At 49.3% G+C, this 140,926-nt stretch overlaps 5 protein-coding genes across 10 annotated transcripts; 2 read left to right on the forward strand and 3 right to left on the reverse strand.

Moving 5' to 3' along the window:
- The first annotated feature begins 7,217 nt into the window (after window positions 1-7,217).
- TADA2A (transcriptional adaptor 2A) lies at window positions 7,218-33,826 on the forward strand. Of its 3 annotated transcripts, none has more exons than XM_086763250.1 (16): window positions 7,218-7,256; window positions 8,782-8,966; window positions 9,786-9,892; window positions 10,987-11,046; window positions 11,644-11,735; window positions 13,160-13,317; window positions 14,737-14,825; window positions 15,601-15,673; window positions 22,002-22,065; window positions 23,945-23,988; window positions 24,522-24,632; window positions 26,009-26,080; window positions 26,714-26,846; window positions 27,784-27,827; window positions 30,405-30,478; window positions 32,303-33,826. In XM_086763250.1, the coding sequence occupies exons 2-16, from the start codon at window positions 8,942-8,944 to the stop codon at window positions 32,486-32,488; spliced, it is 1,332 nt and encodes a 443-aa protein (XP_086619376.1). In that variant the 5' UTR covers window positions 7,218-7,256; window positions 8,782-8,941; the 3' UTR covers window positions 32,489-33,826. The 3 variants fall into 3 exon arrangements, with proteins under 3 accessions (XP_086619376.1, XP_086619377.1, XP_010127862.2); XM_086763251.1 differs by lacking the exon at window positions 7,218-7,256 and adding an exon at window positions 8,114-8,290; XM_010129560.2 differs by lacking the exon at window positions 7,218-7,256 and having other exon boundaries at window positions 8,641-8,966.
- A 6,287-nt stretch (window positions 33,827-40,113) lies between these two features.
- DUSP14 (dual specificity phosphatase 14) lies at window positions 40,114-53,853 on the forward strand. Its single transcript, XM_086762741.1, has 3 exons — window positions 40,114-40,260; window positions 50,344-50,442; window positions 51,746-53,853. The coding sequence occupies exon 3, from the start codon at window positions 51,864-51,866 to the stop codon at window positions 52,458-52,460; it is 597 nt and encodes a 198-aa protein (XP_086618867.1). The 5' UTR covers window positions 40,114-40,260; window positions 50,344-50,442; window positions 51,746-51,863; the 3' UTR covers window positions 52,461-53,853.
- A 2,221-nt stretch (window positions 53,854-56,074) lies between these two features.
- SYNRG (synergin gamma) lies at window positions 56,075-98,955 on the reverse strand. Of its 3 annotated transcripts, XM_086762738.1 has the most exons (23): window positions 98,873-98,955; window positions 94,286-94,326; window positions 92,841-92,959; window positions 90,755-90,885; window positions 90,321-90,426; window positions 89,618-89,729; window positions 88,200-88,499; window positions 87,226-87,450; window positions 84,691-84,768; window positions 83,778-83,974; window positions 82,675-82,923; window positions 81,715-81,851; window positions 79,132-79,250; window positions 78,892-78,954; window positions 75,483-76,433; window positions 66,305-66,907; window positions 65,808-65,971; window positions 65,020-65,073; window positions 64,186-64,282; window positions 63,752-63,900; window positions 60,803-60,913; window positions 60,316-60,351; window positions 56,075-59,260 (listed from the first exon to the last, which is right to left on the reverse strand). In XM_086762738.1, the coding sequence occupies exons 1-23, from the start codon at window positions 98,953-98,955 to the stop codon at window positions 59,129-59,131; spliced, it is 4,257 nt and encodes a 1,418-aa protein (XP_086618864.1). In that variant the 3' UTR covers window positions 56,075-59,128. The 3 variants fall into 3 exon arrangements, with proteins under 3 accessions (XP_086618864.1, XP_086618865.1, XP_086618866.1); XM_086762739.1 differs by lacking the exon at window positions 88,200-88,499; XM_086762740.1 differs by lacking the exons at window positions 87,226-87,450; window positions 88,200-88,499.
- A 1,127-nt stretch (window positions 98,956-100,082) lies between these two features.
- On the reverse strand, window positions 100,083-108,675 carry DDX52 (DExD-box helicase 52). Its single transcript, XM_086763308.1, has 15 exons — window positions 108,571-108,675; window positions 108,187-108,391; window positions 107,451-107,581; window positions 107,046-107,231; window positions 106,647-106,790; window positions 105,907-106,018; window positions 105,530-105,602; window positions 105,175-105,378; window positions 104,726-104,816; window positions 104,097-104,219; window positions 103,723-103,873; window positions 103,275-103,350; window positions 102,393-102,464; window positions 101,797-101,889; window positions 100,083-101,283 (listed from the first exon to the last, which is right to left on the reverse strand). The coding sequence occupies exons 1-15, from the start codon at window positions 108,655-108,657 to the stop codon at window positions 101,196-101,198; spliced, it is 1,836 nt and encodes a 611-aa protein (XP_086619434.1). The 5' UTR covers window positions 108,658-108,675; the 3' UTR covers window positions 100,083-101,195.
- An 8,923-nt stretch (window positions 108,676-117,598) lies between these two features.
- Window positions 117,599-140,321, reverse strand: HNF1B (HNF1 homeobox B). 2 transcript variants are annotated; one of them, XM_086762959.1, is made up of 9 exons: window positions 139,923-140,321; window positions 134,777-134,976; window positions 133,253-133,439; window positions 132,512-132,753; window positions 125,483-125,646; window positions 122,745-122,877; window positions 122,424-122,615; window positions 121,773-121,891; window positions 117,599-119,254 (listed from the first exon to the last, which is right to left on the reverse strand). In XM_086762959.1, the coding sequence occupies exons 1-9, from the start codon at window positions 140,258-140,260 to the stop codon at window positions 119,234-119,236; spliced, it is 1,596 nt and encodes a 531-aa protein (XP_086619085.1). In that variant the 5' UTR covers window positions 140,261-140,321; the 3' UTR covers window positions 117,599-119,233. The 2 variants fall into 2 exon arrangements, with proteins under 2 accessions (XP_086619085.1, XP_086619084.1); XM_086762958.1 differs by having other exon boundaries at window positions 133,253-133,517.
- Between the last annotated feature and the right edge of the window lie 605 nt (window positions 140,322-140,926).

A 140,926-nucleotide genomic window follows, 5' to 3' on the forward strand; every position in this document is an offset into this window, starting at 1 on the left:
TTTTACATCTTATTCACTTCTCATCTCCTCTCCACTTCTTGCAGCCGGGCCGGGCCGAGTTGGGCCCAGTCGGCTGCCCGGCGGGAGGCCAGAGGGTGAGGCCTGCAAGGCCCACGAGGCTCGCGCTTCCCCCTCTCTGCCCCCCGCTCAGCTGCTTCACATCTTCTCCTCCTTTTTTTCCTGTTTTCCCCTACTTAAATACGTTATGGCAGAGGCGTTATCACGGGACATTCTGCTACCAATTGGCTTGGCCTTGGCCAGCAGCGGGTCCGCCCTAGGCCCGGCCGAGTCCACTGAACAAAGGGGAGCGACTTCTAGCAGTTTCCTACAGAAGCTGCCACCTTAGGCCCCCCCTCACTAACAAAACCAGAACATTCCACCCCCTCGCCTCTGCGAATTACGTATTTAAGTATTATAAATAAAATACACACACATCAACAGAAGAAAATAGAATTCCCCGCACCAAAATCAAAATAATATCCTCACAACACCAACAGTGGGTAGACAATTAACAAACAATTCACCACTTATCCCTTCACCACAATCAGAACATAAATTCCCCATAATCATTTTGCTCTTTTGTCAAGTTCAGTCCCTGTTTTGCCCGTTACTGCTCCCAATTAAACTCAATCCTTATCTCAAATTCCTCGAGCCCCACGCTGGGCGCCAAAATAACTGTCGTAGTTCAGCCCCAATGGGGACCAGACTACGCAGTCTCTCTCTCACTCCCCCCACTCTCTGAGAGAATAGGAGGAGATTTGACAAACAAAAAAAAACCAGGGAAAAAAAAAACCAAACACGCAGGTTGAGAATGAACAAAAAGTAAATTTAACAGTAATGACAGAAGAAAACAAGACAGTGATGGAACACAAATACAGTACAATAACTCACAACAGAACTCCACATCCAGTCTCTTCCAACTAGCAGGGGGCCTCCCTTCAGCACCCTCCTCACTTACATACTGAGCATGATGTCAGATGGGATGGAATAGCCCTTTGGCTAATTTGGGTAAATTAACCCCAGCTGTTAGCTAATTATTGAACTATCCCAGCCATAGGGGCTACCAGCTTCAGTTCTCCACCCAGCTCAGGTAAATATTAACTCTATCCTGGCCAGAACCAGGACACTCCCACACCTAAAGTGCCAGCCTGTTAAGCTCTTGCTGCTCCTCACCGGCCATTGGCAGCGCATCTACAGCACCACAGACATCGGGGCTCCGGGCTTTCCCTGACCAACAGGGCTTCAACATTTACCACCAGCTGAACCTGGGCGCCCACTGAAAAAAAACCCCCCAAAATCACTAACGTCGAACGATTGCTCCCATACCGAAAGTGCCAGCCAGTCAAGCTCTTGCTGCTCCTCAACGGCCATTGGCAGCGCATCTACAGCACCACAGACATCGGGGCTCCGGGCTTTCCCTGACCAACAGGCCTTCGACATATACCACCAGTTGCACCTGTGCGCCCACTGAAAAAAAAAACCCGAAAAATCACGAACATCGGACGATTGCTCCCACACCTTAAGTGCCAGCCAGTCAAGCTGTTGATGCTCCTCACGGGCCACTGGCAGCGCATCTACAGCACCACAGACATCGGGGCTCCGGGCTTTCCCTGACCAACAGGGCTTCGACGTTTGCCACCAGCTGCACCTGGTTACCCACTGAAAAAAAACCCCTGTTGACGCGGAAGTAACGGACACTGCACACGACCAATATGATCAAGCAAATGCCAATTTATTGTTGATACATCCCGGTTAATATAGCCCTTCTAATTCCGTATCATGCGCAAGCTCTCTACTAATTGGTTAACTATATCATGCACGCGCTCCTAGCTAAAATATGATTCGTTAAGTCTCTATGTTCACGCGCACGGCTCTCTCCACCTGCACCCTGCTTCACGTTCAGCCCCCAGTCACGTATGCCAGCTGTTTTCCTTCTTCTCAAGGTTGCTTCGTTTACTTTCTCACAGGAAGCTTCATTACTTTCTCACAGGCGGCCTCATTATTTTCTCACAGGTGGCTTCAGTACTTTCTTACAGGCGGCTTCAGTACTTTCTCACAAGCGGCTTCAGTGATGTCCTTGAGGCCTGCTGCTCACAAACATAACAATTCCATTCGGTCTGGATTGTTCACTAAGTGCCCCTGGTACTCCAGGTATCCAACAAACCCTGAAAAATCACGAACATCGGACGATTGCTCCCACACCGAAAGTGCCAGACAGTCAAGCTCTTGCTGCTCCTCACTGCCCATTTCCAGCGCATCTACAGCACCACAGACATTGGGGCTCCGGGCTTTCCCTGACGAACAGGGCTTCGACGTTTACCACCAGCTCCAAATGGGCGCCCACTGAAAAAAAAAACCCCAAAAATCACAAACGTCGGATGATTGCTCCCACACTGAAAGTACCAGCCAGTCAAGCTCTTACTGCTCCTCACCAGCCATTCCCAGCGCATCTACAGCACCACAGGCATCGGGGCTCCGGGCTTTCCCTGACCAACAGGGCTTCGACATTTACCACCAGTTGCACCTGGGCGCACACTGGAAAAAATCCCCGAAAAATCAGGAACGTCGGACGATTGCTCCCTGTCGTAGTTCAGACCCAACGGGGACCAGACTACGCAGTCTCTCTCTCTCTCCCCCCACTCTCCGAGAGAATAGGAGGAGATTTGACAAAGAAAAGAAAACCAGAAAAAAATCCAAACACGCGGGTTGAGATTGCTCAAAAAGTAAATTTAACAGTAATGACAGAAGAAAACAATAGAGTGATAGAACACAAATACAGTACAATAGCTCACAACAGATCTCCACATCCAGTCTCTTCCAAGTAGCAGGGGGCCTCCCTTCAGCACCCTCCTCACTTATATACTGAGCATGATGTCAGATGGGATGGAATAGCCCTTTGGATAATTTGGGTAAATTAACGCCAGCTTTAGCTAATTAGTTAATTATCCCAGCCATAGGGGCTACCAGCTTCAGTTCTCCACCCAGCTCAGGTAAATATTAACTCTTTCCTGGCCAGAACCAGGACACTCCCACACCGAAAGTGCCAGCCAGTGAAGCTCTTGCTGCTCCTCACCGGCCATTGGCAGCGCATCTACAGCACCACAGACATCGGGGCTACGGGCTTTCCCTGACCAACAGGGCTTCGACGTTTACCACCCGCTGCACCTGGGTGCCCACTGAAAAAAATCCCAAAAAATCACGAACATCAGACGATTGCTCCCACACCAAAAGTGCCAGCCTGTCAAGCTCTTGCTGCTCCTCACCGGCCATTGGCAGCGCATTTACAGCACCACAGACATCGAGGCTCTGGGCTTTCCCTGACCAACAGGGCTTCGACATTTACGACCAGCTGCAGCTGGGCGCCCACTGAAAAAAAACCCCAAAAAATCACGAACATCGGATGATTGCTCCCACACCGAAAGTGCCAGCCAGTCAAGCTCTTGCTGCTCCTCACCAGCCATTCCCAGCGCATCTACAGCACCACAGACATCGGGGCTATGGGCTTTCCCTCACGAACAGGTCTTCGACATTTACCACCAGCTGCACCTGCGCGCCCACTGAAAAAAAAACCCGAAAAATCACGAACGTCGGACGATTGCTCCCACACCAAAAGTGCCAGCCAGTCAAGCTCTTGCTGCTCCTCACCGCCCATTCCCAGCGCATCTACAGCACCAGAGACATCGGGGCTCCAGGCTTTCCCTGACCAACAGGGCTTCGACGTTTACCACCAGCTGCACCTGGGTGCCCACTGAAAGTAAAACCCCCAAAAATCACGAACATCGGACGATTGCTCCCACACCGAAAGTGCCAGCCAGTCAAGCTCTTGCTGCTCCTCACAAGCCATTCCCAGCGCATCCACAGCACCAGAGACATCGGGGCTCCGGGCTTTCCCTGACCTACAGGGCTTCAACATATACCACCAGTTGCCCCTGGGCGCCCACTGAAAAAAAACCCCGAAAAATCACGAACGTCGGAAGATTGCTCCCACACCGAAAGTGCCAGCAACAGAAGCTCTTGCTGCTCCTCACCGGCCATTGGAGGCGCATCTACAGCACCACAGACATCGGGGCTCCGAGCTTTCCCTGACCAACAGGGCTTCAATGTTTACCACCAGCTGCACCTGGGCGCCCACTGAAATAAAAACCCAAAAAATCACGAATGTCAGACGATTGCTCCCATACCGAAAGTGCCAGCCTGTCAAGCTCTTGCTGCTCCTGACCGCCCATTCCCAGCGCATCTACAGCACCACAGACATCGGGGCTCCGGGCTTTCCCTGACCAACAGGGCTTCGACATATACCACCAGTTGCACCTGGGCAATGGGGTAGTGAACTGCTGAGGTTGAATAGTTATACTTTACTCCCACTCTCACTGTGACTTGGGATCAAGTCACTTCACTTCAGCTTATCCAGTCACTTGTCTGTCACCCAGCTGTTAGAGCTGCCTTGCAGTGAGACTGGAGAGCTTCACCCTGCTGACACACAAGAAGCCCTCTGGATATTACACATACAGAACAAACCACCTGAGAGCATTTAATTTGCAGAAATTATCAGTAAATAATTTCAAATAGCAAATAAAAATTACCTCATTTGTTAAAACTTCTGAGTAGAAGCCGGCAGCATGTGAGCACATTACTCATTACAGATTATTAAATTACGTAGATCTTCTTGGAGTCTAACTGTAGTGAGGAATGTGCTAGAGTGAGAGGTTCCAAATTGGGACCCGTAAGAGCCATTTCACACAAGCCATTGAACAGCCATCAGGTGGGGACACCTTTGGGCCTCCACTAAGCTGAAAACCATTCTCACAGACTTAAGGCAGAAGAGCTTTTATGTCATTGTTCCCTCCAGGAGACACGAGGCGTGCTGTGACTACCTTAGTTCGGTTCAGCGAGTAGATCTCACACCGCTAAATTACTGATCTGAAAAACGCAAGCGCTGGTGTAAGATTCTCGGAGTAGGGTTGTTTAGCATTCCTCACTATTTTCTTCCTTTGCCAGACAAAGGCACAATAGCAAGACCTTTACATAAAAAGATCCAAACTAATTGTCATGCCTGAAACCTACAGGTGAAAACCTGCAAGCCTCAGAAGAACACCCTTTTCACCTGCAAAGATGCATCACCTTTCCCTCACCACTTCCTGGAAACAGCAGAAACCAACTCCTTAAAAGACACCCATAAGCTGATTCCTTCCATCAACTATCCAGATTCTTATTTTAATTCCCCGACACACAAAAAAACCTGTTAGCATAAGCAATAAATATTTCATTGATGTTCCAAACTCTGCCTCTCCCAAATTCTTTCCCAAATTCTTTTTTTTTTTTTCCCCTCATAATTTCTCACGTGCATTTAGGGCCTGGGCAAAAGGAAAAGGAAGTAATTTCCAGTATTTTTAGTCTTGCTGTTACATAGTTCAGACAAGGAGCAAACTCATCTTACGATACCAGACTTTCTCCCCCAGACTCTACGGGAATAACACAGATATTAATTGTTGAGCTTTAGCCCTTGTCTCGGTCTGAGTAGGTGCACCACATTTTCAGATGCTGACACAAATGAATCTCTGATCTCTTTGCAAGGTACTTATATCTAATGCCATCCTCAGCTCTCAGATATGTAGCCTTCGGCAGTTCGTCTGTCTGCTACAGAGAACAGCTCTCACCTCAAGTTCCCATACAAAGGATTAAATGCTTCAGAATCTGCAGAAATTAATAGAAGCAGCCTCGCAGTGAACAATCTACCACTGCTCCCCGGTGATGCAGATCCTGTTCACCATGCACACTGAGGGGCACCAGAGAATTTAACACAAAATTAGTATCTTACAAGAGCATTAAAAATGCTGCAGACACAGTAACGACAGGAGTTTTTTGTGGCAGAGGTATGGGGTCACTGAGCTCTGCTGGGTGTTCCCCTGCAGGTCAAGTTTACTGGAAGAACAGTGCCCAAGTATAAGCAAGCATTTGAAATCCATTAAATACCAGTTACATTTGCCAGCAGCAGGACACCATAAACATACAGAGAATCTACTTAATATCTGTGTTAAAACACATTTTGATTGTCAGCATTGCTGTTACAATTGCACCAGGCTCTGAATGAGCACCGTGGCCCTACAAAGCTGCATACGAGGCCACCGCAGAGGTGATGAGAGTTACCATGAGTGGGTATTGCCACTGTGCCAGGTTGCACACAGACCGTCTAACACAAAAACAAATGAGTACTTTAAACAACGCAACTAGCTAAATCACTCCTGAGCTTTAGGGTTTTATGCATTGCAAGACTCGTTAAACCCTATTCAAATCCCTCTGACTGGATGTTCCCAACAAGCTCCAGCCTACATCTCCACCCAGTTCACAAGGACGCCCACAGCACACACAACAGCCACCAGACGATCCTGCAGGCAGGGTGGTGCCTACAGGCAGACGGGAAGGCCTGGAGAGCCCTTTCTCAGGTGAAAGTCAGCCAGGATTTCCCTGCACCACCTCAGAAACTTAAACGATGAACTCAAAAAGATCATAGAATCATAGAATGGTTAGGGTTGGAAGGGACTGTTAAAGCTCACCCAGTCCAGCCCCCCTGCCAGGAGCAGGGACATCTCCAACCAGATCAGGTTGCTCAGAGCCCCGGCCAACCTGGCATTGAACGTTTCCAGGGATGGGGCGTCCACCGCCTCTCTGGGCAACCTGGGCCAGTGCTCCACCACCCTCAGTGTAAAAAATTTCTTCTTCACACCCAGTCTAAATCTACCTCCTTCCAGTTTAAAACCATTACCCCTCGTCCTATCACAACAGGCTCTGCTAGAAAGTCTGTCCGCATCTTTCTTGTAAGCTCCCTTTATGCATCCAAAGGCTCCAAGAAGGTCTCCAATGCAGATTTCACTGGCAGGAACCCCCTCAAGCTGATTTACTAACTGCTACCGGAGCCCTTTCGGTTCCTCCCCGGCGCAGCACAGCGCTGGACCCGCGGGCGAACGCAGCCCGACCAGGCCTCCCCCCCCGCACCGCACCGGGCCGCGCAGGTGACGGACGCCAGACCGGCTGCGGGGCAGGCGGGCGATGGGGACACCCCGCACGTCACGCAGAGTTTCCCGCCGCTCGGTAACGGTCCCCCGTGGGACCCCCACGCAGCCCCGATAGTCGCCCGCGGCCGCCGAGGGGAGGGGCGGGGCCGCCGCGGGGGCGCGCACGCTCCGGCGCAGGCGCACGACGGGGCGCGGCGGCGGAAGGCCGTGAACGCGCGGGGCCTGCCCGCCGCCCGGCGTGAGGTGAGAGGCGGGATAGGGGGGAGCAGCCGGCGCGCTGCCCCGGCCAGGCCCGTGAGGGGGAAGTCGGAACCGTACCAGAGCGGGGAGGAGCCGATCCGGGGCGGGGGAAGCGGGAGGGGCGGTGTCCGGACAGCCGGGGCTGGGGAGGGGGCGGCCGGGGGGGGAGAGGGAGCGGGCTGCCGGGAGCGCGCGCTTCCCACTCCCGCCTCACCGGCCGCGCTGGCGCGGGGCGGGGCCGGGCGGGGCGGAGGGCGCCGCCTGGCGGTGATGGGGAGAAAGGTCCGCCAGGCTGGGCGGGACCTGCGATGTGGGGAGTGGGGTACCGTTGAGTCACAGGTTTGGGTTTGAAGGGATCCTAAAGCTCACCCAGTCCCCGGCAGGGACCCCTTCCACCAGCCCAGGGCGCTCACAGCCCCGTCCAGCCCGGCCTTGGGCACGGCCAGGGATGGGGCACCCACAGCTCCTCTGGGCACCCTGGGCCGGGTCCCACCGCCCTCACAGGGAAGGGTTTCTTCCTTACGTCTCATCTAAATCCACCCTCTCCCAGTTTAACAGCATCACCCGTTGTCCTGTCACTACATACCCTTGTCAAAAGTCCCTCTCCAGCCCCGTTTAGGCCCTGAAAGGCGGCTCTAGGTCTCCCTGGAGCCTTCTCCTCTCCAGGCTGAACAGCTCCCTCAGCCTGTGTACGGAGAGTGCACGGGGCTGTTGGGCAGTGCTGCGGTGCTTGGTGCCGGGTTGGTGGTGCACAGGCTGAAGCAGCCCTGCAGACAGGGCTGGAGCGGTTTGCAATTCCAAGAGTGAAGTGAGTGCCCAGAGGTGGCTGCGCAGTGTCACTTACACCACAGAGTAAAAAATCCAGCCTGGAAGTCGGGTTCTCTGAGGATCCAAGCAGAGGTGCAGGGTTGTGCAGCCAGGCTGGAAGCAGCTGCCATCTGCCTGGAGGGGCTGCACAGCTTCAGTGGTGACCCTGGACACAGGACCATGCCTCCTCACCTCGTGCACGGAGTCTAGAAAGAGAAACGTTAATTTCAGTAAGTGAGAAGCCTGAGACATTCCTAGCAAAAATACCTTGTAAAAGTGAGATCCCACAATGGAAAGCGACTCCATTCCCTGATGGTGGACAGCAGTGTAGGACCTCACTGTGCAGGTGCTGGTGAATCAGGCCTGTGCATAGGAGCTGCCACACAGTCAGTGCTGAAAATGTAGTTGACATCAGCGTGGTAGATTTTTGCACTGCTGTGTACATGCTGTGTCTAAACTGCTTGTTCTCTTCCCGGTGCTTCTTGGAGGTGCAAAGCACTTCCTTGCACAACAACTGTTCATAACTCTCTGCTCAGCACATACATTCCCACTGAAAGCCTTGATTCAGGATTGGCTTATATCCCCGTCACTTCTCTCTTCTTACGCTGTATCCCATCTCTCCACATTTAATTTCTTCTCAGACGCAGAAAAGAGACTCTCAGCCATGTCAAATGGTCTCTGTTACAAAAACTGCTGACAGCTCTTTTGCTTTTGTGTTCAGGACGCTCTGGGAGGATTTCATCTGCAAGGACTGCGTGAGAGACGTCTGCAGGGAGAGAATACCCTTTTTGGAGATACTGGTTGGCGCAAGGCTCGCACTATGGGCTTTTAGACAAGGCGAGTTTTACTCAGAGGAGCAAGAACACTGCCGAGGGAGAGGAATGGAGCGCCTGGCCTCCTTCGGTAGTAAGTACTGTAAGATGACATTTAGAAAGTGTTTGCCATTGTTTAAAGACATTAGCAGCCATCTTGGGGAAAGAGACAGAAAACTAGTAATATTTGGTCCACAGGGTCACTTCTTTGATCAAATTCCCAAGAGCATGAGTACATGGAAAGATTCAGTGGCAATCCGGGTCTTTTTTGTTCCCTGTTTATAGTTGGGTTAGTTCAAATCCATTTTCTTGGAAAAAATGCGGTTTATAAATTGACAGTATTTATTTTGACTGCTTTGCAATGAACAAAATAAGAAAAACTTGCAGAGCAGCATTTCATTCCCTGTTCAGCAATCTGAGCGGAGTCTGAGGTTTGGATGGGTTTCAGAACAATCTTGTTGATGCCTTTGCAACCGCAGCAATATGCTTTACGAGTCAGACTGGAGGTAGATGGACAGAGACTGCAGCTGCCTGGGCGGTGTTCTTCACAAATAAGGCCTTGGGTCTGGTCTTCGGTGCAGAACACGGCATGGGCACTGGATCAAATCAGGGAGCTAGTGCGGCTTGCTGAGTTGTACCAGGAGGCTGCTACAGAGAAGATTTTCCTTTGACTCCGTTGCACAAGTTTAGGTTTAGCCCTCAGCGTGTCAAGTCTAGCAAGGATGCGGTGCCAACATCTCTCTTGCAACTCTAGCTGAACAAGGAACTTTTAACAGATATTTGGAGAAGCTGCAGTAGGAAACAGGTTATATACAGTTGAGTTCACTTAAAATTACTGAGCACAAGTGAATTTAGGTGATTTCAAAAACAGTGCTTTGTTTGTGTTGCCCGAGATTTACTTTTGGCTTCACAGATGACCCTTTTGATAAGCCTCCATGCCGAGGTTGCTCGTCGTACCTCACAGAGCCCTACGTTAAGTGCGCTGAGTGTGGGCCTCCTCCCTTCCTCCTGTGTTTGCAGGTGAGTGCAAGGATAAAAGTAAAGGCATTAATTTATTTGAGAAAGTCATCAAAGGCCTGTCTGGTGCCAAGCTGTTCCATAAACACATTAATAACTGGTCTCTGTAAACTTGTATCAACACACTTATTTGCTCAGGGACAGGGAAATGACAAAGAAAATGTTGGAGGCTGAAGAACTGAGGCATGAGCAGCTGAAGGAGATCTTTGTGAAGGCAGCCAAAGCTACCTAAAGACATGCAGTCAGCCTGACTGTGTAACGGAGCGTGCTGCTGCATGTCTAGAGAGGCATTGTTCCTGTCATTTTTTATGGCATGGAAAAGAAAAGCCATCAAGAAACACCCTTTCCCTGTCACCACACGTCGGTTTTTTCCTGCCAAATGGAAAATAAAATTTGAGGGCAGTTTGCAGTATTGTTTGTGACCAGATATAGTTCTGTAAAAATTATATGTGTGATCTGATAACCACAGAAAGTACTGCTAGTTTTAATTATTAAATAAATAAGTTTGCATTATTTATGATTTTTAAATGGCCATAACCTCTAAAACTGAAAAAGGAGCTTAACCTTGTACTCAGATATGTACAAAATACACAAAATTGTATTTTGTATATTGGGTGTGTTTTTGTTCATTTACCTGTACTTAAAAAACCAGATATTTAACTGTTGAAAATAGCTGCAAACCATGCTAGCGCTTTTTAAACAGAAAACCTAGATTAAAGGGAAGTTGTTTTCAGTACTTAAGAAGCGCTCTGTGCTCTCTTCCTGGAACAATCCACTTTAAAACATACTGCCAGGCTGCTTTCACTGCCTAGCTTTGCTGTAAATACTTGACAGAATAGTACCTCCATTCACAGGAGTTTTGGTGCAAAAGACAAGTAAGATACAAAGACAGATTTAGCACAGTTTTAACGAAAATCTTTTTCTACCATTTAATGTTTCTTTTCTAAAATGAAATCAGAAAAATTGAATATCTTTTTCAGCACGTGGTCGGTTCTGGATAGCCAGTGGTCAGGGAATACAAGGCAAAAAGGGACCAGTTAAAATGTTTTCAGAGCAGAAGTAAGAGACTAACGTAATGCTAATCTTTTGTTCTACAGTGTTTCACACGAGGATTTGAATACAAGAAACATCAAAGTGATCATACTTACGAGATAATGGTAAATATTCCTTTTAGATAACAGCTGCTCAATCCTCAGCTTTCATAACTTCCCCGGAGTTAGACTTACTAGTCCTACGCTGAAAAGTTAAGTGATACAATTCTTTGATTCAGAGGTTTTGAACAATTAAAAAAAAGAAAAAGTCTTCCTTGAGAGTAAAGAAAAATATCCACCTGGAAAATAACGGAATAGTGGAGACATTTAAAGCTACATTTTTTTATTGCCAGTTCTTTAACTATGTGAATCAACTTCTGTTTCTCTATTCTTGGTTTTCTTCCCCAAAATTAATAATTTTAAAACTCTTCAGTAATTTTTATTGTGCTTCATGGCATAACATTGTTGAATTACAGCTGGTAGATACAACATGTGGCAGTATATTCAGAAGATCTGTAGCGACAAACTAGTTTTTACTGTAGTTGATGACCCAGTGGCCTAAATAATTCAACAATTATTTGATCAGCTTTCATGGGACACAGTAAAGTTAAAACTACGAGTATTATACACTGTGTTGCCCAGTAGTTTGGAACTTCTCTGCTCTGCACGTGGTAGATTATGACAGAGGATCACAGCAGCTTGATTTGCTTTTTTCTTCTCTAGACTTCCGATTTCCCTGTCTTGGATCCTAACTGGACAGCTCAAGAGGAAATGGCTCTCCTAGAAGCTGTGATGGACTGTGGATTTGGAAACTGGTGAGAGTTTACTGGTTCAGCCAACTTCAGTGAATGATGGGTAGTTTGTCCTTTCGTTCCACTGGATCTTACTGTTGATTACATCAGTGCACACTGAATGTTCAGTGACTTATTGCAGGTGAATCTGTTTTCAAATCTGCTGTTAGATATACGAGGAAATTGTTAAAGGCTTCTTGTGTAATGCAGGGCACCTCCGGTGATGCACAAAGTTCCCTAGTTCACATTAAAGTCACTAGGTTTTGAGGGAGCACAAGGTTTTCTGTGCCTCAGTTTACTCCTGTGTAGCTGCAGAATTTCTTAGCTTGTGTGGCTTCGGTTTGCTTACAGTTGACTAGCTGGTACTGTTATTTTTGGAGTTTTCCTGCTTCTCTGTCATATTTAGGACAGAGCACTGGAAATATTAAATATTTTTACATTATATTCTGTTAAGTCGATTTCTGTAGTTGCTACAGGATGTTTATGCATTTGTAAATAAAGGAGATCTGTAGTCATGGTTATCTCTCTTCTCCTTCATGAAAAACATAGCTGTTTTAAAAGTACAGAACTCCAGACTTCACTGAAACAGAACTGTGAGTTCTTGTGCGTATGTTGCTGTCATAATTGAGACTGAAAACTGGTTGCAGTTATGTTCAGCCAGTATGCTGTCTAGTACACTTTGCCCTACTTAGCAATACAAGTAATCTTAACTTTTTCCTTTAAACACTCGGCTTTTTTCAGCCTTTACCAAATACAGGAAAAACTGATATTTCTTCCTGGAATCCCTTGCATCCAGTTTTTAGTTTAACAGAAATTAAAATGATTGCTGCTGGTGGACTTTTTTTTTAAGTCTTCAACTTACACAGCCATTTTATTAAGACAAAATACTTCATGTTTCTAGTGAACCGCTTTTCCAAGAAAGATTGGCAAAGATCTCTAGAATGTGTTTTGTACAACCATTTCAGTGTTTAAAAAAAAACCTGCTTAACATTGCCACACGAAAGGGGAAACCACTATCCAGTTAAAATAGCAAGAGAAACTTGAGAAGCAGAATGCAATTCCGGACTTAGAATTTACTATTACCTGGAGTTAGTAAAATGTATAAAAATCTCTCAAATAACAATACTAAATTTCAAGCATATGAAAGATTTGGTACATTCCATCAGCCAGAGAGTTTCTCATGGAAAGACAGTGCATTACTGCATCTCTGTAAGACAGAGCATTACTCCTGACCACCAAAAAAAGTGCTCTCTAGCACTGTACCAAATGTGTAAGTATTGGCTCAGTGTTAGTAGGCAAAATGTGAATTCAAACATCATCACAGGTCAGTTCTCTGCACCCAGTGCGATCAATCTCTTGTCTAAAATTATCTTCTCCCACTAGAGAAAGAAAAAAACTATCAACATTTCTGCGTTCTTTATATTAAGCCTCCCCTCTCCCCTCTTCAGGCAGGATGTAGCCAACCAGATGTGTACAAAATCCAAGGAGGAGTGTGAGAAACATTATATGAAACACTTTATCAACAATCCCTTGTTTGCATCGACATTACTGAACCTGAAGCAGGCGGAGGAGGCGCAGCACAACGAAACAGCCATTCCTTTCCACCGTGAGTATCCCCTGCCCGCTAGCACACGCTGGGAGCTTCTCCGCAAGGTCTCTACTCTTCCGAAACTGGAATCAGCAGCCTTTGGAGACAGGCATGCACTACACGTGTGGTTTGCTTTCCTTCCCAAAAGGAGAGTGTGTTCTGATAGCTAACTTCAACAATGTTAGTAGTAGGGTTTTCTTCACACTGTTTTAAATTATTAAGTGATCAAATAAAAACAACTGCCAGTTCAGTGGGAAAAGGGAGGGAACAGAGTGGTCTGATACAGACATCAGGTTCTCAAAACCAGAAGTTCCTGCACAGCCAGAGGAAACGGTCACTCACAGAAATCACCACAGCAAAAGCCTAGATGTGCATATTCGTTGAAAGGACACACTACCTCAAAGCTGCTTCTCACGTGGCACGATCTAAGGGCATGTCCTTCACGGTAAATAGCAGCGCGAGTTCTCACTCTCATGCTGGAGTGGTTACTTTTTTGGTCCAGATCCTGGCTACCAAAGTTAACTGAACCTCTAAATCATTGCATCTGAATATCCACTTTGTAGCAGGCCCCAGCTGCTGATGTGATTTGTCATAAAATCAGGCCCTTCAAATTACACTGATTTCACACCTCCCTTTTTAACACTGCCTTTTAAAAAGTGTAAGATAGATTTCAGCAATTTCAGTTTTCCTTAAATTTTCCCCCAGTCTTGCAGCTGTTCCATTATAAAGCTCCCCAGAACAGCTGGGTAAAAAGACTGCTTGGTATTTGGAGGTTTAAATTTCATGATAAAGTGGTTAGAGCTAAAGCAGTAGGAACTGGACAATTTGGGTTCTGTCCCTGGCTGTCACTGATTTTTTTATGTGACCTGGGCCAAGGCAAATTCTCTGTGCCTCAGCTTTCTTAATCGGTAGCATGGGACTTATAACGCTTAGCTCCTTCACAAATGTGTTGTGAGCCTCGGTCCATTATTGTCTGTAGAACACTGAGCTCCTCAGCTGGGAAGCGCTGTAAAAATTCAGAGTTGTAGAGCTTTAATTGCAGCTCTTTGCAAATGGCACCCTGAAGATGACAGATTTAACACCTCTGTTGCTATTAACTAAAGAACCTGCACGCTGAGACCGAGCGATCTGCAGAGCTTTACCGGGGGAAAGCCGAGCTCTGAAATGTAGAGTTTGTATTTTATAACCTATTTATTACCTTGAATTTCTGTGTTTGACTTTTGAGGATACTATGCAGATCTCGTATTACTGCATTTTCCTCTGGATGATCTCAGGCTGTTTGTGAATATAACACTGAATCAAAGCCCAATCAGGGTGTTTTTCTTCAACTAATTATTCCCACTTTTCCTGCAAAAGAAACACCTATTTACGGATCCCTTTGTCTTAAAAAAGGACCCCAAGCCCCACACAACGACTGAAAAACCTTTATTTTTTCAGCTGCTGATGATCCCCCACGGCCTACTTTTGATTCCTTGCTCTCCAGGGATATGGCTGGGTATATGCCAGCCAGAGCTGACTTTGTTGAGGTAAGACTCTTCTCCCATTATTTTAAATTCGCTACCGACTGCAAGATCAGCAAACTCATGCTTGTTTGCCCCTGCCTATAGGTCTTTACTCTTCATATAAAAAACATTAGAAGAGAGGACAGGACAGAGTGATTAAACCGAGGATTTAATTACAGAGATGGCGCTGCAGGCCTGCAAAGCTGCTAGCAGGCAATCCCTGAGTCACTGGCTTTGCGCGCAGGGGCTGTGAGGCATGCTGCTGCCACCAGATGTCCAGTGATGAATGGCTCTTATGTAAGCAGACTAGATGTTGTGAATTAGATGCTTAGCAAAAGGGGTCAGCTTCAGCACGCTTCTGTTTCATTTCCCTTAGAGAAGCACGTATGAGCCTGATCCAAAGATCACTTGAAAGACCTGCATTGTTTTCAGTGTTTTTAGCTCTGGGCCCAGGGCCCCAGTTCCTGTTGCAAAACAAGCTCCTGTGCATGAAGTAATGAATTCAGCCATATAGGGGCTTGTTGGTTTTGTACATTTGAGCAGAATTTCCCCCACAGTGTGGGAGTCATGGAGATTACCTGATTAATTCCCATTATCCTATCACAGCATCCTGTTCCAGTTCCAGCCATGGGGGCCCGTATTATGCGTTCCCTCGTTAAAGCTCCCCTTTGATGTACACTGCTCAGGGATGCAACCCTGTACAACTGTGTATGAGTAAATATCTCTGTGTTCAGTACTGAAACGTGATACCAATTGTTTAGTGCTAGTTAGTGACAATTTATTAATCACCTCTGAACAGGAATTTGACAACTATGCTGAATGGGATTTGAGAGATATTGATTTTGTAGAAGATGATTCAGACATTTTGCATGGTAAGTCCCGTATTTTTGTACATTGTCTGACAGCAGTGTTTCAGAGTTCCTACTCAGCATCTCATTGGGTCTCTTTACACACTTTTTTAAAAGTGAACATACATTTTTAATGATCTCACTTCTGTGCGCTGGGGTTTAAACACTGGCATTTCTACAGTCCTCGCTTTCAAATCTCTTTTAAAAGCTCTTAATTAACTGACATACAAATAGTACTTACATATAGAATAACGCACTTCACTCACTACTGAAATGTAGCCAGTTGTAAAGTAGCACATGACTGAAATCTAATAGTCTCCACCAGTAATAGGTATCTCTTTAGGAAAAACACAAATTATGTTTTATCCAGTATAAACTCCAGAGAAAGTTTAGGTAAGTAGAAGCAAATTGTCCGAGATAGCAGGTTGTCTGGAAACAGGTAGCAGTACATCGGTGTTTGAGTAAACAGACCTACAAGCCCATTAAAAAACAGAAACATCAATGCCTTGATATTACATCCCCTCCCCGCTGAAAGATATTCTTTCCATCTACACCATGTTTGCAAGCATCATAGCAAGGCACAGCTTATGTTCTGATTCAGAAAGAGGAACACTTCATTCTCTGTTGCTAATGCCCCTTTCCCCTACTATATCTAGTTTCTTAGAAGACCTGTTACTTACTCTAACCTCTTAGTTTAAGCAATCTGCTATCAGGATAAGTATTAATAAAGACAGCAAGGAGGTATGTAGTTAGAGAGTATGTGCAACACATTGAAACTGCTCTGTTCTTGGAGTTGTCTGGTTTTTCATGCGCTAAACACACGCACTGAGTTATAGTAGCATTAGCTGTATGTGACAGCTTACTTTTTTATTGTGAAGAGAATGGTTGTTGTATGAGTCCAGTTACTGCTACTGAGTTTCTGTGAACATAGCTGCCTTATTAATACCAAATAACAGGAATTATTTAAGTGACGTTTAAATCCATAGAAAAGATCGTACTTTTCTCTACACTTTAGATTGTTTAAAAGTACTGTATTTATGCCTCAGAGTTCTCCTGTCTATGTCAGGCAGTTTGAAGCTAAAGCCTTAGCGTTCCCTGGAGACAGACAAATCCTGTTACGTACAGACAGTCTTTCCAGACTTAAAAAATCACTTTGAAATGTAGCACTGTACACAGAGCTTTAAGGAATGCAAAGTCCCTTGGCTCAAAAAGTTATAAGAATCGTATGTCAGTCTCTCTTCCCTTTTAACATTTATTGAAAGGGGGACTGGCTTTTGAACGTGTCACGGATTCGTCATGCCATCTCTCTGCTGCTGCCTTTTTTTGCTATTAAAAGACATATTTTCTTGCTTCCATGTCCTATTCTGAGTCCTGGTAAACTGAAAAATCAAAATAATCCCCTAGTTCTGTTCATTGATTGATAGCTTAATATTCATTCAAGCTGGTTTACCAGCACTGCGATCCATATCCCTCACACCTGTCTTCCTCCCTGCACAGTTCAGCCATGTAAGATATCTTCTACCAGCCTCCTGTTTAAATTGTCAGTCTGAATGCAAAAATCAGCTTTCCTCATCTCTTCAGAATATCATAAAGCTGTGCAGGGCCAGACCCTTTGGTCTGTTGAGCTCAGTGTCCTGTTAGTATCCCATAGCAGGCGCACAGGAGAATGTAAGAAGAGGTACGTATGGGCAGATGCTTTTCCTGGCCTATCTTCCACGTTTCCGGCAGTGGTAAGTTTAGAGACTTCTTGAGCCGTAGGTTGTGTTCAGACCATTTTGACCGAAGGACCCGTCCTCCATAACTTAGCTAACTGCTCTTAGAACTATATATATATTTGTACTTTTGCTCCCATAGCATCCTGTAGCAGTGAGTTCCACAATTGAGTTTGGAGTTCTACAATTTAATTATGTGTTGTGTGAAAAAATACTTCCTTCTATCTGTCAAATCTTTTGCCTGATAATTTCATTGGATGTTCTCTAGTCCATTCCTCAGTTGTCTTCAGTATTTAGTGTAGAATGTCAAGCATTTGCCCTGTGAAAAGCATTTGGCAGAGGTTACAGAGCATGACCAACTATGTTTTCAATCTCTTAGCTCAGGAACTCTGGCATCTTCCTTCCCACAGCTGTGCTAGATCTGCCCACGTGAGAGACAGTGCCTCTAAAAAATGAAGTCCCAGGGTCTAGCCAGCTATTTTTCTTTTACATAAGGCATCTTGGAGAGAGAGAGAGAATGATTTTATAAAAAAAAAAAAAACCTTTGGAATTAGATCTTTCCCTTCTCCAAGTTAATACAAAAAGGGAAGGAATCACGTCCTCCCAGTCCTGCAGTTTTAAAGATCTCAGATGCTGACTTTGCTTGATTGCTTGAGAATATTCTGCAACCTAATTGTAGGGTTTAATACTGTAGAAAATGGCTCTACACTTGGATCTGAAGGCAGGGACGGGCATTTGGATGATTTAAGAATCCTTTGTACCTTCTAGTTAACAGGCAGAGAAGATTGCGAGGCGGCCCTGGAGGCGCAGGTTCTCGTGCTCTCTCCCAGGGGTGCCTGTCCCACTGCTTCCAGGCAGCGGCTCTAACGTGCCTCTCCACCCCAGACCTGCCCACTGGCAAACTTCTTACGCTAGATCTTACAGAAATGGCCTTGAAAAGCAGCACTATGGCTGTCCTCCATACTTGCTCAAGAGAAACTTTTGCTGGCCAAACAGCAAACTTTTTTTCTTTTAAAGGTAAAGATGTAAAACAGGATTTTAACATGTTTTCTAGCCTAGAGAAACCCAGATGGGGTCTTGCAACATAGATTATATATCAGGTTTGTGAAAAAAATCTTCGGATTGTTTTCCTGACAGACATTAAACCTCGCTGGGTTCAAGATTAATTTTTGAAAACTACTTTTATATTCCATTTTCTGAAAGATACTCAAGCTAGACCCTGGGAACACACTGACCAGAAGAATCTCTATAGTCTCTCATTCTTTCTTTTGTTTCACAAGTCACAGATCAGTGCTGCAATGTCTAGGTTGCACGTAACACAGGAATTTTGATGCTTTCATTGGAACAGAATTCCCCCTTCTTCGTTTTCCTCCACATTGCTCTGCTTTTCTTAACGTTTTGTGAAAATCGTTTTATAAAAAGTTCTAGATCTAAGCTGCTTGACCTCTCTTTCCTGATATCATTGCATTTCCCCTGTTATATTTTCCTGTGTCACTCTAAACACGTTCTCAGTATTCCCACAAGAAAGAAAAGTGCAATTTAATACAAGGTGGAAAGACTCCCAGGCAGCCTTTTATGAGGAGCACAGAAACCTGTATCGGCTGACTCACCAGCTCCTCCCAGCACACAGGCAGTCACAGGCATTGCTCCATCACTTCTTGGTATTAGTGAGACAGTAGAAATTGCATGAAATTGTATGAATAAGTCAATTAAATTATTGAACTGTTAACTGTTATTCAGTGCTTGCAATATAAGAAGGGCATGCAAACATATGTTGCAATTAAACAAAAACGTAATGGCCAGATCAAAAGAAACAACTAGTTACAAATCTAATTCAGCCCAGAGCGCTCGAATATTTCGTTAATTACAAGCTGTCATCAGGCTGAATTATAACCTTAGGAGTTTATCTTTTTCCTAGCCTTTTCTCCCTTTCCCTTCTCATGTAAATGATTTTCACTTGTACCACTGGAAAGTAATTACTGCACGCACAAGTTTAGAGGTGAGTGGAAACAGGCTGCAACTCTGGCTGTGCTGCAGTGAAATTTCATTTTCTAAGAGACAAGGCAATCAACGTCCTCCTAAATATTACATGATGTTTATTCTTCTGTGGAAGTTCCTGACACGCTCTGACGGCAGATACTCCGTTTGCCTAGGGTCCTGCTTTCCTCTCGAGAGGGTAAATTTGGATTGTAGCCATTAGGTTTGCACCAACCGAGGCACACACTGGACACACAGCCTGTTCACTTTGATTAGTTTGCATTCTTGCCGTTATTTGGGCCTTGCATGCCAAACAGAGGTTAGCTAGCGTGAAACAAAGGTCTTACTCATTAGCGTTCAAAAAAGTTCTTGCAGACCAAATGAGGCTGAAGAGGAATGAAAAGCAAAGAAACTGTTTTGGACACACTCTTGAGAAACCAAAATATTTTGATTTTTTGGAATGGAGAACGGAGCCTTGAATTTCTGCATATCACTGAATCCTTCAAAGCTACTCTGACCATCTCAAAGAACCTTATCATTTCCCAGCATGGACACTTTGAACACTGCGTCAGCTTGGATTATCTTAAGTTACCAGTACAAACAACTGCCTCCCCAGTATGATCCATGGGAACAAGCGCAGGCAAATAATTTTCATTCATACAGCATCCCTTTTCTCATTTCAATGCAGCATGTAACAGTATAGTAGTCCGAGTTATTCATGCATTCCAGATCTTGTAATCGGCTGTTCCTGTGTGAATATGTCTGTTAAAACCAAAATCCCCTCCAAAAGTGCATGTGGCAGCAAATACTAATTTTTCTGTAAGCAGAAGCTCCATTTTTTTTCCTTCATTTGTTCTCATTAACGTTCCTTCCCCTCCTCAGTTGATCATAATTTCTTTCAGAATACTGTGCACTCAGGTGGAACCGTCAAAACGCAGTGGTTATAGGTACATAATTACTTGTGATATTTATAGAGGTTCTCCAGTGCAATTTCTGCATGTACTCATTAAGTTCTGCCCACACAAACCCCAGAAAATAACACGTTGGCTTAGCTTGAAGAGGATTTAAAAATATAAAAATATTTTCCAGAAATTGGCACTGATTCCATCACTTAGTAATATATTTCATTCATGTTTAACTTACTGCATTTTTCAATTTTTTGGCCCCACATTTAAGCAAGAAGAATTTGCTACCTGTGCTTGTTCTTACATTAGGAAACATAAATATCTCTTTATGAAAATACATGATGATTCTTGAACACACTGGTTTTGCAAGAAATTTGCAAAAAGAAGTAAGAATATTGTACCACCTCTCCTATCTTCATATGTAATCTTTTGCTCCTAGGTTAACATCAAATCAGTTTTGTATAAATTGAAGGGTTTTTTGCTAATACAGGATCAGCAAGCGTAACTCAAAACCGTTGGCTCCTGAGCCTTTGGGCTTTATAAGAAATTTTATTACCCAGAGGACTGCGCAGATGAATTGCCTGGAGGCTAGGGGCTTCCTGGTGTTTACATATAAATACATATTTTAAAATAGCCACATAGCCACATTTCTTTCTTAATTGCATTATTAATTATTTATTGCAGAGTGCAATCAATAAACTGCCAGTATCAGTTTTGCTCTTTTCTTGTAACTCCAGAGAGAGGAGTGGGTTCTGGATTCTGTCACACTTGGGCCACCCCTGTGTCCACCGCACGGTGGGCTGAAAGGGGACATGCTCTTGTTAAGTTTCAAAGAGCTGCCTGTTGTCTCTACAGACTAAACCCACTGTCAAGTCTTAGGCCTCTTCCTTCTGGGAGCAGGTTGAAATGATTAATGTAAAGGGAAAAAAAAACCAACCAAGAAATTAGCCAGCTCTACACTTATTTAATGACCTAGAATTTTTGCATTATTTAACAAAATGAGGGAAGGGAATGTGATAGGTGCCTCCTTATCTTTTCTTGCAAGAATTTACCAAAGTTTCTTAACCTAACGGCTACAGGAAAAGAAGCTGAAGGATCTCCGAGCGGATCAGCCAGACTGCAGACAGATTTGGTTTCGAAAAGGATATGATTTCTAATGAGCATGGCTTTTTCCTGTGCTTCTTCACATTGTCCTGAACTATTCTCTTTGTTCTTCTGGCAGACAGATAAGTTTAGAAGTTAACAAGCTAAAATATCGTAGATGTTTTAAAGAACTGTAGCAAAGGCTACTTTGAATCTTCACAGTTCAGAACTGTGTCTTTCTATTTTTGGGGGTTTCTTGTTCTGTGCAAAGAAGCCTTTGTCCAAAGATGATACCTCAAATCCTTAAGTTTGATAAATTTGCTTTTCAGGAGAAGGAATACTTAACAACTGTATGTATGAAGGAACAAATAAGTGCTAATAGTAAAACTGTCCAGGGAGGAAGAGGAAAAGAGTTCTCAGGATTTAGACAGGTTCATATTTACAGGCAGTAACGTACTTGGAAGGATTAAGCAAGAGACAGCTTCCACAGGTAGCATGCATAGTCTGCAGAAGGTTAGCCACTAGTGAGTTCATGCCCCTGTAAAATTGTCGTGAGATTTTTAAAACAGCAAAGTGGAGTGACCATTTCAGCCTGCCATCAACATAAAGGCTTGAAAATTAGCCCAATACAGTGGTTACTAATGTATTCTGTAATCTTTTTTTATTACTTTGCAGCTCTGAAGATTGCAGTTGTAGATATTTATCATTCCAGGTTAAAAGAAAGACAACGAAGAAAAAAGTGAGTTTTCAAGCAATAACTGTATTCCTTTGCTTCATTACCGAGTTTTGTTCCCTAGTGCTGTCCTAATACTAAACATAACTGATTTCCTCAAGTATCCTTCCAGACAATTCCCAAGCATGGAGACCTTCTGCTAGGAGATTTGCGAAAAGAGGCTTCATCTTGGATGTGTGGTTCTCCTTCTGTGCACAGATCCTGATCAGGCACGTGGCTTTAGCAATGATACCAGCCCAGAAAACACAGATTGCCAGACCCTGATACTCTCAAAACAAGTTCTTAATTGTAAAAAGCCTGTTTTCCACACAGTGCTCTTCATTTTGCTATCCCAAATCCAGTTACACATAAATAACAAAGCTTCTAGCAACACCTTATGAGATCGCATAGCCGTTTTGCAGAATGAGAAACTAAAATACTGTCTGGGAAACCAGTCACAGATCGAGGGCTAGGAACCAGAAAAGAGTCAAATCTCTGTTCTTTTTGTTCCCTATGTAGCGATGGACTGCATCTACTTTAGGGAAAGAAAAGGAAAAAAAAAAAAAAAGCTGTCGGTCTGTGACTAATTGCTAGACCCCTACTTTCTCCATAGAAATGTATTTTTAATTCTTAGTGGTCCATAAGTTAGTTTTCCACAGTACAAAATGAAGATAACTATATTGCTGACGTGAGTTTGAATAATTTATTCAGTTCATTTGACGGCTTTTTAGAATGACTCAATCTAATAATTAAATTCAATCTTATTATAACTTTCAAATACTTTGTTCAATGTTTAAAATGATCTGTTGCTATATTACTCCCTGCTGGAAGGGTTAGTAATTTGGAGTAAGACTCCTTCATTCCTTCTCCTCAGAATACAGTGTAGTTCTGCTGAATGACAGGTGAGAGTTGATGTCTGTTGACCCGGTTCTGTATAGTTCATAAATAAGAAATATTTATGTGGTATAATTTCCATTCTGATAAATCATGTCATACTAAAAGAAAGTGTCATCAACCTCAATTACATAACTCAAATTAATGTCAGTTTTTGCAAAGTTTCTACAGCAGTACAGGACAAAAAAATCTAGAAAATGACATAAAAATGCTGGTGTCCGTCTCAGGTTTCTCTATGTGGGACAGGAATATTCTTTTACACATAGTAAAGAAAATGTAGTGGATTTTTTAGAGGAAATTCCAGCTTGACCTTGACGAGCCCAGCTTTGTAGTATCTCTTATCATTTCCAAAAGTTAGATGTTTATCGAATTGCCACCCAGCAATGACCACATGACATTTGCCGAAACCTGTGACACATGTATTTGTCACCAACTTGTAAATACCTTACCTGCCTTTTTACTCTGCTCATTTCCCTGATCCTGTCAGGAGCATTTCAAGCTTACAAGTTACCTAAAGAATTTTCCTCCTTTTAAAATCTAAGCTGTCATGGAAAAATTCCTTTGTCCTGCTGCCAGAGGTGATATTTACAGTCTGGCTCTCACCCTTGCTCCAGAGAAGGACATTTGTCTCTCTCTGAAGCTGGAAATCGTGCTTCAGGAGACATTCACTGTACATCTGACTCCGGAAGGAGAAGTTACAAGACACTGTAGATGCGAAATCTGTGCCTAAAGAAGCAATTTCAAACCTTTAAAGCGACTGTAGCTGCCTTTGTGCTTAGTGCTGTCAGAGTTGGGCTAATGCACACCGCTATCCAAAATTTATCCTGATTAAAGCCCCGCTGCATCACTGCGTCACGTTTCTGGCCAGCCCAAGGACTATGGAAATTTCATCTGTGTTCAGTTTTAGACCCCTCTGATGGTCTAAATCAAAGTTTCTTCTGAAGCCTTTGTATTTATGAGGTAATACATAAGTTAATGCTTTTTATTAATACCATTTTGCTCTCAATTACAGAATTGTAAGAGATCATGGCCTTATCAACCTCAGAAAATTTCAAAGTGAGTATCAGGTGTAACTGCCTACCTTTAAAGTGCCCTCTGCTCGGGAAGCAAAACTTCATATGTTCGCTGTTTTCCAGTGCACCGGTGTGGTTTGTTCATACTGGACCGCATTCAGACGGTCTGAATTCCAGCAGATTTCTCTCCCTGTTTCCAGCTGGCTGGCTGTAACTACTCCAAGCTCAGTGTTTTAGTTATTGCCTTGGAATTGCTCTTCAGAAGCATTTCAGTCTCCACTGAGTAGGGAGAGGGGTGAAGGTGAAATCTAGGCCTTCTAAGTGCATCTCGCTATTGTAAGGAATAATCGAACAACATTTAAATATCAACCTTTGTGCTTTTAGAATTGTAAAGGCTGTATAATGTTGCATTTTACTCAACAGTTTGTAGTTGTGACACCAAAATGGCCAAGAAGTGTACCAAATCCGGATCTTTGGGCAGTTCGCACCGGCTGGGAGTCACTTCAGGGTCCACTGAATTAATTTGCTTCTCACAGTAGGAGTGATAAGGTGTGACACTTTTTTTTCCCCCTCTAGTTTTGGAAAGGCGATATCCAAAGGAGGTTCAAGACCTCTATGAAACAATGCGACGATTTGCACGAATTCTTGGACCGGTAGAGCATGATAAATTCATTGAAAGCCATGCATGTAAGTATTTTGAGGATTTTAGCATATATGTTCTTCAATAGGCATAATGAGCGGTTGCATCATCTACAGCCTTACCTAAATACATACCACTCCACGAGGTTGTTTTTCTCCTCCTCCTCCATCTAAGTACCTCAGAAAAACAAATACATTTGTGGCTTGATACATTAAATGAGCAGCAAGTGGGTTTTTTTCCACAAAACTGTGTGTGAGTTCTTTGTTTGATTTCTCAGTTGACTGAACATTCTGGTCATGTTTTAGAAGTAGTATTTTCTTACCACAAGACTGCTGTTCATTTGCTGGGGCTCTATATCACTGAAAGAACAAAATCCCTAACATTTATGTCTGTATTGAGAAGTTGGGAGCTGGCAGCAAATTGTGAATTCATTGGAATATACATGTTAAACTATTATACGTGTACATAATTATATAGTACCACTGTCATTATGTCCCTTACCTTAAAGGGAGAGGCACTGTTCCATCACCGAATCATCTCGAGTCTTTATGCATAATCATAGCATGCGTTTAGTCACATTCCAGTACGAGTCATTACATCCTGCTTAATTCTCTGACTTAAACTGGGAAAATTGTTGCTCATTAGAAAGAACAACGCATTTAAATGGTTGTGACTGTATTTTCAGGACACCCTGTGTGAAATACCAAAAGTATGATCCTGCAAAGTCATGAGTCCCACATGTGAGTGCTAGTCCTGGAACCTAGTTTTGTTGTTGTAGTGACAGGGAAGTTCTCAAGTTACCTTGATAGTCAAGCACAGGCGTTATACAGCTCTCCTGAGTAGCATGAGTAAACAAATTTGAGACAAGCAAACTTGCTCACTGTAAAACTAAGCAATGCCTGGAAGCCAGCTGATAAAAGCTACAGACAGTAAATATCTCTGAGCAAAAGAGACGTGGGTATTTAATCTTACTGACTGCAGAAAAAGAGTTGTCTGCAAGGAAAGTTTTGGAAAGTCCAGTTATGAAAATTATAGCTTAAAGACAATATTAGCTACTATAAGGAGCCTGGATGGAGTAGTTTTTCAAACCTATTTAAATGCCTTCCAGAAATCCTACATTACTGTTATTTGCCGTGTCCGGGGTCTGGCAAAAGGACTGTCAAAGCACGAAGATAACTTTTCTGAGCACACAAAGCTAGAAGCTAGCTTAAATCTGTAATCAAGGAGTGTTATGACACAATGAGTTTGATACCTGATACCGACTTGTGCGCAGAAGTTAACCCTGTCTGTGGTTCTGTGTACTTCATCGCCAAACTTTGTAGACAAATAAGAAACAGCAACGTACATCGCAGTTCACTGCCACCCCCACTGACCCACATTTGTTTTTTGGATTTCCCTTCTGCTTACTCTCGGGGTAAAACAGTGGAATTTGAGCTGCGAAGGGAAATAAAGCGGCTACAGGAATACAGAGCAGCAGGAATCACCAATTTCTGTAGTAAGTACCTGATGCATTATTCAGCCCATTCCCATTCATCAAGGTGTGGAAGGATGATTTTACATTTAGGATGCGTTGAATAAAACGACACTTATTTTTGAAAGGCGTTTGCCTAGCTCTTTAACTGAACAAGGCTTTAGCAATAATGCCTCAGTCCAGCTGTGCTTTTTCAAAGCTAGTTCGAGCCATCAGCGTGGGGAACACGCTGTCTAGCAGAGCTCTGCCATAGTAAGAGATCCACTTTAGAAAGGATCCATTAAAAAAAAAAAACAAAAAAACAATGTGTCACGGCACTGTGGTCTCCAGCGCTTTATCTGTGGACACTTTCACTGGCTATCAGCAAGTGTGATACTGGGAGAGAGGGCTAAGACCTCTACATAAACAAAATGGCCTATTTTATCCTGGAATTGGATCGTGGAAGCATTTTTTGTTTGGTTTTGGTCTGAAATTAATGGGGGGAGGGGTGCAGAGTGAAATCTAATATCTTCTGATGCCAAGAAGTTGTCATGAGGGAGAATAGCAGAGTCTGGTCCAGAGCTAGAGAGCAGTTTCTCACTTCCCAAAGCAGAAAAACAACAGTCTGAAAACTCTGAGCGAGGCAGCTGGTGAGAATGTGGTATCTGTTTGCCATAGGTGCCAGAACGTACGATCACCTCAAGAAGACAAGAGATGAGGAACGCCTGAAGCGCACTATGCTGTCTGAAGTCCTGCAGTACATCCAGGACAGCAGCGCCTGCCAGCAGTGGCTCAGTCGACAAGCCGATATGTACGGTTACAGTAAGGCTGTGCATTTTACGTACCTGTAGAATTATAGAATCGTTTAGGTTGGAAGAGACCTTTACGATCATCGAGCGCAATCGTAAATGCAGCACTGCCAAGCCCACCACTAAGCCGTGTCCCCAAGTGCCACGTCTACAAGTCTTTTAAATCCCTCCAGGGCTGGTGTCTCAGCCACCTCCCTGCACAGCCTGTTCCAGTGCTTGACAACCCTTTCAGTGAAGGAATTTTTCTTCACCAAAATTCTTCTTTCTATGCTTTAGTCAGGTGCATCAAACACATCTTTCTCTCTGATAATAAGAAATGCATTCCCCATTTATTACAGTAGTAACAGTCTGCAGAATTCAGAAGGGCAAGACCCTGGCTAACAGCAATAGTGCTTGCTGAAGCGCAGATGAGGAAGTGACTAGTAAGGGCTCAAAGTCTCAGTTTTCTGTATTTTATATTTCAGGAACTTAACTGCTGTTAATAAAGTCATGGAGGGAAATGAGGTCTCTATGGATATTAATGAGGGCACGGATGACACTCCAAATGTTTTAGATGTAGCAGCATTATTAATGTGTAGTCACCCTGCCCAAGCACTTTGATTTAAGGAGCAAGCTGCCATGCAAAGGAAGTGCATCCTGTATGCCGCATGGTCTGAGAAGATGATTTGCAATTTCCTCAGTCAGCCTCCACTGAAATTTTTATTGTGACCCCCACCTCCTTTATTTATTTATTTATTAAAAAAACCAGGTTTCAGACATAGTCTTCAGTCTGGGAGTGATAAATATTTAGAAATGCTGTTGACTTCAGATCAGGGCCTGGATTATGCAAGCTGAATTGTATAATTATGAGGAGTTGGGGAAAAAGTAGTTTCAGAGCCAATATAAGCAGTTATTCTTAAAAAAATGTGAAAGTAATTTTACAATTTCCTTTCTTTTCAGCGATTCCGGCCTGACTCCCACAGTACCAGTTCCTTCAAATTCAGGTAACTGTTAGATGATAAACAGGCAGCCGTACATCAGGAATATCATTCTGATAGCCAGTTGGAGAGCGGCTCTTTTGCTTGAGTGCTAGAGCGGCAGTCCTCAAGCCTCATGGTTAAGTACTGCTCAAGTCAACAGTACCTCAATCTGCAACTCATTCCATGGGCAAAGCTTGTAGGATTTTTTGCGGAATTTCTAGATTTTTTCTGATACAAGTGGAAAAACCCATCCTAAAGCCACATTAACAAGGCAGGAAAAAAAAGAATTTTCACGAGAACAAAATTTTATCTTTAAAAGATAAAGCTAATCTAGTTTTTTAATGAAGCTATATAGCACATAGCATAGCAATATGAACCTGACAGAAAGCAGATTTGGGAGGGCAGAACAGCAAAAACAGGTGCCTGAGAAGCAGGCAATGGTCGTAGCATCGAGCACTCCAGAGTGACAGAATGAGATGATACAGGTTACCTGTGCAACTTCAGTTTTCCTTTTCTATGAATAAGCTTTTATATTCCTTAATTCTGCGATCACAAATTATAGTTTTTTCCAGCAATAGGACCCCTACTTCTTTCAGTGCCCAGTAAGGACAGATTCAGGGGTCGGTCATGGCCCTCATGAACAAGACTTTCTATAAAATCCCATCCTCATTTGTTGAGGTCACAGGATGGCGTGCAATGAATGAGACTAGGATAATTTTTTTTTTTGCTATAAGGCTGTTAAACGCTGCCAGTGAAAACTGGCTTCTAGCTCTGTCTCGACATCCAGTTTTTATATGGATGCTAATGAACCACGTGAACCAAACTTCTTAGAGGTAGACACTGAGTCTGTATGCTCTTCCTCATTTCTGCCAGGAGCCTTGGAAATTTGGGTCAGAATATCAAGCAATTAGTCATTGCAAAAGTCAGTATGCACTGTTTTAAACATATTTAGTGATAGCTAAGATCTGGTATTTTGGAAAGAAGATAGTATTGTGTATCTCAGCCTGGACATCCAGAGTCCGTGAAACGGGGACAGTATCCCCCCCAGCTGAAGGGCTAGAATGAAATTAATTTTTTGTTAAGTATTCAGTGGCCCATGAAGCGGAAGAGCCCAAGAGAAGATGAATTGTTTTGCCTACGGAACCTAGATAGCATGCAGTGTTTACAACCAGTATCACATGTTGAACAAAACCCAAACAAAATACCATGTAGTTGCTAATTAAGCAGACATCCTGCATACTGAATGAGGCAAGGATACTGCGGAAAAACTGCCACGTGTCTGTAATTAAAGGCTGCAGCATCCTGAATATACAAGAGGGGAAATGAACGTTGCATAACTTTACTTCTAGATTTTGAGATCTTGACTTTGCAGCCTTAATATGTTTTCTTTAATGGACTAGTTTGTGTGTGCATGTTATTTCCTAGGTTTATTAAAGAGTAAAACCAAATTCTGTCATGTCTCATCACAGCACGCTCATTCCAGGCTGTGCAAAGAGGGAGCAGTTCTCAGAAATAACTTCCTCTACACCTACCAGAGACTCACTGCTCCAGCTTCTTTCTAGTCCTTCAGTTATCTCTCTGATCAGGCTCCTCTCACCCAGCCAGGCTCCCATCTGTCTCCTGTAGATGCACAGGAGAAAGAGAGACTCCCCAGTCCCAGAGGTGGGACCCAGCCAGAGCAGGGAAACAGCTGCCGATTTCCCAAGGTCTCATCGCTTTGCCAAATTTGGGAAATCTGCCCTGGGATAGAGAGACCTATCTTCAGTAGTGCTAAATACACAACCCACAGCACAGGGGCAACAGACTTACTAAAAATGTAAATAAATAACCCTAGCTTTGTTCTGAGCTCTGGAAGTTAAAAAAAAAATAGGGGAAAAAAAAAAAACAAACTTGCAAGTCCCTTGTGAAAGTTTAAGCTGCACCAGTTCAAGTTCAGCAGAGTTATAAGCAATAGCAAAAGTGAGAACTATGCGACTACCTTGTGGTAAGTATTTCTTTCAGTACTGTTTATCATAACAGAGAAAAATAAGTCCACAAACTGCATTTTCTTTACAATAGCTGCATCATATTTAAAAGCATTTAAAGAAAACTCTGCTACTGAAGTTGTCAGTAATGCCAGAGAAATTCACTGCTCATCACCCCACTAAATAACCTCAGCATCCCTGCGAGGTGCTGGTTTTGCACCTGCTGGGAGTCAGTCCCGCGCGCTGCGCACGCCCCGGCACACCCTCCACGCTGCACCGACCTCCCTGACCCCGGCTGGAAGAGTCGGTTTAGTCAGGAGGTACAGCCCAGCTTAACCACGGTCCGTGCCAGTTTGGCAGAAAGCTTTTGTCCTTCAGTTCCTCCTAAAAGCAGCGAGCCCGGGCTAACACCATACGAGTCCTCATGCAAGCATTCACAGTGCTTAACTCTGTGAGTTACAAATACCAAATCAGAGCTGTTTTTGTGTTAAGCCCTAAATAGCCCTGTCGATAAACACTTGGATCATACTGGGTTAACATCACGGGGATTTAATTGCCTCTCTGATATCACAGCTAAGGAACAAACATGGCCAAACTGCTCAGAGTTCTTCAGGGTTTTCCTTTCTTGTCTCTGCAGGTAGACGGAGTGCCCCACCGCTGAACCTCACAGGTCTCCCAGGGACAGAGAAACTTAATGAGAAGGAGAAGGAGGTGAGGAAAGGATGAAAGGAGAATCTATGTACAACTTTTATCTTCACAGCGCAGGGGTGCTCACACCATCTGTCTCAGATGCTGTGAACATCACCTCAGCTCTGTCCCCTGACTACTCTTTCCTGCTCACAAAAGCCGCTTCAGTTTTCCAGTTGGCTTCTTAATTTCAGGTACTGTACTATACGGACAACACAGCTGCAGCAAATTAGCTTCTTTAGCAGAGAAAAGTGGAGAGCACCGAGGTGCTATTACGACATCCAGAGTACGACACCCTTTCTTGCTCCGTTGTGACACTGGGGCGAGCAGAAGGGTTATTTTTTCTTAATGAACGTCGGTTTTAAAACTGGCAGAGGGTTTTATCAAGGGCTTCACTGGACAGATCACTGAGCCTGAATAGCAGAGCTCTTTTTATATTCTCGATATCTCACAGCCAAGCCTCCACCAGCTATGGTTGGTTTTTCACTGTAACACTAAAGTGAACCACGGAGGCAATAACGACGTATTGTTCTTTTCATGGTTTTTTCCCACATTTCTGCTTTACAGTGCGTATGCCAACCTTTTTGTATGCGCTGGTGGCAGAGGAGAGAGTCTGCCTTTCTTTAAGCCGTGAGTTGTGAGCTCGGCCTGGCAGTGTGGTTTGCAGTCCCGCGCAGAGTGCTCTTGCGCAGTCACCTAAAGCATCAGAGGCACAGGGAGGATCAGCAGAGCAGCCAGAAATGGGACTGCAGCCCCCAGAGAGGTCAGCAACGCAGCCAGGGGCCCGCCGTGTGCTTAGGGCTCAGTTCCTTCTGCAGGCCAGTGTAGGCCTGTCCTCTAATTCAGTGCAAGGCAACACTGGAAAACTACTGAAATTTTTTTTTTGTTTAATAGAAGTCATAATCTGTCCTTAAATTGTCCATGAGGCAGATTTCAGTGTATGTAAAATGCAAATATATTTCAGACTTTCCCCTCTGTGGAAGCCGTTTCCCCATCACTGGAGACGGGAGCGTTGACAATTGGATCACAGATTCACCACAGAGCACGGCATTTCTGGCTCCGTTCAGCAGATAAATAATTGTGACTAGGACATTAGTGTGTACGGGGAATCTGATTTCCTCATCAGCTGAGACACAAAGTCTGAGTTCCTCCTATCAATGAGGAACAATCATTAAGCATTTCCTTATTAAAAGGAGGAGACAGCCTGTATCTCCGTTGGGAGCAATGCAGTGCACCATCCAGAAGGCGACTGGTATTTGGGAGCAAAACGGGAGCGTTGCAGCCTGACAGCAGAGCACAGGGGCCTTTGAAATCAATTCCTTTAACCAAACTTGCAAACGTGTAATGCCCTCCCTGCACGGTTTCCATCCTAGACTTCCGGAGGGGGCAGGTGGTGTGTGCCTAGCTGCTTTTGCAGAAAGGTATTACAGACTTCGTCTGCAGGGGATTAATAGGCAGATGCCCTCCCTGGCTCTCGGCCAGCATGCTGAATTGCTGGTTGCAAGCCTCTTTGGCATGAGTACTTCCCTTGGTTTGTAAAGAACAACGCCCACACAGGACACACTCATCCTTACGCTCCTGTGAGCCCAGAGCTTGCTTTCATCCTCCTAGCTGATTTTTTAGTCAGGAATGTTTTTGAATGCAGCAGCCGGCAAGCTCCTCCCCTCCCTACCTGTGGATCGAAACGGCTCATAACGCAATCGCCGCGTGCCTCCCCCACATAAAAAACCGCGTTTAAAATGTTTTCAGAAAAATAGTCGTCGCGATCTTACTCCCCCACCAGGGAATCGCAGAGTGAAAGCGCGTGACAAGCGTTAGTGTTTATTAACTTCACCTTTTGTCTTCCAGCTCTGTCAGATGGTGAGGCTGGTCCCTGGAGCCTATTTAGAATATAAAGCTGCTTTAGTGAACGAGTGTAACAAACAAGGCGGCCTGAGACTAGCGCAGGCTAGAGCGCTCATCAAGATCGATGTGAACAAAACCAGGAAAATCTACGACTTCCTTATCAGAGAGGGGTACATCACGAAAGCCTGAGGACAGACAGCAGCGCTTGGGCTGGAGCAGGCAGATGTGGAGAAGCTTCGAAGTCACTTTGACGGCGCTGAAAGAGTTGAACAGTGTTGAAGGAAGGACATTTCCTTTTGTTTAAAATCTTTTGGGGCTTTTTTTTTTTGTAAAAACAAGTAGGGAGCTTTGTTAAATTGTATGAATACTGACATTTCTTTGTCTGGTTTCCCTTTGACTCCAGTGTTTAACACTGCTGTGTCAGAATTACGCTGCCACGTAGCACTGAAAAGAGTCACGTGCCGTATAAGCTAATCTTAAATGTGAACGGGCATTCATTTCTAACACCTCTTGTAACTGAAAAGATAATCACGGTACTTTTATTCTGACAGTGGCACAGAATAAGGACACAAGAGGACATAAGGAGAGTCACACTTTGACTTTGTGTGAGCGCAGGGATAAAGAGATGCAGTCCCCTCCCTTCTCGTACTCCTTCCTAAAACAGCATCGGCTTTCAAGGGAGATAGCATACGCCCGAGGGTATAAAAATAGAGCTTGCAGTGGTCCAGTCTTTTTAACTTAATTGTGATAAAGGATGGGAAAGGACGTTGCAGGGAAGCTCCTCAACAGTTGTTACTTTTATGTGATATTAGCACATACCACAGCATGAGAGCCCAGAGCATGAGAGCTTCATCTGCTCCCTACTTGATTTGTGATTCTCGAGTTATATACAATCCCTCAGTTTAAGTCTTTGTTGCTCCGGCTCGTTGGGAAGGCTGGATGTTACAACCAGAGCGGCCTTTTGGAACGTAAATAAAAAGCCGCTCAGTACCTCAGTGTTCTCTGTCACAAAAGATAACAAGCGAAGAGCACGACAGACAGCCCGGAGCTCACACTCAGGCCTCCCTGCCCTCCTGCCCACGGGGGCTCCTCTCAGCTCAGCGCAATAGCGGCGGCGTACCCACTTGATCAACAAAGCAATGCTGAGGTGCAAGAAGTCGCTAAACACACACACATCAGCTGATCCACTGCATGACCTCGGTGCAAGCCATTTGTATTTGGAAATCCAGCTGGAGCATGAAGATGGCTCTTTCCAGATGTAGCTCGGCGTGGTTCACTGACAGTAAACTGACGTAGGAGGCTGAAATCACATCCCGTAAGTAACCTAACAGCCAAAGCAGGTGGGATGTTGGGTGCTCTCAAGTTTGGGATCTCACATGGAAAAGCCTGACTGAGCTACAGCTAGACTGATACCTATTTCAGTTTGCCTTTTTTTTGTTCCCCCTGATAGTAACTATCCTGTGTACCTGAGGTGCCACTGAATGTGAAGTGTTTTGGTTGGTAATAAAATCAAAATGACTTGAAACACTCTTAACTCTGCGTTCTTGGACTCCCAGTGAGACTGTAAAGGTCACGCAGCTGTCTGTATATATATCCATCAGCTTCTCACCGTGAGAGAGAAAGAGAAATGCACAACAGCGGCTGTATGGACACAACCACAAGATTACCTGGAAAATACTACTGTTTAAAGAGAAGCAGCAGTGATAAATCACATGTTGAAGACTGAAGTCTGTAGAAATTGAGACTGTATAGACTGGGAATGCCAAGGGAAGGGACAAAGTAAGCTGTAAATCCTTGGGAATGTTTTTCCCAGCTGTCTTGTAACATTAAACAAACAGAAAATCTGCCTTTCCCCTTGCGCAGTCTCCTATAACATGTGCCAAAAAGCAGCATGTGAGCCAAACACACCGGTACCTGCTGCGACCGTCCCGAGATCAGCGACATCCCCACCCAGCAAACTTCGGCAATGCCCCTTCGCCCCGAGGGACCCAAGCAGGACCACGAACGGGACCTGCGTTCACCAAACACGGAACTGCCCAGACCCGGGCTGCTGCTGAGCCCTGTGCTTCAGGCAGCGCTAAATAATTTGGTTATCTGGAAAACGTCAGGGAGAAAAGATCTCTGGAGAGGCGAGAGCCACAGCCCTTTAACTGGCCAGGAGGGGAAGCAGAAAAAAAGACTAGTGCTTCTGGGGGTGAAGAAGAAAAGAAGAGGTGGAAGAGGTGTTTCCCTCACATAGCATCGAAGTACAGAACCAGTAGGATTTTCCCTTTTTGAGTTTGGGTACAAATCACAAGCGCTCATAGCGACGGCTGACGGGGTGGGGACCTCTTCACCCAACAGCTTTCAAACCGCTTCCGATAAAATAAAACCCAGCGAACAGACAAGCAAAACCCAAACTGTGCCAGCGCGGAAGCGAGCTCAGCCGCGCCGGGTTGAAAACAAGGAAGGCTTTCGGCAGGAGGCTGCTCCAGGGCGCAAGGGCTCAAGCCAACGCCGACCGATCCCCACCCCTTCGGTGACAAACGTTTTTTGAGGCCCACGGAAGGTATTTTTCAGGAGAAAAGCCACCCCTGAGCTCCTGGCTGCCTCTCTGCCATGCCAGTCCCTCCTCCTTTAAATCCCAGCTCCTCTCCGACTCCTCACAAAATGTCTCCGTGCTGCCTGCCAGACCTGGCTCCGGCCTCCCACGAGCTAGCCGTCGCCTCCGTGTCATTTGGAGAGGCTTGGGAAGGGGGGATCTATCTTTATCCGTGCCGGGAAGCGCCGCGCGCGGCTCTGGCACCCGGCAAGTAATTAACAATAATGAAAAGTTGGGGTTGCCATGGATATGCTGTTCTATTTACAACGCGCATCTCTCCCCATCGCCCAGATCCACACAGCAACCAAGGGAAATCAGAACCCCATTCACCGCCTCGGCGCGTGGTTTTATTTTTAACCAGGATGCCGCAAGAGGAAGGCGGCCAGCCGGGACGTCAGGGGCACCAACAGCGGCTGCTCCTGCCCCTGCCCCGGGCCGGCTGCCGGATGCTTGGGAAGCAGCACGCGAGGTTTCCGCGCCACCCTGCCTCACTGGAGAGCTGCTACCAGTGCAAAGAAACCCAATAAACGTCTTTCAGACACCTCAAACTAACCAGGCATGAGTTTGTAGTAAAAAAATAAAACGAGGGGGAAAACCAAAGAAAACACCAAGTCCCTGTGTGCCATTTTTGGGAACTTTGTTGCCAGTGGGCCCACACTTCAGACCCTACTTGGGGACCTGGGTTAGCTCAGGGGAGGGAAAAAAAAAGGAAAATAAAAAAAAACAAAGGAAACACCACCGGCCCGAGGGGTTGTTTTTGGCGGGCTGCTGCGCGGGTCTCGCACGCACGGCGCTCCGGGAACACCAGACCTCGTTAGTACACCGCGGGCTCTCTGCTAAGGATTGCAGTTGGCTTAATTAGAGACTCAGGTGAACATGAAAGATTAAATATGGAACGAGGCCGGGGACGGGCGGGAAGGCGGCCAGTTTGGGTTAATGTGCCGATACAGGGACCTGCAGCGTTAATTACAGCAACGCGGGCGATGCGGGGAGGCTGCCGCTGCTCCATCTCAGCGCGGTGTTAGTCACCGCTAACAGCTGGCGCACGAGAGGCGCACGGAATGAATCTTCTTCGGGCTGTGCTATTCGCCTGTCATTAAAAATTATTGGCACTGGGTTTTTTTTTGGGTCTTGCAGCTGCCGTCACCGTGCCCGCTGGTGACTCAGCCCGGGGAGGTGGGGGCTGCCGGGAGCAGATCCCGGGGGCTCGCGCCGCCCCCGGCACAGCTCCGGGCTCCCCACGGCCGCTGCGGCGGAGCTGATAACGCCGATAAGGAAGGCACGAGAAGCCCTAGTCTTAGTGCCTGCTCAAATTCCTGTCAGGTGGGGCCGGTGAAACCTAAACCAGCTCCTTTGGGAGATGAACACCGCCGCGCTGGAGCAGCGGCTCGTCAGCCGCGGTTACAGAAGCGCCAGAGCTGCCCTCCTGGCTGGCGCGAGCCAAAAAAAAAGGGAAAAAACACAATGGCCCATAGCGATCTCCTCTGCTCTTCCAACAAACTGGTTCAGCAGCCTTCCGGGAAAAACCAGCACGGATTTATTAGCGAGCGTGGAGAGAGGCCGCACAGCGGCGCGGGGAAAGCAAACGCGTTTCCACCCTGCTCCCTTCAACGGGAGCCGATGGAGCAGCTCTGAAACCCACGTTCGCGGAGCAGAATGTGCTTCCGCAAGGGAACGACAGGCCGGACCGTGCACGCCAGCCACGCGCCACCACACCACGGCAGCGCTGGCCATGAGAAACCCAGACGCGGGGTCAAGCACACCGGGGGCCCGGTGATTTGGGAGCTGTCGGCGATGCCTGCTCCACCACAGGCCCGCTGCCAGCCCCGAGCAAGGATCACCTTCCGCACCAGAGAAAGCAACCCGGCATCCTTTGAGCTCTCCGTACAATCACGGACATCTCGTTTCTTTTGCAAAGCTTGTCTGGAAAGTCAACGTTTCACAACCCAGCATCCGCAGGTGCCAGCGCTTCCCAACCCTTCCCATTAAACGTGATGGGGGCGCAAGCTTGGATTTGGGTGGCAACTGCAGGCCAGGCTTCCAGATGTTTGGGGTCCCCCACTGTCTAACAAGGAGCCCATCAATGCAACGATAGCAGAGTTTCTTGCCATGACCCCAGAGAGCCCACAGTCACCCGTAGCCCATCAGCAGGAGAGCGGAGCGAAAACCGGGCATGGGGGATGGTGTTTCCCTGCACGCAGCCCGGCCGGGAGCAGGCAGGGATGGCGGGGCAAGGCACGAGGATTGTCCCGGCAGCGACAAAGCCTCTGGAACGTGTGGCCGAGAGCAACACACCTGGGCTACAGAAACACCTCCCGCTTCACCCGCCGGCCCCGTGAATCCGAGCACCCCGTGGATTTGGGAATGGTCACGCGTCCTCGCGGCTGACTGCGCCCCAGCCGCATCCTGGGAGCCCCTAAGCCAAAATATCCCCTTGCCTGGGGAACTTGGCCATGGGCTGGGATACGCTGCCCACGCTGCTCCTTGCATCATTGGAAAGAAAAAAAAAAAAAAAAAAAAAAAAGTGCTGTGTTGCGACATCCCTGCCTCCCCAGAGAGGCCTCCGCTGACCCACATCCGACCACTTAAATCGCACGCGGTGACCTACAGCTCGGGGTTTGTGTCTCCCCATTAAGAAGCCACAGCCCGAGCGCCCGCTCAGGGATCTCTGCTCCACGCTGTCACCTCGCATCAAACGAGAGGCGGCCAACGGCTCCGCGCCTGGATTTATCCCCAGGAGATCGCTCGCTGCCTCCCAGGGGTCCCCGCTGCCGGCAGGGAGGGGAAGGCAGCGCCCCAAAATCCCACCACAGCTGGGATGCTCACTGCCTGTCACTCCGTGGTCAAACCCCCCAGGATGCTACCGAAAACGGGGCGGCCCCGCATCCCCGGGCTTTTAGCGTCACGCGAGGACCTTTTTTTGCATCACGCCCGTGCAGGCGGCCGAAGGCGGGGAAGGGTAAACTCTGGCGTAGCCATGGAAACTGGAGAAGATGGATGGCGGCGGATCCCCACACACGCGTGCCACGGCTCTGTGGAAAGCAGCCGCCCGCTCCCCACGGCTGGCATGACCCTGCGTGGCAGAGCGCAGCAGGAAAACACCCGGGTGATTAAGCTAATAACCCTCACGAGCAGCTAATGGACTGCGGGCCAGACACACCCATCGGAATGCGCCCGGGACTGCGCCCGAGTTCACCCCGGCCAGGCTGGGCTGCGGTGAGGTGGGTCTGAGCCCCTCCAACGCCATCGCCCCCAAAGGCGCCGTGGGGCGTAATTGAGAGGGTCTGGTCCCGCTCCCAGTGCCCTTCCCCCAACGCCGCCTTCGTATCTCTTCCAAGAGACGCACGGGTTTCTACGGAAAGGCGGGGAAACCTGCCCACAACGCGATGCGTGCTCTCGCTCCCAGCCGCCCGCAAGCGAGCCCTTTGCTGGGAGGAGCCGACATCTCCTCCTCGCTCCGGGACCCGCTGCGTTTGGTGCGTCCTTGGGTCAAAGGCCTCCCAAGTTTCCCTCTTCGCATCCTCGAGCCCAGGCTAGAAACACAAAAGCCGGCGGCAGGGTGAAGGTTAACAGCACAAGTCACACCAGAATTAAAAACATCCGTGCGTAGTTGTGCGAGGAGCTGGGAACTGCCCGTGAGCAGCGGCTAGGGCTGCGCAAGAGCCTGTTTCTCATTTAGTGACGCTCAGACTGGGGGGAAAATGAGGGGTGTGGATGCTTGCGGGGAGAACCCCACAGGGTGCTGAGGCTGCCACCCCAAAACCCATCGCACCCTTCCCCACGCTGCCTGCGGCCGACACCAGCCCAGGCTCGCGCCGCACGGGCTCCGAGCCCGCAGCTGAGGGCACGGTCCCTCAGCTCCAACTCCCGGGGGGACAACCCCGGAGATTCAGCCCATCTCGCGTTTCGGAGGTCACCCGTGGGCTCCCCTCTGCCCCCAACGTGGGGCAGCTCCAAGGAAGGCAGCAGAGGAAGAGCAGAGCTGACGCAACGTGGGGGCAAAGCAAACCTTCAGCCTGCAGAGCCGAAACCCTTCCATTTTCGGTTTTTTTGGCCTTTTGAGGTTTTCTTAATTTGTCTATTTTTGTTCCTCGCCCACCTCCGTGCCGAGCATGACGAGAGGCTTCGCCGGAGAGGCAGGGTTTGAGGGGAGAGCGCTGGCTGTGACAAAGCCGCGAGGCTCTGGGAAACGCCAGCCTCTGGACCAGGAGCGGGGTCGGTGCCGGGGGCCGCGAGGGACGGCTCCACCTGGGACGCTGAGTCATCGAACCCGCCGAAGAGGGACACTGGGCAGGGGGTTCGGGGCAGGGGACACTTCCCACCAGGGATTTTGGGTGTTTTTTTTCTATTTTGGTCTGAACGTGCGACAACAAAAGACAAACTGGCCCTGTGTGCGGTGTGGATCCCTCTGCCCACACCGTGGGGACCCCCACACCGTCCCGCTGTGGGGACCGCAGCCCACCCTGTCCCCCAGTGTGGCACCCACGAGGGGCTGTGGGAGCCAGGGCCACCTTCCTTCCTGTGTCCCGTTCCCAGCGCACGGAGCAGAGGGCAGCAAGTGGCTCAGGGATGTCCCACAAAAACCCGGCTCAGCTCCCCCTCCAAGGGCTGTCCCCCCACGTCCCCACACGCGCTGGCAGGGTCCCCGTGGGGAGGTGATATGTCCCATCCCTAACATGGACCCCACTGTGCCCCTTCGCAGACCCTGCCACATCCCCATACGCTGTCGTGTCCTCGCAGGGACCCTGCCACATCCCCATAGGGACCCCGACTTGTCCCCACACACTGCCATGTCCCTTGTCCCCCCAGGGACACCACCAAGTCCCCCTAGGGACCCTCACTTGTCACTAGCCCCACAGAGCCCCTCCACTTGTCCCCACATGCTGTCATATCCCCACAGGAACCTCACTGTGTACCTCCGGGGCCCCCCACTTGTCCCCACACACTGTCATACCCCCACAAGGACCCCCCCACCATGTCCCCCCAGGGCCCCCCACTTGTCCCCAGTCCCCCGAGACCCCCACTTGTCCCCACACGCTGTCATTATCCCCACAGTGACCCCACCGTGTCCCCCCCACGCTGTCATGTCCCCCCAGGACCCCCGGAAGCCTGTGCGTCGTGTCCGTCCCCCCCCCCACTTCCCCGCCGCGGGGCAGCGGCCCCTTTAAGGCCGGGCCGGGCGCCAGCTGCCTCCGCCCGGGGGGCCGAGCCGGGCGGGCCGGGCCCCGCCGTCGCCTGGTAACGGCGGCTCGGGCGGGCGGAGGGGCGGCCCCGGCAGCGCCGCGGTCAGGTGGCAGCCGCGGAGACGGAGCGCGGCTGCCGCCCGATAAAAGTCCTGCGCCCCGCCGGGCCAGCGCGGAGCCGCCGCCGAGGAGCCATGGTAAGAGCGGGGCCGGGCTTCCGCCGCGGCTGGGGGGCGCGGGAGGGCGAGGAGGGGGCCGGGGCCTTGCTGGGGCCGGGGGCTGCCCGCTTTCGCCGCTGCTGTGCCGCCGTTTGGGTGTTATTTCCCGCTCCGGTAAACGTGCCCTTCCCCGGGAGGGAGCAGCTCCGGCTCCGCCTGGGAGCCCGCGGGCCTCCCTCCGCCGCGGTGCCCCATCCCGCGGGGGGTGCGAGGCGATGCCCCCTTCCCCGGGCAGAGCGGGGTCCTCGGGGGGCTCAGACCCCCCTCCCCCACCCCACCACCACCCCCGGCCCTGAGGCCCCGCGTCCGGCTGCCCGCGCTGTGGCCGTCGCCGAGGAGCCGGGGTGGTCCCGCGTGTCCAGGGACGGTGTGGACCACTGGGGTGGCTTCGCCAGAAGGTCCCCGAAAGAACAGGAAAAGGCAAAAAAGAGCCTTGTGCGGGGCTGTTAAACCCCAGACCCCGAGCACGCCCGGCTGGAGGGAGAGGGGGGCTCTCCAGATCGACGCCAGAGCAACCCCAGTGCGGAGCTCGGGTGTTTTCCTCGGCGTGGGAGCAAACCTCAGCCCACGCCACGCTGCGGGGGCACAGCGGGCGCCCCTGGGCCCACCCGTCGAGGCGCCGCCTGCCCTGGGCACCCCGGCTTCGCGGGGCACCCCGCTGCCCGTGAACCCCCGCTTCGTGGGGCACCCCGGCTTCGCAGGGCACCCTGCCGCCCTGGGCACCCCGGCACCCGCAAACCCTGGCTTCGCAGAGCACCCCGGCGCGTGCCGGCCTCGAGCAGAACCGAACCGCCTACGCGCGTGGCCCTTGACTCAGCTTCGGAGCGGCTGCTCCGAGCAAGGCTGGTGATCAATGAGCAGCGCTTGGCCGGAGGGAGGCTGGGAAGGTTTATAACCTGTTCGACTGGGCAGCAAATGAGTCTCTTATTCTGAAGCTCTCTGCGTATTGACAGATGTCCTAATATCGTGTTGCAAGTTCAGTTTATCCCTAATGCCCCTGCAACAGGAACGGTGGAGGGATTAGCGCTGACAAAACGCTGTTTTACCTTGTGATACACCGGATCAGCTGTCCCCGCTCTGGCAGGGAGCGGATTCCTCCCCCTGGGCCTCTCCGTCCACCTCGGTGTGTGCCGCCATTCCCGGTAGCTGGGACGGGCTCTGGAGCACTCCAGTTCCCGAGCAATGGAAAAGAGGAGTCCCTGCTTTGGAGAGCGCGTGCCATCCCACACCGGCAGAGATCTGCTGCCGTGGCTTGGCTCCCGTGACCCTGGTGAGCAGCAGGAGGGGAGCAGAAATGCAGCGGGCTTTAGTCGATTTGTGCCTAGGAGGTGTGAACGTGCGGCGCTGCCTGTCCTTCCTGCCCCTGAGGGCTTGCCCGGGTCCTGGACAGGGGCACACACCTCGCATCCTTCCTCCGGAAACAAAGGTGAAATCCCCGGGATTTCATCCGAGCCCTCGCCGCTCTGCGGGGTCTGCTCCCGGCTCTGGTGCGGCTTCCTTGTTGGTCGGGGCAATATTGAAATTTGCGTGGCTTAATTCAATGCCTGATCCCAGCTGGAATCTCAGAGCTGGGAAGGCAGGGAGCTCATGCTGCTGTAGCGCTAGAGACGTACAGGGTGTGGGGGAGAAATCTGTCTAAACCTGGCCTTACAGGAGGGAAAGAAGGAAAGGCAGGAGCCTACACGAGGTGGTCTCAAACAGATCTCTGTTTTGGGAGTCGGTACCAGCTTTGTCCCAGCGAACCAGCCACACGGCAATCTGGGCATCGAGGCCGAAGTCAGGGATGAGGAGAGGGGAAAAACGCATCCGGGCAAGGCGGTGGGTACCGGGAGCAGCTTTTGCTCCTGCTCACCACGTGCTGGCCGCACGAGAGCCGTCTACACGAGGCTGTTCACCAGTGGAGAAGCCTTCCAGGCTTCCTGCCAGGGTGGTTTTCCCTTGAAGGTGGGGGCCATGCCTTAAACTGGGTACGGGAGCTTCTCCCAGCCCCTTTCCTCCCCAGGTACACAGCCCTCGCCACGAGCACGCTGATTTATCATTGAAAGAGACACGCCGAGCAACCATAACACAAACAGAAATGTGAATATCTAGCAGATAGGGCGCTGGCATTTGGAAATAGCCGAGAAATCTCTGAACAGCAGCCCTGGAAATAAAGCCTGGAACCAGAAGGCAAACGCCCTGCCCACCCTTCCTTGCGCACCGCAGGGCTGGGGGCGGCTGCCAGCACTACAGCTCGTGGGCTAGTCTCACACGGCTACTCCCCCGCTTTAAAAATAATAATATATGTCACAATAAGAATAATAATCAGGCAAGCTTCAGTTTCCTACTGGGAAGGCTCAACAGGTGCCACTTCAGCCCTGTGCCCCACAGCTGGGTGGGCTGGGGTACCTGGGCTGATGAGACTTCATTTTCCCCTCTGCCAGCATCCCTCAGGGCGGCTGCGGGTCGGCTGAGCAGGAGCGCGCAGGGGCAGGAAGGAGATTTGAATTTGCCCAGTGTCCCTTCTGCTGAGCAAAATACAAATTTCACCAAGCCTGGAGCAGGCGGAGCTGCGCACCAGCAGCCACGGGGCGCTGGCCCTGCGCTGCTTAAATGGGAAGCATTCGCTACAGGGTGTAAACTGGATTTCCAGCTGATTGATTAAAACTGGCCTCCCTTCCTGTCACCCTAAGCAACCCCATCGATGTGCTCAGAAGGTGACCTCATTCCTTACGGTTGCTGTGGCGGCCCAGCACAGCCGGCCAGCCCGTTCCCACCCTGCTTTCAGCTCCCGCTTCCTGCTTTTGCCGCCCCATGCCGAAACATTCCCTGGCCTTGGAAAGCGTGGGCAGCCCCTGCCTGCCCACGGGGGAATTCGTACAGCGGGGGTACGTCACGGGCCAGGTTTACGGGGGGTGCCAGGCTGTGAGATCCTCCCCGGCTGCACCAGTTGGCAGCACCCCTGGAAAAGGTCCGAATGAGTGCCAGCATGGAAGCACGGGACAGTTTCCAGGGCACGTTGCAGTGAATTTGCAGCTGCCCTCAGTTTTACGGGTTTTGAGGTGGGCTGGCAGGGACAGGGCAGAGCCGCAGCACGCGGAGCCCCGTGAGCAAGGGGCGCAACCCTGGCGGCGCAGAGCTGGGCGAGCCGAGCAGCCCTGGTCCCCGCAGCGTCACACACGAGCGGGCACACCGGGTCTGGGTTTTGCTCAATAAGGAAGAGATGGTGTCCCTCCTGTCAGCTGTGACTGCGCAGGGCACGTCCCCAGGAAAAACAAAGCTCCATCTTGCATCACCCCAGAGCCAGGGCCAGGGGTGGGTCTGCTCCCCGAGCGCACCCCGGCTCCTCTCCCTCCACATCCCCCCAGCGTCTCACACGTACTCGGACACGAGGAGCAGGGGATGGGGCAGGGGGGCTTTTCCCAACTCCACCTGCAATCCACGTACCATCAGCTGGCGCTGAAATAAGCTGTAGCGCTTCGGAACACACGGTACCTGCGCTCGGGGCCCAAACCCAGCCCTTTGTCTCAGCCGAGTACAGAACCGACGCTGTGCACAACCGTAGGGTCCTGCCCATGCCTCCTCAAGGCTCAGTCTTGGGTTTTTTAAGAGCATTTCACGAACCTAACCAGAGTTTTTAAGTAAGCCACACTACTGGCTTGGAGCGGAGTCCCGCAGATGAGCCCCGTGTCCCCACCGCTCTCGTCAAGCGACTGCCATGCAGAGCACGGCGTGTTGGAGCCAGTGGCTCCAGAATAACAGGCACGGCTTCAAAAAGGAAGATGGTTTGTTTCCCTCGCATAAAATCCTCTCGCTGGTTGCCGAGGGAAGCTTGTCCCCAGCGCAGTTTATAAATACCGGCCCGCTCCCGGTTGCGCCCGCTCCCCGTCTCGCTCCGTCCCTGCCGCAGCACGCTCTCCCCATGGTGAGAGGGTTTTCGCTGGCAGCTGACAGGATCCAGCTGTCAAGCGGAGAAGAAGCAGCCCTGCCTGCTCCCGCTCCACGGCAGCAAGGAGGGGGTGGCTGCGTGGCAGGGAGCGCGTAACGTGCCCGTGGGCAGGCTCTGCTGCCTCGCCGAGGAAATAGCGGCAGCGTTCAGAAAGAGTCCATGGAGCTGCCTCCCTTTGCCTGGGGACCCCGGCCAACGGGCCAAGTACCATCCTCGGATGGATCCTCCCAAAAACCTCACCACCCGTGGTTTCTGCTCCGTTGGTGCTGGGAGAATAGCGAACCAGGGAGCCGGGCTTTGGCTCACGGGGCGAGGAGGGGCAGGCAGAGCACCGCTAGGCATTTAGGAGCTCATCAGCTGGGCACCGTGGGCTGATTTACAGCCAACTGTGAGGCACGACCTGACAGTCTGCGAGTGCCTGCCATGCTGCCCTGCATTTTGCAATTGCTCCTTGACACCTCCTGAGTTTGCCTGGTGCGTTAGCCTGGTCACAAACTGAGGCTCGGTGGCCCGCAGCGTGAGCGGAGACCGGCTGGAAGAGCGAGGATGCCGCTCCTGGGCCGCAGGAGGCGGTTGGGCGAGGTTTGCAAAGTGCCGGCCTTCCCCAAGCCTGCCCAGAGCGCCGGGCACGCCATCCGTGCCCGCGGAAGGGAGACGAGCCGTGGCGCGGGACCGCCTGCTGTCGCCCCTCCAAAGGCAGCGTCGCTGCCGGCTGGGATGGGCTCATTGGGGGTTGTCAGCCCCGCAGCCTAGGGAATGCTGGCTGGGGTCATGGGAGCAGCCGGAATTCCAGCTGCGCGGAGGAGGCAGCGCCGCACCGGGGAAAACAGGACTTGGTGCTCACGAACCAAGCGCGTTTGAGCTGGGGTTGTTGAGCGAGGATAAGCCTGGGACCTCCGAGCGTCCTGTGCAGCGCGGGGTCATGCCTGAAACACGCCACAAACCCTTTGGGGAGTTACCAGCCTGTTCTTGCAAGCGCGGGGGACCCGGTTGTGCCGAGCGCTGCGCAGGCAGCCAGGCCTGCTCAGAGCTTTGGGTAGACAGATTATTATCTGGATTTAACATCTGACAGCTTCCATCCCGCGCTCGCCTGAGAGGGCAACGCAGGCGGCGAGCAGGAATCCATCAGGCTGCAGTGGAGGCATCCTCTGCCACAGCCCAAATCACCCCGCCGCCCCCTCCTGCTTCCCCTTCCAAACCAACCCGCTCGCCCCTTCCATCATGAGGATGCGCCGATGGCTCTGAACCATGCGCCCGAGAGGAGCCCGCAGCAGCGTCAGGAGCGCATCCACGACAGCCCAGGGCAGGGAAGCAAAGGCTCCAGCAGAGCAAACAGCGAGCTGCGGAGACGCCCCGGTGAGGCAGGCCTGCTGACGGCCTCGGGGCCGCTTCACACTCCCCTGGACGCGGCGCAAGCAGGACCTGACCCTGAGAACGGCTGCCGTTTGTGCTCTCTGCTGAAATTTATTTTAAATGCTCTTCTCCAAGACCATTTCTGAAGCAATTTGCTGTTCAACCTGGCTAGGGAGAGCCCTGAGCAGGCTTGTTCGTTCAGCGCCTGCAGTATTGACTCTTCCCTTTACTGCAGCGTTAGAGAGCATTTGTCATCTCTAAAATGAATAACTTTTCCTCTCCTGGGAAGGGGGAGAAGGCTTGCTTCACTACTGACATACCACACACCCAGCCCACAAACCTGCTTCGAATCCCCGATGATGCTCTGGGAAAGAACCCGGGGGCTTCGGTGTCTTTGCTCTATCAGCGGAGCGGAGCTCCCCCCTCACCTGCTCCTCTCCACGCTCTAAACTTGCTGCGTACCCCTCGGGCCCTGCCCTCCGCACCCCTCTGAGGACGCCCTGCTCAGCCCCAGCCCTCCCGGCAGCGGCAGGAGCGGAGCGGCTGCCGGAAAGCCAGGGGCACCCGGCGAGTAGCAGGAAAGCCTGACCAGGACCAGCCGCCCCTCCCCAGCCAGTGACCCAGCTACCGAGTCACGGAGCTGCAGAATTTCCTACGGCCCAGCGGGAGAACGGCCTGGAGATGCTCTCGCCCCCACCAGCCCCCAGCAACATTGCCGTCTTACTGACCAGCACCACCTGCAAGCCTTATTCGGGTCCCCCAGGAACAAATCACAGCCTCTGCTCTCAAGCCAGAAGAGCCCTTAAAAAAAAAAAAAAAGGCCAAAAACGCCCCTCAAAATCAGCAAAACCCACCCAGCAGCACCGGCATAGGAAACCAGAAGCTCAGGCTTGCCAACTCATTGTCTAGAGAGCGACGAGCAAGGCTCTCCCCTCCTGTCCCAGGGAGAACAGCGTATTTATCTAACATCTGCCTGTTTGCCTCTGCATTCTGAGCTTTCAGAGGGGTTTCCAAGCTTTTCTCAGGACATCCAGGAACCAGGAATGCCTTCCTGGGGGAATTTCAGCCTTTGTTAGCAGGACCGCGTTCCCGGGAACGAAAGCAAGAGAAACAAACTCCAGCTATTGCAAGACTTGGGAGAACAGAGCCGTAAGCATTGCCAGCAGCGGCCTTTCCGAGGGACCGGACCACCCAACGTGCAAACCGTTACGTTGGTGCTGGTGTACTGCTTGTGAAAGCCCCTTGCCTGGGGAGGGGCCTCTCTGCTAGGAGATCCAGCCCCGCTGGGATACAACCTGGTGCCAAATTGGTCACCCCTCAAAGGCACGCGCCACCAGGCCTCCTGGGAGCAGCTACCGCGGGGAAAGCGCCTGCCCCTTCTCCCTGCCAACCCGACGCGATGAACCACGCGGCTCAGCCTCGAGGTGCGGCAGAAACATGCGCAGCACGCGACGCGAGCCGGCCGGACCTACCTGAGCCACGCAGCGGGGAGACGTGGGTCTGCGGGACCAGGTGGGCGCTGGAGAACCACCCCGTCATCATGACCCCGCACCCAGGGACAGCGCTGGCCAGGAGCTGCGTGGAAAGGAGCTGGAGGCTTTGGAGACCAGAGTCCTCTCCAGGATGTAATTATCCACTTGCTTCCCCCACCCCTCATTATGCAGATGAGGGCGATGGCAGAACCCACCCATCTGCCGGGGAGGGAGGAGGCTGCGCTGGTCCCACCCCTGCGTTAGGCCAGGGACCCCCGGGACCCCCTGCCACCCCGGGGGACCCCAGCGGGGTGAGGACGTGGCAGCAGTTGTTCTCTGCGCATGGAAAAGACCAAGGCAGAGTCTCGAAGGGGGCTCGCTGTGGGTCAGGGCTGCCGGAAGATTAATTAATCCATTAACTGGAGCCAGCCCAGCAAACGAGGACGGGGTAGCAGGAACACCTGGGTGCTGCCAGCCCCGCACCAGCCGGTCTTTGCCCGAAGGACCCCCTGGGAACTCCAGCCCTTTGCAGGGAACTGCAATCGCATCCCAGCTCCTGGGGAAGGCAGCTTTCGGCTGCTCCCGCAGAGACAGCCCTGACCCCGCGCCGCCTCGCGCCCACGGCCCCTTCGCAGGGTGACGCGCGGTGACGAGCTGGCTGAGACGGGCTGCAGCACCCCGGGGACGCTGCCTTGGCTGTGTGACCACCCCAGCCTACGCAACCGCTCGGAAACCCAAACCAAGAAGAAAAGGGAGGAGACGTGGGTTTTTTTCCCCGTGAGATGGTGCAAACTGGCTGTGCCAGCGCAGCTGGCCCTGTCTGCACGTAAAGGCACAGCTGGACCCACAGCCAGCGCCCGTTCCCGTGCAAGCAGCCCGTTTGCCGCTGTGCTGGCCTGCTTGCCCCTGTCCTTCACAGGTACCGCAGCTGGCACAGGCAGGGCTGGGCTGTGTGCGCCTCGTTTCACCTTCAGCTATTTTTCTCTCTTTTTTTTTTTTTTTTGCACGCAGCAAGGGCTGGGAGGAGGCTTTTCACTCCTTTCCCTTCTCTCTGCCCCAGCACAATGACGGGAGCTACTGCACGAAGAGCGACAGCGGGGACGTGGCAGGATGAATCGGGTGTGCCGAGAAAGGCAAATGGAGTTTCACGGGAGTGGAACAGCGGCTTTGGGCGAGCCTTTGTCTGAGGCTGGGGCCAGGCAGGAGGGCTAGGAGAAGGTGCAGCTATCAGGACAGATAAGGACGCGCACTCGCAAACCTGTTGGTGGCTCTTAATCATCAGCTGAAGGCGCTGCACCCAGCGCGCAGCCTCTGCCACCCGAGGCAGACGAGGCCGCGCTCATTTTCAGGCTCCCTGCAAGCCAGCAGCTGCTCAGCCTGCTGTGTGTGGGCAGGAGGACCGAGGCTTTGTCACATGCCTGAGCCAGCGCGTCACAGGCGGTGGCATCCCAGCCAGCTCCCGCTGCGAGAGCTGTGAAACGCGGCAAGGGCTGCTGGCACCTGCCCCTCTTCCCCAGCGCCTTCCCCCCAGCATCCGCTCCTGCTGCGGCCGGCCGGGCAGCGGCCTCGGTACCAGGCACGTGGTCTGAGGGAGCACAGCAGCCTTATCTCACACTTTTGTAACGAACTCCGCTCCAAAACATTGGCTCTTTCGGACTGAGAGCTGTTCTGGTTCGAGCCGGGGCAGTGCTGCTTGGTGTCGGCCATTTGGGGCAGAGGTGGGACAGTTGGGTGCCTCCCTTGCGCCGCTTCTTTCCTCCCACGGAGCAGCGCATCCCGTAGCTGTAAGCCGCGCGTCCATCTCGGTGTCCGTCTGTCTTGGCCGCCATGCGATGCCGTTCGTGGGTGGCTGCGCGGGTGCACGCGGTGCACAGGCAGTTTGCTGCCAGCCCGGTGGCGGCAGAGTTTGCAGAGCGAGCCCAGCCTGTCACATGCAAATGTCCGGATAAGTTGCTGCCTGCAAACAGGAACCACTTTATGGAAAGCAGCGAGGCCCTTCCCAAACCGCCCCGAGGAGCGCGCCGAGTCAGCCTGCGCCCAGGTGCAGCAGCGGGGACGCGGGGCTGGCGGGGACGGGCGAGCGAGCTCAACCCCAAGCAGCGCGTCAGGGCCCCACCGGGGCAGAGATTCGGGTACCCTGTTTGTGGGAGGACGGCAGGGACGCTGCTGCCCTGCTCCCAGAGGTGCCGAGGCACCAGCAGGCCCTTGGCAGCACCCGCCGCCCTGCAGCACCTTATCAGCTCGCCCTCTGCTAACGTTTCCCAGCCGTGCTCGAGGGAGGTGCGCCATTAAAACACTCGTTTGGCTCCTGGCCGGCTTGACGCAGCTGCCCAGCGCCTCCTGACCCGCCCTGCCTCCCAGCAGCCCCGCACCGCGGCCATCCTCGGCCAGCCATTGTGGTGCACAGCCTGCCCGAAGCACCGAGACCCGCCAGGCACAGCAGCTCTCCCTCCTCTGACCCCGTCTCCAAAGCCAAGCCAGCCCCTTTCCCCCGGCTCCAGCTCCGGAGCTCAGCGTGCAGGTTCCTTCCTCATTTCCCTGCCCTCCCACCACAGGCCCCTGGCCCAGGGAGGGGGCACGGAGCAGCTGCCAGCCCCTCGCTGTCGGCCCCGCCGTGCCAGAAATGGCCGATGGATGAGCTGCGTGAGAGCAGGGAGGGCGCGGGAGGGCCTGCCTTGCTCAGAGCTGGTTCGGGGCAGGCGTTACTCTCGCTCTCCCATGCTCCAGTGGCGTTTCCCAGCCGGCAGCTGCTTCACCTGCACTCCGGGGACTTGGGTTGTTTCTGGTCTGGCTGGAGAAATAAAAGAAGGGGATGCTGCCCATGTCCGCCGCTTTCCAGGAGCGGGATGCTGTGGCTCATGGCACCAGCTCTGCCCCTTCCCGTTTTCCCTCGTAATTCCAGCAGTGCCTCAGGGAACAGGAGCAGGTAGCACAGCCCTCCCCAAAAAAAATGCAGGCCCATAGCAGCTGTCTGGAACCAGGCAAGCGTCTTGGCAGATGCTAAAGGAGACATCAGAGCAAATTAATTACTTAAACTATTATTTTTTTCTTGAGTCATGACTTCTGTGCCAGTCTCGGATTCCTCTGGGCCTACCGTGATGTTGAAGGCTGTGTTGGATCAGCTGGTGACGTTGCACGCTTCCCAAGGCCTCTGTCTCTCCCTGGGGAACGGCAGGGAAGCCATGGTCATTCCTCCCAGTTCTTGGACAACCGGGTGGCTCCAACATCCCTCAGCAGGGAGGGCTGCCTGGCATCCTCTTTGGGTCCAGCGCGGATCCCAGTAAACCCCATGCTCTCTTCTCTCCCCAGCTCAGCATCGGACGCGATCTCTGAGACATCCCAGCTTCAGCAGCCCCCAGCGTCCTCACACCAGTCGCTGATTTGGAGCGGGACAGCTTGTTACCAAGTGTAAGTGCCGGAATCCTTTGTGTTGTCAGTAAGAGCAGTTTGAGAGCAGGGATTTCCCCTGCTCAAAGGACTTTCTTCCTTTGAAAAAAACTACGCCTTTCGTTGCTGCTGCAGCTGGGTGACTGCGGTGGGGGCATCCGCAGGGGAAGCCAAGCGCTCAAGGCTGCAGCAAAAACCTTCGTGTTGGGGCAGGAACTCTTGCAGCACCAGCACTTTGGGCCCACGGTTTGAGGAGCTGCTCAAGTAGCTGCCAGCAGGGAACAAGGCACGGAGGAGCCGGTGTTATGCTCATTACGTTACCATACCGCAAAGCCGTGCCAAAAATCCGCTGGCAGCGTTACCAGCCACTGCCGAGACCTGCCGGTGCTTCCCGGAGTGCGGGATGCAGGCAGACGGCTGCACCATTGTCGTGTCGGTGCCAGGGGAGCTGCAGTCGGGGTCCCTCAGCCCTCTGGGGGCTGTCTGACCTGGCGTTAACTGCTGGAGGGCCAGACACCCTCTCACCCGAGCACTGAGCACCCCCAGGTCCCCTCCGCGCGAAGCAAGGGTCCTTCCGGGGGCCACCGCGCAGGCAGCGGGGACGCGCGGCTCACGCGGGCGAGCCCCAGCCCTTGCGGAGCGTGTCTTTCTCCGAAGCGTCAGTCAGTCATTAAAGCGGCAGGAAAAGAGCCTCCCTTGGCCCAGCCTCCGCTTTGGTTTTACTCTCCGCTTCTGACATAACCAGGTCACTCTTTCCACACTTCCCCAGCCGAGACGAGAGCCGATTAGGGATCTGGGTGGACGTGACTCACTGCCGTTTCCAATGAGCAACTTTCCTCTGTTTACGCGCTTCGGCGGGGCCTTTCGTGTGCCTAAAGAAGGGCAGGGTGGCACTGGGGGGAGGGCAGGGTAACCGAAATCGCTGGCATCAGCGTCCAGCCCTGGTGAGCTGTTTCCCACCATCCCCTTGGACTCCGGCCAGCGAAGTTGCCGCTTTTGAGCGTGGAGAAGGCGCAGCTATCTTCCACATGCCAGTCCGGGGGAAATGCTGTCCGGGCCCACAGGTAGGCTGCCTAAACCCTTGACAACTAATTGGAGCTAATTAGGCTGGAAGATCTTTTTGTTACTATCTGTCCAGGCAATGCCTGGGGGCCCCGTGGCAACAAGCGCTGTGCAATCCCAGAAGCGCCTTACCCCACGGAGGTTTGCCAGTCAGACAGTGTCCAGGCCGCAGCAGGGCGAGTCGGGTTTTCCTGCTCTCTTGCGTAGACGCGGTCTCGCCAGACAGCTGCCCCGCTCATGTGGCGTTGCTTGTGTTTTGCAGTGAGTAAGCGGAGGAAGCTCTTGCTGTCCTAGCACCACCGGGCCAGACAATCCTTCCCTTGGCCGAAGATCCCGTTGGATCTCTTCCCATAATGGAAGCGTGAGTGCCAAGATCCTCCATGACCTCCAGAAACCACAACTCCTTACCGAGAACTCTGATGGCTCCACGAATGCTTTCTGAAGGTGCCCTCGGGGGCATCGCCCAAATCACCCCCTCGCTGTACCTGAGCCGGGGCAGCGTGGCCTCCAACCGGCACCTGCTCCTCTCCCGGGGAATCACCTGTATCATCAACGCCACCATCGAGATTCCCAATTTTAACTGGCCCCAGTTTGAATACGTGAAAGTGCCTTTGGCTGACATGCCCAACGCCCCCATCTCCCTGTACTTCGACAGCGTCGCCGACAAGATAAACAGCGTGGCGCGGAAGCACGGGGCCACCTTAGTCCATTGTGCCGCTGGCGTGAGCAGGTCGGCCACCCTCTGCATCGCCTACCTGATGAAGTACCACAAGGTGTCCCTCTTTGAGGCATACAACTGGGTCAAATCGAGACGCCCCGTCATACGCCCCAACGTGGGCTTCTGGAGGCAACTGATAGACTACGAGAGGAAGCTCTTTGGGAAGACGACGGTTAAAATGGTACAGACACCGTATGGCATCATCCCAGACGTTTATGAGAGAGAGAGGAGACCCCTGATGCCTTACTGGGGAATTTAACGTGACTGCAGACAGGAAGCACAACGGAAGGGACGCGCTGTTCTGAGTCGACCAGACTGGAGACATTCCCTTCTCCTTCTACAGCCAACTTTGGTTCTTTACCATTCAGCAGAACCTCAACTAATTCTCACCTCACTAACCTGCGAGGCCAACGACTCCCTCCGAAGCATTTCTCTCTACAGGGATCCCCCATCCCCGTTTCTCTGATTTAGCAGAATGAGGTCTCCTCCTAAGTTGATTCCTTCCATAAAGCCTCCCTCCCTCTTTAGCCAGTTTCTTAGTATCCTACGAGGAAAGGCCTCAAAGGCATTTGGCAGAGTTAATGAATAAAGTGTGCTTTGTGATGCGGCAGCCTGGATATTTCATTAATAGCTTGTTTGCTTCCTTGCAAAATCCTGTAGTGGCTAGGGAGCGGTGCTAGCACGGAGCGAGCGAGGTCCTGCTCCGAGGCAGGGGGTTATTCCAAGCGCCAGGGAGGCAGGCGCGCAGGGTTGTGGTGCTAGTGCTGGTGTGTTCTGCAACATCTGTAGTGACTCTCAGTATATAGTGTTTGAGATCTTTAGTCAGCTCTTAATCTGTAGTAAAAGTCAAAAAAAAAAAAGAAAAAAAAAGTGAAGTCAGTCCGAGTCGGCCACAAGTAAAAGAAAATTTGAATGAGTCCAATCAAATAAATACAAGATCCTTTTTCACTCATTCCACGCCAGGGCAGCCGTCCTGGGACACCCTTACGCTACTGAAAAATGCCGGTGGTTCGTGGGTGGAACGCAAACAGAGATCTTGTCCAAATGTGGCTCAAGACAGAGGCGAGAGGTTAACCCTCCCCGCACTGGACAGCCAAAGAAACGTTCAGGAGACGTGTGTGCATGGCCCCCTTCCGAAGGGGCTGGGCTGTGTTCTCCAGTATTCAGTCACCAGTAAATTGGACGTAGGTAAACCCGCTTGGTTATTTAGCTCTGAGTATGGTCGTAATCTGCCTTACCCATTTCTAAATCACTTCATTATGTCCTCAAAGTTACGTTGCATTTTAGAATTATTCTGTGCAAACCAGCGATCTGTTCAACCTCCCGGACAAGGATGGCTTTACGGAGAAGGCTTTGCCTTGTTCTGTGCGAGACGAGAACGATTCCAGCCCGAGAGGCCTTTCCGTGGCGTAGCCGCTGCCTCCTGCACGTCGCTCCCCTCCCTGCCGATGGGAAGGGACTGGTTTCGCTGAAGTGTAACTGGACCAGCAGGAGAGCAAGGCAGGTCCGTTCCTCGAGGAGATGTTTGTGTCCTCTGTTGCATCTCTGACGGAGGAATACGCAGATTGCTGGATGCCGAGATAGCTATCCGATTTAAATGAGATTCTATACTTGTAAAAAAAAGAAAAATCAATAAAGATTAAACAAGAACACGTGTTGGTTTCCTATTCAGAACTGTCCTAACGTGTCTCGAGTAACAGCCAGAACATGGTGTAATACCGAGCGGTGGCTTCAAACAAATCTGGACCTCAGTCCTGAGAAAAACGCTGTGATCTGTTCCCGTCGCTTGGCGAATCAGTTCACAGTCCATCCAGGTGTCCCGCAATTCCGGGTCCGCATCCCCAGAGCCAGGCCGTTCATGCGGCTGTTTCAAAGTCTTTATCTTCCCCAGCCCCAGCTGAACAGCCGAGGTTCTGAGGAGCAGTAGGCACGGTTAAAGGTTTTTCTCCAAGCTGAACCGCGCTGCACGAGGACTGCAGCACAAGCAGGTTTCTGGTTTCCCCAGACTTAAAAGCCCCTGGGGCTGAAATGCAGTTATCACGGGCACAGAACTGCGCCAATGGCCTCAGCCTCGTCTGGATCAGGAGTAAAACCAGACCTGGTTGGAATTAAAGTCTAGATCAGAGCAAATTGGATACGGAGGCTTTGATCTGCTTTGACCCAGACGTCAGGTTTCAAGTTTACTGCGGAGTACGAGTTTTGCCAGACTGGGCAAATGCCACTTGCGTAAAGTTACTCACCAGGGAAGGAAACGGTGCTCTGCGATTTCTGGGCTCCGGTGAGAGGTCCAGCGAGGCCAGTGAGGACTGCTGCACCAGTTCAGACTTCAGATCCGGCCCAAGGCCGCTCACCACGGGGCTTGGTGGCACACGGGCACGAGAGCGCACTCTGAACCCCTGCGGGCACGGAGGTCACGAGGCTGGCCACGGGCTCAACGAACTGCATCAATGCCAAACCTGCGCACAAAGGCAGTGCTGTAAAATGAGCTACTGCAAATCCCTCAGCGCTGCAGGGGCATCCAGAGCCCAGAAGTTTCCTGCATGCACGTACGTACAGCCCATTCCCCCCGCAAACCCTTCTTTTAGCCGTTACCCAGGACGCGCCGAGACAAAACTGCACATGAAAAACCCCAAATTACCACCCAAGACCATTTTTTCCAACCGTATCCACATCTGGATCTCGGTGTCCTTCAGTACCGCGAGTACAAAGCGCTGCCAAGGGGAGGTCTCCTGCTTTTGCAGATGCGCAAGAATGAAGTTTTGGCCCACGGAAATAAAAGGGAGTTTTGCCATCGGCTGCGCACAGTTCAGGTTTCATGGTCGTGTCCCGGTTCCAGTGACAGACACAGGAGACCGACTGTCCATTTGAAATAATCCATTCTACTCACCTCACTATTTTTATCGGGAGTTAAACAGCAACCCGGGAAATGGTCAGTAAGAAAAAGAACGAGGGATTAAAAATCAGGACTAATCATTAGTCTGGAGACATTCTGAGAGCATGACATTTCAAAGGGAAAAAAAATAGTAAAAACTGAAATCTGCTTTCAAAATTAAACTTTACCTAACAAATGGACTATGTGTAATTGAACGGTATTTGCTGTCTAAGAACTGGAAGGGAAAAATTCTCCATTTTGAGTAATCGCACGTATTTATACACACACTGCCCTGGTACGCAGGGGAGGGGAAGAAGGTAATCTTCAGCCAAGAAAACATCAAGACTGACTTTTAAACAAAAAAAAGAAGGTTAGACCTATTTGAAAAAATGTAATTGCCTAATAAAGCACGTTATGAAATAAAGAATTCACCTGAAATCCCCATGAGACTCCATTATGGAGAAGTGCAGTGGTGTTAATACTTGCAGGTATTTCCTTGCAAAGTTCCTCTTGTGTTCATTCCAACAAAAGACGCTTTACATGAGTGGGGTTTTCCCCTCAAAACCCAGTTTTTCATGCATCCTCAAATCTACAGAAACCCAAGAAGAGCTGGAGCCACAGTTTCACTCTGGATCGCTGTCAGCAGAGCAGCTGGATGTGCGGGGAAGATCATTCCTCCCACTCCCCAGAGGCTTTTCCAAGTGCTCGGTCTCTTAATCGCTTAAAGAATATTTCACACGTTGCTCGGCGAGACGTCTTGCAAACACTCCCCACGAAGCAGCTTTCACTCGCACAGCTTCATTATTTTGAGGGCCTTTGGTCAACCTTCTGAGGCTTCTCCCCAGCCACAGCGAGGTTCCACCTGCCGTTACTCCTGTGGAGGAGCCCCCCAGGCCGTGCCGTGGAGCTCTTACCGGAGAGAACGACCTTCGGGCGCCAGCAAGCAGCAAAAGCAACGTTTTTTCTAGCTGCACCCTGGAACGAGCCACTGCACAGGCTGGTCAGACATTAAATGAGCTCTTTATTGAATACAAGGTTTGAATCTCAACAAAGGATTTATAAATCGTTGCAAGAATTAAGGGAGGAAACAGTGCTCTAGAGTCCATTAATAACGCTTATTCTCACTGGATTTAAAATAGCAGTGACTCCAGCGTAGCACAAACCGAAATAGCTCCAACTGCTAACCACAAAAGCACTTCTAGAAGACAAATAACATTCACCCAGAGGGCAGAATAAGGAATCACAATATAAAGAGACGTTTTCTGACCACTTTTCTTCATAAAATTATGACATTTATATTTTAATACTGAGAACTGGAATTAAATACAGGTGGGGGGGGTCGGGAAAAGTAGTTCGTACAACAGCAGCTTTTATTGAAAAGGCAGGTTTTGTTTCGAGTTTAATTAATCTGACACGTAGCTAACTAGAAATGGGAGCATTCCTTGGGTTTCCATGAGCTGCTTCTCAGCCTCAGGCTGAGCTTCACCACCCTTCCTACATACCGCACCGATTTCAAGGAAGGAGCTGCTCCAAGCAAACCCAGGCGAAGGGAAGCTGCTGCCAGAGAGGAAAAGTCAGCGGAATGGTCAAGGGCAGACCACAACAATTCCCACCCCACAAAAAACCTCCAAGTGGCTACAGCCAACACGGCTGAGCAAGTGTGGGGAGATTCCCAAACCAAACCACGGGACGGGCGGGCAGGGGAGCGGGCTGGGGCCGTCTGGGCGCTCCCAGCACCACGGGAAAACCGCAACACACGACGGGAGCAAGGAAGCAACAGGAATACAGCTGGGCAAAGTGATATATACATTAAATAACCAAGTGAGTAATCTCTCAAAATTCCAAATATGCACAAACACATGGAAAAATCACTTTCCACAGGTAATCCTGAGGCAGCTCCAGAGAACAGGTACATTAAATAAAAAAGAAAACTATGCTCCTCCCTTTTTTTCCAGCAGAAGATACGTGCAGAAAAAGGAGTTACATTTATGAAATTCAGCACAACGGAAGCGAAAGGCAGCGCGTCCCTCAGCCTGTACGCAAAGGAAGCTGGGGAACGCGGTCTGTTACAACGCGCCACAAAAAACGCTGTAACCGTGGATACAGGTTGTGAGGGCTGTGTAACAGTCCTCATCTGAGCTGCTGAACGCAACTGAGTCACCGGAACGGCCGGGACACGCGCGTGAGACGGTCCCCGTTGTGCGGTGCCTGTATCCAGGGTACCTACACGCAAAACGCTTGGTGGATCCCACGACGTGACGGTGTTCAGTTCAGGAGAACGCCTCCCGCCTGCCACAAACATGCGATGTCGCCTGCTGCTGTCCCTTCTGTAGCGAGCAAGCGAGCAGTAGTGTCACACTTCAGTAAGCCCTGCTGCAATTGTAATTGTAAATGTCGATTCCTGATTTTTTATGGGCCAAAAGACGCGCTGGATACATCGCGGAGAGGGAACTTAGCAAGCAGAAGAAAAACATCACTGAGAAATGCTTTTATGACAACATGGCTGGTACTGTGTTTGGAATACTGGTTACTTCCAGCTTCGCATTGTGGCCTCTTATTTGTGGCATTCTGTTTTAATTAGAGGAAAAAAAAACCCTATCTAGTTCGGTGTCCAGGAGCCGCGGTGGAAGCCCACGCTAACAATAAACACCCTTCTCCCAGTACAGCATTTCATAAGCAACAGCCTTTGCGTCAGCCAGCTCCTCACAACCACTCGAGGAGTCCCTTCGCTCGCAGCAAGATGAGGCGCTGGCTGTAAGTCAGACCGGGCATCAGCCCTCCCGTAATTCAGCGTGCAGCCCCCAGCCCCCGCGGGGATGCTCACACTGGTGTCATACGCAGCGGCCCCTAATTATAATGCAAAACAATGTGTGTGGTCAAAAGCTACGGTGCTGGCTGCTGTCAATATTTCACACCTAATAAAGGAAACGGAGAGCAAGCAACGAGTGACTGCCCTTTTTTGTTAATTACTGGAAGGCAAGCAGTCGCTGTCACACCACTGAAAATCTGCCACTCGATTAGCCTGAGCTCGCGACCGGAGGCACAAGTTGCTCATTGTAGGAATGAGCTGATTTCAGGCAGCAGGAAGATTTATTTTCATTCGTGTAAATAAGGGGCCAGACACCCATCACTCTTATTAGCCAAGATTGTTTCACTTGGTATAATGAATAGTTTAGGATAACTAAGCCTGTTAAAAGGTAAAATATATACCTAGAGGAGCAGACACGCTGTACCAGCAGAGCCCAGTTTGCAGCAGTGATGCAGCCACACAACTGCCAGAGGGTCAGGTGAAACACAACAACTCGTACCTGCAGCTCAGGACAAGGCCAAGGAGGGAGTTTGTCTGTATTTACAACAGAGTAGCAAAGACTACGAGTTTTAAAATCCAGCTGCCTCTACTAAAGGATCCAGGTACGACAGGGAAAACTTCAACAATTTTTTCCCGTCCTTATGCCCCAGTACTAACCACTTCTGCATGTGAACACAGTGTAATTTACAGTGCAGAACAGTGGAGGTATAAATACACAATGGCTCTCTGCAGCCTCACTCCTTCTAAGCCAGTAACTCATTTTGCCTTTAAAGTTACTGTGACTTGTGTACTGTATGCAGTGTAATATTCCAGCAGCAGATATTTAAAGAAAAACACCACGGTCCATACACCAAAAACATGACAGAAGAGATTCGTTTGCAAATACGGACTTCAAGTATTTAAGTGGTCACTTCTCTGCAAATCAGTCTAGCATTTCAGTTTTTCTTGGACGCTAGGTGCTGGCCTCTCTGAGGTTTATGCACTTGGTTAGCAGCCTGCTTTTTACAAAGCGTAACCTGCTTTCATCGTGAGAAAGACCGAAATGCTGCATTTTTTGCCACACTACATTTTTTCCTGGTTATTTCTTAAACCCCAGACATTTCAAGTAAAGTTCTTCACGAGCAATTTGTACATGACAGCGGCTTTCGCCCTAACCACACCTGACGCCTTTCCACTTACCCCTCACACCCTTTACCCCAGTGTCCTGCCTTATCAGACCCATACTCCGTCTCCAGCGCAACTGCCTTCAGAGCAGGTCTGGCAAAATGAGACCTGGGGGTTTCGGCTCCACGCAGTTGATCCAGAAATTTGCACAGCTCGCATGGTACTGGTGCCCTCCGTATGCCAGCTTGAAGTTATCCATTTCCGAATTAAAGGCCTGAAATAACAAGAATTGAAACAAGTGTGATAGTCTCATCTCCTTCAGGCTCTAGAAACTGGCGTGGAAAATGGCTACTGCACAGGTATCACCCCAGAATGGCACGGCATGGTAGGACCCTCTCACTCTGAACAGACTACTCCAACAACATTTTCTTCTAGTCTGCCAAGCATTTGCAGGTGGACAAAACCTCCAGCCAGCACACCTGACGCGTGCCTTGCCTGTCACACCCCGTACCAAGGCAGCCATCTGATTAGCAGGCTGCCTGGTCTGACATCTGGCAACTAACTCGCCTTCTTTCACGCATCTCCTACGTCTGCTGCGTACCCATGCAAGATAAAGGCTTGTTCTGCCAGCCAGCACGCAGCTGCTGCATTGATTTCACTGCGTCAAGACTCGCTGTGATTTAGGCAGGTGCAATTCTCGATATTAGTGTTATTTCAGGTTGAATTTCATCTACATTCTTCTGTTAATTGAATCTGCTTGACAATAGGAGCTCCTGAGCAGAGCATGTGAAGCCATGAGCAAGCTTAAAACATCTCAATGTTTGTTGCTAGGAGATCCTTTCCACTGCTTCACAGCCATCTATTTAAAAACCTGTTCTAACCCTGTTCCCCCCACCCTGGATTTCCTGCAGAGATTTCTAAAAATGCCATTGTCTACCACATCTATCCAAAAGTCAATATTTGTAGCAAAAAAAAAAAAAACCAAAAAAAAAAAAACAACCCCTCTACAGTTCCCCCTCTTCCGCAACAGACACACAGGCAGCTACAAATTCAGAAACTCACTGCAGTGAATTTTCTACCACACAACAGGAGTAGCACAAAACCAGAACACTATTCACAGGATACAAGCATGCAGACGAGACAAAGGGGAGGCTCTAGAGCATGTTAGTTGATCAGATCAAGTGTTACGGTCACAAAAAATGACTGGAAGAAAAGGAGTCATGATTGGTACGATTGAGAATGACAGCTGAAGGCCAGTTAGCAGTCCAGCCTTCCACACTCAGCTAAGAATGATTCTATAAAGAATATGGGTTTTTTACAGGTTCGTACTTTTCTAGGAAGCTCTTCCACAGGTTTCTCTTCTTTCTGAAATAACGTTGAAACCAAAAAGTCAGCAAAATTGCCGATACATGTTAATGGGTTGGCATTACTCTGTACATATCCTGGGACTCCCTCCCAGCTCTGCTAATTGCAATAGTCCCCTCCTGGCGATCAGAGATGCAGTTCACCAAGAAAAGTCATTAAAATATTTTAATTTTTAAAAACATTTATATACTTTTTAAGTCTTGGCATCCCAGTGTCCTCCCCATTATGAACAATTTAATTTCTCAGCCCTTTATCCACATCTGTGTCACACCCAAAGCCCAGTGACTACAGGACACTGACTATTCGAGTCCCGTCGACGGGTCAGATTTTCCTTTGGCACTTCCAGTTACAAATTATAGCCATGGACATTTTTTAAATACACTCAAGGCCTAAATGACAGTCCAAACTGTAAATTAAAAATGAGTTTACCGGCAGAGGCCATTATACTTACTTTACTTCTTGAATCCACATTTAGGAGGCAGACTCCACAGGCAAGATCTTGGGCATTTTTAATCCCTGGACGCAGCATACAAGATGAGAAATCCAGAGAGTTTTCATCCGGCTAAAGAGATGAGACAAAAAAATTTAGGCATTTTCAGCAACTGAAAAAAGTTTCAGACACCATGATAAAAATTATGGATGCGGTTGCTACCGAGAGCCATAGCATCACACCGGCGACACGGCAGGGAGGACAGGTTACCTCCTCTCACAGACCGATGCGGGGTTTAATCACAGCCATTAGTACGTATTTGCAATCCGGCTACGCAACCTCCATCAGCATTAATTTATAACACTCACGCTCTTGACAAAGGGTTAGACTACAAAGGAAAGAATTCTCAAGTTCCACGTTCCCACAACAAAAGGGGAAGAAACTTCTGAGGAAAGAGCCCAGGCGGCGGCTGCTCCGTTTCAACTGCAGCGTGTTAGGAAGGGGACGAAGATAAAGAGCGGCATGCACCAGCTATTTGTGCCGCTGCAGGGCAGCGAGCCCTGGGCCAGCGCAGCTCTCACTCGTCAGCATCGGAAGTGGTGGCTGCATCCGTGTCTATTAGCTTCAATTCCCTTTTATTGCCTGGGCAGCTGTTATTCTTTCTGAAGGTTTTTCTGCATCTAGAACACAGCCCAGCAGTACAAAATGGGATATTAAGGTTAACCAAACCGTAGAAGAGTTAAGATCACCGGCAATACGCAAGTTCAGGTTAAAGAGAGGCAAAGGCTGGGAGAATAAGCCTGCAAATAATTAATAAATGAATACAGTCACTTTCCCAGTACACAATCTTACATTTCAGCCACAGATAAATAATAATTTAAAACTTTGCGTAAGGGTGGTATAAAACTGTTGAAGTTTTGCTTGAAGATAGTACTGCAAATAAAAACAATGACTAGAAATGCAAGCAGCTTAAAAAAACCGGTGTGATCCTAGAACATGTGTGCTCTTAACCCACACTCTGGGTAGGCTGATCACGCTCCCCGGCTGAACGGCTGGAGAGTAATTGGAATCCTGAAAAAAACACACTTTAATCTTTAAGTAGATCAATCAAATTAATAAAGGCATTCTAACATTTGTTTACCAAATGCATGAGTGAAGCAAATGAGAAGGTCATCCTGTAATTTGCAGTGAAAAACCACAAGGCTGTGCATAAAATTACCTTGTAACAAAAATATTTAAAAGATAAAATTAACCTTTCCAAGCACATGCCTCTGCGCTAGAAATCTTCTCTCTACTTAACTGGCACTTCTGCATCATTTGGGATCCGTGACGGCAATGCCAGGGGATGAAGGCATGGGGTTCCACACCTTCCGGTGGCCCAGGTGGAGAAGAGACGCAGAAAGGGGTGATTCTGAGAGCTACAGGAGTCCCTGTCGTAGATAACTTCAGGGGTACTGTGTCTGCATGAGAAGTCATTATTGGCAGCTCCTAGTATGTTTAAAATTTATCTGGACCACTGCAGCTCGGAGAACACGTGGCCAAGCTTTGGACTTCAAGGTAAGCCCTGTAATCTGCCAAGGAAAAGGACTTTAAGAACTCAAGTTTAATCCACTTGCTGAAATCGGGAGAGGATCCTGCTAGCTTTTCAGCTTGCTGCTATCAACAATGCCAGAGTTCAAACAGATGAATCCCAGTCTATCAGCTCCATCTGCCAAGCAGTCAAACATTGAAAGTATCAATTTCATATTACGACAGGCTTTGTGCAACACAGGACATCACCAGAAATACCTGCTTGCCTCTGCTGTTTGTACTGGAGAGGTTTAAAATGCGGAAAAAGTGTGTAAGAAGGGACGGCTCGTTTATAATACCTGTTCTGCGGGGGATGACAGTGAGCTGAAGGTGGCTGCGTCAAGCAGACACCAGGTACTCTGGGCCTGACTTATAAAAATGTGTGTTTATTGGGGAGCAAAAATCTTCAGTGGCCACAGTTGCACTGCAAGAAGGAAGGCAGGAATTAAAATGCTCAGTGAAAACATAACCATGGTAATGATCTACTTACTGATGCTTGATGTGGTGCGCTGCCACTGACTGAGTTAAAGCTCCTTGGGTATATACTGAGGGAACGGGACCCGCGACGCAAGACCGTGTCAAGCGCCAACAGACGGGTGATTCCTTAAGAATATGAGTTTTAGCATGGTCAAAGAAAGTAATTTTGCACACTGTATTTCCTGCAACATATGCACACAAAATAGGGCAGGGTGTTTAATGGCAAACTGATTTTCTTGCCTTCCCATTGTGTGTATTCTGTGCCCGGCGCCAGTGTGCCCCTCTTTCTCCCAGTTCCTTTGCAGACCCTTCCCATGGGGTGTTCCTTCTCTTACAGACCACCCCTCAGACGTCCCTCACCATCTCTCCTCGTAACCCTCGCCCAGTTACGTAGAAAGCTTTCAAGCTCCCTCCAGACTGTCTCAGAGCAATCGAGCTTTTTCTGGCAGCTCTCTTCAGAGGAGGAAAAGCTATTTAGTCTGTAGCAGGAACCAAAACAAACTTGGACATTTCCAAATGCAGAGAGAAAGGAAAGCAGTTTAGTTATTTCTGTGTTGCTACGTTGTGCGCTCCTGTATTGTGAGGATTAAAACTAATTGCAGGGATATTACAAAGAGAAGATACGTCCACACTATTCTGGCTTCATAAAATGGCTAATCTAAATTTTACTAGATCTTCCTTCTCGGAGAGGTCCACAGACACACAGGACATCATCTAAATCATCAAGACACCAAGTAAGGTAACACCACGTTTGTACATAAATAACTGTATTCTTACAGAGAGCTTTAAACTGCATGTCACAAATAAGTGCATTTCCATTTTGCAAGAGAAAAATACAAATTGTAAAGTCGGGCCACCCCGCGAAGTCACTTTACATATAATTGTGACGTTTCTTTTAGTAAAGACGCCTTGTCTTGGTCTTACCGTTAAAGCAGCAAGTGACATGAAGCTTATGAGGTTGTTCCACACTTTATCGATATCCTTCAGCAGCTGCTGGAGTTTCTCACTGCAAACAGCCGTTGCTTTGATACCCAGTTCCACTCGCTTCGTTACTCTGTAGACTTCAACAACCCCTGTGGGTACAAAACACAGGGGAGGACTGCAGAGAATTCACCGCGAGGCCAGGTTCCCGAAACTGTAACTCAGAAATAGCACAAAATAGGCACACACAGGAAAGGCGACCGTGGGTGGTTATTTCAGAGTAGTAGTTACATTTCTTTAGCCAAAGAGTTGTTCGTTATTTCAGTGCAGGCAAAGATTAAGCTAAAATACAATACCATTTTGGAAAGAGTGATTATATATTACTGTTGGTCAGAGGAGAGCTTTCAATGTAAGAGACATGGTAAATTAAAACATACCTAGTAAATATTCCATGCCTTGAGCAGACTGGATAACTTCTGTGCAAACGGATGAACTACTTATTCCATTTAAGGTATCGTTTGCTTTCTTTATGACCTGGTGGAAATGGATTTCATAAAATGTTGCTGTTATCTACCTTAAAATAATTATTACGAACAAGATTGTCCAGAATAGAAACTGTTACGCAAAAAAAAAGGAGGCAAATGAAATAAGAAATAATTGCCATACTCCATCACATGTTTTTATATATGCATGCTGTAACTGTAAGTAGATTGGGGAAAGTATGAACCTGTAAAACCTTAATGTATTCCCTCAAATATTTTCATTACCAAAATAATGGCTTTAAGAGTATGCATGCATTGCTATCTAGTTTAATAACAGCATTCACAGTTTTGCCTAATACTCAAATGCAAAGCAGAGACTTTAAGGAAAGCTGATCTGGCTGTGGAACGTCTGACGCCCATCACCAGAAATCTAACGGCGCCTGGGCACAGCACGTTAAACGAGCCTGTTTCTCAAGAAGTGCCGACCAGGCAGATGCTGGTACCCATGCCCTGAACAACACGCCTTACTGGGCACCCAGAACACTGCAACACCACAATAGCTAGTGAACTTGAAAATTTAGGCAAAAGCCAAACTGATCGCAAATGACAGGGAGATTACTACAGTATCTTTAACTGAGGAGGCAACGCTGCTGCTGCGTGGCAGCTTTTGGTTTAAAAACTGAAATCCACTCGGGCCGATTCCCACCCCTTCTGTGCCTCTCTGGTCTGAAACACTGATGAGGTGGCACCGGCGGGAGGAAAAGGTTTCGTAGGAGGCTGCACACCTACCTGCAGGGCACTCTCCAGGCACCTCTGCCATTCGTAGGCATAGCGCTCACTTTCCTGGTTGAAAGAAAAGGACAGTCTGGATCTTGTCCCCTCACACACTTCCCTTTCCCTATCACAGCAGCCATACAGCAGACAGGTATCTCGAGACTATCTGCAGATTAGCTATGTAAACTTTTAACACACCTGGTCCTCATTTTTCCCCCATTCTTTAACTATTCTCTTTGCACCTGAACTCTAAAATGTGACGGCTGGGAGTCAGAACTAGTTTCCAAAGGAAGGACAAATATGAATGGGTAAAAAGTTTGCGTTGCATACACCTACTTCTGACACGTTTATTACAGGTCTGCTGTTCTAGAAACGGGGATCAGCAGAATTTAATGTGAGTCCTTTGACCATCTGTTCTCAAGATGAGCAAGAGAAACAACTACCACACAGCCAAAAAAGTTAAGCCACTTCCCAAAGCCAATGGTCTCAGTGCCAAAGCTGGGATTAGATTTAAGTTGTAACTAATTTCCAGTGACAAGCTTAGGCTGCAAAGTCAAGTGATTCTGAGTGCGTTTCACACAACAGCATTTTTCCCACTTCACAAGACTTTAAAGACAGGAGAGAAGAAACCTCCTTTATGAGCAGTTCCCAGTCAAAAACATCTAACCTTGCCCAGCTGCCATCTCAGAATCATACCCTGAGTTCTAACAGCTGAAGTCCCAAAGAGCTGGACGCAGAACGCCCTGGCTATCACACTGAGGAAAGTCATTGCCAATTTACTGGTATTCCAGATAATTCCTTACCTCAACTTCCCCAGTCAAGTCTTTGTATTTGTCTCTGATGACGGGCAAAGCAGGCTTCTCACTTAGAGTGTTTGAACGATCTCTAAATGGCTGTTCCAAAACTGGCAAAGGCGAAGAGCGACTTATTTCTCTGTCACCTAGGCTTAAACTCCTTTTATGAGACCCTAAAAAGTCAGGATATAAACACATTATTTTTCTATTCATAAAGGCATGGACTATTTAAAATTAATAAAGTTGTAGCACTACTACTCCAGAACAACAAAGCCTCCTATTTACTCGGTGACTGGTGCAAATTTCCCTCGTTCCTCAATTCTTACAATTTTTGACACAAAATTGTTTTTTTCCCTCTAGAACGAGACCGGCTCCAAATGCACTAGAAATCAATGAGAAGAATCAGCTTGATTCCAGTAGCCTTTGGAATAATCTCCATTGGCTAATTTATAATTTGATTAGAAAAATCAGCCTTTGACAAGCACACGCACTATGAGGTTCCTTACCTTGAACAGACAGGTCAAAGGTAGCCAGTTCACTCTTGATCATTTCTTCACTGGACTTCACCTTGCCTTGGGAAGTTGCCACCAAGAAGTCAAACTTGCTGATTTTTGGCTTTTCACTCTGAAATTCTCCGAAGTCATCTGTAGATTCTCTTCGCAGTTCAGAAGAGATACCACTGGAAAGGAAGTCTGCCTCTTGATTTGTGTCAGCTGCTGCTGCTGCATCCTGTGCTTCTGATGAAGGTCTTGCAAAATCACCAAAGTCTCCAATGTCATCGTCACTTGGGCCGCTGGATGTTGGTCCAGAGTCTTTAAAGTTTGCAAAGGCTGCAAAGGAAACATCCTGTACAGCATCCTCGCTGGAAAAGGTTGTCACTTTGGAAACTGTTGTCATGGTAATGTTTTCTGAACTGCCAAACAAGGTCTCCTTCTTCTGAAGAACAGAAGTGGCTGCAGAGGATCCACTTCCTGAAGACTGGACAAAGGAGGAGAGCTTCTTGCCCTGATGAATGTCTTCTTTGTCGGACCAGTCATAGCTCGCCAGGCTGCTGACTGCAGACCCACTGTTATAGCTTCCAAATGGGGCACATTTTAAGTCATCTATATCTGAGAAAAACAAACCCCTACAATTAGAAGCTGAAGTTCAAACGTTAATCTCTCTGCTCTGTACAAAAACAATGGCAACTTGCTAAGAGTCTTAAAGAACTGCAAGAACACACACAGTGAACTGTTGTTTCAATGTTAAACTAGAGTTTCCACAAAAATAATCTGAAAAATACCTAAGCATTCCATTAAAAAAAAACCTCCATGTCCTCCATGTAATAAATGTAAGCCTTGACCTTTGAATATTGTCTTGCATTTTGAGCTGAAAGTCACCATCCCATTACGGATAGTGAACAAACACTAAAAAAAAAAATGTTTCTAGACAGTAGACTGCAGAGATCACCAGTTCAGTTTTCTGATGCGGGCTGCAGAATCTGCAATCAAAATGTAAACATGAGCAACTCAAACGTCTTATCACATGACTCCATCTTATCAAAACCAGCCACACAGAAAACTGGGCTACCTTTCCGATGAAGTACTAATACTCTTTAATTTTACACTCATACTTAATACAAATAACACATTAAAATGTGCTGCACGAATTTTTTGTAAAGAAATCCTGTGTAAGCTTATCACAGTTACTGCAGTGCTGCATGCCCAGCTCGTCAAACTCACAGGTTCCAGGAATGACGTGAATCTTGCGAAGATCATGTTTTAGCTTTTACAAACCATGTGTTTAAGTACAGAGAAAACCCAGTTATTCCGCAAAAAGCTCCAAACATGTACACTCACCTGGCAGTTACATGGGCCAATAGGTTCTTCGCAGTGCCAGGAGCAGGAATGAGACGCGGGCCTGGCTGCCTACATGAGAGCCAGCAAAGGAGCCCACGCAGCGACCGGGGCTGCCGGGCTTTGTTCGCTACTCATTCAACCCACCTTTCGCATTTAGATTGAGACTGATCCATAGCGAAGGCACTGAGAGCCAGGGGCTGGGTAGTTTTCATTAAAGAAGAAAAAAAAAAAAGCCCTACTATACTACATTTGGCATTTGTTTTCCAGCATTAACAACTGTCAGGTTGGATTAGACATTCAGCTGCTGCTCAGTGCCTACGGTCAACGGGCTCAAGGTAAAGCAAACCCCAACCAGAAAATATATTATCTTCGCATCGTCGTGGCTGGGGCTCTTCTGATAAACACTGTGATCTTAACCGGCTGGCAGGCAGCAACAGCAACTGGGTTTAACACAGCCAGGGTGGGAAGAAGCTGACTTTCCAGCTGCCCTCCGTATTCCATCTGGCCGCCCCCGCCTGAGGATGAAGCCATTTAACAAAACATTTCTGCCTTCGTTTGTTCATTTTACTGGAAGGGGAGAGCACACTATGCTTTAGGCTGCTTTCCAGCATGACCCACATACATGACTAATTAAAAAGTCCAACAAATATACAAAATAAGAGTTGAATGGCTACTACAACAACAGGCCCTGGCAAGGGGTCAGCGGGGCGCGGTGTGGCATCCATCAGATGTTCCTGAGGGCTGCTCTGCCCGCAGCTGCTGCGCTGGCACGTGACAGCATCTCAATAACAAACGTTAGCGCCTCGCGTATACACGGCAAGATTTCAAAGAGGCATTCGAATATTAAATTTGTAGAGCAAGCAGTTTACAGAAGGGTAAACAGGCGAGAGATTAAATCACCTGCTTGTGGCAAGACTGAATAGAACGAAGGCTCGGAGGTGAAAAGGAGCTGACTTGCAAGGGATCAGTAATTTATCACAAGAAACCACACCCTGTGCTCTCAAATACACGGTTTTGTTTAAAGAAGTTAAATGAAAGCTTCGCTAGCATTAAAGAGAATGCCAGAAACCCTCCAAAATGTTAGCCAACTGTAATTAATCTTGGGATCTTGAAATACCACGGTGCACCAGGCAACCTCTCTTTTTTCAATTTGTGTTGACTCCAAAACCCAGCAAAGATTTAAGCATCGCTATTGTTTCGGTGTTCAGGAAATGAAAAGAAAGAGTGATGATCCTACTGTGAAGATCTGCACAGTATTGTGAATGATTTCTTTGATAAACAGTAAGAGCCTGAGCTGGAAACGCAGCCTGAAGGACCCGGTTTGTGTACAGCTCCTGACCTGATCCTAGCTCAGGGGCAGGCAGCCGGCTCCGGTGGGAATCCTGAGCTCCCCCACACTTCGCCTGCAATCGATAGCTCACGGCAGGGCAGGCAGAACAGTACTTCAATGATTCACAAACTAAGATTCAAGATTCTCTACGTGAATTCACGCAGACACGAAACCCGTCTGCAGCGGTGCAAGAGATGAGATGTAATTCTGTGCATTCTATTCATTTGGATAGTTACGAAACAATTACTCTGGTGAATAAACTTTCCTAAGAGTATTACATTACAGGAAAAATACCGTATTCGGAGACAAAGTGTTTACAGCCAAGGTAGTTCTACAACAATTTACTGCAAAGTATGAAAAATAAGACTGTACGTGTAACTGTCCATAACCCAAGGTAAGATAGCTTGTGTAAGAATTGTTACGCTACTGCAAAAACCCCAACATTTTGCTGTGCCGTGCACCGTGCTTCGTAGAATCATTTGCCACAATTTAGAAGTTTTCGAATAGAGGAAGTAAAATCGTAACCTCCGTCACAGCTACGGCACAACAAGAGGCGTAGCTGAGCTCTCGGCACGCTTGCTGCGTGCCCAAGAGGCAGCAGAACAACTCGCCACCAGACTACTAAGCAAAGCAGCAGTTCACATGTGAGATCTTCATGATGTGGGTATCTTTATTAGTGGCAAAAACATTGTTTTACTAAGCAGTGTTAAGAACAGCTCCTCCAACAGCCTTTTTCTTAAAGGCCACAGACAGGTGTAACGAATAAAAAAAACTCCAGTGACAATGTCGCCGTTCTGGCCTCCGATGAAATAAAAGCTGCATTTTGCCCGTATGGCAATGCAAAAATTTAAAAGATGCACGTGTATCAGTAACGATTTTTTTCAAAGCAAAAGATGACAAAGTGGAAAAAAGTGAATTAGTTCTAACTAAGCATCACACTTAGCAAAGACGGATGCCACGGAGCCACCGCTATTTCCTCCTGGAGGGCACTTTGAATAAGAACAGAATCTGAACTCATGAGAAGCATCAGCTTTTATCCAAAAAACAAGCAAAGACTAAATTTATTCAAAATTCTCCGAAAATGCTTTGTTTTGGGGATATGCAGTATTTTTTTGTAAGGTAAAAGTGATTTCTTAGCATTTTTTGGAAAGCACACAGCAAATTCCCTGTTGAAGCAGGGCCAATCTTGAACTGATCAGGCGTCAGGAATCCTATAATCCTACCACAAGAGATTTATCAATAGATTTCAGTGAAATATATCGTCATAAAACTGTATTCCTCAGTAATCTCAGTAGCAATTCTGTGGTATCTTTCAAAAATGACACAAGAGATTGGAGTTTAGGTTTTTTACAAGGCTCTCCCTCCCAACAGAGTTGAAGCCACGCGTCATTAGCACCGTCAGCTTCGCACTGGTGAGACCACGAAACACACTCCAGATTAAATACACTGCTTACAGATTCTCAGACCACTTATTGGTGAGGGCAGGGTGGGATGGGTGCCTGCACGTCTGTAAAAATCAAAATCAGATCCGTTCAAATATCACATAACCACACCTTTTTTTCCTTAAAAATATTTTCTAGTGGACCAAGAATGGAAAAAAAAAAAATCTTCAACAGCGTCACGCTGAAGCGCAGTAAGTTTCTGAAAGCTTTAGAAACCAAACCCAATTTGTATTTCTTCCAAAGCAAAAAGGTTTGAAATATTTGCCATTTCCCTTCCATCCACTGTAAGCTACCAAGCGCACAGTCCAACCTGCCCGATCGTCACCTGGGGACAGCCTCAGCCACATGCGCCAGCCACGCAGCCGCTGGAGAGGGGCAGGGCGGCAGCTGCCGAGGAACGTACAGGAGAGCACTGACCCAGGATGAAATACAGTTAAAACACCGCTTCCCAGCGTTATCTCATCTACAGGAAAACTTGACATCCTTCATTTGAGCCAACTATAACAATCTATTTCAGCTACCGAGCATGAAGTTATGGCTGGAGGCAATTTACAAGCTGGAGCCTTCAATGTCAACAGTTTAATCATTTAAGGAAAACCCTTGACAGCACCCGTGATATTCTAAAGAAAACTGAAAAGGACAATTCAGAAGACTGTAACATATTTAGTGTTTTTAACCAACATAAGAGGCTTTCAAGATTTTATATTTTGGTTTCTATTAAATGCTGATGAATAAATACAACTCTCGTGTCATTTTTTTTGGTTGCTAGGGTGACGCAGGTGGTAGCTAGTTCTGTTCCTGGTGGAGCAGCATCAACCCACCAAAACCAGAGCTGTTACATCGGGAACGTCACCAGCAGCCCGAGTGAGACATCCAGAGACAGGACGGGGACAGGCATCACCTCCTCACCGCTTCCAGGGGGCTTCACCCGAGAAAGGCAGAGATGACACCGGAAGAACACAGAGGCTTGTAAGCACTGCTGCTGTCCGTGTCAATCAGAAAATTTCAAAGCCCATTTCTCAGTCGGTGAAGTCTGGAAGAGCGCTAATGATAAGGGAGTTACTCCAATTTGCTTTCAATGAAGAATGGCAGTACCTAGCGCGGCCAAGGTGGAAACCATTGAGAACGCTGACTATAAGATAAATTAAATGAAGGAAAAGGAGAGAAAAGCCTTCAAACCTCATGGAATTAAAGAACGTGCTGATTATTTTTTAATTATCGTGATAAACAACGTCTCACAGCAGAATAAAGACCCCCTGAGCTCGCACTGGAAGCGCAGAGACGGCCCAGCTCCATCCCGAGCTCAGCGTGGAAGGCATTCCGAAAACACGTACGCACCTCCGCTGTTAGAGGCCTTCGCGGGACAAATAAGTGTTGTTACGCTCTTTTATTTGCAGAATTATACTCAATGAGAGCAAGTGAGTGAATTTGACTGTCAAGTCTGGACAAAAATGTAATAAAGTAGAGTACCCTCCTCCAGGTATGATTAACTGAACAAATACTAACAGCACAAGCCCTGCAGAATTAAGTCTCTCAGGTTTATGTTTAAGTCTTCAGTTTAAAAAGCTTTAGGGCTAGGCATAACCTACTGGTTCTCCAGAATGAAACAGGGGTGCTGTTTGGGGTTTTTTCTTTTTTTTTTTTTCTTTTTTTTTTCTTTTAAAGTCTGAAGTCTATCAAGATTGGTGTGAAGAAGAAAAAATATATTCTGGTTTCTGGTCTGGCTTTTGCTGTTGTGGCAAGGAAATACAAAAAAAAACCAAAACAGTTTGCACTGGTGTAATGCCTTAACTTCATGTCACATCTCTCTTATTTTTAGTTTTTTACCTTGTCTGCTGATGTGACATTAATCTCGAACTGTTAGCGGCCTGGGATTTTGAGGAATTCGAAATGACATAATTACATGACACAAATTTGCAGCTGTCATTCGCATTTGAAAGCTGCAGTATTTAGTAAGCCAGGAGTTCCCAAACAGAAAAAGGAAGCAGGGCCCTTTACTTTAAGGTACTGATTAACTCACTCTAGATTAGCTAAATAAATATCAGAATACTGTTTAATGGGCTCCTGCTCATAAAGGCCTAGATAGCGACACATTTTCCAGTTGGTCACCTTCACAAAGGCGTATCGTAGCCTTGTCTGGCAGCAGGGAAATCCAGGTGGGAGACAACAGGACGGAGAAAACAGCGTTTGTCTGAACTACCACCACGCCCTCAAAACTCACAGAAACAACCCTGCCATCCACACCTCTCCTCTATTCAATCCCTCTCAAAAACAGCTCTTGTGGAAAACATTACGTGGCCTGGCATGTAAAGTTTCAGAAGCGCGCAGGGAGCGAGGTCAAAGCACTGGAAGAGGAGAAGCTCACCCACACGCTGCTCTGCAAGAGAAAGGCACCCAACAGCTGGAGGGGATACTATAACTTTAAACTTTGTCTTTTTCAGGAAAAGAGAGATGCAACAAATCACACACATCCCCACATTTTCAAAATATGCCAAGATAATATTTATTAACACAGCAGGACTTACAGATCACAAAAGATAGTGATACACAGGAGCTCATAAGGGCGTTATCGGAAGAAAGCATGCAGGTCAATACTTGCAGAAGAGAGATATCAAAGCAGATCTGAGAAGGCACATTCACACAGGAAATGTTTAGTTGAAATCAGACATTAGAAAAGCAGCAAAAAACCTGAAGTTGATTAAAATATACAGAGATCTCCAATAATGCCAAAGGAAAAGGTACTTTACAGATTTGTAAGTGCAGCAAATGGATAACCCTTTGAGAATACCCGGCCAGGGTACGCTCGCGCTGCAGCGTTCGGCAGGACGCAGAACAAATTAGGTTCACGTAAGGTGACTAGGCGCTAATTAAAATGCTTTCGTCTTGGAGTGAAACGTAAATTTGGTTTAAAAGAAGCAGCCTGGTTGAAACTAACAGCATGCAGCCAGTGCTCAAAGGGTTATACAAAGTAAATGCAAGAGAAATCAGGCAACATTAGTAAAATCTACCTTCCACACAAAGAATCATAGCAAAGTTTAAAGAGACAGTATCCCCTTTGGAGAGAGCAAAGCTGAAAACCTTTCTTCCCCCAGAGACCAAAGTCTGTCGTACGGGAAGCGACTCAATGGTTTCTTTCTAACTCCCAGCATAAGCAACCTACCTGCCCATATCGGGAAGCTATGCAAGGTGAAAGCTCACTAGCCAAAGGATAAAGACCTCTGTATCGATACGTCAGAAAAGCCAGATCATTTACCAGCCCCTCTGTCCCGCTGCTGTTTCACCGGAGATGTCAGCACGGTGCTTGCAAACGTGCCGTCCCCAGTGACTGGTCTCCCACGTCTCAGCAGTGAGGATGGCAAAGGGATACTGTCCCTTTTTGACATTAGTTTTACAGAGCGAAGAAAATTAAGAGGGGGGGGAAAAAAAGTCTGTTTTTTAACTTACGTAAACTGGAAAAAAAAGACTTGAACATCAGCAGTTCATAGCTTGAAACGCATCAAACATTCATAAAGGAACACATGAGCACAGAAATATTTGTAACAGATCGGCCAGGGCAGGCTCCGCTACGAGACTCAGAGTTAAATGGAGCAAAACTCTCCCTGTGGAAAAACATCTAGCTTGGCACCATAGGAGAATACAGACTTGTTTAAGTTTAATAAAAATAGCTTCTAATTAATACTTCAGAGTTCAAAAGTTTAGCAAGAAGCACATGATCGACTAACCCCTCTAAACCAAAAAAGTCTTTCCTGCCACAAATGGCAATTATTAATCACTGATTTCTGTGGCAAAAGCTCACATCCTGTAGAAGAGCTACATAAGTCAAACTACCACCAAAAGAGGCTAGAAAAATATTAGGAAAAAGTGCTTTCAAAACCAAAGTAAACATTCAAGAATACACTGTAGGTGCTACGTTTTTGACAGCTCACTCAACTTGGAATTTTACCAAGCAGTAATATGAAAATTAAATGTCTTTGCTAATAAATTATTCCTGATATTTTGTACCCTGTTATAGAGTATCTTCCATGTCAAAGTTGCCAACTTAATTCTCTCCCCTACCTAAAAATATCATATAATGCAAAATTACAGTACTGTATATTTTCTCTACCCACATCTGCAAAAACGGAAGAAGTATTTCGTATGGAAATAACCAATTCTTGCAGTAACAGCTTTTACATTTACAGTTTGTATGCCCCTCCTCGTTCAGAAAATACTTGTTGCTAGAACACAGTAATGGTTCCCGTATTGTTGAAGGCCACAGAACATTTAACTACGTCTTCTCTTGCTATGTACACGTGAAAAGAAAAAGCAGGACACTTGGGAAATTTGTTTTATGACACGCAATCAGATCAGAGATGGTCAATCACTCTCTCAGGAGTACTTTCATCAGGGGAAATTAAAGAAGGTGGAAACCTGATAAGGATAAAGTAAAAGTCCCGTAGTTTTAAATTTAGGTCCAAAAGCTATCAGTCACAAGACTAGCATTGACAGGCCCTTCGCACATTATTCCAGCGAGGGTTTTAACTCTAAAAGCGTATGCAATACTTCTACTCGCAGTCCTGCAAAATCCTGGCTACACAGCCTAAGCCCCACTGTAAGGGGAATATACTGGTGGTGTTGATGAGACAGCTTTTCATTAACAGCACAAATTAGTGTTCTGTCCACCCTTTTAGCAGCACAGAGCGGGTTAAGTCCCCAAGCCAAATGCTTTGTTGAAACCAAGAGATTACAGTGAGACGCTCTGCCATTCGTCTTGCTAATACAAATGGAATGACATTGTTTGCATTAGGAAATTTTCCACTCGTATCCCCTAAGTGACAATAGCTAACAGGTACCAGTAATAGATGTTGGCAGATCTCAAAAATAAACTGGCATGGAGTTCGAATTGTTCAATCTATTTATAGTCTGCTAAGACAAAAAATAAACACTGTCCTGCTAAGGGGCTGTTGGCTAGCAGGTGCACAGATTTAGAAGCCTTTCACCTCCGAAAGACTAGTGCATAATACTGTAATTTAGCACACAGAACACTGACATCTCCATCACCTACGTTACCAGAGCAATCTAACCAGTTCCTCACCTGCTGCTGGTGGATGCTGGCCACTAACTGTTGGCAAATCCAAAGAGCTATCAGACATGACATGCTTAAGATCTCCTCCCACATCAGCCAGTTTCATGTCAAACTGGACAGACAGCGCATCTTCAGAATCCTCCTTGCCAACACTGCTGCCGCCAATAGAAGGGAGATCCAGAGACTTCACCGAAGCGGAGTCTTCTTTGGCCTGCTTGAAAGCTGCGACTTTGTCCACCAGGGACTTATCTGCGGCGTTGCACGTGGAAGAAAACTTGTTAGAGTGAAAGTCGGCAAAATCGTCATCGCTCTTCGCTGAAGAAAGAGTGTTGTCCTTCGCCTCCTCAAAGCCTGCTCCGGAGCCTTCCAGAGAAAGCTGTTTGAAGATATCGTATTTGGTGGGTGTAGCAGTGGTGGCAGAGCTCTGCCGACTCTTCACCATGCTGGCAGATGAGCCAGACTGAGGAACAGGACTGGCCTCTAGCTTAAGTGCATTGTATTTGTCATCTGGTTTTTGTTCGGAAAATCCACTGCTATTGTTGAAAGCCATAAAATCTGCAAAGTCATCTTGTCCACTGGCTGATGCACAATTAGAAAATTCCCCAAAAAGGTTGAACTCTCCAAACTCATCAGCTAAGCTTGAACTTTTGCTGGGTGCTGGTTGGGCAGTGGTAGATGGAAGGGGTGGTGGAGGAAAGGAGCCTGGTTTTGAAGTATTAAACGCAGGTGGAAAGGATGGCTGCTTGTTTTCTCCAGGAGAGGAAAAGAGATCCAAGTCTGCTAGATTCAAAGAGGTCTTTGCTTGTGTTTGCTGTTTTGACTGAACAGGCAGAGAAGGGAAGGATGCAGGGAAAGTTTTGTCTTTTGTAGGTGGCTCTAATGGTGAGATACTGTCAGCGGTTTTAAAATCTGTGAAACCATCATCAGCTCCTGCAGGCTTGAATTCTGCAAGGTTATCTCCTGAGAATAAAAACAACGAAAGAACAATAACAAGTCACTGCAGTGACAACAAATACATCATACTCACACCATGCAAGCAAGCAAATTATTTCATGCAATGTCAGAAGTTTTTATGCAGACTATTTAAATTAAGACCTCAGGACGCACGTAGAACTGCAAACTCAACTTCTATGAACCACACAAGTTTCAAGGTCAGCAATTCTAATGTTCACTCCAACAAACGCTTAACTCTTTCAAACAGCCTCAAAGTCATATTCAATTCCCTTTACATGAAGTTATTATCAAAACACACCACGACCAATAGATTGAAAAGGTGGTCAGTACTGTCTCGTTCAGCTTCCTCGTAAGTTTTTTCCCACCTCATCCTTCCCATATTTGCCAAGCAAACGTAACCTTGAATTTCACTTACACCGATATAGTATCGACCTTCTTACAGAAGCAATTCTTCCCCTCCCTCCCTTCAAAATATTGCCCCAGTTTCCTCACAGGGCATCAGCAAAGGGTTGAGAAAAAAGCAACAAGCGGACTTGCCTGGCGGCCGAAGGTACTTTTGAAAAAAGCTCACTTGAAAGACGGCGGCCAGCCAACAAGCCCATCTGGCTGGGCACAACTGGGAACCCAACGGGTGGGAGACACAAAGCCCCAAAGAGAAAAGAGTGCAAGGCTGTGATCCTAACACGTTCGTTTGGAACATTTTTAAGCTCTCATTTTAATCTATCACGTTTTCCTCTGCCAGGCTCACCCAAACATACTATAGTGCTACGTGATCAGAACTTCAGTAAACGCAATATAACTCAGGCATGTTCCAGCTTCTGCTAAGACGGATTCCAGTTTTACTGGGAAGCTTGGAGACAGACTTTCACAGGAAAGTGAGCATGGTTAATCCTAAGATGTGCAGATCTCCAGTTCAGCTACATACTGAACATAAGATAGTGCTCTGTAAGAATTATAATTTAAACCTGATTAAACATTAGGTAACAATGTTTTAATTGAATTTACATTAAACATTTTGGTGTACTAATTTTATCAGTTTCTTCCTGTTCATATATAACTATTTTTTTATAAAGCAATTTATTTTGAACATGAAAAACGTTGAGTTGTTTAACCCATTCACCAGCATGTATGTACTTAGACTAGTTGTAGTTTTAAAGCATCGATGCATACAATTGCGCAATAAACAGATTTTAGAAGCACACCATCAACCTTTAATTCTTAAGCTACCACAGTGCCATACTTCAAATTAGTTTAACCAAGATTTAAAAGAATACTCCTCATGATGGTAGTAAAGGACCATGACTATACCTGACCTATTCTTCCATTCTCCCTCCCCTCCAAATCAATTCCTTGGCCCAACAACAATATAAATATTTGGGAAATTGCTAGCCATTGATCAAAACTACAACACCACAGCAAACTAAACTTACTGATGAATCGCAAACTTTTCCATTAGAAATGCAAGCTGGTGAAAGGGTTAAGAGTGGTCAGACCTGGACAGCAGGCAAATACAGCAATTTTCTATATTTTAGAACATGTACAGTAAGAGATAAAATGTTATTTAATTTCATTGCATGCATTTAATCCTGAAGAGGTACTGAGCATGAGAACCTCACAAAACATTACAAGAGTTTCAGAAGCTCAGTATCTGGAAAAAAAAAAAAAAAAAAAAAAAAAAAAAAAAGATTTCCATCTCTGAAGAATAAGGAGTAGGGGTGAACTCAGGTAAGCAGGTTTATCCTGAAATCTATAAAGTTGTCTTCTAATAATGAAACAACATGCTGGGTACAACATAACTCTGCAGTCAGGTTAATTTAGCAATATGTTTATCTTCTGATCTCTCTACCGAAAATATGCAAAAGTTACTAGGGATTTTTTTCCCCATCTGATTAAGAAGATGAGATTACCACTTATATTGCATAAATGAGCTGGACACACACGGTTCTGGAAAAGGCTTCGGGAGGCTCTGCTTTTCTGATTACCAAGATGTTGCACCTCAGATGCCATCTAGGTTTTACTTTTCCCAACAAAAACAGTTAAACACACATTTCAAAATAAATGATCAATTCATTCTTAGAGCACCAGAGCCCATAAAAAGTTTAAATTCTGCCCTAACAATAGAAAAAAGTCACAATTTCATCCAGAAGCATCTTATCTCTTGTAAGAACACATGATTCCTTACTTAAAATGAACAGTTTCCAACCATATCACTATTTAAAAAAAAAAAACAAAACTTGGAAGCATCCAAAAGAGATGCCAGCCTTCTAGAAGCACAATTTGTAGATTGTTCCAATAGTATATTGTACTATTTTTTCAGGATACTTTCTGCTAAGCTGGTCAGAGGAGCAGAAGTGCCATTTTTCTAGAATTCTAGCACTGGAAATTCTGCAGCTCATAGAGAATCACTTTAAAAAAAAATTACACAAGTATGTTAAAACCATTCCAAAAAAACCACACTGCTTACCTAAGTATTTGCTCTCCGATGGTTGTTCTAATTCACGGAAAGCGCTATACTTGTCTCCACAATCTAGTGAATGCCAGAAAAGAATTAAACTTACATAAAGATCTTATGAACTTACATTGTAAATGTTACAGTAGCATAATTCCTCTGATTTTTTATATTAACATTTTCTCAATGCCAAAAACAAGATATATGAAATATTGCAATCAATTGCTCAAAGGGGTTGTATATTTTTCCTTTTACCTCCAAAAGCAGCTGTACTTTCAGAAGGCTTCTCAGCTGCAATTCCTTTAAACACAGCATACTTATCAGCTGATGGGAGCGTCTTATTACCTGGGAGTGGCATTAGTAAAGAAGGAACACTGAAAACAAAAGAGAGAAAAGCTAAGTTCCTTAATTTATCCATGAGAAATCTACGTTTCCAGGTTTTATTTAAAGGAGCCTCTTATTGTGACTACACAATTTGGATCACTAAACCTAAGCCTGTACCCTAAAGAGTTCTCAGTCAGAAATCTGATGTGAACCACTTCAACATCTATCAGGAATAAGAGCACGCAAACAGGCAGCTGAGTAACTGGCGGGTGAATTCAGACTTTACCTCACCTAATCATAATTCTTTAGGTCAAAAGTCAGTTTTCACCCTTCTTGATTTTAATTTGTAGCAAAACATCAACCAAACACTCCAGAACTTCACAGCACGGGAATTCTAAGCACACAGACATACCCCAGGACTCACCGCTGTTTAATTTATCACTTTGCCCAGAGCATAAGGACAACTCTCCCTGACAGAACTAGATACAGTAAAGAGTGAAAACCCCATGAGATTTTGCCAGCTCCACACTTTCCAATTATCTGCTTTTGATTATATTTCATTACATATTGCAAAACTAAGAGAATAAAGTAGAGCCACCGTTCAAAAGGAAGGAAAAGATAACTTTGAATTTCTGTCATCCTAAATCAGCGAGTTTAGGTAGCTATCTAGTCAGCAAAACAAGGATTAGTCCACAGTCACACAAGGAATTTTTTTTGCACATAAACACACTCTACTTTATACAGTAAAACTGCCATAAAAACCCAACACCACGTTAGCAACTGCTGCAAGATTTAGAAGACGTTCTGCGCGAGCTCTGCTTGCCCTCCACGCAAGCCCCCTTATCAGACCTTGGCAGCTCTACAGAACAACATCCTTTACATACGAATGACGTGTTTTACCGCTAGTTTATGGCATTCAATGCCATGCACATTGAAAACATGAATGAATTTCCATGGTGTTCTTCAGTCTGAAGCAAGAATCTTTCCAGAGCCATTTAAATCTCCTTATCAGCAGCCTACAAGCAACACACAAGCCTAGCACTTGCACACACGTGCTAATGATGGTGTGCGATGCTTGCAGGCAGACAGTGCAATGTCAAAAAAATATAGCTTATGGTAATATAATTAAATTTCACATCACTGCAAAACAGGCTATTAGAGATGCAGTCTTGGCAAATGTAATGGTTAATCATCCGTGCTCTACAGATGGCTTTTTTTTTTTTAAATAAAGCTCCATAAGCAATTAGATTATAGCTCATTGTAACATTCTGTTCCAAACTGAACACTTTTACAACTGAATAAAGAGAATTGCTGCAGTGGAAAAGAAACACTATTTTAATTTTCTTTTTTTTTTTTTTATGATCCCCTACTTCCCGTTGTGGAATTTACAAACAATGTTTCTGTTAAAACTTTCAGTAGCAGAATAGCTTTAATAGCAAAATGACATCTAACAGAAATTAAGATATACTTAAAACAGAGCATCTTCAGATGCACGTGGCATTGATTGACACCAGCAAAATTTAATTTCTTACATAGGCTGCTGTTATGCACTGTGTAACAGAACAATTTGGTTTAGTATCCCTGTTTGACGTCACTGTTGAAGAAACAACTGGTAATCACTGCTTACCTGGAAAGCATTAGTTCTATTTGCAACTAAGAACAGCCAGTTCCATAGATAGAAAACGTGTACGTCTACAGCCAGACACCTGGGAGGTATACAAAACTTCGCCATATGCAGTGAAATGAAACAACACTGAAATTTTGTAATCACAGGACTTGGAAAGATTAATTGTAAACTCTCAAGGGGAGTAAACATGCTTACTGATTTTGTTATACAAAATTTGCCTGATCCGGAATTGCATTTTGGCAGCCTCCCAACTGAAAAGCCAGGACTGCTGAAGTCTGAAGGAGATTTCAATCGAGATTTATAGTCAGTTATCGAAAGGTCAAGCACTGGCCAGAGAAACAACAGAAATAACAAAAACCCTGCCCGCTGGAGTCACGCTCCTCGTGTGAAATTTTGGGGTCCCTATTCAGGGCCTGAAGACAGACCTTGATGTCAGCAAATGGTTTCTAACAGCTCCAGCAAACATGGCGTTATGCTTTTAACGGATGCACGCAGCACTAAGTGCAGAACGCCTCTGTCCCAGTGTATTTTTTCTGACTAGCTTTATGTAAGGTTTTCGCCTGAATGCACAGTATGAAGTAACTTTCAATTGCCTGTGCAGTAGTACAGACACTTGAAAACCTACCCGCATACCTTGTAAATGCAATTTACCTCAGCATGATGACTAGAACATTAAAGAACGGCCAACCGCCTATGGCACATCAAATGCCATTTTTGATTCAGAAAGCCTAATTGTAGTTATAACAACCTTCAAAAGAAACTGCCAGAGTAGAAGTCAGGTGACGGAAGAAAATTACAGGCTAGAAAGCCACCCACAAAAGAGGAAAAACATTTCACTTCTTAAGAGTTCTAAAATACAGCAAGAGTGCAAATCAAAGATCTACTACCTGCTCTGGTGCTGTGAACTGGCTGGTTTGGAGGAGCCAGCTACATCCCCTTGGAAATCAGTGAAAGAGTCATCTAGTGAGCCAGACTTTGAAGCATCTTGAAACTCCTGGAAGTCATCATCATCTGGTTTAACTACCTGAATTACAAACAACATGTAAATATAAATTTACACATATTGTTGTCTTTTCAAATTGTCATATAGCATGAAAGCAGAGTAGCATGATTAACTTAAGAGGAAAAAATAAAAGGAAAAGAAGGAAAAAACCTTTCAACATTAGCACGCAAAATTAGCATGCACCTCACCCAACCCAAAACACACACAAGGTGTGTACTGGTACAGGATTACAAGTAGTATGCACGAAGAACAGCTGAATAAGGAACTCTACTCCTTTCACATTACATGTATTACTGATCACAGCCATGTAATCTTTCAATACAGGACAAATATTAATAATGTAAATCAATCAATAATTTCAAATTAATACACACAGCAAAAGCATCGGAAGAAATATTTTCCAAAGAAGGATGATTTTGCAAACAGCAGAATTTATCCCTGAACTTGATCTGGTGCTGTAAACCAAAGGTTTTCATAGTTCTCAGCTTCTCCTAAAATACTCCGACTTATTTTACCAGCTAATAGAGTCTGTTGTATAGCTTAACCTAAAATTCCATATTACATGCATTACAAAATCCTAACTACAACTAAAATACTCTTTCAACGCAATTAGCTTGTAAAAGAGAATGCACTTGTACCTCTTCTAATGCCACCAGAAAGAAACAGAAAAACTAAAAGAAAAAAATGTGGTGCGACTGCATGTTTTCAGATGTCAGATGCCACATTTCAGCTCAATTTTTTGCTGTTGACTTAATGTTTGTTGTCACTATGTAGCTTTGACAGAGTCAGGCTAATTCTCTTGCCAGGATAACGGAGATGTGCCAGGCAACAAGAGCGAGCTAACCTGGCTGGGTGGGTAGGCTGGCACAAATCCTCCCGAAGGCTGTGCTGCAGCTCCGCCGGCTGGTGCCGTGATGTTCATCCCCAGCACGGCTGGCCCCATGCCAAGAGGCACGGAGACTGGCGGCGCGGAGGGCATCAGGGGCTGCTGGCTCACTGCGGCAGGAAGCGGCACGGGAAATCCAGTCAAAGTGGGAACGGGGGCAGCTGGAAACTGGTTTAAGACGTCAGGACTCACCGCTGGTATTCCTCTCTGCAAAGGCAGAAAAGCAAAGACAACCACACAAACATCAACAAAAAGGAATATTGCTTTCTCAGTCCAGTTGCTAGCTTGTGTTACTGAAGTCATGAAAGAGCAAGGTACTGGTCAAGCTTCAAGTAAACCTTCCAAAGCAAAACACGCGATCAAGAGTCTGTAGAAATGAATGATACCGCACACCCTGCCTGCTGGAGTTCCGCAGAGGGTAATTACACCTGCCTCAGTGGGCAGAGGCATTTGACAGCGTTCTTGTTTGGCTTTTAGTAAACCAATCTAGTAAAGCACTGGCAACCAAAGCGATGCTGAACCTCGGGTGCTGTATCGTCTTTCCTACACACCACTCCCACAGGGTACTTCAGTTTCCATCTTCACCGCTCAAGATACTCTTGCCTTAGTGTTCACACAGAGCTGGTATTTAGAAATAAACTGCTAAGAGATGACACCAGGCTGACAAAGAATGGAAGCCTAAAATTAACACTCCACTGGTTCAGGGGAGAGGTAGCAAGTCTAGCTAGTTGCAGACTAAGGGATACAGGAAACAGTTTGAGGAAAACAGATGTGTATACAACAGAAGAAAAACAGTCAATATTTTCTACTAGGAACACATATATGTGTATGTGGTAGGTGTACTTAAGAACTATCTTCAACTGACACTAAAGAAAGGAGTAACTGAAATGTAACTGCAGGGGATGTCATTATAATCCCACTGAAGTTACAAGGGGAGTTTCTCCTCTGGACTTCCACAGAAGGAGTATTTTACTAGAGGTGTGGTAGAGCAGCACACAGCCCATGGCAGACTGGTTGAGTGAACTGCCTTTCTGTGCTCATCTCCCAAGCGTTAGCCGTACCTGAGTTACTGCTATCATAGCCAGGACAGTGTAGAGCTCCTCTTTTGTGAGCTTCCCAGGGGTGGTACGGTTGGCTAAAGCCCAGATCTGTCCAAGGGTCTCTCTGGGCAATCCAGACGACATCAGTATGGGATAGAGTTTAGCTGTATCTATTCCAGCAGGAGTCAAAGTGGTTTCTAAAATCTTCTTATACAAGTCTGTTAAGAGGGAGTCAGTATTAGACAGTGACAACTGCTGCTTTCAAGTGAATTTAAGATTGCTTTCCTATTTTGTCTCAAACTCAACATTATACCCAATTACTAACACTCAAAGTGTAAGGTGAAGCAATAGCGTTCTGGCATTCTATCGCATCATCATATTTCATCTAAACGCATTATTGGATGGTCTTGCAGACAAGCTTAAAACAAGCAAAGAAACATTTTATAAAAAATACAATTAGTGCTTTATTTCAAAGCATGTTTCTTTAATGAAATTGCAGGATAATCCATACAAGAAGATAGTTATAACAGCTTTATGTATTTAATTCTCAGTGTAATCAATATTTACTACAGCATTTCATTTTCTATTTACTACATTATTTGCATATAAGATAAATCGCCTTAAGAAATGAGCCTGCTTAATTACAACATGCCAAAAACCAGACTACCTACAAAAGTGGTATTATCAGCAATGCAACCTCTACTAGCATAATCTTCTGTCATAACAAATTCTAGATTAAACATTTAACATGCCTGAATAAAATCCATGCTTGTTCAAATGCAGATAAAGCCACCATAAATATGTAATGTATCAAAGATATACGATTCATTTGATGACTAAAGAACAATGCTTCAATCAATAAACGGCAATGTAAGCAGACGGACATTCACACATCACATTGCCGGCTTGGCTAAACGCCCACTTTCTTTTTTACCTGGGACCAAGCTATCGTTGTAAAGCCAAGGAGGCATCATTTGCTGAATCGGGTCCTGGGAAGGGAACACTCCAACTCCTAAACGCATTCCGTTCGGTAAGAAAGAGAAAGACAGTTGTATTAGGACATGCAGATTCAGAGTAAAGAGATCTTAGACACCAGATCATAGCTGGCCAGTATCATTCAGCATTTCCAGCAAAGATTTCAGATAGGAATCACTGCGCTCAGAGGAAACACAGCTATTGCAGGAATATGTATTTCAACATAACCAGAACAGTAACAGCAAGAATATAGTTATACAGATAATGAAATAAGGAGCTCCTCATCTGCCTCCCTCTTCATTTCTACTTGTACAGAAGCTCAAGTCTCATCATTGCCTCTGAAAAATCTCACAGCAGCAGTTGTGTGTCGTATCACATTCAGTCTTCCTATCAACTACATGCTATTAGGCCTACTTGTGGAACAAATAAATTCATGCCTAGCACAAGAACCACAGTGTTCCACCAGAACATCCTTATCAGAGACATCCACAGAGAGCCTACAAGACTGAATCTCAGCAAGGTCTTACCCCAGGTTCACTAAAATGTATCTGTTGCCCCGTTGCTTCTCATCTTCAGATCCAGAAGACACCACAGCCACCTTCACTACCTACAGGCTCTCATAACACGATCTGCCACACTTTACTCCCTGCAAATTGGTCATTTCCTGCTCCACTGTGTGGACTCTTCCCCTCAGACTCACTGTTTTACTTCCTATCTAGCTCCCTCTAAGCAGATTTTACGCTCATATTGGATGGAGCTCTGACAAAAATCGGGTCTTTCCCAGTGCCCTTGCATCTCCGCATCTTCCACATGGATTCTCTGCTGACTGCAGCCTGATTTCTAATCATCCCTAAACTCCAGGAACATTTTAATATAAGAAAATCCTTCCATTTCACCAGCCAAGGAAAATAAATTCACTACTTCCTCCAATCTTACTATTCTTCAGCTTTAACCACCTCTCCACACCCTTTCTCATCCTACCAATTCTAGCTTCTCACCCTTGAATCTCTCCGATAAAATTCAGCCTCTTAAAAATCAAATAATACGAGAAGTGAAAAGGAATTCTCTGCCATATTTAGTTGATAGATAGGAGATTCTTACTCAAACTTTGAAAATAACCAGGTGACTAACAGGCAGGGTCTGTCATTTTTCAGCATTATCACTCAACCACTGAACTTCTGTTCCTCACAAAGGACTTCAGCTCATCCTTCAAAGCACCCTTAACAACATTTGAAACTGTTCTTAACCATCGCTGCGTTACATACTTGCTTCCAACATCATCTTCATCTGCAGGCTGTATTTAAACTCTTTCTGTCATACACTCTTAAACCAGGATTATTTCCTGCCTCCTCTCCCCTTCCTCCTTTTTTTTCTTTTTCTTTAAATCAGGCATCATAGTGCGCTGGATTTGTATAAAAAGAACAATGCGATTGAAGGAACTATGAGTGGATGAACAGCTCCTATTTTGTGCTGTATATTATCTAAAGTTAAGTCACTTTTAGCAATTCACTGTGTATTACAAAGCCTCTCCACTTATTAAAAATGTCCATTCAGACCATGTAGTGTCATCCAATAATGTTTTAAAAATATATTGGATAAAAAAACACTTGAAAGCAACATATCCAATGACTGAGGAGAGGAACATGAGTTTATTAACAAAAGGTTATGGTACTTCTAGGAAATAAATAACTGCTTGTGACAGTGCCCAATTCCATTATCTATGGACTGGGATCTTTCTTCCCCATCTCCATCTCCTCCCACCCCTCAAGGAAAGCGAGGTGACACAAAGGACTACATGAATTTTTATCATACTTGACCACAGTGGAGCCTGCATTTCACGTAACCCTTCAGTACAACATCAGAGCACTAAGCAAGGTGCACCAGAGACCTCGCATCTGTCTTGAGTGGAGTAAAACAAACAGTCAATAGTCAGCTTTAATAAAATCCAAATTGGAACTAAATTGTGCTTAAACATTTCATCTAGTCCAACTTTTGAAATTTTGACCCCTAAAGCACAGATAGTTTTTACACATAATGCATAAGCAGTAAATTGTCTGGGAAACAAGTATTAACTAGCTAAGAGTTTTAACCTAGCAAGATCTTATCCTCTCAAAGTTTAAAGATGAAAACCCACCATGACATTGACCCTCTTCAGTAATATATTTCCTTAAATAATTAAAAAAAACAACAAAAACAACCAAAAACACTTTAGAGAGCACATCTCTTGTTCACCAAGAAAGAGGACAGAATACAGCAGACCTGATTAAACAAACTTGTTAAAAGTGATTACAGCAGTAAATTCATATGGAAAGAGTTCAGAGCAAAATCATAGATGTTACACTTTTAGCAAGGAGCAGGAGGCACTGACATATTATTCAAGCAGGCATTCAGAGCAAAATTATGCAGGATTGGCCTTGGAATTAGTGTACAGAGTGTTAGCATTCAAGCAGCATCTTATTAGATGTAAATTCTTTCAAATGTTTCATTTGCTCACCACACTCTTCAACTGCTATGTTTTGTTCTGAAGCCTTGTGCACCTCAGTAGCAGTGGCACCACTTTCGTGTCCACCTACAACATCCCAGTCACTGATGGTCAGACTGGGATGAACTTGGCTCGCAGCCGAGGCTTTGTGCCCAACTTCGGATGTTTTAAGTTTGCTTTGCTCTTGTTCAGATTCATTTGAGCCATTATCTAAGACTTTCTCCTCCAAGGAAGAGCCTGAATAAACAGGAGGAGGAATGATTTGTATGTTGTTATTAGCCACCCAGATTGCAATTCCACACTTGCAAAGAAAAAGCATTACTGGTACCACTGATGACTTCTCAAGATGAGTATTCGTCCCTGCTCAGACCAACAGCACCACCCTGTTCAAACACTTATCGCCCAGTTCTGCCCTTTACTTACCATGCATACACAACAAATTCAACAAACTCTATAAAAGCAGAAGGAATACACAAAACCGTGTTCTGTATTCGGATTACCGTTGCGTAATAACCTAGGCATCAGTAGCAGACATGTCCAATATCTACTCACATCTGCAGAATTCTTCACCTTAATCTCACCAACATCCATTTGGCCTCCAAGAGAGGAAGCACACAAGTGCTCCACATTAGTTTAAATAGTTATTTTTTACACCACCACCTCAACTGTATCTTTTTCTACTATACAGCCGTACGAAGATGCTAGCACCCAAGACTTAATTCACTTCAGATCAGCCATATCTAGCAGTCTTTGGATCCACAGGTGACTTGCTTTTACAGAGCAATTCTACGGGAAGGAAGAAGGGGACTTAAATCATCTTTTCCCATGGATTTAAGGTTTTTTGAACATTTCCCAGGTTTCTACTTAATTGTCTATATATCCCTTTTTCAGTCAGACTGAAAAAACTCCCAACAAAATAAGTAAAGACTCTGTGTAGCTCTATGACAGAAGGTGACACATAAAAAAAAAAGATACTTTAGAGTTACCTTTTTTATGGATATTGGGTGAAGATGCAGAGGTAGGAAAATAAGGAACCTGCCCAGTTGTACCATGCAGGATGGGTAACACTGGAGTCTGGGCTGGAGGGAGAGGTTGGACCACAGCCTTTTCTGAAAGCAGCTGCCCAGCCTCAGTAGCAGAACGGAAAGGCTGAAAAGGCTGAGAGGTGGGTTGAGGCACCAGTTTGGGGATTTCAACAGGCCCTTGTATAAAGTCACTAAACTCTTCATCATCGAGAAAAGCAGAGTGGGAAACAGATACAGCAGAATGGGATGATGTGGGATGATCTGTAAAATGGAATGAACACACAATGCAAAGTGATGAGGAAAGGGGTTCACGGGTGGAAAGGTAGGAAAAGTGGCAAATACCAGGTATACGCAGCACCTGGGAGAGGGGAAACAGCAGGGGATCCGTTACTTGGCAGAGGTGTGAAGAGCTGCTACTGTCAGCGTAACAAACACATAAGGTAGTGCATCTTCTGTCCCAGATTTTTATTATGTAAACACTTCAATTGAAACTCGGTTCCTAACACCGGCTGTGCAAGTATTCTGTTTGTTTCACACGGACTAGGTCAAAACAATTCCAGAAGTAATCTTTCAAACTGGACATAATGAGGGTGTGCATGGGGAACATTCTCCCTCAGGGGTGTTTTATCCTTAAAAGCTCAAAAATATACCATAAGATATGTAAAAAATGTGTACTCATTTAGAGACAATCTTCTGTTTGATCCCTTGCACAGTTACCCATTTTAACAGACCTGACGTATGATGGGCAAATCCACCGACAAGAGAAAACTGCCAGAAACTACCTGTAACTTCAAGATTATCAAAGAGCAAATCCACAGGAGAGATAAAGATTTTACACAGGAAAAGGCTTCTCTAGATATGCTTTGTTTCAAGCTAGACACAGAACAAACTACACTACTACCCACAGGAAATCTTTAGTAGTAATTGTTACAAATGTAGTAATTACTGAGAAGAGAACACATGGTCGGAGAAGAGAACACAAGGAAGCTGCTGCAGCACACTGAAGTCATTACACAGCGTTTTGATCATTCCTAGCACCCATACAGCACTTCTCAGCTTCAAAAGCACTCTGCAAAACATTAATTAATACTTTGATCAGAAAAGAACAAACGCATTACCAATTTCCATGATATTTCACACTAAACACAGTGTGTTAAGCTTTCTTTTAAAGATTCCAAGTCTTCTAATAAAAGCTGAGATCTCGTATTTCACCCTCATAACCTGACCAAGCAAACAGTTGCTACTTTATTTTATGGAACAGTTAATTCGCTCACTTTAAACCACCAAATAAAAATACTTCTTGGAATTAGTTCCCCCTGCTGAGGATTTCAAACATTACAGTTTTATTTTCATTTGGAACATGAGAAAAAATGACAAACCTGGCTTTTTTGGATGTGATGCTGGTGTTGGGTGCATTTTAGCATCTCTAGAAAAGCCATCTAGATTTCCTTTAATGGCTTCCAAAGCATCATCTCTGCTTTTTTCACCTGTCTGAAACACCACAGAACACATTTTGAAAAATTCACAGAGCAGCTCTGGTTTTTTTCAATATCCACACTCCAGTACAAAAATTAGCGACGTCTGCTGTTAGATAAAAACCTTCTTTCTCCAGCAGTGCCTTCCTGAAGTATATCAACAATAACTCCTATATTTAGAAAGCATTTGTTTTGCAGACTACAGCGTAACAGCGTTTCTCAGCCTTTAGACATAGAACAATATATAAACCTTACTCAGCTGTTTGTATTCTTGCAGACAAGAGCCTTCGAGCACATTGCAAGTGTTCAAAACTTTGTACAAAGTCAACAAACAAGCAACCAAACGTTCTCTATCCTAGAAACGAAATCTGCTCCCAAATGTTACACACCAGGTTGGTTTACTTTTCAGAAGCCGATTTCATTTTCAACACCAGACTTTGTTTACATTGCACCAAGAGTCTGTAAAGGACTGACTATTCCAGATGCTTTTCAAGATGTAATCTGATGTCTCATACAAGTTCCCTGCTTATTTAAAGAGATCATCCCATTAAAAGTCATTTCAAAAAACCTGAAGAAACACACACCCCACTTATTATTTAGGACATACCTTAGGTTTCACACTGCTTAGGAGTCTCAGCTTTTGTTTCTGCTCTTCAAACTGGCGTCGTTTCCTTTCTTCTTCTAAGAATTTCTGCTGGTGCTCAAATCTCTTCCTGAAGCAAAATGATTAAAAATCTAAAATCGATTTCTCATTACAATTTTCATGGCAAGCTTCTGCTTGATTTTTTTCATTTCTTCTGTCTCAAATTCAGATGGCTTGGTGCACGCATTTCTACTTCTCAGAGCTGTATGACAGCCACTACTAACTTTATAGGTGGCCTTCAAATGCAGTGGAATGATCTCAGCAATATTCTACAGCCCTAAACGGACTGCTTTTCCAGGGAAACTGTCAATATTTTCACTGTGTGGACGAACTCTCCAGCGTACATCTCCCCCTTAAAAAAAGAAGAATTTCCCAAGAGTCAGTAAAGTGCCACTTACTGCTGTTCCTCTGCAAACTGCTTCTGCATGTCAGGAGTGTACTGCGGGGCTGCTGGACGCATTCCCAGGAAAGGAGCCTGTCCCATGTAAGGCATTCCGGTCGCTGGCATCGGCCCTAACGGCATACCACCCTACAATAAATAAATAATACAACTCAATTTTTTTTAATTTCCTCATAGAAAAAGCCAAACCATTGGCAATTATACTCTGCCAAATTGCAGACTAGGTAGATCTCATAAAATGAACAGCGTTGAGGACAGCTGGATGAGCGGGTGTCTGAGCACAGATGAGCTGCTACAGAACAAAGCACTGGTCACTCAGTAGATGGCACTGTTCCCTCTCAATAATGAGTTACAATTCCTAAAGAATTTTAGACGACGGGATTGTTTTCTGGTCAAACGCAAAAATCAGGACTTCAAATCCGTACAACCGACCTCGAGAGCAGGAAGGTTACAGTGCTACACACGGTTCAGTACCACGCTTTTGGGTTTTCTTGGTTTTTTTGTTTCCTGTTCTAAATAACTACACAACACTTTTCAATTCCCCGCTGGAGGTGAACACTCCTAACCAACAACGGATGTTGGCAACACGTGGGCTAGTCATTTTGCAAAGATAGCTTACCCAAGGGAGGGGGACAGCATTCGACAACAGCCAAGAGGAGACTTGTCCGAATAAACTGCATCCGTATCAGAAGCATTTGCTAAGAAATATATTCTACTGCAGTTATAGCAGCAAAGCTTGCCTAATACAGAAGGGGCCAGAAAATAATTTACTTTTCTTACCATTTATTTTGTATTTGGTATCAAAACACGTAGGAAGAGAACAAAAGTTGTTTATTATTTTTAGACCAGCTCTCACCAAAATATCTTCCTACTATGAATTTCACAAAATTAATGTAAGCCATTCCAGGTGGGGGTGGGAAGGGAAGGGAAGGGAAGGGAAGGGAATGTAAGGAGATGGCAAGAAACAATAAGTTCAATTTGTCACATAGCAGTTTGGCTAGAAAGCCATGCCAAAACATTAAATTTCAGCAAAGTGCAAATTCGTACATAAGCACATATGGTGCTAAATAGAAAGCAAAAGATTAAAAGAGAGAAAGCATAATATTAGCTACACATACTTCATTCCTATTCCTTAATTAGCAACAGCAGAGTTAAGGACAAAGTTACTTTAAGCAAGAAAAAGAATGAGAATGAAACACAAGAAGTAGGACAAATGGGAAAACCAGTTATGTGAGAAAATACAGCACATTTAAGAGATTCCTTGCTCCCTACAACAGGTATTTAAAATGAAACTTTATGAATTGCCACCTATACTCAGGAAACTTAATTCTATTAACTCCAGCATTTGAGTTACAAAGGGATAAAAGAATCCAGTGAATTGGTCATGATCAATCAGACTGTGTACACAGCCACTTCTTATCAGCTTGTAAAGATCTCATTTAAAATACCACACAACAGAGCACCTTAACAGTAACTACCTAAAACCAAAGGAAAAGAAGGGAAAGAACAAAGCATAATCAAAAAGAAGAGGTATGCTGCGGGAGTTTTTAATTACAGCTACTTAACAACTCAAAATTATTACTAACGACACTGTGGAGTAGGTGGCATCTAGTTGCTTTCCAACATCTTGCTGATGTTTTTGTTTCCTTTCCTGTTCAGAGACTGTGCTTCTCTTATCACACTTTGGTGTCATAACACGTTTAATGACAGGAAAGTTCAGATTCTGACATCTCTGCGTGGGCTATAACGTCCAAGTTGCTTTAAATATTACTGATGCTGTCCTTGCACTACACCCTCGTTTCTCCCTGCTCTACAACAGTGAGTAATGTATTGCCAAACTCCCCCACTCTGCCTATCCAGAGCCCAACCAAAACCTGGAGAATTCTTTAAATTACCAGAAATATCTTCAAAGAGAATACTACAAAACATGACATCCCACTACAGACTAATGCCCACACTGCAGCTTCCAGCCCAGTTCCACCCTCTGACCCCACCGCGGCTGTGAGAGGGCTGGGGCATCAGCTGTCACCTTGCAGACAGGCACCATGGTATCTCATTGCCGTTCACGTTTCATTGCCACGCACCTGCATGGTCATGGGTCCAGGAGGCATCTGAGAACCGTAATTCATTCCCATCATGCCTGGCATATTGGACTGCATGATAGGAACCATCGGAAATCCTTGCTGTTGCATAGGAATCATCCCTACAATGAAACATGAAACAGAGCAAGCTCCCAGTTAGTGTTAAAGCTTTTCTTTTTTTCTTTTCACCCCCCAACTAAACCAGCAAAGAAAAGGAAAAAACTCTCAGTCTTGCTGAACTGTTTAAAAAATAAAGAAATATGCTACACTGCAGGCAGCCACAGAATTTCCTTAGTTTAGATATTGGTCAGTCTAAGGGAAGAAATATTACGGGGCTTTCCCAATAACTAAGCTGAAGAATTCTTCCACTATCCTAAGGATTCTCTGTGGGTTTCTTCCCGTGTGATTTTTGAAAGAGTCACTTCCAATTAACGAGATTTAACTAACCACATTGACCGGTGCTGATAATTGTCCATTTCTCCTGAAAGAGAAAACTTACAAACTGGTAGCTTTTGAAGATAAATCTTGGGAAATAAACCCATCATTTCACAACACAGCTTCACCCCCTGGTCTGGCTGGATAACTTGTCTGTAGGTTAATTACCCCACTATGTATATTGGAATGGTTACAATATTCGTCAGTAAAAGCTAAAATTCAACAAAATTGGAAAAATCAAGCTGGAATGTATTAATTCACTGAATAAAGCCACGTGGATTACGTTTCAGTGGTTTCATATCTCATATTTTACTATCTTGGGAGACATACACTAACACACATTTGTTACCAGCACACCGTGAGATAATTATAGCTGTGCATAACCAAACATCACACATAAAAGCACTCCAGGAGGGACGAGACACACTCAGGAATAATTCATGAACCAGTTCCTGAGACTTTTTATAAGAAAACTCTCCACTTTCCCTACAAGTTCTCTCCGTGTTTTCCATTAATTAAACAAACAGCACTGCAACAGCAATGAGAACAAAGGTAATTTAAGGCTGAGGCTCTCCTATTGTATTAATACTTTCCACAGGTTGTGACTCTTGTCCCAGGGTCTTGCTGTGCTTTGTAAATATTTACCAGGTCTTGCAACACCCACACAATATGGGCATACACAGCTGGTAGATGAAGCATAAAGAGGTTAAATGCCACACTCAAAATAACACAGAAACCTTAAAGGCAAATTCAGGTTAAAAATGGAGATGTAGTTTTCCTAGATCTTTAATCTAGCACTCTGGTAACACTGCTTCTTCAACATTGCATAGAAAGTTTTATAAAAATAACGTTGTGGGAGTCAGCTTACCAATATCTAATTTGAGGGGAAAAACAGCTACGGAGTTCAATTACTAATCACACTTCCAAGAATCAGTGCAGAACTATTTTAAGTTGCTTAGTCTATCTAAAGAAAGCAAAGAATTTTGCGCTCAAAATGTTAGGTTGCTACATACCTTGAGGGGGACCTAAACCACCCGCGACAGGAAACATGAAGCTGTGGGAGGAAAACAAGGGTACAGGAAAGTCCATCACTTTAGTGCAAATATAAATGATCGAAAAAGCTACCTCGACTTGCACATCAGCACCACCACCCAAAGCCCCCCACCTTCTGGTAAGCGTATTCATTTGCTCCTGCAGGTCCCACAGAACCCAACCCCACCCACGCCAGGGACCCCCCCAAAGCACCAGAGAGTCCCAGCAGCACCGCCAGCCTTGTCACAGGTTGCACAGCTAGGAGGAAAGAGATCTTATCCTCCACAGCAGCACTGAAACGTCTTTGACGCATCGACATCACCCACAAGAGAGTTTCGGCACCTACGCAGTTTGGGAACGGGTCAGTTTGTTAGCGTAGGCTAGGCCTTCAAGCGCCGCAGAATGAATAAGCATCTCCTGCTGGAAGTATGTGATTCAGCAGGACCATTAACTGCACCAGACAACAGTTCTCAGCTGCTTAGTAACAGTTTTCTGCAGAGAAATAAACTATCCACGAAACCCCACCACTTCTGCATTCTCCCCCACGTTGAAACACTACGTACCACAAAATAACGGGGTTTCTGTTTTCTCAGTTACACCTAATTGCAAGAAAAACGGCTCCTTGGAAAAAATACTCATTCAGCTATCAGGGGCCAAGTGCACCTGGAGGAACCGTTAAAATTTCAACTGAAATAATGGGAATTGCTAGCCCTCACTTCCAGAGAGAAGCACGTGCTGTGCTGCCAAACTGCAAAAAAGGACCTCATTTAAAAGTCTCGTTTGCAAGCAACTCTCAGAAACCCACGTCAGCAGTAATTTACCGAGCAAGTACCTCACTCAGTGTCCCAGCAGCTATTACCTCAAAATGCCATGAAAGAGAAACACACTTATAGATATTCAATACTCCTCAGCATGGGGGTGGATGTAAAAGAAACCGCCTAAGAGTAAAGGAAGAAATGCTGTCACAAACGATGGCGGACCATTTTGCAAGACCTGCAGGAAGTTCTGAAAGGCAACTTGGTTTATAAATATGAGAGCTATGTAATGTGAGTACAAAGGTAAAATAAGGAATTTAAATTACGCATTTATCGAAACGCAAATTGCACTTCCCCACTAAACAGACAGCGGGTTCCATGGTCACCAGGATAACCCATATTACTCTTAATTTCATCCTCTAACCCAGAATCTTCTCAATACTGAAGCTTTTCCATTTACCCTGACGCCTACGTACTAATTTCTCCTTCTCCAACTAACACACACTGATGCTTTCCAGTAAGGCCATCCTCAATCACCACAATTTTTGGTTTCTCTCTTTGAAGCACTGCACAGATGCACGCTACCTCATCTCAGAACAAGTGCTGGGCTTCTCTGGACTGGGTTCAGTTCACACTGCGACCAGGCTCCGCTCAACTGACTGGTGTTCAATCTGGGCATTTTCAATCCACTTCTTAGCACACAAATATTAACATCACGAAGACAAACAGGTGGCTGAGAATCACAGAAGGAAGCTGAAGCCCAGTGAATTAACTGGATTTTACCTGCATTTGGTTTCACCTGTGGAAATTTTTTTTTTTTTCGCCCCCAAGGCTGTCAGCACAGAGCGCTCCTCAGCAATACACCCTCTTAAAACGTGTGTAATTTCAGACAGGTAGAATTTCTGCCATAAAAAGGCACCATTCTCAGTTTCATCAGAATTATGAAATATTAAGTGTTATTTCTGAAAAGCTCACAATATGGAAGAGTGTTCGTAGCTTCACATTTTCCATTCCTGTTGGTAAATTTAGTCAACAAGAATTCTTCCAAATCAGCAAATATAGTGTAAACTGAACAAGTACCACTGCTTGTTAGAAGCAGATAAAGGCCAGACTATTAAATATTTATCCTTTTCTACAGAACTCCTGACTTATTTATAAATCTCTGTTGAAAAAAAACCAAGCCAACAAAAAAAACCAATCAACAGCAAAACCTGCAGGTAATTAGAGGGCAGTGGAAGAAGAGCTAGTTAACAGTAGCAAAGCCAGCTCCTGCAGCGCAGCACTCTACGTGCGGCTTGGATTTGCCCCAGACCTCGCTCCAAGATTCAGCTGTGCAACTGCCAACGCCAGCCACGCAGGCACGTCCATAAACCCCAGCAACTTATTTAGTCAAGCAGCAGGAACTTTGTTTCTGAACTGCCTTCGGGAGATGCAAAAGAAATGCACACACACGTCTACTTAAAGCAGCTGATTCTCACTGCTGAGAAAGCAAGTTAAGGCACAGGCATTGGTGAGATTAACTGAAGCGCTTCAGAAAAATCATTAAACTTGATAAAACATGTAGTGATAGGAGCAATGCCAGAAGTAGCTTTCTTTTAAAGAAAACATTTCAAGTCCAGTTATGTCAAAACAACAACACTGACAGAAGAATTAAGAATAAACAGATAAAATTAGAAGTTTTGTTTGTTTGTTTGTTTGAAAAAGGGCATGATAAATTAAGCAATCTGTAAGGACCAATATACTACACGAGGGCTAAAAGAGTATTTCCAGCCAGCTGTTCGCTCTAAACTGACCAAACACACCTTCTAGACAATGGAAACCTTTATGACCCCAGATGTTTAAAATATATAGATTTGTTGACTACTTTTAAGCACGTTATTTTAATATAGTTTTTTTTTACTGCTTTTTATTTCCACAACGGATTTAAATGCACCTGCAGACTTTTCTGTTCTTCTCAACAGCAGAAGCATTTCACCACCTAGGTTCACGCAACTAGCCGTAATACTTTGGGTAACACAGTAAGAAAGTGTACTATGTGTGATATGCTGCACAAAATAAAATACATATCAGGAAAATGAAGGAATTATCCTACAACAGAACTCTTAAAATAGTAATATAAATATGTAAATTTCTACCAGATAAGTATTTTAAATACAGAGCTTCAAAAAAACCCAAACAAGCCAACCAACAGCTTCAGTCAAAACTCAGGAGCGCGGGGAGAAGCAACTCCTTCTCTGGACTCATACTTCGCTATAAAAGCTCCAGAGGACGCATAACATTTTCCTACCTACCAGTGGATTTTGAAACACCCTTTGATTTCCAATAGTACAACTCTACCAACACAACATAGACCGTCATAGTATTTCTGAGTGGCAAAAATCCACAAACATTCCAGTAAAACAAGGCAAAGAACCCACACAGACAGAGAACATAACTTTTCCTCTACCTCCAGACTTCATTCTCAAAGAAACCAAAATACTAACAATGGAAAACAATGATTTTCAAATCCTTTTATTTTTCCAACCTCCAGTCCACTGATGACATTTTTGTTACTTTCCCATTAAACTGCTGAGCAGGCAGCATTGCTCTAAGAGGTTAGATAGTTTATCCAGCCCTTGCAAAGAACTGTTCAGATTTATATTCATGGAGAAACACAAAGACAGCCTCTCATCCCTTCCGCGGCACGCACAGGCAGGCAATACGCTTCGGCTTTTCTCCTCCCACGTATCCCAGAGCCCCTGGGACGCCTTCTCCCAACGGAGAGCAGCGACCCGGCTCAGACAGCTGACAGGGACATCCCCAAACTCACGCCTTGCAGGTGAAGGTCATCTCGGTGCAGACCTACCCTCCTCACGCTCCCAAAAACGCCAACAAAACTGTAGGCTCCACATATCCAAGACAATTCAATGAACTTAAATTCCCTTTGTCAAATGCAAAATTTACCCAGCCTCCCTAGAAGTAGGACAACAGATAAACAGCATGCAATGGCCTAGGTTAAAAAAAAAAATTACTGAGTCTTCAAAGCTAGTGAAATACAGCTTCTTAGCCTTTTCAAAAGCACAATGGCATGTTAACACATCTCATCTACAGCTGTTTCTTTAGCCTGACACCACTCCTCAGTCCTCTGTCGTTGCTGAAGCGCCCTTTGTGGGACGGAGGGGAAAACAAACCCCCTCAGCAACCGCAGGCGAGCAGAGGCTCCGTCCCGCAGCAGCCGCAAACCTGCCTGGTAGCGATAAACAACATTTATCGCTGCTGACACGGCCGGCACCCAAGCAGGGCTGCGGAAATCCCCAAAATCCCTTTCCCCCACTATTTGAGATTGCAGCTGCAGAACCTGATAGCAAGTGGGCTACAACTGCCCAAGCCCAGACGAGCTAGGTGATGAGGTGGGCTCCCAAAAGGCAAATAAAACCCAGCAAAATGCAAAGCCACCACGGCTGCATCCCTCACACCCTGCCTGGGACCCCCACACCCCATCCAGCACCCTACATACTCCACCTGGGACCCCCCCACACCCTGTCTAGGTCCCCTACAGCCCATCCAGGACCCTACATACCCCACCCAGGCCCCCCACAACCTGCCTGGGACCCCTCCACACATCGCCCGGGCCCTGACCCCACATCCCACCTGTACCCCGAGCCCCCACCCCACGAGTCTCCCCCTCATCTCTGCCCCTTTATCGCCCACCAGCTCCCCCCACCTCTGCCCCCACACCCGCCCATCTGTCTTCCTCTTCCTCCCGTCCCCTCCGCAGGCCCCCCCCCCCCCCCAACCCCCGCTCCCCCTCCGGGCCCCACCGCCACCACCGACCTGGCGGCCCCCGCTCCGGCTCCGGCTCCGCCGCCCGCCGCCCCGCCGGCGCCCCCCGCGCCGGTTCCCGGCCGCAGCGCCATCTTCCCGCTCCGGCCCCGGCAGCGCCTGTCAGCTGAGCGACGGCGGCTTCCGGGGCCGGGCCCGCCCGCGGCCCGCCCCACAGCCCCACCGGGAGCGGGCTCGGCGGGAACGGGCCTGAATGGAGGGAGGGGCGCGGCCTTCTCTCCAAACGCTTTTAAAATCGAGGTTATACCTTGATAAAGTCAACTTCAAGCACTCGAAATGAAACCTTTTTTTTTTTCCCCGTGAAAAAGTGCCCAAACATCAAGAGGACGCGGGGAGGGCTGACCCAAAGCCTTGGCTGCAGCTCACCGTGCCTGTGCTGAGGGCACTGGAAATATTATGTCATTACCTGGTAATTGTACCAGCCAAAAACCTCAGCAGTATCGTAAAATAACTGCTCCTGATGAGGTGCGGTATGACTTACTAGTCACGCAGTTGTGCAGACGCAGCTTCTCTCTCCATAAGGTCAGCGAAAGCTTGCTACAATACGTGACAAAGCATGGAAGTAGATTCAGATTTGAAATAAGGAAGACATTTTTTACACTGAGGATGGTGGAGCACTGGCCCAGGTTGCCCAGAGAGGTGGTGGACGCCCCAACCCCGGAAACGTTCAAGGCCAGGTTGGCCGGGGCTCTGAGCAACCTGATGTGGCTGGAGATGTCCCTGCTCCTGGCAGGGGGGTTGGACTGGGTAGGTTTTAGTAGTCCCTTCCCACCCTAACTATTCAATAATTCTGTGTGATTCTATGAAGTTCTGGAATTGTTCTTTACCCTCAGGCAAAGAGGGTGTGCAGTGCAACAGCTTTTCAGCACTTCATAGGGGATTAAGGCCACTGCTCAAATCAGCTACTGATCAGTGTCAGAAAACACGTTAAAATAAACCCAGCCTTAGAGAAAGAGCTAAATGAAATTTAAGCTCTCATTTTAAAACTAAGTCCCTCAAAAAAAGAACTGTAGCACCGTGCTATACAAGACAAAGATGCTCATGATCAAAAGCCATTTTCCCTACCACTATTGCAATAAGCACACCTATTCTACGTATCAGCAGTGCCTTTAAAAGTGAATATTGGTAATTTCTTACTCAAATTGTTAAACATATTCCACATCTTGTCTGTCATCAGTATCTTGCAGCCAGCAAACTGGTATTTATCAGAATATACAACTGCATTTTTATTAAAACACACAGACAGATTTGTTCATAATGTCAAAATGAAGACACTGGTTCCTACATAACCCAAACAGAAGATGCAATTCTGCAAACACAGCTTCAGTCTAGCCCAGGAATAAGCAAAACAGGATGCAGATACTCTTCAGCAGTTTCTCACAAAACTTCAGAACCAGTAACAGTGCTCTGTTGCAAATGAGTCACACAGACCTAGGATCCATTTCCAAACTGGATTAAGTATGGCAGAGCAGGAAGACAACCCTGTACAGGAACACTCGCTCAAAGAAGGATCAGAATTGCAAAGGAGAAGCCATTCCTGCATTACTGGAATTCTGACAGAACAGTGGACTAAGAGCAGAGAGTACACTGCACTGAGAACACAGACAGTAGATGAGGAGGTGGAAAACGTCAGGAGCTTGGCCTTTTTGTGTCACAGGCTAAGGAATAACGCCTGCAGACCTGTTGCATCAAGGCTGTATAGACAGACATGTACCTGTATTAGAATCTTTTATGACTTTGCTTATTCTGTTTTGAGGCTTAAATATGAAACAGTTTTAGAGACATGTAAAGAATTAGTTATTTCAATATTATTTTATAGAAGCAAAAAAGCAGGAGCAGCAAGGCTTTACTTTCACATACAACACAAGCAGGTTTGGTTTGTTTTCAAAGTGACCAGGGAAGTCTTTGATAGCTGCATTTATCAAGCCTAACAGTAAGCTTTGTGTGTTTTCTGCCTCTGAATCTTCTGGAAGCCCGACAAACGTATTAGGGATGATCTGAACACAGAACTCAGTATTTCCAAGGAGTAACGCAGAACTGTCCAACAGCAACACAAACAGAGGCTATTTTTGAACTATTGTTCAGAAACACAAGGCATTTACTGCAAGAGCACGCTCTTCAGCTTCTACAAGAAGCATTCAGGAATCCTCTACTGGTATTTCAGTAGACTTTCTTGCATGTAAACATCCATCCTCACCCAGAAGGAAACTTAAAAAAATATTTTTCTCCCTTCCCCTTTGCCGCTACCTTCATTCTTCTGTTCTTCAGCATGGACACGGGTGTCAGCCCCAGCTTGTGAGTAGTCTGTTGCTATTCAGCTTTTTGAAACAGTCTGTAATTTACTGCCATTTTTATCTTCTTTAGCTTTGTTTTTTTCCTTAAAATTTTCCTTTTTAGTTTTCCTACAAGAAACAGAGTGGAGACCAAGACACCTGAATATCATATATAAAAAAAAAGATGAAGTCTATAGCAGTGACACAGTCATTTTACATCACATTAGCAGCACTGAACAGAAATCCTTCGGTAGCAACACTCTGAAGCGTGGGTAATGATGTTTTTTATGACCACTTCTACCATACCAAACCGCTACACACCAGTCTTCTGTGATCTCTAGCCATTACAGCTTAAGATCTGCTTCTTGTAGTAACACTTTAAAAATCAAAGCCAACCCCTTTGCCAGAAGCAGATAGGTTCTGTCAAACAATAGCTACTCTGAAGTCTGGCTTTATGGCACCATGCAAGGCATCAATCCAATTTCCAGCAGACAGATATTGACGCTAAAACTTCATCATCACTAAAATCACTACGACTGGGTGGTCCATCCAAATAAGTCATCGCTTATTTTGGAGGAAGCTTGCTGGGCCTTTTCTGGATAAACAGCATCTCTTACCTCCTCTTGAAAAAAATCTACTTACATTTTTCTTTTGCCTTTTTTTAAGAAGCACTGAGGGGTAGTACAAATGGATTCTCTTGTCAACGGTTTCTTAATGAATTTCTTCTTCTGTTTGCTGAGAACAACATTTAGCGAAGAAGGATTAAATTACTTTAAAGGGCAAAAATTAATATCAAAATGAAAATAAAACAGATAAAGAACATCTTTACTGGTTGTTAGGGATTTATGAGTCTGAATATATTTTCACTGTTGTTTATTCCAAGATTAGTTCATACATCCCCCTACACCAATTTTTCTAAAGGTCACTCAAAAGACTAAAGGAGTTTCTTTCATGTACCAGAAGCCCAAGTCATGAGTACGGGACTAGGAAATCTAAAGCAGATTTCAGGGAGCTCATCAGGAAAAAAGACCCCAGGAAAACCGTACATCAAGAATTCTTTTTGTTTACACTTCTGATTAAAAAAAACTGCCACCCCTACCCTGTCTAAAATTCCTTTTGCAGCTAAACTGTAACTATATTGCAAATAACTGGATCTTTTGTAACCTTATACACCCAGCACCACTCAGGCAGGCTTTTAAAATGGGAAACAAAGTGGTAAACTCTTCAAATGAACATACCTTTGCAGTTTAGGAAAGTGTTTTATGTAGTCTGGCACAGGACAGCCAGCTCGCTGGATAACACTGGCTATACTGGAAAAGAGAGGAGGGAAGAGATTAACGCGGACCGTAAGTGCTCAGACAACAGACAAGCTGCTTCTGTGGAAAACAGCAACCCCTAACAATTGGCTGTTTTGTTGCATTTTTTTTAAAGCAAGAAACAAATACAGAAAAGAAAGGAAGAAACAAAGACACAAAAGGCTTAACTGAAACTAATGATTCCACGTGGACAGTTTAAACAAATTGAACCTCTAGGTGAGTACAGTCTTCAAGGAGATGAAGATAAAGCAATAAGCCAAAACAGAGAATCGTAACAAGTAATTTTGGACACAAGCAAGTTACAGAACTGGATTAAAAACCTAAAGTACAGCACGAGGCAGTCATACTTTCTACATTGCAAATGATTCAGGAAAACCAGAACAAGAGCATAGTTATCTGTAGACTGCTGAACCTGTCCTTTAGCGAGGCTCAAGTCAGAATAACCGAGTTTCACTGAACGGTGCTACCAAGTAATCCATCACACCACCATTACCAGCAACGTGACTGAAAAGCGAAAGGATGCTACTTTCTCGCTTGCTGCATTAGTGAAAGGCTTCAAAAAGAAATCTTCAAATTGAAGTGTTCTCAGCCCTTCCCATACTGCGGCACCACCTTGCAGTTCCACCATCGCAACAGGGAGTTCTCTCTCTCTATTTGCAAAAGCCTTTTACAGCTGCGTGGAGCTCCCAGAGCATGGTAATACTGTGCTTACAAGGTGTGTGGTACCAGACTCAACCACACGGTTCAGCAGAGCACTACACAAAACACAAAACCCATTTTTGCTACATCATCTTTCCAACTCACCTCCGTAATAAAGGTTTATCATCTTCTGTAAAGAAAGTGACTGCTTTTCCCGTGTGCCCTGCTCTTCCAGTACGACCTGTCAAACACAAATTTTGCAGAGTAGAAATTTAGAAATTTTACTTCAAACATCTCCCTTTCTTCTATTCCTCTTCACAGCCCCCCCTCCAGATGTGTGTTAGTATATTAAGCATACTATGAAGCAGCTAATCCCCAAAGATTGTTCCTATTGAATGAAGGCACAGGTGTGTCTGAAGCATCTAATTTAAGGTTCATAGGACTCTGACAAAGAGTCAGTATACCTGGGCTCAACTTTCAGTAAAGAACTGGCTCAACTGATGTAGAAGTTAGTGCTGCAGCAACAGAGGAGGTCTGGTTTCGGGATTTTTGCTCATGCACAAGAACATCTACGTTAAAGATCTAGGAAATTTTAAAAAGGACAATTACTCACCTATCCTGTGAATGTATTCCACCGCACTCGTTGGCAAATCGTAATTAATGACCATATTCACTCCTTTGAAGTCAATCCCACGAGCTAGTAAGGCTGAGCAGATGAGCACCCAGATCTTCCCAGCTCTGAAACTGTGTACTACGTTATCTCTCTAGAAAAAGAAAGGAAAAGTACTTGGAAATAGTCTAATTAGCAAGTTGAGAAAGGATGTTAACTTGTTTCCTGAAAGCTGCTGTGACACTAACAAATAAAACTAAACCTCTAAACAAAAACCTGCAGTAATTTACTGTCAGTTACCTGAGGTTACATTATAAAGAAAGGTAAACACAAGAGTGTTGTAAAGTGTTTATTGAAAAGAAATTGTACCCTCCTACCTGCTGCTGAGTTTTATCTGCATGAATGACATCCACGTTGATGCCCTCGTAAATAAGTTCATGGAACAGCTCTTTAGCCCTCTCAATAGACTGTACGAAAACGAGAACCGGAGGAGTAAAACCCTGCAAAAGAATAACCTTGTCTAAGGTCCAAGGCCTTTCCCTACCATTATTGGTTACAGACACCGAGCTACCATGAGACTTAACCAGCCCCAGTATTCTCCATCTCAGAGGATTTTTTGTTTTGACAAGCCAAATTTTTGGGAGTCACAACTAAGCAAGTTCAGCGCTGCTGTCTTGGATGGAATGGTTCCTAATTTAAGCATCAGGCTGCATTTCAAGCCACAGAAACGAACAGATTTTTATTCCACCCAATGTGAAGAACCCACTCAGGCTGCCAAGCAAAATTAGAAAGACTGCTAATATAAAGTGCTCCTAAGCAAGACTCAAATAAATAACCAAGAAAGGGGAACGTTTTCATAGGCAGGGTGCTTACTCTTCCTCTTGTACAGCAGTTTGGACAACGGTTTAACATGCATCACAGAGAAGTCTGCCCTAGGAAATTATGAGCCTGTGACAGAGCACACAGCGCAGTACCAAGCAGAACGTACTCAGTCTCTCCGAAGTACCTTTTTAACAAGCTCTCTCATTGCTGTTAGTTTTCCTGTCTCAGATCCAACAAACAACAGCTCTTGTTCTACTGTCTCTGCTGCAGAGTTTCTGAAACCAGAAATCCAACAGAAGCGTGCTACAGTTAGAGTTTTATTTATAAACGCTAAAACCCATAAAATACTACCTGGTGAACAAGAAAAACTGCACGACAAACTTATTTCACCAGTACATGCTTTTAAGATTGATGTTTATTTGATTACAAAGTAATGGGTAAAGGAAAACAACACTTGCACCAATATGTGAGAAAGATCTGCATGCCTACACAAGTTTCTCTGGAGACAGCCTGCAGTACTAAGACTAACAACAGAGACACACAATCAAGCAGACTGATGATGCAAAGAAAGCAAATAATTTGCCCAGGAAAGCAAAAAACCATGAGAAAGTCAGAGTACAACTGCACGCCTACCTTGCTCCAACAGATACCAGAACGACGCTGTCCAGGTTGAGTTTGCACCACTCCTCTACATCACGCGCAAAGGTTGCGCTGAACAAGGCTCTTCTCACCACGTGGGATGTGCATGCCAGGAAGATGGAGGCCAGCTGATCCCGGAACCCCAACTTCCCGTCTTCAAACAGTTTGTCTGACTCATCCACCACCAGCCACTCCACACTGGAACAGAGAGGATTTCTTTTCAGTAAAAGCCACTTGTGGAGAAGGTAAAAGCTCCATCAGACCATCACAGATGCAAGGACTACGCATGCGTCCACTTTTCAGTGGCAAAGCTAGCAGCAAAGCCAGAGCTGATAAAGACTCTCAGTACCTGGTCAAGTCTATTGCTGGAGGATCTTGTTTCAGCAAATAAATGAGTCTGTTCGGAGTAGTAACTAGTATATCTATGGAAAGAAAAAAAAAATAAGAAAAAAGGCAAAACATTAAAAAAGACCCAAAATAAACCAGACTAACAGAGCCCCGAGAAACACAAGTTCCAATCCAATCTACCAGAGGTACAATTTAACAGGGTCCACTGTCACCCCCACATCCTATTTCTTCCACGCCAGCTACTGCTTTAGTGTTGAGCAACAGATTGCACGTCTTGAGTGGTACTAACTGATCTCTTTAAAACCACACAGGCCAGAAGAGAAAGGTCAGTGACGTTTTTTAAATTTTCCGAAGCGCTTCAGTAGTTAAAACAATTACCAAATTTCCTAGAAGACTTGGGCCCAAACTTCTTTGCCGCTTCAGCTGCCTTGTGGATCATATGTATCCTGAAGCCCGTCCCCTCAGCCAACTTCACCAGCTCCCGATGCGTCTGAAAAGGCAGCACCAGAGAGCGAATTTTCAAACTGAGCTCATTAGCTTTTCTAACCAGAAAACCTGCAGACAATCCCTAAGTTACAGCTTCAAACACCACCCGGACTTCAGTGTTAACAGAAAGCTGTCCAGTGTTCTCGGCATCAAAACGCAGCTTTCTAACATGCACTACTCAATTGAAAGTTCTCCCAGGTCAGACTATTTTGGCTCTAACGATGGAGCTCCCATAAGCTCCCACTTGAATAAAAAAGGAACTCTGCCCAAAGCTGTCATTTTTATTTCAGTTTCATAACCCAGCTTCAAAACTTCTTCATCAGAATTCTGCATTTGGGACGGATAAATCTCTTGTAGCAACCTCAAACATGCAGGCAGGTATTAAGAGCATCTAAGCATTAGGCAGTTTTAAAATATCAAAGAATCCTGAACCTCCAATCTAATCGATTCGACTGAGGTGCTAGAAAAGTCGCTATTTCACAGAAAACTTAAAATAAATGTTTAAATTAGCTTTTTCTGATATCTGAGTACAATAAAGAAAAAATATTTACTAAGCTGCTATTTAACCTATTCAGAATAAAAACTGTGAGGCATTTCAATACGACAACAACCCCTTTCCCCTCAACACACACCTGGCTAGCAAGTTCTCGGGTAGGGGATATGATCAGAGCTCTGAATCCTTTGTTCCTGGGTTGCTTCAGATGTGCTAAGAGAGGAATACAGAACGCCAGCGTTTTTCCAGAGCCAGTAGGAGCTGAAGCTAGAAGTTCCCGACCCTGTAAGAAAAACAAGAAGGGTGTTATATTTTACTAGAAAAAAAGGAAAAATAAAGAAGAAAATCACGTTCACGTAAATATGAATGCTAAAAACTAACCCCAAATACACAATATTGTAATGGCTAAGTTTTGAACTCTGAAGCAGCTGATACATCTCTAGAGCTGTGCAACTAACCACTGTGTGACCCTAAAGAGAGGCCGCTCTCCAAATTTCGCCATATCCCCTGTAATAAAACGCAGTACAGGAAAACCCACATGAAGCATGACGGGAATAGCCTGCATCTGGATCGGTGTTGGGACCTGGAAGCCAGCAGCCTGGATGTTCTCCATGATTTTCGGGTGGATTTTGTACTCCTTTTGAAGTTGATCAAATGTGGCAACCGGGTCAGGAAGATCTGTCCCTTGAACACTAATCTTGTGATGATTTCTGAAGCGGTTTATCTAAAAAAAAAACAAAACAAAACAAAAAAAAAAAAACCACAAAACCACAACTCTTTATTTCTCTCTTTGGCAGCATAAAACTAAACAAACTCATCTTCTGGTTATTCTCCCCACGCTCAGTCACCCTCCTCCCAAGAGAAATGACCATAAATGAACCTCAATTTTCAAATTAAACGCCCACAAGCAATCTGTTGCTACGTTAGAATTTTTTGGTCCCACCTTTTCTCTTCTCAAGCATTCAAGTTTTTCTGCAGTAGGCTTTTTGTCTTTGGCATCTTCAAGTTTTGCTTCCAGAGAGGACATCCACTTTATTCCATTACTTTCTGACAACTCTGGCATTGAAGCTGCTTCTGGAACGTTCAAAAATTTGAAATTTCCATCAGTAAAATGCAGACAAAAATCATTTGGTAAAAAACACAAGCATAAAACCTTTTTTCTCTCATTCTTACTAAAGTCAACGAAGACTCCAGAAGGACGGCAACCACATCCCCATGCCCTAACACCACATCTTATCACAGAATGGTTTGGGTGGGAAAGGACCGTTAAAGCCCACCCAGCCCAACCCCCCTGCCAGGAGCAGGGACATCTCCAACCAGATCAGGCTGCTCAGAGCCCTGGCCAACCTGGCCTGGAACGTTTCCAGGGATGGGGCGTCCACCGCCTCTCTGGGCAACCTGGGCCACTGTTCAACTGCCCTCAGTGTAAAAAGTTTTTTTCCCAATATCCAATCTAAATCTTCCTCCCTCTGTTTTAAAACCATCACCCCTTGTCCCGTTACAACAGGCCCAATTATTCTATCAGCGCTGGCACAGGCCAGACAAAGAACCCAGAAGCCTCTTTTATTCTGGTAAAATGACAGACAGTTCCTGCAGGTTTCAAGTAAACCAAAACGAGTAAGGTGGATGAACTTCATCAGGGTACTCTGCCACAGATACATGGATTATATATAAAATACCTCGACACTTTTTCTTTTTTCTTTTCCCTTCACTGCCTTCTGCCGGTCTTTTTCTCTTTCCTGCCACCTCTCCGCCGTTTTTCCCTCCATCCTTCTGCTGCTCGCCATCCTTTCCCTTCTCTCCGAGCCCCTGAGGGGCTCGCTCCTTGCACCCGAAGAAGTCGAGGCTCTCCAGGGAGACGCTGCCGCCGCTCCCCTTTATCACCTGCGGGGGAGAGAGCAGGGAAAATTGTGAGACGGCCTGGCCAGAGCCCAGCGCCTCCCCAGCCGCTACCGCGGGTAGGCCTGGGGTCCTGCCGCGAGGAAGGGAAGGGGCCTGGGGGCCAACATCGCCCAAGCGACGGGGACAGGGCCTGCCCCAGCCTCTCCTCGGTGGCACCGCACCCCGAATCGCCGCGCATCTTGCCCGAAGCGCCTCACGTCAAAGCGAGCACCGGCACCCAACCGCCGAAACAGCTCCTGCGCCTCCATGCCGCCTCCTACCCAACGCGCCGCGCGGCGCCCCCGGAAGTAACGAGCACTTCCGGGAGCGGGGAGGCGCATGCGCCTGGCTGCATATCCTAGCAACCACCTCGCGGGAGGGCTGTCATGGCGCGGCGTTGCCATGGCAACCGCGCGGTTTAAGCTTCACGTGGTTGCATTTTGCTGTAGGCCGCACCAGGCCCCGGGCAGCGGGAGAAGCCGTTCCGAGGGCGGAAAATAGCGATCCTTTTCCCGCTGCAGAGCCAACTCCAGCCCCGGGGGGCTCCGGTCAGCGATTTGGCTGTGGGTCCCTCCAGACCCCTGCAGAAATGGGGTCTGGAAGGGTCTGGTCGGGAGGGACCCACAGCAAGGTGGTGTTTGTTGATGCCCTGTTTCCTTTAAAAAAAAAAAAATAATAATAATCTGTGTGAGGTCTAACCAAATCAGTAATATCGAATCCGGCATAAGAACCATAAAACTGTTCTACATCTTTACAGGCTGTTTTGTCCTTTTGTCAATTCCTGATGGCAAGTTAATTGCACTGATGGCTTCCCCAGTTTTTAAGGAAAGGCTCGGCTGTATAGGAGGACAAAAGCTTTTGTGGGAAGTTTTTTTTGTTCGCCCTGTCTGGGCTTTGGTGATTTACAGTATCATTAGCTGGTCTCAAAGGACCAGTCCCTCTGAGGAGGCAAAACAGTGACTTATTAGCACTTTTAATTGCCTGGATCATCCCTTGTTTTACATTCTCGGATTAACTGGGAATTCCCATTGTGATCTGCAACAAGTGGCTCTGCCTTTCCCTGTGGAAGTGGAGGAACGTTCTTTCTTGGTTTGATTCAAACCCATTTTGTTAAAAAATACTTAGGGCTCAACCCCGCACTACCCTCCTGGTTTTAAGACCCCCATCAACAGAACATTTCAGTTGTGAAGCCAGTTAGCAGTCACAGTGACACCTAAATTAAAGTCAGGAATGTACCCAGTTAATTTGTTTAATCCTTGATTTCCACTGAAACAATCCGGCCTCACAACTGTGCTTGAAAAAAAACAACGCTAGAGGCAACGGCAGGAGCAACCGAGCAACTGGCTCAGCTGCTCAGAGCAGTCAAGAAACTTTGCATAGATTAAGATCAGAATTTGTTTAATTCATGTATTTATTCATTATGATAAACTGTGAGACCCAATAGTACAGGTAAGTCTCCTAGTACTCTGTATCAGATCAAACAACACAGATCTTTTTCCTGGTGTTCTTGAAGGAAAACAAACAGAAATCCAATTAAGCAACAACAGCATTACAGAAAACTATTTTATGTAATAAAAGTCTCAAGGGCTAAACATTTACATTGCCAAAATCCAACAGCCCTAAGAGATACAGGCAATGGCTCTTCCTCCTGCAACACTCACTGTTTTAATTACAGACTTTGAGATGAAATATTGCACAAACGCCATCCTCCCCGCAGCCCCTATCTGCCTGATTTATAGCTTTTTTTCTTTGCCAACCTTTTGACTTCCCAGCACACAGGTGGAAGCAGCAGCACAGAGACCTGAGTGGGTGCAGAGCACCGCAACGCTGCTGCTTCCCTCGTTTGTGTCCCCGACAGCGTATTTCCCGCGAATAAAGCCAGTGCGGGAAAGAGACTCGATGCTGTGTCCTTTGGGCCCTTCCTGGGCTGAGACTCTCGCTTTTCTGCTGGGAGAAGTGACTAATGGTTGCTGCAAGAGGATGGGGAAGAATGTGGAGGCATTTGTGTAACAAAGAACTATAAGTCATCTCCAGTATCCATCACTCACCAAGAGATGCCGTCAGCAGATTCAAGAGTGGGGAAACGGGACACATTCTCCTCATCAGCCGACTGGGAAATCGCTTTGTGTAAGGAGTAAAGAGCTCTGCTCCCGAGGTGGCAATGCTGGGCACTAGCCAGGCAGAAAGCCATGCGCCAGGAGCAAGGGACCCTCCGGCAGGAGCGGTCCCCGGCAGCACGCTGCCATCTTCCAGCACGTGTGGCCCCGGGGGCCGAGCCGCCTTACACCGAAGTAATCTGCCCTGAAACGCTCGGAGAGGCCAGTGCCGGGACTTGGGCTGCGCAGGGTCATGTTGTGTGTAGAGGGTGACTTCTCAGTCAATGAACTACAAAAATGGAGCAACTTAAGTTAATGCAAAGCAAAACTGCTCTTGTCACGCCGTCAGTTTTAGCTCTGCTTCCCCACTGCTGCTCGATCAATTACTCGGTGCTAATTGCCAAGTCAGCGCTGACTCCAGATGACCAGCGAGGCCGTTGCAGTGTGCGTGTGGAGCGGGAGCAAGGCCATTCAGCTCAGCCCAGCCTCGGACGTGGTGTTGAGTGCCCCAGCAGCCTGGTGAAACCTGAGCAATCCTGTTTTATTAGCAGCGGTCGCTGGGCTGGAGCACAATTCCACAAAAGTCAGCTCAAAACTGCACCTCACCTCCAAAACTGATCCATATCCGATCAACTGGAGCTGATTCCACTCTTTTTCTGTGTTTTGCTGAGCAAGCTGACCTAAAGCCTCCCAGAGAAGGACCCCTCTCAGATGCACACTGCAGAAACCCCAGAAGGCAGAGGATTTGCTTTTTTCCCTATAATTTATCCAAACCAGTAAAGAGAAAGCAAAGTGCTCCCTGCCAGGGAGTTCTGACTCCATCTGCACCGCGGCAAACAGGAGACAGCTGCCTGTGCCAGCTAAGGTGGGGCACCAACACCCCACAGCCACGCTCAGACAGGGTGAATGCAGTCGCTATTGACCAGCTCGTGGTCTTTCTGTTAACCCCCTGCCCCTGCTTGTACGTGCTGGGGAACACGGTGCTTCCCACACACCGGGGCTGGCAAAAAATGATAGCCAAGGAGGGTAAGCGCTAGCCCCGTTCTGCCCGGAGCTGCTGGCGGGACGCCCATGGACTGAACTGGGATGAGGGGGAGAGCCCAGGCTATATGTTTTCCCCCCCTCATTTGTTATTCTTCCAGACAATCCCTGGGACCGCGGCAGGTACGGTCCCAAACCTGAAGCAGCCCCCATCACACAGGGGTGCTCCAAGACTGCTGTGATGATGTATGAGTGGCCCAGGAAAGATGATCATTGGGCCATCCCCAACACGTAGGACTGAAATAAAAACCCCTAAGGTTGCAAAAGCAAATCTGGTGACCGAGTTTATTTCCTCACGTGCGCAAGCAGGTCAGAGATGCTTACCTGTCGCCGTGGGCTCCCCTCCTGAAGAAAGCCAGCAAAGGCTTTTGTGCGTGTGTGCGTGTATTTGTTTAGCAGGTGTAAGACGGGAATTACAGGACGGCACTTGTCAGTGGAACTTCTGCATATCTGCTCCCCGCGTCCCACTGTCCTGCTACATTATCCTGGCTAATATGCACATAACAGTCAATTAGCCTGGCTGAGCGCACTCGTGACCTCTGATCCCTGCTGTGTCCCCCAATCCATTAACAGGCCCTCAGCCCTTAGCTCTCAGTATGAATTGATGTAGCATCCATTCTCTTTCGGCAAAGAAACACGCTTCCTCATTCATCTGTCCATTTCCACTTTCTGTCCCTTTGTCCTCCCCTTCTGTTCCCTGTGTCGCTAACCTGGTCACAACTTCTTGACCCCACGTCCTTGTCCCTCCCAAGGGTGTCGTAATCCCAACTGCTACCAAAAAACTTTTACTTTTTTTTCCCCTACTAACATCTTATTTAGCAAAAATGGTTTCCAGCAGCGTGGGAGCTTTGATCCCCTATTCAAGAAATCCTTGCAATGTTTTTTTAAAGACTTTCTTTCTAAGGCAAATGAATTCTTCATGAAGAGAGAAACGGTGTGCTAGTTGGTCTCTGTTCATCTGAGGAAGACAAATGATCTCTTTTATTACTTGAAAAGCATAACAGTTGAGTGTGTAGATTTGTGATTTATCTGTAATTAAGAATCCATTTGAGCAGCTTATTAATTACAGAGAGAATTAATTTTGCTGAATATAAAAGTGAAATCAAAGTTCCTGGAATTTGAAGATAACGTAAAATGTCTGAGGTCCAGGTTTTGTGTGGCTCTGTATCACACACATACTAGGATTAGGCAACTCTTTAGTGCACATTTGAGGTTTTTTTTTACTTTTAAGTTTTATCCCTGGGTCAGAGAATTAAAGCCCAGGGGGTCAGAGACCTCTCCCCGCTGATGCTGGTGACCCCCCAGCACTCCCATTGCTGGCTGGTGGCAGCTCGTCCCCTCGTCCCGCTCCGTTGTCCCAGTGCTGCTGCAGGACCTGGCAGCCCTTCACCATCCGCAGATGGGGAAAATGACCCTTCAGGATTAAATGAATGCACAGCCTGCAAGGGCTGAGGGGAGCCTGCCTCCTTGTGCCGGCCGAGCCCTGGAGCCTCGCACGGGTCTCTGTCTCTGGGAACGCTGGCTGTGGGCTTTTATTTACCTGTCTGCACCCAGGAGCAGCTAGCCCAGCTCCCTGACCTGTGTAATACGGTGTGTGGCTCACTCTATTCACACCAAACGTTTAGCCTGACTGCATGCAGTGAAACCAGACTCCTTCTACAAAGCATCCCTCCTTTGACCCCAGGGGATCCAGGGCAGCTTCTTGCCCATCTCATCTGTGCGGGAGCTCGTGGCGCTTGTAGCGAGAAGGCAAGCGAGCGACTTGAACATCTGCCTGCGAAGGACCTTCGCAAAGCAAACCTGCGGGGTGTGCGGTGTCCAGTGGGGATGGACCTGCTGGCGCTTGCAACTGGAGAGGCAGCCCTGATGCTCCGCTGTGGGATGTGGAGCATCACCCACGTTGGCCTGTCGTGGCAGGAGGATGGTGGGACACCAAGGCTCCCTGAGAGGTTTGCAGACCGGTGAGCCACTAGATTTGCAGATCCTTTGGCTGCTGGGGGGAGGCCAGTGCAGGGCAGGTGTGGAGGTCAGCATTCGGAGCTGCAGGAGCAATCGGAGACATGCTGGAGCAGGCAGAGTGTGAGGTTTTATTTGGCTGCTGAGAGCCTTTTAAGGTGCTTGGCAGCAGTGTGTTGGTTTCGGACAGTAAACTGTTACGGTGCTGTTCTCCACTGCTGCTGGTCTTTATGACGAACATCTCTTCCCCCTTCAAACCTTTTCGCATTTTCACAGACTTGTGAAGACCTCCCACCAATGCACCATGGAAGTCCCGTGTCAGCAGGGCACGGGACCAACGCACGCGTCCCAAAGCTGCCACCCACCTGGGACTCCTCCGGCTCCATATACCTGCTCCCGCGCCAGACCGCGATGCAGTGGGGAGCCGGCAACGTCCGCAAACAGCCCGGCCTCCCAGCGCAAGCACTTTCTGCATTCCTCTCTGTGTACTCCTCAAACTCCAGCACCAGCCCAGCCAAAAGCACTCAAAGGCTTCAAAGGGCAGAGCGTGTTTGCTGTCCGCAGGGGACTGACAATGCTTCCCTTTTGACCCGTCACACAGGAAGGCAGCGCTGGGATCGCTGGGCGGCGGTATGCGGGGTGCAGGCTGCGCCGGCGGGGAGCACAGCCCCAGCAGAGCCCCGGCTCTGCATGGCCCCGCGCCGCTGCCGCTGGTTTTCCTGCTGAAATTTCCAGCAGATCCAGCCATCTGGCTGGACTGGCAGAACAAGTCTGGAAAGACCACGCAGTTTGGAGCCGGGTGCTGTTGTGCAACTGTGCGTTACATTTACACGCGCGCCAAATGGCATTTTTGAAGTTGCTGAAATAGCTCATCTGTATTCTGGTATCCCTGGAGAAGCTGTTACCTTCAAGGCCAGCAAGCCGCCTGCTCCTCCATGGGAATGACCTGGAAGTTCCTCAGCGATCTGTGTGCTCGGTGCTGGCCGATGCGAGCAGGACTGGCTGCAGTGGGGCCAGAGCCCAGCCAGCGCTGGGGCACTGCGGCCGGGTGCTGAGCCCCAGTGCTGCTCCAGCCCCGGCACTGCTCCGGCAGAGAGGTCTGCACCATCACTGGGATGCCATCACGCACCTGGGGATGGGAAACCCAGCGCCAGGGTGCCCCAGCCCTCTCCAGCAGCCAGCAAGCGGGATTTGGCTCCGGGTGGGGTTTCCCTGGCTCCGTTCCTCCCCACAATTACAGAGGCGATAAGCCCCAAGGAGCCCTGCTCCCTGGGAACGGCTGCAGCCCTATGCCGAGGGCTCGTGCTCGTGGTCTGACAAAGCCCTACTGCAGCTCTGGGGCAGGCGGCGAGGGCAGTGCTGACCTGGTTTTGACCCAGGGACTTTGCCAACAGCATCACCAGTGCTGCAGCACAAGCAAGAGGCAGTGGGGGCACAGGATTTACCTGTCCGGGCAGGAATCACAGGGCTGCACTCTCCTCTGGAGGTAAAGAAGATGTCCCGCTCCTGCCCAGCCCTTCTGCATCCCACCTCCACACCTCTCGGGGCTTTCCCGTTCCCTTCCCCTGCCCCACAGCCTGCGCATCCCGGTTTGGGGAAGGAGCACAGAAGCAGAGCGAGCTTTGAGCGATACCTTCCTGGAGAGAGCGAGTCCTTGCGTTGCAGAAAGCCACAACAGCCCTGACTCCGGGTGTTACCCCCTGGCCTCGGTAACGCTGGCGTTCAGGGGATTTTTCCTTTCCACCCACATCTGTGCTTCAAACTAAATGCAGCACTGTCCCTGTGCTCTGCCGCGAAGGAGGCTGCGGTTTGTTATGGACATAGAGCGACCGATAAAGCCTGGTGGCAGCCTGCAGATCCCCATGTGCCAGGAATTCCCTTGTGAATAGCTTTGAACTGTAAAATAGTCACCCAGCCCTGTAAATCTGTGCTGGTCATAAATGAACTTTGTCGTCTTTCTGCTGGTTTCTTTGCTCCATAACAACCACGTGGTGGGCAAACACAACATGCCCAACAGCAACAGGAGAAAAGAAAAAAAAACGTCATCAGGAGCCTCATTTGACATTACACCGTATTTTCCAACAACTTAATGAGGCAGCCAGGGCGTCTGCCGGAGCAAACACCCCACCCAGTGCTTCTCTGGAGCAAGGTGAGGACTGGGCAGGGACAGCCCCAGCCCAGCCACGCTGTGATTCCTTGGATGCTCCAGGAAGCAGTTTTGGGTGGCACTGCCCTGGGCAGAAAGGTTTCCTCAGCCAGCGGTTAAATCCAAAGCAGGGGCAACTTTCTCCCCGAGAAGGCATTGGTGTGTGTAGCACCCACAGCATCCTCTCACAACTCATCACGCTTTCTCCCGTCCCGTCTCCTGCTACCCAAGGGTGGGGGACAGCACACGAGCTGCTTGGCAACTTCATAAACTGACACCTCTTGGTTGTCTCTTCTTAATCACCTGCTCTATTAATATTATTGACTTTATCCTGCCTGCTTTATCACATGCTCTTTTCCCCATGGCAGTCAGCTTCTCCATTAGTGTTGTTCCTTGGGTGCCTTTTTTTTTCCCAGTTTTCCCTTGGCATGGTCCCCCCTGCCCTCTCCAGGTCCCTCTCTGGTGGGGTCGCATCTCAGAGTCTCCATTCCCCAAGGTTTTCACTTACCTTCTCTGTGAGACTTTCTGGAGGGTGGCACTGATATGGGGCCACCCCAAACCCCGTGCCTCTCGGTCTGTGTCTGTCTGGAAGCCAGTGCAGCCCCCGGAGGTGCCACTCCCCTTGGAGCACCAGCTCAGGTGCAGCAAGTTATTTACTGCCTCTTTCTCCCCTCTCCTTCCCGCCGGATTAGCCATTCCTCTGCAGGGACCAGTTCAGCCTGATGCTGGATGTGCATCAGCTGGGGAGAGCTTAGCCCAGTTAGCCTCACCAGCCACCCATGGAGCGAAACATAGTTTGCCTAAGTAGGAGAATCCAAGTCATTTCCACCGTGACCAGCGAGGCGCCGCTGGGAATGCAATATTTGGGAGCAGAAGTTGAAAAGGGCTCAGCCTGGCACTCAGCTGTGTCAAAAAGGACTTGCTGGGTGGGACAGTGCGAAGGGGATCTTGGGGTAATGCCTCCAGTTTTGCTAAAGGAGAGCATCACTTCTGAGCCTGCACAAAAGCAACCAAGCAGTCTTCACACCTCTCATCCTTTTCCAGTTTTTGTCTGGGGTGGCTAAAACTCACAGAAACAGACTCCATGGGAAGGTTTTTATCGGAGTGCCCTGCTCTGGCTATAAAGGTGAGCACCAGGTTGCTACTCTGAAAGCCTTTCTCACAGCAGCCCACGTTTAACTTACAAAAATAAGTGCATCTTAAAGATGCATCTTAAAGAAGGGCCACCCTTTCCTACTGATGTGCTCTGAGTCGCTCGCTAGGTCAGCTCTTCGCAATCAAGGATCTTCAAAAGCTTTACAGCGATGGCAGCACGCCCTCTCACCTCCCGCAGGCTCCGTGTCCAAAATGGATGGGACTGGGCTTTGTCTGGCGCCCAGCTCCTAATTGGTTTGCTTAACACTCAGCTGCTAAAGGTAGCAGAGGATGAGGAATGAACCGTGCTGGACGAAGGGCACCATCATTAGCGCGTCATTAGGAGGGCGAGGACAGGGGGCTCCTGACCTCTTACAGCCTCTTGCTTTTTTTTTGGCTGGTACCTGGGGCTCCACAGGAAATGCTTGGCTCAGCACGTCCAGGCAGGTAGAAACCCAGGTCAGCATCGCGCGGGACGGCAGGAGGGACACGTCGCTGCCGCCAGCCTGCCTTCCCACCTCCCACTGCCTGCCGGACCGACAGCTGCCAAACCACGGCAGATGAGGACTGGTGAATTTACAGACCACAAGGCAGCAGTGAGTCAGAAGAAATGGTATTTAATTATGGTATACATTAAATTAAATGTCATTCTGAGTATCGGTCTCCAATTCGTGATGACTTATTCACTGTGGGGCAAACTCCTGTCAGTCCCAGCAAGGGTTGTGGTCCCACTGCGCTGGACATTGTACAAACACAGAGCAGAAGAGCCTTTCTCGCCCCAAAGAAAGCATCCAGTGGTCATCTGTTCGCGGGCCCTCCACATCTTTAAATCACATGCTGCAAAGTTCCAGAAAAATTTGCACAGCCGGGAAGCACTGGACCCGTTTCTAAAGGGGCACAGGTACAGAGGAGCTTGCGTCTCACGGGACGGGACACGACACCTTTTACGGCTTCTGCAGCTTTGGGAAGTAGGACTTGGGCACCTCAAGGCCTTGGGGGCTCTGGAGGGAGTGGAGTGCGATGTCCTCAGCAGGAGCCCAGCTGGGATGTGCCCTCCCCGCAGAGCTGGGCTCGCTCACGAGCTGGAGATCTTGCTTCAAAGCTTTCCCTTCAAGAGCCGCGACCAGGCGAGACAAGGCAGGCAGCCGGCGGGGCCCGCAGACTGGCGCGTTCACATCACAGCCCAGCACCCGGCCATCCGGCTGCAGCTTGGAGGTGACACCATGAGGACAGGAGCACCGTGTTTATTGATAAGGGTGGAGCCAACAAGGCTCATCATCAACCTGCTCACGGCAAAAACAAGCCACCTGTACCGGCTGTTTACTGGGCAGGAGAGGAGGCAGTAACTGGGCACCCAGTCCTTTGCACATCCCAAGGAGGAGAGAAAAGGGAGATAATCTCCAAATTCCACCTGAGGAAGATCCCACCAGAATTTCTTGCAGCCTCATTCACCTCTCACCTAAGAACTGCCGATGCCGACTGTTTCCCAGTGATCTGGAAGTGTCAACCAGGCTGCTGAGCCCTTCCCTGGTCCACCACAGTCCACCTCAGACTCCCCAAAAGCAGAAGAGTCCCTTGAGGTGGTCTCTGGAGTGGCAGTTGTCCCCACATGGATTGTCCAGGTCCTGCCGAGGCTCTGTTCAGCTCGCCCCATGCCCTTCCCTCATGTGGGACGTCACCATGCGGAGGACACGTCCTTCCGCAGAGCAGAGACCGGTGCTGCCTGACCGGTGTCGTTGCGCAGGCCTAGGTCTGCGGATTAACTCATTTAGAGGAAGAAGAGAAATATAAAACCAGAACCATCCTCAGCTCTGACCTTTACCAAAAAAAAAAAAAAAATAGGGAGAAAGAGAAAATGTTTGGGAATAATATATACAGATGGGGGAATTGCACTTAATTACAGTAGTTTACATCCATTGGACAAAATTTACTTCTTTTATATAAATCTCTATGTATAGGAGTGGGGAAGGGTGAGGGGGGAGCAGACTGTACCTATATTTACAGTTTAATTGGCTCAGTTCAACAGCACACGCAATGCCCTCCTCCAAACGCCAGATAACAGACCCAAGTCCTCTCAGTCCGTCGAGTGGAGGAGTAGAACTTAAATATTATCCATCTTCCCCTCTGCCAGTACAGCTTGTTCCTAGTTCCTCGGGCGAGCCAACGGCCTCTTGGAAGGCAAATACTTAAGGAAAAAAAATCCCCAAGACATGTCTTGGAAATACTGCGCGGAGGGAAGGAGAGGCACGGTCCCGGGTGGGCACCCCGCGAATCCGGGCTCGTCCCCGGAGGGGCACGGAAGGGCGACGGGGAGTGTGGAGCCTCCGGCTCCGTTTCGGATTGCTGGGCTCCTCGCTGCAGCGCTGGGCTTCGCTCTGGCGACTTCCCGGGGCTCGGCGCGCGGGTCACCGGCGGGATGTTGTGGAAAATAAGATCCCGTTGCTATGTGCAAAAGCAGCGAGGTGTGGAGCATCACCAGGCTTGCAGGGGACACTGGGGAGGGAGAGAGCAGCACAGTGACCAGAGGCAGGCAGGAGGTGACGGCAGCACTGCGGGGGCTCGCCGGGGGCATTGCAAAGCATTTGGAGGCATCACCTCCCGCACCACCCCTGCTTGGCCCCGAGCCCTGGCCAGCACCCCCGAGGGGGAGGCCGTGGGAAAAATACTTCCCGAGCCCGATATTTGCCACCTCCTCCCAAAAATAATAATAATCATTTTTAGAAGGGCCTGTTTGTGCCCAGGCTGTTGCAGAGATCGTGCCGCGCAGCTCGGCAGCGCTGCCAAGGGCAGCCGGGCGTGAGGCTCGGCTGGGAGCGGGGCGGGGGGGCCACGCCCGTCGCCGTCCCCCAGCATCGCGGTCGCCTCCGGGGAAGGAGCCGAGCGATCCCCGCCGCCGCATCCGTCCCACTGCAGCGGCCCCTTCTCCATCCCTCGGGGTGGGTCCCCCACCCTGGGTCCCCCCGGTCACCGGTGGGGCGGGGGGCCGGGAGCTGCGGGTGACCTTGTGGGCCGGAGCGCACGGCAAACATCGTAACGCGGAGATAAGGAGACGCCAGGAGCCTCCCGTGACATGTCATTAGGGACGGGCCGCGGCTATCAGGTGTTTGCTAACGTCATAAAAATGGTGGCTCGGCCTCAAGCGTTGTCAGAGGAACTGGGAGGTATTTGCCCCTTCCAGGTCTAAACAACATCATCTGATAAGCGATCCGCAGCATCGGGCTGCGAGGGGAGAGCCGGGGGGACCCGGGACGTCCCTCCGGCCCCCGGCCCCGCTGCCGAGAGGGTTTGCAGGGTCTGGCACGGGGGCTGCGGGGTGCGGAAGAGCCGTCTGGGAATGGCGGAGGCTTCGCTTTGCGTGAGGATGCCTCTCCCCTGGCAAAGAGGGGGTTGCCCAGCGTGGCCCTCCAGACTTGGAGTTCCGTGTGGGCTCTGCAAAAATATTTGGGCATTTGAGCTGGTTTTGGGGGGTGAGCAGCATTTACGGGCCCCCGTGCCACCTCTGCAGCACTTTCTTCACCCCTGGCTAACGAAAGGGGCAACCACTGGAAAAAAAAACAAACCCAGTGTTCTGGGATGTATTTTTCCAGCTTGAACGTCGAATGGTTGGCAGGAGAAGAGGCCCCAGGACTGGGAGGCTGTGCTGGGGTGATCATGACCGCTCTATCCCTGTGTGGGGGAACAGGGGCCAGATCCTGCCCACAGCACTTGCAGGACCAGCCCGTGCTTGTTTGTCTGGTACGGGGGGGTAACCGGGTGGGTGCGTGCCCCTTCGGCTTTTTGTGCCCCGCCGCCGCAGCCGCCTGGCCTCATCTCCCCCCTTCCTCAGCCGCGAGACCTCCTCTTGCTTTAATTAAAGTGCAAAAGCGTGATGGAGGGAGAAAAAAATCCAAGGGAGCCCCCAGCACCCCGGGCAGTGCTGCGTCAAGGTAGGCTGATCGCAGCGCTTGGCCGGAGCAGCGGGGATGGCCGGGCTCCATCTCCCCGCCAGGAATATTTCCTGTGCGCCCAGGGCTCCTTTCGGCCAGCGTGGCATCAAAGGCAGCCCGTGGCGGGAGAGCACGATTAATCAGGGGGAGTTCGGGCTGAGCGCACACCAGATGGGTCGATAAAGCCGCGTGGAGGAAATGGTGCTCCCGAGGAGCTCGGCCGCGCCTGACCGCTTCCCGGACCGAGATGCGCGGGCGCAGATAAATGGTCGCCCCCAGCGCTACAAAGCGCGGGAGCCCGGCCCGAGGCGGGGGCGGCGGTGGTCGTCACCCCTTCCCGGGCACCCCAAACCCCCCCGGGCAGCCCCTCTCCCGACGTCTCCCCTTCGCGGCCCCAGCCGGGCATCACGGGGGGGTCTCCCAGCGATCCCACACCGTATTTACTCTGTGGTCATTGCAGACTTTTTTTTTCCCTCTCCCCTGTCAAACCTCGGTAAGAAAGTTTATCTGAATGCAAGTTCAAGGCTCTCTCTTATTTATCTAGCGATCGATAAGGGCCACATATTTCCCACAGTCCCCAGAGCCGGCTTTCAGAAAGGGACTATTGTCTGCGAGAGGCCTCGCGCACCCGCACCGAGCCAGGACAGCTCCTGCCTCACACCTGCGCCGGCAGACGAGAAAGGCGTACGGGATGGGGGAAGCTGGGGCGCGTCGGAGCCTGACTCCAACTGGGGTCAGTTCGCCCTGGGGACAAAGGTAGCAGAGCCTGCTCAGTCCTGACCTTCTCAGCCCAGTTTGAGCCCCAGTAGGATGCTCCCACGCTGGTGAAGGTGCCCCACGGATGAGCCCCAGCCGATGCCACCGTGACAAGCTGTCCGGCACAGTCGGACTGTCACCCAAATCCCCAGCACGCCACCTGCGAGCAGGTTTTTCCCCACCAAGGGGCTGGGACAGGGTTTTCGGCGCCGCGGGGCTCGTCCTCAGCTGCCCACGCAGGTCCAGCGCAGGGAGCAGGACAGGGGTCTCCGCTCCACCCGCCCCCAGCCCCATCCCCAGTTCGTACCCCGCGTCTGCCTGGCCGTTACCTGCTTACTGGAAGACATATTGGTCAGCGTGCTGATGCTGCTGGTGTCCGTCACCACCATCGCCGAGGGGAAGCGGGAGGTGTGGGAATACTGGGGAGGCTCCTGTTTGTGTGCGTACACTGCAGAGAGGGAGGGAGACACGCAGCCGTCACGGAAAAGCCACCTCGCGCCGGGGCAGAGCAGCCAAGCGCTGCGTTAGGGCAGGGAATGAGCATCGCGGAGACGCGGATGAGATGAAACTGGCTGTGGGAAGAAACCACGGCACAGCGGGGAAGCCATGGCTTTGCAGGGAGTGCAAAAGGCCCGGCCACCTCCTTTGGCAAAGCATGCATTTTAGCCATAAGAGCACAGAAGGAAAAATAAAATCGGTACAAAACATGGCCGGGGGCTGCATCCCACCCGCGGGGCAGCAGCGGAGCGGTACAGGGGATGCGGCATGAGAGAATGAGAGGATGGGATGGGATGCAGCCACCCCGCACCACCGCGCATCCCACTCGCAGCCCCGCGCCGGCTGGTACCCGTGGGAGCGAGGCGGCAGCCGAGGGCGCGAGCTTGGGCAGGAGAGCGCAGGAAGAGAGCACAAGAAGCTTATTTTCCATGTGAACTCATTTTCTGGGCCCTTCCCTTCGCAGGTACCGCCCGGACCCTTACTGTGCGAGTTCTGCAGCTGAGTCACGGTGGCCATAAAAGGCTGCTGCGTCATATGGCTGGGTGACTGCTGCATCAGCGGCTGCTGGTGCGGGCTGTGGAGCTGCTGGGAGAACTGGACCGGCTGTAGAGCTGCCAAGCTGCCAGCGACGCTGTTGATAACGGGTACGCTCTGCGCCTGCGAGGTGTTCAGACCTGGGAGGAGGGAGAGAGAGCAGAGCGGGGATGTCAGCACTGGTGTGAGCGGGCAGGGCGTCCCCCTTCCCGCTGCAGGAGCGGGGGGTCCATGCGGGGCGCGGAGGTGAGCTCGGGGCGCGGGCTTACTCTGTGCGATGGCCATGACTCCCGAGAGCGGTGTCATGATGAGGTTCTGGGACTGCTGCGGGTTGTGGTGGGACAGGCTGTGGATGTTGGTCAGGGTGCTCACTGGGGGCAGCCCGCCCCCCGAAACGGAGATCTGCCAAGGAGCAAGGACAGGACACCCTCAGAGACACAGCCAAGGGACAGCTGAGGACTCCCAACGCTCGTTAACTTCTAACCGTCAGGGTTGTAGGGGAAAGTGGGAAACATAAACTCGGGAAGTAAAAAAAAAATTAAAGAGACAGAAAGCAGATGAAAAGGGCCTCATGGTGATGATCTTACACCGCTTTCGCAGACGGGCAGGGTACCGGTGAGGTGGGCTGGGTGCACTCGGCCAGAGCCGGTTCCGGGGATTTCAGGTCAGCGTTTAGGGATCAGACACACAAAGGCACTCGGAGCATGCCAGGAGGCCTGGAGCTGGTCCCAAGAAGGGGCTCAGTGCCTGATTCCTTTAATTGCCGCACGTTCTCCTAATCCCTCTAATTAGACCTCTTCCACCGAGCAACCTCCAGCGCGTTTCAGTGCCATCCCTGCGGCTCTTTTCTGGAGCGCCTTGTTTATTTTGCACATGTGAGCTGGAGATAGCCCCGTTGCAATTGAAACAAATCCATCAATAAATTCCAAAGCCCGGGAGTGACTCATATTTCCTGATCCGGTATTTTCCACTCTCAGAGCCTCCTCAAGGCCAGGTTACACCACACTCGGCTGCACAAGTCAAACAGCTCACAGCGAGCGCGCGCTGCTCGCCTGCGGCCCGGGCTCGTTTCACAGGGAAGTGGGGCTCAGACCCAAAGCACTGCACCCAAAATAATTCCTCCACAGGCTGCATCACTGGAAAAGACCCTTCCGACACCGGACCCTCTGGGGAGACCCTCCGGCACTACCACGGCTAAGGGCAACGCCAGAGCACGAAAGAGCGAACCTCCGAGCATTCTGCAGCCCCAGTAACGTTGCTCCCTGAAAAAAAATCGATTCCCTTCAGACGCAGTGGCTTCCTCGGCAGCTTTTGGCTTCACGCGGGGTATTAAAGGCAGATGTTTACTCACTAGAAACCACAGCCTAACGCATATTTCTATCAAATCACTTGCAAGCACTAGCTAGCCCTGCTTCGAGATCAGAGATAAGCTGGCAGAGCCGCGGAGGACCCGAGCGGTCCCAGGCTGCGAGACCTGTGCGGCGGGGCTGATCCAGCACCTGTCTTCCTCCAGCACTCCAACACGTCGCTTTTCCCTGTTTGAGCCGCCACATTTCCACGCGGCTTTCTCCCGCGCTGCCCGGCTGCCATGAGCTCCTTCCATGCCATCCCAGGGTCCCAGCCCTGCGCTCCGGCAAACCCACCCCTCAGACACGGCTGGCGGCGGGGTGCCGGCAGCCTCTGCCACCCGGCTCCGCGTGGCTTCGTCGTCACGGACCCCTCGGCCTGGGCACTCACTGCCTGCTGCCGCTGCCTTTATTCCTGACTCATTTTACAACTCCAAGGCTCAGGGTTATACGGCTCAACACGCCCCTGGGGAGATACGGGCACGTTCGGGGCAGAGGGAGCGTGCTGGGAGGGCCGGGGTTTCGCTGGGCAATATCCCTTCCCCCTGCTTGGGGGGGGACGCTTGGCTTTGCAGGGGTCAGGGTCCCAGCCCGAGGAGCTGCGACGGGACCTTTGCCAGCCAGAGCGCAGCAGAAAGGCAAAATTGAACGGTGCCACAGCTGAGGGAGGGGACGCGAGCCCTTCTGCAGCCACCCGGCTTTGCGAGGAGACCGAGGCGACGGCCCGAGAGGGCCAACCCTCCGAAAATGGAAGTGAAAACTGGGGAAGAGCGGGCTTGGCCCCGCCACCCTGTGCCATGTTTGACTTTCGCTTTCAGCAGAAACAAATCTCCTCCCGGAAGAGCCGTGGCCGCACAAAAACCTCTGCCAGCCTGCTCTGGGAAAGGGCTGTGCTCCATCGTCCCGTCCCATCCGCCCGTGCCTTCACGCGCTCCCCCAAAGGGCTTTGCACCAGCCAGGCACCCCCAGAAAGGAGCAGCCCGAGTGCTTGGGCATTGGGAACCCAGCCCAGCCCTGCGTTTACAACCACTTTTTGCAACGGCCTTGCAGCACTGGGCACGGGGAGGTGGCAGGCATGTGGAGGGGATGCTGACGTCCCATCCCTGCTGCCCGCCCGTGTTCATGGCTCAGCCTGGCAAAACCCTTGCAGCAGAGCCCCGAGCGCGTGGGGACGGGGACGGGGAGAGGCTGGAGCCAGCACCCAGATGCCCTGAGTGATGCCCCAGGACAAGGAGGTCCCTGTTTGCAAGGAAAGCACATCCCCAGCAAAACTCCAAACTTGGGAGGGCTTAGGGAAGAAATAATGAATGAGCATTTTATCAATACCCGTGTCATCGGCAGGAGAAAACAAACAGTGATCCACCCAGCGCGCATTCAGTCTGCAAGGCATGCAATCAATAAAAACCGGAGCAGGGCTCTGTCAGATTTATGGGCCGCGCTTGGAAAACACGCCATTTGCCCGCCAGGGAGCAAGGGGGCCGAGCGCCGCTTTTGAGGCGGGCGGCAGGGACGGTCGCGCGCCTGCGCCGCTGCCCCAGCCCCACAATGCCCCATTGTTCGGCGCGGGCCGCGTGTGAAACCCGGGGAAAGCGTGTTTGCTTTGCCTGCTGGGCCCTCTTATCTTATCAGCGCCGCCGCCACAATAGGCCAGGTGTACTCACCATTTTACCGTCGGGCGAGAGCAAACCGTGGCCTGGGTCCAAGCCGGCCGGGGAGACCTGCTGCAGGACCGCCTGGCTGGTGGTGACCATGGCACCGCTGCCGTGGTGGCTGATGGCCCCGGAGGACGCCGCCTCGCCGCTCGCCGCCTGGCTGTACCGGACCCCTGCAAAACATCGCCAGGCGTTGGCATGGCCCACGGCACCCTGGCCGTGCCAACCCCCTCCAAAAGCGTCCCTGCAAAGGGGATCCCCCCCAGCCCTCCCTGGTCTCTCGGCGTACACGCCACAGGGATGCAAATGACATCCTTGAACAATAAACAGGAGGGATGGCACCGGCCAACATGCCCCTTCCTCTCGTGCCGCTTCCCACCTTCTCCCCAACCCCATCTTCTGGAATTATAACAAGGAGTTTACGGTGAGGGATGCTGAACGGCCAGCCGGGGCTGTGGCCCCCACGCTGCAGGGCAGAAAGGGTTGTTCCCATGGGAGCCCAACCCAGGCCAACAGCCTGGACACCCATCTGCATCCCTCACACTTTAATTTGCCCAGTTTGCCCCCATCGTGTGAGTTCCTGAGACATCCCCGCGGCTCTCGGACACCAGCCTGGGGACCCAGCGCCACAGGGAGCCACCCTGCATCCTCCAGCTCTCCCCACAGCAAGACTCGCCCGGCTCCCCGCAGCCCCCGGCGCTGCCCCACTCCCAGCAGCGACGGCTCTCGCTTTTTTTCTCAGGCCCTTCTGCATCCGATTTCCCTCTCGACTCCCTCTCCACCAGTGTATGATTAACAGATCACCGCAGGAAGACGGAGGGACCAGACACAGCAAGCCTCCAAACCCGACCGCAGCCCACCGTCACTGCGGAGGGAAATCTTGCTCGAGCACGGGTCTTCTATATAAATATATTTAATTTGGCTAAAATGCCCTGCACTGATAACCATATGATCAGCCATGTGTCATGGAAAGGCATCCACAGATCACAAATAATTAACCGAGGAAAAGCCACGGGAAACAAAAGCGTCTTTTACGAGGCTGCCTTAACAACTACGGCGAGAAGCCGTTTATTATGAGGAGTGCAGCACCGCGCTCGCGGCTGGGTTCACTGAACTGCCCTGGGATCGAAGCGGCGGGCGGATGGACAGCCCACAGCTCTCCCGGGAAAGAAAACCATGGCAGCAAAGCCAACCCTCCAAACCGAGACCACCAAGAGCATCGTCCGCCCCTGACCCCCGGCCACCGCACAGGGGCGTTAGGGATGGCTCCCCAAAACGCCGCCAGCCAGAGGGGGTCAGCCTGGGGAGGATGCCGGTGGCTTCTCAGCCGTCCTGGCACAGCACGGACACCCCCAGCTATAAAACCCGCCCAAATAAAGGGTCTGCCTCCTGGGATTTTGGGATCTCCTCCCCCACGTGCCTGAGGGGAAGAGCTGACACAGGCTGGCTCGGCGAAGGATGCTCGGAGGGCTACTCTACAAACCTCAGAACCAAGGAAAAGGAAAGAGTTGATAACTGGAGTCGGGAGCTTTCCGGACTCCAAAAGCATCTGCCAGCGTGCAGGGCTACCTGTGCCCTCCACCAAAACCATGGCAAAGTCAACTCTGTAATTGCCTCCGAATTTTCCCCATCAGCTGGTTAAACATGTCCCGCAGATAGGAATCTCCCCGCGATGTCTGGTTCCCGCTCATTTTCCAGCAAACCCCTTTTATCCCTGATAATAAAAGAACGTCCTCTGGCAGGTGGATATTTGCCGGTCCGAGTGGACGTCCCTGCCGCGAACAGGGTAAACATTACTCAACCGGGGCACTGTCACACACATTCTTCCCCGCGGTCCCGGCCTCGTGCAGAGTGTGCTTCAGCCGCTGCCGGTCCGGGATCCTGCGGCGCTGGTCAAACAATGGGAGGGGAGATAAAATAAAGCCCTTTCTTCTGAGCGCGATCTTAAAGATAGACGAGGAGCACAGGCGGCTCCCATTGGAAAGAAAGCTACAGTTTCTGCGCAGTCGTCAATCGCTTTTGGGTTCGGTGAAGAAGAGAAAAAAAAAATTTAATTTTAAACCCAAAATCGTGCTATAGCCAGTTGAGGATGCTTGTACCTCATGAGTCAGGACACCCACAGTCAATAAATTGTCTTTAAAACATACAAGATGCTAAAAGCCGATCGTCAAGCTTTTCCTTGCAATCCCAAGGACAAGACTGGTATTGTTTGAGGAACAATAACCAATGCCGAGATTTCCAGATAGTCTGGTGACCGAGATCCTGGCTCTTTAGATAAAACCGCTGAAGACTCTGAGCCTTGACGAAGATTAACTCTCCCGAGGAGCGCGAGGTCGGGCTCCGGGGCTGGTGGCAGCGGTGCCATGGTCCAGCCTCCCTGAGGACCCCGTGCCCACGGGGCAGATCCACCTGGATCCAGGCGGATCTGCCCCAAAACCGCTTGCTGGGCTGGGTAGGAGCCTTCTGCCATGGCTACCTGGAAGAATTTAGGAAGCCACCATCTATCCCAGATTGGGATTTTCCCATTCCTAGCATGGGACAGGTATTATTGTTATTTATACGCCCTCAGGGTTGGGTTGGCTAGGCCCCCCACGTCGCCCCACCGGCCGGGGTGATGGCTCCGGCGGTTTGCGCCGCGACGGACGAATTTCCTCCTGGAGCGAGCGGGGGGCTCTGCGGCCCGGGGTTTATGAGCTCAGACGGACGTTGGTGCCCGATGCGACCGCTCTCCCGCTGCTCTCCCACACCTCCGCAGCTGGAAGCGACTCCCATGCAAAGAGATTTATTCCTCCCCAGCCTCTCCCTGCAGTGTCCCGGAGAGGAGCCTGGATGGGGATCACCGGGAATGGGCCTGGCCGCGGAGCCGGCCCTTGTTAAAGCTTTTTTTTTTTTTTTTACTGGAGCTAGAGCCATAATATAAAAGTCTGTTCATGGGACCCGGCTATTGTGCGGCCCCCGAGCTGCACAGCCTGTGAAACGGTTTACTGCTTTCCCATGTTTCCAGACAAGCCACGGGATCCGGCTCCCGGAGCCTTAACCCTGACAGCCCCCCGGGACCCCACGGCCCCCAGGACATGGGGGTCCCGCACACCCACGGCTTTCCGCAGCCAGCCTCAGCACCCCTCAGCTCCTCAGGGGTGCCAGACCCGTTCCTGTGCCCCGGCTTTCGGGGCGGGGAGAGCAGTGAGGGGGTTCAGGGCAGCAGTGGGTATCTTTGCCGTTTTCATTGCAGCCTTGTGCCATTTTCTAGGTACACACCAGCCTTGTGTCTTTGGCTGGCAAAAGCAATGAGGCAGCTTGGTTCTCTGCTTTAAGTCATACTGATAGATTAAATTGTACTTTTTTTAAAAAAAAAAAATCACTATATTTTTAAAATGTATTTCCCATGCAGCGGGAGCCCCCACCACCGCCGTCGCCCGGCACATCCCGACCTCCTCCGGCACCAGGCTGAGTTTTTGCCCAGCACTTCGCAAACATCCTGCGAAGCGCCGGCGATGCCCAACCCTGAAACACACCCAGCCCCGCTACGCGCCTGATCCCCAGTGACTCAGGCGGCAGCAAGGATTCAGCCGCGGCTCTGCCCGGCCCGTGGGGATGCAGCCGCTGGCGGGGACCAGGAGCTCGGCAGCGGGGCGAGAAAGGCCAAGCACATTTTTTTGGGGGGTGCAATGCCACACCTATTGATGTTGTGGAAGCAGCTGGGTGGGTTTGGGGGCCGTTTCGCCCTCCCCAGCGCAGGTCTGGGCAGCTCTGATTTTTGGGCTGCCACTCAAATTGTCCCTAAAGCGTTAATCTTGCGAAGTTACAGAGGTGCATAGTTTATATCCATTATAAACCTGTTTATGGGGACCGGACCCTCCCATTTCGCTGCTGTCATAAAGTCCTAATTACCCCCCATAAAACCGGGAAAAGCTCCTAACAGCGCACCGTACCCGCGGAGCCCCACAATGCATCCAACAGTAAAATATTACAGCCGCTGGCACCGGGTCCGACACCAGAACCGGGACAGAGCCCACGGAACAACGCGGAGGATCCAGAGGGAAACCGACGCCACTCCGGAACGAGGGTTAACGGACGGGCTCATCTTTAAGAAAAAGTTAAAATGCTTAAATTGCCCTTTGGGTTGGGAAGAATTTCAGGGGTGGTATTGAGTTATTTTTGTTATCTCCATCTGTAGAGATATCTAAAAATATCTATAAGTAATGTACATTTATATATATATATACACCCATGATTGCTCCGATATTGCTCTGCCACCCTGATATTTGCAGAGTGGATACTGCTGGATGGATGGACGAATGGATGGATGGATGCCCCGACCGCCTTTCGGTGCAGGACCCCCCGGGACAGGCTGGAGGCGACCCCCCAGGACAGGGCTTTGCGGGGTCTGACGGGCGCCGGCCGGCCCTTTGTATGCAGGGTGGGTGGCGGGGGGTGGCTGGCGAGCGGGGCAGTGCGTCACCTAATCTCATCAATGCGCTGATTGTCTTCGGGGCTCTTGAAGATAAAAGTGGCATACGCCAGAGTCTGCGGCATGGCAGCGAGATAAAGCCCCGAGCGACCTTCAAATCAAACAGGGAACCAAGATCGCTGATAATTCCCCATAGGAAGGGAAAAGTCCAGAGGCTGAGAGAAGCCTCCGAGATAGATAGGCTTGAAGTATTTACCTCCAAATAGTTAAAAACTATGCTGGAGGCCTGACAGATGGGTCCCCAAGAAGAGACCGGGAGGATGTTTGACTTTTACAGCACTCATCCCTGCCCGGCCGTCGCTTCGCCCTTTCGCAAGACCCCATTGACGTCCTGAGGAGCAGGGGATCTCTCTTTGTCTGCGGGCATGGCAGCGATTTTGCAGCCGCCCCATGCCGCCAGCCCCATCGTTTCCTGCCAGGGGACATCACGGGGGGACGGGGCCGTGCGGGGGTAGGACGCGGGCAGCGTCCCAGCGCCGTCATTAAGCTGTTAAGGCATTGAGGGCTCCAGACGCCGCCGCACGCAGTGCAAGGGCAGTTCAAATCCCAGCATGGCTGGTCCCGCTGGGGTCAGCCGGGCAGCGGGGCCGGCCCCGCCAGCGCTGGGTCCCCAAATATCTCTTGGAGGAGGTTTTAGCAGCTGTGGACCCAGCAATATTTCGGGAGCCGCAAGCCTGCCAGAGCCACCTTGGTCCAAGCCACCCTGAAGCGGTCATGGCTGAGCTCCACCCTTGCCCATCGCCCCAAACCAGCCCTAAAACCCCGCAGCGGCCCTCGCCGTACCCGCCTCCTCCGCCTCAAGTGAGGCCGATGGATCCGAGTGCCGGACACTGGCACATTCCCATGGCTGAGCCCTCCTGACCCCTCCGGAGGGGCCCTTCGCCGCCGCCGCAGCCGTCACTCCTGCCCTGCTCAAAAGCCCCTCCGAATGGGCTGTCACCCGCCTCATAGCCGCGGCCGGCTCCTGCTGGCCACTGCTCCGAGGGGAAAATAAATGTTGGGGCCAAGCGGCCCTCCAGCCCCGGGACAAACACCCGCGGTTACAGCAATTGTCGTCCCCTAATAGAAGAAAACAAAGGCTCTCGTGGGGCGCCTGCATGCGCGGGGACACATCAAAGGCCGGGGGGTTCGTTCAAAGCCCCAGCTTAATTGTCAATTAAGCATGCACAGGGGGGACAACGCCATGACAACGCGGGGCTGCATGCTGGTGGGGTATTGTAAAGCGCGCCGCCGACACCGAAAACAGCTGATTCTGCTGACAATGTGCTTGTAGGGCACCTTGTAAGCAATCAGCCGGTGACAGCAGGGCAAACGCCCTCCCCGTCCCGCCATTGTGCGGGGCATTCCTGGGGCAGGGTCACATTTTGGTCACCGCCGGCCGGCCCCGCGGGGTGAGTGGTACCCCGGCGCTGGGTGGGATGCTGCCTGTCCCTCCCGGGGGTGGGAGCAGGTCGGATGCCGCGCATCCACCTGGGGCGGGTGCATCCCCCGGGTTCCATTTTGGGGGCTGCCCTTGGATGGGTGTCCAGTCACCGACTGGCGCTGTCCCCAGCTCTTGGCCTCCTCTCCGCAGGCACCTTGCCCTTCCCGCAGGGACTCTCCGCCACACGGGTTTCTTTTAATTTGCCTTTGTAACGAGCTGGGTGTGCGTAACGAGCCAGGCAGGGTCATTTCCAGGCGGCGGCTGGTTTTAGCCTCCCCGGCCGGGCTGTGCCAGTGCCATGGCTGAGGGGGGATGCGGGTGGTTGGGGTGCAGCCCCCTTGCCGACCCCTTGTTGCCCGCCGGGGCTGGTGGGTTGGCTGCAGAGGGCAGGTGGGGGGACAATGGGGATTGTTCTCCCAACAATGCCCCTCACCTGCCCCAATTAGCCTCCCCAGGCGTGCAGCCCCCTCCCCAGTGGTGTTATCTCCTGCTTAAATCCCCCGGGGAATTTTCAGGGTGTCCTGCTCTACCCCAGCCAGCTCCTCACTGCACACAATGGGGCCAGACCACGCTGCGGAGAGGTGGAAGTTGGGGTGAGCCCTGCACCCCGCAAGCAGCTGGCTTCACCCGCCTCCGGCACAGGGACAGTACAGCACCACGCACCCGGCCTGGGCTGGCTCCAGCCCCGCAGAGAGGCCAGGACACGCTGCCGCATCCTCCTGCGGGCTCTGCAGCATCCTCTGTGCACCCCTTCACCCCGAAACCAGTGCTGACCAGCGGGCTGCATCCCAAGGCCCTGGCACCCATACGTCAGGAGCGGAGCAGCCCATCTCCCCGCCCTGCCAGGCACAGCCTTCTCCTGCCCAGCCCAGCCCGCACGGGAACGTCGGTGAATTAAACCGACCGAGCAAGCACTCGTTGATCCTCGGCAGGACGGAAATCCAGCCCCTGCCACACGGCTCATCTGGCCACAGCCGCGACAGCGCTCGCCCCTCTCCATGCCACCGCCGCCCCTCCAAGCCGCAGCAGGGACCAGGGCGACCATCTTCCCTACCCACGCACGGCCCCGAGGGCTCAGTGTCCGTTTCCCCAGCGCTGCAGCCGCTCCGACACCGCCGCGCGAGCGCCCTCGGCGAGGGCTTACCTGGCATTTTGCTGGGAGGCGAGGCGCTGGGCTGGTTGTGGTGGGGGGAGCCATGGGACAGCAGCAGGTTCATGCTGTGCGGGGGCTGGCCCGAGCTGTAGGCGTCCATGGCCAGCTTCTGGCGGAAAGCCTCCTCCTTCCGCCGGTTGGCAAACCAGTTGTAGACGCGGACCTCCGTCACCAGGTTGGAGCCGAGCCCATGCGCCTTGGAGGGAGACACCCCTCGCTGCAGACACTCGGCCCTGCACGTGCAAGGGGACACGTTGAAACAAGGGTGCTGCTGGGGGGGACCGCGGGAGGACACCCTAATTTGAGGGTGTTTAAGCCCTTCCTACAAGCCTGCCTGCTCTTTCCAACCACATCCATGCCGTAAAAGCCATCCTCCCTTCCTCTGGCACTGCTGTGATGCTGCAGCATCCCTGTGGCATCCTTGCAGCATCCCCATGGCATCCCCATCACGTTCCCATAACAACCCCACACCATCCCTGCAGCATCCCCATCGCATCCCCGTGACAACCGCATGCCATCCCTGCAGCATCCCCACCCCAGCACGGAGCTTGCTCGTCCCCGGCTGCCGCCCAGATGGGCAAAACAAGGCAAAAAAAAAATAGAGGCCAGGTGGCTCAGCAAAGCCGTGGCACAAGCCGGCGGCCAGGACTGGAAGCCAGGAGCCCGGCACCACCTGCGGTTTTTGGAAAAAAGGCTGCGAGGAGGTGGCAGGCGACGCGGGGCAGCCTTTACCTGTTGCATTCCTCCACCAGAGCCTCGCGCTCCTCCTTGCTGGGGTTCTTTTGGCGTTCGTAGGCTTGGTACAAGATTTGCTGGGAGGCCGGCCCCCACTTGAACCGATTGCGACGCACCTTCTTGCTGGGGGTTTCGGAGCAGGCGTCGTCGAGCTGGGCGGCCCCCTGGTTCTGCTGATTGAACTCTGGAAAGAGAAACAGCAGCTGATCCTGACTGCTTTTGTCTGTCATATTTCCACAACCCTGGACTGTCTGGTTGAACTCTGAAAGAGAAAGGAGCAGACGTGAGCCAGCCTGTAGCCGCCGCTCGGAGTCACCGTCCCGCGCGGAGTCGGTCCCCACCGCGTCCCCTCCCGCAGCGCCCCGAGCCCGTCGCCCTGCCACCCACGTCGGCGCGGGAGTTATTGCCATCCCTCCAGACGGCATTTCACGGGGAGGGCATGCTCGTGGAATGGGTCTCTGCCGGCTTGCACTTGTTCCAGGAGGATTTTTGCAAGCCAGGAGCCAGGCAGGACGAGCGCACAGCCCCCCCGGGAGGGTGCTGCCCTCTGCTCGCCCCCAGCTCCCCTCCGGCTCCCGCTGCCGTCCCAGCATGGTGGGACGCCGGGCCCATGCCCGGGCAGGCAGGCAGGCACCAGAGGTGACCTTCCCCGGCGTCCCGCTTGTCACGGCGGCAGCAAAGGGGGATGAGTGGGAGGGTTTTATTATTCTCAGTTTTGCCGGGGAATTCTCCCTCTTTTTAGAATGGCTCTTCCCCCTGCGACAGCGGGGGCGAAACGCAGGGCAAGGCTGGAGCAGGCTCTGTTTGCTCGAACGTCTCAAGGTGCGTTTTCAAAGCGATGGTATTTGGTGCTAAACCCTTTTCCGCACTCCCCCACGGCTGGATGCATCCTTTAGGAGGAGGCAGGCACAGCCCTTGTAAGGGGGGGGGCAGTGCCCCGACCTGCAGCTCCGTCAAAAACCGAGCGATACGGGACCGACCCTGGGGCAGGGGTGGGTGGGAGAGGGGCACAAAAGCAATCGGCCGCCCGTTCGGTCAAAATCCTCTGCAATTTTAAACACCACGGGCTGCCCCAGATAGGAGCCATTTATAATTTTTTGTCTTTTCTCGCTCTTTACTTTTTTTTGCAAGCAGTTGCAAAAACGAGCAGTCTGGAGAAACAGAGAGAGGAAAAGGGGGCAGAGGTGGGGAAGGCATCTAATTGTGTGTAATCGTTAATTGCCTTCCCAGCTCTGACGAATACAAATGTACGGAAACTCGGCCGCGTGGATGGGCTTGGGGGAACTGGCACTGTGTTCCTGTGACCAAGAGGGGCTCTCGCCCGGTTTTCCTGCGCCCTGAATTCATTTTACTCGCACAACTGTTTTGTGGAAGATGCTGGGCACGGGCAAAGCCAGGGAAGGAGCTGCCCCTCACCCAGCTCCGGCCACACCGGGCACCCACAGGCAGGACCGGGACGCGGGGACCCCCTCTCCCCCACCTCACCAGCCCCAAAGGGCGAGCGCTGGCGTGGGTACTTACGCCGGAGGATCTCCCGCTGCTTGCGGACGTACCACGTGTAGAGGGCGGCTCGCTTCTGCGTCTTCATGGGGGTGCCCTTGTTGAGGTGCTGGGAGAGGTGCGACTGGTTGAGGCCGGTGACATCCACCACCTCCCGCTGCGGGATGTTGTGCTGCTGCATGTACCCCTTGATCATCTTCGCTGCCCGCCACGGGTCCTCGCTGCGGGGAGGGAAACCAAGGGTTAATCTCTCCTGGGTCGGGGGAAAAGTGCCCGGTATTTGCTTCTTCCCGTGACAGAAACCCGTTATTATTATTATTCCGAAACCTGTTTCAGAAGGGCATGAGATGCCTCGAGCGTACGTCCTCCCCCGACTGCCAGCCCGGCCCCCCAAAACAGCCCCGTCCTGCCGCAGGGCGGCTCACGGGGCCAGGGGCTCACGGGGCGCCACGGCCACCCCGGCGATGCCCACCAGGCTGTTTGCCCAGGGAAGGAGAAGTAAAGAGGATCCCAGCGTCCAGGTCTCGTTAACGCTGACAGAGCGCCTCCAGATCCTTCGAGGAGAAACGCAGCCGCTCCATTAATCGCTGCCGGTTTACGTTCGCCCCAGTTTCTCCCTTCGCGGATGTGCACGCGCGATGGGATACACAGGCATACATATGGATCCGGCAAACCCACACAGATACGTCTCTGAAGAAAGAGCAATCTCTCCTTCGGAGGCGCTGGGGATGCTTTTCCTGCCCGGCACCCAGAAGCGACACCCACATCGTGCCCCGTGGCCCCGGGCTGGCCGGGACCCCCGCGCAGCCACCGAATCCCACCCGCCGCACTTGCCACTTTGTCTTCTCCCTTCCAGTCCCACAGGGATAATCATCTAAAAATCTCAATATTCAGTTGAAAGCAACCCTATTTCCACGCTCCCACGGCAGCAAAGCGCGCACGCGGGCCATGTGCAAAAGGCTGGGAAGCGGAGGCCAAGCCGGGCACGCGAACCCGGGCAGCTCCCCGAAGGGAAAACCAAAACCAACCTCCCCTCCAATAATTTCAAGTCATTCTTGACTAATTTTAAACACTTGAACTTGCCTCTTGCAAGATACAGGTGTAAAGCGATTTTTTTCCTAAATCCGCGTTACTTTGGTGTCCTTGGGGTAGATCTCTAGGGAATCAATAAAATTGCCGATTCCCAACTTAGGGAATAAATGAAATTACAGCCAAAAATCAAAATATTATCTGCGTTCTTTAGTTCTAAGGAAAGCACGGCGTGGCAGCAGAGGAACAGGCCAACACACCTTCGCAGAATCCCAGACCCCCGGGTTGATCTCGCGCTGCGGAGTACGCTGGGCTAAAAGGAAGTGCTGGAACGCAGAAAAATCCGTGTGGAGCCTGAACCTGGTCACAGTCATGCACTCAAATAATGCGATACTCTAACGCTGCGCTTGGAATAACCGTCCGACTGCGTTCCCAATTCATCACTTATTTTGGATCCTTCAACTTGTCACGGGGGAAAGAAAAAAAAGAAAACAACCCAACAAGTAGATTTCTTACTGCTTGTCCTGAATGCAGCGTGAAAACAAAGCTGGTTGGATCCAAAGCAAAAGTACCCGACCCGGGGGCTTCGGCACGCTCCGGGAAGGAGGGCACGGAGCCTTTCGAAAGGTGTCGTCCCCGGGCCCGATGCTGCATCCTGCGGGCAGGGGAACCCCACCGCGCATCCGCTGTCCCCTGTACGGCGACGGTCGCACGGCGCTGCAGACCTGCGGAGCTGTATGCACACGCGGGCGCGCTGGCTCCGCTTTTCCCAACAGCCCGGACCCTCGGCCGAGTTAAGCAGGGTGCAAATAGAAAAGCCTGATTCTGTCCCCAAAACGCATGGCAGCGCGTGGCCGGGCCATCGGCGCAGCGGCCCCCGCAGCAAAACTGGGTGCCGACAGCAGGCGAGGGCACCTGCGCCGGGAGGCCGGTTGGCACCAGGAGCCAGCGGCGACGGCCATGGCGCCAGGGCCTGGGGGTCCGGGGGTCTTCGTGCTGTCCCAGGAGAAGGCGGGAGCCAACAAGAAGGATGTGAAGAAAATGTCCTCCCGCCGCAGCCCTCCTCCGCACACTCCTTCCCCGCGAAGCACGGCAAAGCTCACCGGCCACCGTGCCGGCCGCCGCTCTCGCCGTGGCCGAGCCGAGGGGCTCAGGTGGACTTTTGTCAGGAGCGGTTCGTGTCACCCAACGGATCCTGCTAATTACTGATTAATAGTGAGTTAATGGCACAGAGCTCATTATCGTTTCCAACAGCAGTTTGGTTCCCAACTAAGCCAAGGGCATCGTTTTCCCAGAGTTAAATAGTGAGCCCATGCAATAGAGCACACTTTGAAACGGCGAACGAGTGACTCGGGGGCTGCGGACGTGATTTCTGAATGGAAATAAAATTTGGCAGCGTTTTGGCTGGAAAAAATAGTGAGAATTTGTGGAAAAAAAAATCCCCAATTCATTTTATTATTTTAAGAAAGGCTTCACCTCGATATTTCCAGTGCGTTTCACACTTACACTTTCAAAACAATTATTCAGCTCTTAATTTCTCGGCAGTGATTTTCTTTACAAATCAACTTGACCGTATTCAAAAGGGTTAAACAACCTGAAACCAAACCCAAACATTTTGTTTCATGTTAAACAAAATGTTTGGACTTGACCCAAAATGAAACGTTTGAGTGTTTGTTTGGCCTTTTTTTTTTTTTTTCTTTTTTGGTTAACCTAAAAAGCCAGAGAGGAAAACCTTTTGATTCAACACAAGCCCATTTTTTTCCTTCTGTCATTGAAATGAAAAAAAAAAAAAAAAACCAACCCATTAATTGTCCAATCTTCACCAGGACTTCACATGAAAAAAAAAAAAATCAAATCAAAACAAAGCAACCGACCCAGGAGCACTTTGTAACACTGGAAAACTCGTTTATAGCCCTGGCTCCGCAGTCCTTCTCCACCAAAATCAAGGAAAAGTTTTTTTTTCTTGCACAAAATTAACCCCGGCCAACGCTGACGGAGAAAGAGGCATTTCCCATTTCCCACCCCGGCCGCACGCGCAGGCAGGGGGCAAAGCCCGTCCCTCTCCCCAGGGATTCCCGGACCCGCTCACCCCCTTTGTCACCCTTGAGAACAGGTAACTACCCTCCACATCCTCGGAGAAATATGCCAAGAATTTATACAGATGGATTATAAACCTGGCTCCCCACAGAAACCACCTCTCTAATCGGCGTCTCCCTGCGCGCACAGGGAGGTTTCGCCGCGCCCGCTGCTCCCCGCGCCTTTCGGAGCGGTTTTGGGGCATCTCCGGCTGGGTCCCCGAGGGTGGGTGGCTTTCCTCCCATCCCCGGGTTCGTGGGACCTGGGTGCTCCCGGGACAGGGCGTTTGCCAGGGCAGGGTCTGGGCGAGGAGCCCTTTGGGTGCCGTGAACGGGCCCAAGCAAAGGCGCCGCTTGCTGAGGGGCCGTGGCGAACCGCTCGGGACCACCGCACTGTGACGGCCAACGGCCCGAGCCGGCCCCGGGGTTGGGACGCTGATGGGGAACGGGAGCGGAGGGGGTTTCACCCCAGAGCGTGGCTGCGATGAAGGGTTTCCCACTCCCCCTCCAAGTACAAAGGCCTCTCAGAGCAAACACCAGCGCTTCGCGGAGGCTCCTCGGGGACACGCGCCTGCTCCCGCTCGCACCGAGGGCAAACTTTGCACCAAAACACCCGGGGGACCGTGGCCACCCCAGGGCTGAGCCTCCTCCGTGCCCCCCACCGCCGCCCCCGGAGACCGAGATGGCCAGCGAGAGGGGGGGGACCAGGGCAGGAGCACCCCGAGGTGCGGGGCACGGCGCTGTGCGGGGGGAAAGGCCTGCGGTGACTTCTCCCTCTTTTAGCACCCAGCGTGCCCCAGCCGAGCCCCTCGGTGGGCGCAGGTGCTGCTGCCCAGCCCAAAAGGTGCCTTGGGGTGGGGGGTGATGGCCGCGGTGCCCGGGACCGTCCCGCGGGGCTCCCCACCCGCTCACAGCGGCCCCGGGGGTTCCGGAGGGGGGCAGCCACCATCGCCCCGACGGCTGCGGGAGAAGCCCCGACGGCAGCCCCGTTCCCGGCGGCCCGGAGCGGGTCCGGAGCGCGGCCCGGGGGTTTCCTCCTTCCCCCCTCCCTTCCCCGACCGCTTTACAACCCCGGCAATGAGTAACCCGCCGCTCCGCTCGGCCCGGCCGCGGCCCTTTGTGTATCTTTCTGTCGATGATTTATAGAAATAAATTAATAACACCCGCGCTCCACGTGTTGCCGTTGAGGTTTCATCTCCGCAGCCGGCGGCCGCTCCGAGCCGCAGCTCCCGGCGGGATGGGGGGGACGGGACGGGACGGACGGGGCCGGTGAGCTCCAGGCTGCTCCGCTCCCCTCCGCGGCGGGGACCCCCAGCCCGCCCGGCTTCCCGGGACCGCGGCACAGCCCCCTCCTCCGGACAGGGAGCACCGGGACCCGGCACCGGGCAGGGAGTACCGGGGAAGGCAGGGAGCACTGGGATGCGGCACTGGGAACGACCCCCGGGATAGGGAGCATTGAGACCCAGCACCCGGACCCGGCACCAGGAACGACCCCGGGGAGGGCAGGGAGCACCGGGACCCGGCACTGGGAACGACCCCCGGGATCTGGCACCAGGAACGACTCCCGGGACAGGGAGCACCGGGACCTGCCACCGGGAAGGACCCCCGGGGAGGGCACGAAGCACTGGGAACGACCCCAGGTCAGGGAGCACGGGGTAGGGAGCACCGGGACCCAGCACCTGGAAAGACTCTGGACAGGGAGCACCGGGACCAAGCACCGGACAGGGAGCACAGGGACTCGGCACCGGGAACGACCCCGGGACAGGGAGCACCGGGACCCAGTACCGGCAACGACCCCGAGGAGGGCAGGGAGTGTACCAGGAACCCCGGGGACCCGGCACTGGGAACAACTCCCGGGACAGGGAGCACTGGGACCCAGCACCGGGACTGGCCTCGGGGCGAGCAGGGAGCACCGGGAACGACTCCCGGGACCTGGCACCGGGAAAGACCCCCGGACAGGGAGCACTGGAAACGACACCCGGCACAGGCCGCTCGGTGCCGGGGACCGTCGGAGCCATGGCCCCGCACCCGTCCCGGTGGCCGGCGCGGGTCCCCGCCGGTACCTGATCATCCTGTCCACCTCCGCCCGCTGCTCCACGGCCTCCTCCGTGTCGAGCGCCTGCAGCTCCCGCAGGATTTGCGGCGTGTCGAAGTCGTCGCCGTCCTCCGAGCCCTCGTCGCCGGACAGCTTGCCCTTGCCGTGCCCGTTGGCCAGCGGCGGGAAGGCGGCCTTGCCGTCGGGGGGTCCCCCGGGGGAGAGCGGCCGGTTCTCCAGCTTCACCCCGAAACCGGCGGCGGGCACCATCTCCTCCAGCGCGCGGATCAACCCTTCCTTGGTGACCCCCGAGCTGAGCAAGGCGCCCAGCAGCTCCCGTTGCAGGGGGCTCAGCCGGGACACCATCCTCCCCGGGGGGCTGCGGGCCGGCCCCGCCGCTCTCCCCGCGCCTCCCCGCCGCTCTCCCCGCCGCTCCGCTCCGCCCCGGCCCGGCGGGCTGCTGCGGGCCGGCCCTTTAGCGAGCCATTAGGCAATATACGGCAATATACCTTATGCAAATCACCAGCGCCAGGCCTCTCCTCCGACCGCCGCCCCCCCCAACCCCACGCCCTTATCGGTGCCTTTGGGACGGACTTTGCACCGCGAGGCCCCGGAGGAGAGGAGAAGAGAGGAGGGACGGGACGGGACGGGCCGGGACGGGCCGGGGGCTCCCGGCGGTGGAAAGGCGGCTGCCGTCGGGTGGGGGGGCTGGGGGAGCCCCCGCGGTGCCGCTGCCGGCTGCACCCCACGCGGGATGGGGACGCGTTCGCCGCTCCGGCACGGCGGGCATCGCCCCGACAGCACCAGAGCGGCAACGGGTACCCCTCTGCCCGAACCCCCGGGGATGGGGGTGCATTTGCCCCTCCAGCACCCTAAACATCCCTCACCCTGCATCACCCCAACAGTACCAGAGTGGCAACAGGCACCCCTCTACCTGAACCCTCGGGGATGGGGACACATTTGCCCCCCAGCACACCAAACATCCCCCACCCTGCATCGCTCCAACAGCCCCAGGGCAACAATGGGCACCCC

Source organism: Chlamydotis macqueenii, chromosome 19, assembly GCF_036417535.1.
Source record: "Chlamydotis macqueenii isolate bChlMac1 chromosome 19, bChlMac1.mat, whole genome shotgun sequence".
Classification (NCBI taxonomy): domain Eukaryota; kingdom Metazoa; phylum Chordata; class Aves; order Otidiformes; family Otididae; genus Chlamydotis; species Chlamydotis macqueenii.

Coding starts and splice junctions, on each gene's coding strand:
- TADA2A (XM_010129560.2), top strand. CDS start 8,732: ATGGTCTCTGTTACAAAAACTGCTGACAGCTCTTTTGCTTTTGTGTTC. Junction 13,318..14,736: donor AACAGCCATTCCTTTCCACC/GTGAGTATCCCC, acceptor TTATTTTTTCAG/CTGCTGATGATCCCCCACGG. Junction 22,066..23,944: donor GAAAGACAACGAAGAAAAAA/GTGAGTTTTCAA, acceptor TCTCAATTACAG/AATTGTAAGAGATCATGGCC.
- DUSP14 (XM_086762741.1), top strand. CDS start 51,864: ATGACCTCCAGAAACCACAACTCCTTACCGAGAACTCTGATGGCTCCA.
- SYNRG (XM_086762738.1), bottom strand. CDS start 98,955: ATGGCGCTGCGGCCGGGAACCGGCGCGGGGGGCGCCGGCGGGGCGGCG. Junction 88,500..89,617: donor ATCACATCCAAAAAAGCCAG/GTTTGTCATTTT, acceptor TCCATTTTACAG/ATCATCCCACATCATCCCAT. Junction 63,901..64,185: donor AGGCATGGAATATTTACTAG/GTATGTTTTAAT, acceptor TTGTACCCACAG/GGGTTGTTGAAGTCTACAGA.
- DDX52 (XM_086763308.1), bottom strand. CDS start 108,657: ATGGAGGCGCAGGAGCTGTTTCGGCGGTTGGGTGCCGGTGCTCGCTTT. Junction 107,582..108,186: donor AAAAAAGAAAAAGTGTCGAG/GTATTTTATATA, acceptor TGAACGTTCCAG/AAGCAGCTTCAATGCCAGAG. Junction 105,379..105,529: donor CCAGCAATAGACTTGACCAG/GTACTGAGAGTC, acceptor TCTCTGTTCCAG/TGTGGAGTGGCTGGTGGTGG.
- HNF1B (XM_086762958.1), bottom strand. CDS start 140,260: ATGGTGTCCCGGCTGAGCCCCCTGCAACGGGAGCTGCTGGGCGCCTTG. Junction 121,892..122,423: donor TCAGCTGCAGAACTCGCACA/GTAAGGGTCCGG, acceptor CCCTCTCTGCAG/TGTACGCACACAAACAGGAG. Junction 119,255..121,772: donor ATATGTCTTCCAGTAAGCAG/GTAACGGCCAGG, acceptor CTCCCTCCCCAG/TGTCCCCTGCAAGCCTGGTG.